We start from the raw sequence: 144,179 nt of genomic DNA, 5'->3' as shown, positions 1-144,179 counted from the left end.
TCCTTTCCACCTTTAGCATTCTATGAATCCAGGACCCTCACTGCTATCCTAGTGCTCCTAGAAGAGAGTAGGAAAAATGGTATTTCCTTGGTACACCCAAGGGTTTAGCAGGATGGTGAGGAGCAGAAGAATATCTAAGAACAGACAGCTAACAGCAAGTGCAGGGGAGCACATGGATGACTGAGTCCTCTGTGCCTGAGCACATAATTTATGGACTCTTGTGACCCTGACACCTCCAGTTCAGTGTGCTGCCACACAAATCCTCCCACTGAGACCCACTAAGTACTGAGTGGTTGGTCCCTACCTTCTGCCAGGTGTCTTCCTTCCAGCTGTCAGGTGTGCCTTTGGGGGCTCTTACCTTGCTCTTGGCTTCTGCAGAAGTAATGGACTAACTTCTCTGGAGAGCCTGAGTGTGTCTAGTGAAGTGGGAGGAAAATAGTATTATGAGAAGGATATAATTAGGCAAATGGCTGGTCACCCTTCCCTCCAGGAAGAGTTTCTAGCCCAACCCTTCCACCTCTTCAAGGAGAGATAACTAAAGGAAAACCAACACCAAGAGAAGAAGAAATATCTTTTTTAAAAAGTTATTTATTTATATATTTTTAGTTTTCAACAATTACTTTTATAAGATTGTGAGTTCTAAGTTTTCCTCCTCCCTCTTCTCTCCTTCCCCAAGATGGCATGCAATCTGATATAGGTCATATATGTACAACCATATTAAACATATTTCCAAATTAGTCATGTTGTGAAAGAAGAATCAGAACAAAAGGGAAAAACCATGAGAAAGAAAAAAAAGAAAACAGTATGCTTCAATCTGCATTCACACTCCACAGTTCTTTCTCTGGATGTGAATAGCATTTTCCATCATGAATCTTTTGAAATTGTCTTAGATCATTCATTACATTGGAGAGAAGAGCTAAGTCTATCACAGCTGGTCATCACACAATGTTGCTGTTACTATGCACAACGTTCTCCTGGTTTTGCTCACTTCATTCAGTATCAGTTCATGTAAGTCTTTCCAGGTTTTTCTGAAATCCACCTGCTTATCATTTCTTGTAGCACAATAGTATTCCATTTCATTCGTGTGTCACAGCTTGTTCAGCCATTCCCCAATTGATGAACATTCCCTCAGTTTCCAATTCTTTACCACCACAGAAAGAGCGGCTATATTTTCTTTTTTTATTTTATTTATTTATTTACTTAAAAATTTTTTAAATTTTTTTTGAATTCCATACTTTATTATTTGATATTTTTTAGTTTTCAGCATTGATTTCCACAAGATTTTGAGTTACAAATTTTCTCCCCATTTCTACCCTCCCCCCCCACTCCAAGATGGCATATATTCTGATTGCCCTGTTCCCCAGTCAGTCCTCCTTTCTATCACCCCCCCTCCCACTCCCTCCCATCCCTTTTCCCCTTACTTTATTGTAGGGCAAGATAGATTTCTTTGCCCCATTGCCTGTATATCTTATTTCCCAGTTGCATGCAAAAACAACTCTTTTTTGAGCATCTACTTTTAAAACTCTGAGTTCCAAATTCTCTCCCAACCCACTCTCCCTACGAAGGCAAGCAATTCAACATAGGCCACACATGTATCGTTATGCAAAACACTCCCATAAATAGTCATGTTGTGAAAGACTAACTATATTTCCCTCCACCCTATCTTGTCCCCCTTTATTCAATTTTCTCCCTTGACCCTGTCCCTTTTCAAAAGTGTTTGCTTTTGATTACTTCTTCTCCCTAGCTGCCCTCCCTTCTATTGTCCCCCCTTTCTTATCCCCTTCCCCCTACTTTCATGTGGGGTAAGATACCTGATTGAGTGTGTATGTTATTCCCTCCTCAAGTCAAATCCGATGAGAGCAAGATTCACTCATTCCCCCTCACCTGCCCCCACTTCCCTTCCAATGAACTGCTTTTTCTTGTGACTTTTATGTGAGATAATTTACCCCATTCTATCTCTCCCATTCTCTCTCTCTCAATATATTCCTCTCTCATCCCTTAATTTTATTTTATGTTTTTAGATATCGTCCCAACATACTGAACTCACCCTGTACCCTCTGACTCTATATATGTATATTCCCTTCAACTACCCTAATACTGAGAAAGGTCTCATGAATTAGACACATCATCTTTCCATGTAGGAATGTAAACAAAGCAGGTGAACTTTAGTAAGTCCCTTATGATTTCTCTTTCTTGTTTACCTTTTCATGCTTCTCTTGATTCTTGTATTTGAAAGTCAGATTTTCTATTCAACTCTAGTCTTTTCACTGATAAAGCTTGAAAGTCCTCTATTTTTTGAAAGTCCATATTTTGCCTTGTAGCATTATATTCAGTTTTGCTGGGTAGGTGATTCTTGGTTTTAATCCTACCTCCTTTGACCTCTGGAATATCATATTCAAAGCCCTTTGATCCCTTAATGTAGAAGCTGCTAGATCTTGTGTTATCTTGATTGTGTTTCCACAATACTCAAATTGTTTTTTTCTGGCTACTTGCAGTATTTTCTCCTTGATCTGGGAGCTCTGGAATTTAGCAGCAATTCCTAGGAGTTTTCTTTTTGGGATCTTTTTCAGGAGGTGATTGGTGGATTCTTTCAATTTCTATTTTACCCTCTGGCTCTAGAATATCAGGGAAGTTCTCCTTGATAATTTCCTGAAAGATGGTATCTAGGCTCTTTTTTGGATCATGGCTTTCAGGTAGTCATAATTTTAAAATTATCTCTTCTGGATCTATTTTCCAGGTCAGTGGTTTTCCTAATGAGATATTTCACATTGTCTTCCATTTTTTCATTCCTTTGGTTCTGTTTTATAATATCTTGATTTCTCATAAAGTCACTAGCTTCCACTTGCTCCAATCTAATTTTTAAGGTAGTATTTTGGACCTCCTTTTCCATTTAGCTAAGTCTGCCTTTCAAGGCATTCTTCTCCTCATTGGCTTTTTGGAGCTCTTTTGCCATTTGAATTAGTCTATTTTTTAAGGTGTTGTTTTCGCCAATATTTTTTGGGTCTCCTTTAGCAATTCATTGACTTATTTTTCATGGTTTTCTTGCATCACTCTCATTTCTCTTCCCAATTTTTCCTCTACTTCTCTAACTTGCTTTTCCAAATCCTTTTTGAGCTCTTCCATGGCCTGAGACTAGTTCATGTTTTTCTTGGAGGCTTTTGATGTAGGCTCTTTGACTTTGTTGACTTCTGTGTGTATGTTCTGGTCTTCTTTGTCACCAAAGAAAGATTCCAAAGTCTGAGTCTGAATCTGAATTCATTTTTGCTGCCTGTTCATGTTCCTAGCCAACTACTTGACCCTTGAGCTTTTTGTCAAGGTATGACTGCTTGTAGAGTAGAGAGTACTTTGTCCCAAGCTTCAGGGGCTGCACTGCTATTTTCAGAGCTACTTCTACACAGCAAGCTCTGCCACACCAGCCTCCTTCTCCCCCAAGAACTGCCAACCCAGACAGCAACCCAGATCCAAGCAGGCTCTGCACTCCCGCTCTGATCTGCCACTTATTTCCTCTCACGGGGTGGGCCTAGGGCCAGAAGCAACTGTAGCTGGAGCTCTGGAAGCAGCCTGAGAGCTGCACCACTTCCATGCCCCCAGGGCTGGGGCTGACCATGTACTCCTTTCACTCCTTTCCAGCAGTTTTTCCCACTAACCTTCTCTGTTGTTTTTGGCATTTGTGGGTTGAGAAGTCTGGTAATTGCCACAGCTCAATGATTCAGGGCCCTACGGCCTGTTCCTCCCCGCTCCCAGTCTGCTTGGTCCTGGCACAGCCCACACTGGGCTGTACTCTGCTCCGCTCCTAGCTCTGTGTGATAGACCCTTTTCAGTGACCATCCAGGCTTTCCTGGGCTGGAGCTCTGCTTCCTTCTGTTATTTCGTGTGTTCGGCAGCTCTAGAATTTGTTCAGAGCCATTTTTTACAGGTGTTTGGAGGGACCTGGGGGAGAGCTTAAGCAAGTCCCTGCTTTCCGGCCACCATCTTGGCTCCACCCTCTCGTACATGTGTCCTTTTCCCTTTTTAATGATCTTTCTGGGATAGAGACCTAGCGGTGGTATTTCTGGATCAAAGGGTATGCATAGTTTTACAGCCCTTTGGGTATAGTTCCAAATTGTTCTCCAGATAAGTTGGATAAGTTCACGACTCCACCAACAATGCATGAGTGTTCCAATTTTCCCACATTTTCTCAACATTCATTATTTTCCTGTTTTGTCATGTTAGCCAATCTGATAGGTATGAGGTTGTACCTCAGGGTTGTTTTAATTTATGTTTCTCTAATCAATAGTGATTTAGAGCATTTTTTCATATGACTATAGATATCTTTAATTTCTTCATCTGAAAACTGCCTGTTCATATCTTTTGACCATTTATCAATTGAGAAATGACTCATATTCTTATAAATTTGACTCAGTCCTACATATATTTTAGAAATGAGGTTTTTATCGGAAATACTGGCTGTAAAAATTGTTTCTCTGCTTTCTGCTTCCCTTCTAATCTTGGTTGTATTGGCTTTATGCAAAAACTTTCAAATTTAACATAATCAGAATGATCTATTTTGCATTTCACAATGCTCTCTATCTCTTGTTTGGTCATAAATTCTTCCCTTTCCCATAGATCTGACAGGTATACTATTCCCTGCTTTCCTAATTTGTGTATAGTCTCACTCTTTATGTCTAAATTGTATACTCATTTTGATCTTATCTTGGTATATGATATGAGAAGTTGATCTATGTCTAGTTTCTGCCATACTATTTTCTAGTTTTCCCAGCAGTTTTTGTCTAATAATGAGTTCTTATCCCAGAAGCTGGAGTCTTTCAGTTTATCAAACAGTGATTACTATAGTCATTGACTACTATGTCTTGTGTACCTAACATATTCTACTGATCCAACACTCTGTTTCTTAGCCAGTACCAAGTAGTTTTGATGATTGCTGCTTTATACTACAGTTTTAGATCTGGTATGGCTAAGCCACTTTCCCTAGCATTTCTTTTCATTAATTCCCTTGATATTCTGGACTTTTTGTTCTTCCAGATGAATTTTGTTATTATTTTTGTTGGTATATTGCCAAAAAAGTAAATTAATTTAGGCAGAATTGTAATTTTTGTTATATTAGCTCAGCCTGCCTGTGGGAAACTGATATTTTCCCAATTATTTAGATCAGATTTTATTTGTGTGAAAAATGTTTTGTAACTGTGTTCCTGGGTTTGCCTTGGTGGGTAGCCTACCAAATGTTTTATATTGTCTACAGTTACTTTAAATGGAATTTCTCTTTCTATTCCTGTTGCTGGGCTTTGTTAGTAATATATAGAAATTCTGATGATATATGAGGGTTTATTTTGTATCCTGCAACTTTGCTAAAGTTGTTAATTATTTCAAGTAGATTTTTACTTGATTCTCTAGGATTCTCTAAGTATGCCATCATATAATCTGCAAAGAGTAATAGCTTTGTTTCTTCATTGCCTATTCTAATTCTTTTAATTTCTTTGAGAAAAAGAAATATCTTAAAGGATCCAAAGTATTTCTGGTTTTAGAAAATCACAGTTGAGCTGACACAGAATTCAAATCTCCAATTTATAAGCATGAATAAGAACTCAGTAGTTCTCAAGGCAGCCCATTCTGTTTTTGCTAGTTTTTATTGTTATGATGATTGTTTTATCTTGAATGAAAATGCCTTCCTATTACTTCTACCCCTAGTTCCCAAGACTCCATTTTGACAAGAGAAATAACATTCTCCCACAGTCTTTGCCAGCAGAGGTGAAGAGAGAAAGAGATGCAGGATCAAGTGTACATATAAAGGGGTTGTACTTGTTGATGAGAAAGGCTTCCTCTTCCTCAGAGTTTGGAGTAAGGAGGAGAGAATGGTGGATGTTATCAACAGGTTTTAAGAGGTGGAATAAGAGGCAGAGAGCCTCTATTTTCTCAGTGAAGTATAGGGTGAAGGTATCTACTGAATAGGAAGGGGAAAAGGAGTGATTTTGGAGGCTTGAGGAGAGAAGGTTTGGAACAGCTAGTAAGGGGAATGAGATAGGGAAAAAAAAGAACTATCTTGCAATGAATGTCTGATTGAGATTAGAAAACATGAATCTGTAGTTGAACCCATCAGCAAGGTTGCATGACTTGCAGCATTGATGAATAGGCATGGAGGATGATGGGAATGATACAGGTTTGAGATTTGACAAGTCATGAGTGATGGCTAGGGAGCATGGTACTTTAAAGTAGAAAAATAGTAAAGTTGAACTGGTTGCCTATGGGGTCAAGATTGGGAAGGGGGGAAAATGAAGCCACAATTCACCGAGTGAGATAGTGACTGGAAATAAGGAGGGAATGAAGAATAGACTCAGAGTGAGTGAGTTATAGGAAGAGATGGAATGATGAATGGCTATGGTTGGATCAAAGAATTTCAACACTCTTGATCTTGGAAATGGAATACTTGTGATTGATGGTAAAATTGATCCTGTGTTATTGAGATGAAATGAAGGGTTAGGTCATGGGAGTTGAGAAGCTTGATGAACTGGGAGGCTAGGATGTTTTGAAGGACAGTTCCATACATGCCATGATCCTTAGTCTAAAGGCACTGATCAAGACAGGGAAGACTGTAAACCAGGTTCTGGACTTAGGAAATGAGGGAGAATGACCTACTGGGAGGTAGATAATTAACAATGGAATCTGAATTGGATGGCATGTCTGATTTGAGCAAACTTCAAAGAAGGAGAGGCTACAGAATGATGGTTACAGAGGGAGTGTCCGAAAGTGGCAGTATGGTATGGGGATTATGTTTCCTCCCCAACATGGTCTAGTGTTTTGGGGGATATGAAGGTCATCTGAATTCTTCTTTTCTCCAGGGAAAACATACCCAGTTCCTTTAATGGATTCTTGTATGGCTTAGTCCATTTGCTATAATACCTCTCTATTTAACTGGCCGCAGCCATGCTTCCTTTATACCCCAATCATGTTCTTGGGCATCTAGGTGGTGCAGTGGATAGTGTGCCGGCCCTGGAGTTAAGATGATTTGTTCTCCTGAGTTCAAATCCAGTTTCAGACATTCACTAGCTGTGTGACCCAGGGCAAGTCACTTAACCCTATTTGCCTCAGTTCTTCATCTATAAAATGAGCTGGGGAAGGAAATGGCAAGCCACTTCAGTATCTTTGCTAAGAAAATCCCAAAATGGGTCACGAAGGGGTGGACATGACTAAAAAATATGATCTTACCATCTTTCTTGCAGCAGAATCTTCAGGAACAAAGATAATGTCTTGGAGAACTCAACCCTTTCAGCTCTGGAACACTTCCCCTTCATTGGCTCTAGAACCAGAATTGAATCAATATTGCCGATGCTCCTGGAAAGAGCAAGTCAATCAATTTCCTCATGGCTCTATCACCATCCCTGTAACTTTCTAAACCAAAACACTGCTCCCTGGCCACCCCTGAAACTATAAGTATTATCTCCCACATTAGAATGTAAGCTCCCTGAGTTCACTCAGCACCTGTCTCACTTTTGTATTTGTATCCTCAGCATTCACCATAATGCTTGGCACATCATAAGCACTTAAATGCTTTCATTCATTCATTCATATTGCTCGCCTCCTTCTGATTGTATTAATGCTCGTTAATGTCTTTCCTAAAATGTGGTGCTAAGAACTCAGTATACCTCCACAAATGGGATCTGAAGAGGCCAGAGTACAGAAAGGCTATCACTTTCCTCATTCTGGATGCTATGCTTCTGTAAATGCAGTCTACAGTACTATCCCATATTGAGTTTGTAGTCCATTCAAACCCCTAGGTCTTTTTCTAATGACAGTTATCTAGCTGTTTCTGTCCCACTCTTTACTTTCAAAGCTGATTTTTTGCTCTTGCGCCCACTGTGATGCTGGCTGCCGCAGCTCACCCCTTGCGGGGGCCCTGTTTGAAATTCTGGGCCTCGGCCCTGCTCCAGACCAGGCTGCCGTTATTGGGTATTTGTGCCCTGAAGCTAATGAGAAGCACCTGTCATCAAAGAAGAAGTGAGACTCTGGCAGAGCCACTCTGGACAATGCCCCCAAGCAGTTCCCTCCTAAGATTCAGCGGTTAGTACAGGACATTGCTGGCCTTGATCTACTGGAAATCTTTGATCTCAATAAGTTATTGAAGAAAACACTGAAGATCCAGGATGTGGGGCTGTTGCCAACAGGTGGCATGGTACCAACTGCTGCTACTGCGAAGGTAGCCCCTGAGGCAGCAGATGAGTTAGAGGCGCTCAAACAGAAGGAACGAACACATTTCACTGTTTTGCTGACAGAAGCCCAGCTTATGGATAAAGTGAAACTAATCAAGGAAGTAAAGAATTACATCCGAGGCATAAACCTTGTCCAGGCAAAGAAGCTGGTAGAGTTCTTACCCCAGGAAATCAAAGCCAATGTTGTCACATCAGAAGCAGAGAAGATTAGAGCAGCCTTGGCAGCAGCTGGCAGCACTGTGATTTTGGAGTATGAGTTTGGGGTTCTGAAGGACTCGTGCAAAGTGAGGCTTCCTCCAGTCCAGTCTGACCATTAGGGCAGTTGTCCCATATATATTACTGCCTTTAGACCCAAACAGAGGTGCTTAACCAGTAGGGATAGTTTGAGTGAGAACTTTCTCAGCTTTCCAGAGGACTCTGTTCTGGGAGGGAAGGGGAGGCCCATCTGCCCTAGGCCCTTTTAAAAGGCTACTGTGAAGAAGGACTCTGTGGAACATAAGAGTGGGGAGCAAGTATGTTCAAGCAGTAGTCTATGAGGAAAATATATTATTACCCAGAAAAAAATCAAAGTTGTTTTTTTAAATTCAAGTAGAAGACTTTGTCTCTATCTCTGTCGAATTTCATTTTTATTTGACTCAGTCTGACATTTCTAGCATGTTGAGATATCTCTCCCAGCTTTATGACCTCATGCCAGTTTTGCAGATTAATTTATAAAAATGATGAATAGAATAGGGGTAGATCTGTAGGGCACATGTCTACAAACCACACTCCCTACTGACTCTGTTCACTATTATTTGGATTCAGTTGTTCAACCAGTTCTAAATATATTTAACTGTACTAACACCAAGGCTTTATCCCTATAATTTGTCCGAAAAAGATATCATTTGCCAAATGACTCACCAAATTCCATGCAATTATGTCCGTGGAATTTCCCCGATCTAGCAATCCTATGGGGAAACAGATAGAAAGAACCAAGGATGGTCTGGTTTCATCTGTGCTTGACCAACCAGACTGACTCTTCATGTTCCCATTATTCCTCTGTAAATTACTTGCTCAGGTTTACACAGCTAGTAAGCATCTGAGGTGGGAGTTGGATTTAGATTCTCCTGATTCCAAGTCCATTGCCCATTGACTCAATCACCAATCAACTGGGCTGGGTTCAAGGGCAGGAGCTAGACAAATGAGTGGATTAACTCCCTTAGAACATAGATTCTTGGAGGGAGTTAGGGGAAGAGGATAATAAGTGCAAAATTAAATACCTATGAGAGGGATGTGGGGTAGAACGCAGCGATGACCTAGGAGGTATGGAGAAAATACTGTGTCCCAGAGCATAGGGTCAAGCCTCAAGCTGATGTATTCCTCACCAGGGAGCACTGAGACAGAAGTGAGAACAGAATCTTATAAGGGTTATGAGAAGATGTGACAAGTCAGATAATAAAATTTTCTGGGCTTTTTTTTTAAAAGAAAGACTTTTGGCAGGTCAAGCTAATATAATTAAAAATCACAATTCTATCTTAATTTATTTATTCAATGCCATACCAATCAAACTACCAAAAACTTATTTTATAGAGCTAGAAAAAATAATAACAAAATTCATCTGGAAGAACAAAAGGTCAAGAATATCAAGGGAATTAATAAAAAAAAGTGAAGGAATGTGGCTTAGCAGTACCAGATCTTAAAGTGTATTAAAAATGGTAGTCATCAAAAAAATAGGTTCTGGCTGAGAAATAGAGTAGTAGACTAGGTGCATAAGACTCAGTAGTAAATGGCCATAGTAATCTGGTGTTTGCTAACCCCAAAGATCTAGGCTTTTGAGACAAGAGCTCATTATTTGACAAAACTGCTGGGAAACTAAAAATCAGTCCAGCAGAAACTAGATATAGACCAATATCTCATACCATATACCAAAATAAAGTCAAAATGGGCATGTGGTTAGACATAAAAGGTGATACCATCAGCAAATCAGGGGAGCATGGAATAGTTTATCTGTCACGTCTCTGGAGAAGGGAAGAGTTTGTGCTTAAACAAGACATAGCATTATGAGATATAAAATGGATAATTTTGATTATATTAAATCTAAAAGTTTTTGCACAAACAAAACCTATATAACCAAGATTAGAAAGCAGGGAAATAATTGTTTTACAGTAAATGTCTCTAATAATGGCCTCATTTCTCAAATATATAAAGAACTTAGTCAAATTTATAAGAATACAAGTCATTCCCCAGTGGATAAATGGTCAGAGGATATGAAAAGGCAGTTTTCAGAAGAAAAAATCAAAGCTATCCATAGTCATTTGAAAAAATGCTATAAATCCCTATTGATTAGAGAAATGCAAATTAAAACTGTGAGGTACCATCTCACACATGTCAGATTGGCTAATATGACAGAAAAGGGAAAATGATAAATGTTAGAGGGGATATGGGAAAACTGGGGCACTAATGCACTGTTAGTAGAGTTGTGAACTGATCCAGTCATTCTGGAGAGCAATTTGGAACTATGACCAAAGGCTATAAAACTATACATACCCTTTGACCCAGCAATACTAGGTCTGTATCCCAAAACGATTTTTTTTAAGAAGGAAAAGGATCTATTTGTACAAAAAATATATATAGTAGATCTTTTTGTGATGGCAAATAATTGGAAATTGAGGGGATGTCCATCAATTGGGGAATGGCTGAACATGTTACAGTATATGATTGTAATGGAATACTATTGTTCTATAAGAAATGACAAGCAGGATGCTTTCAGAAAAACCTGGAAAGACTCACATGAACTGATGCAAAGTGAAATGAGCAGAACCAGGAGAATATTGTACACAGTAATAATAGCAATATTATACAAGGATCAACTGTGAATGACTTAGCTATTCTCAGTAATACAATGATATCAATTATACGTGTGAAGTCATGCAAAACATAGTTCCATATTAGTTATTTGCAAAAAATAAAAAGCAAGAAAAATAAAGTGGAAGAAGTATGCTTCAATCTGTACTCAGAGTTCACCAGTTCTTTCTCTGGAGGTGGATAGCATTTTTCATCACGAGTCCTTTGGAATTGTCTTGGATCATTTCACTTGCAATTGGGAAAAATAAAATATTATAAAAAAGAAAGACCTTCCTCCCTTGGTCCTTATCCCCTCCAGTCTTCTCTCTCCCTCCTCTTCCCTCCCTCCCCTCTTCCTCTCCCTCCTCTCCTCACACAGACTTTGTATTTCTTTCTGGTAAGAAGAATCAGTTCATAACTGGATTAATGATTTCATGCTCTGAAAAGAGACCCTGATGTGGCAGGAAGAACATCCGTCTTTCATGCTTTTGCTGATGGCATGAGACATGGATTTAAATCTTGACCTCTGAGAAAATCAGAGAGGAAAACAATCCCTTCCTGGTAATGTGTGATCTGAGGCCATACATAGCTCACATATGTACTATAGAGAAGAAGCCATACATAGCTCACTTAGATACCAGTAGCAAGACTAAAATGCCTTCTGTTTCTGGTTTCGTCAAGGGCTATGTTTACTTTGGAGGGATGTTTGTTATTGTAGATATGATAACGTAGAGATTATAATCTTGTGTAACGAGCTTTGGTAGGATAGTTTGGCTTGGGAGCTGACCAAGTAACAATTTTTTTAAAGCTCTCCTGGGGAAAAAGGAACGTTAAAGAAGGAATAGGATCCTAGCTTAGGATGAAAGGGATAATAATGGAAACTCTGGGACCCCTGCCCTTTTCTGACTAGCAATTTCCAATCATCCCCTACCCCCAAGGGAAACTCCTGGGAATCTCTGCTGTGGCCAGCAGTTTCTAACTGCCCCTGTTCCTGCACAGAGAGAGCGCCAAGGACGCTTCTGCAACCCCTCCCTTCCTGCAGTTCTGCTATTCTGCTGACCCTGCAGCTGACTCTGGCTAGGGGCATGGGTCCGTATCCTGCTTCTTTTGGTTTGGGGTGGCTCAAACTGGTCCTGTGATTTTTCCATGAAAGTGCTATCACTATGCAGTAAATAACCTGTACCAGGTATCTACCTAGCTACCTCCCGCCGCCTTTTCTGGTGCATATAATCTCTGTTTGTAACTCCCCTCACTGAACTTGTCCGTCCAAGAGAGTGCTTTGTTCTGAATTGCAATTACATGACCCCGAATAAATGCTTTACTTTACTTGTTGATTTCAGCTTTTGTACAGCATTGACGCTTCTTATTTATCTTCTGTTTTCTCTGCCACAGAGAAAGATCTTTGAAATGGAAAGGATAGAACAAAAATGACTAATGGGGAGATTATACCCAAGTCACAGAGGGCAGCAGTAAGAAGGCTCCCAGCTGCCCTTGATGAGTTCAAGTCACCAGGCTCAGACAAACTACATTGCAGGGTACTGAAAGGGTTGGCAGAACAATTACTGAGACCACGAAGAGCAGAAATCATATCATAGGACCAGCAAAGGGCAAATGACACATTTTTAAGAAAGGATAGAGAATAGAGTCTGTAAACTCTAGGCCATGACTTAGATTCCTGGCCAGATTCTAGAGTGTATTGTTAAAGGGATGGGTAGTGAACCTCTAGAAAAGGAAGTCATGATTATAGAGAGCCAGCAGAGCTCCCTTAAGAATAGGTCATGTGTTGGGGGCAGCTAGTGGCATAGTGAGGCACTGGCCCTGGAGTCAGGAGGACCTGAGTTCAAATCCGGTCTCAGACAATTGACACACTTACTAGCCGTGTGACCTTGGGCAAGTCACTTAACCCCAATTGCCCTGCCTTCCCCCACTCCAAAAGAAAAAAGAAAAGAAAGGAATAGGTCATGTGGCTATTGTGTGGTTTTGTTTAGCTTGACTGTTTTTATTTATTACAAGTTTTTTTTTTTAAATTTGGGGGATTGAACTTGGGAAGGAAGCAATGGTAGCAGTGATAGTTGTGACAAAAATAAATAAAAGTGAGTCATTGTAGCATTAAAAAAAGAATAGAAGAGAGGCAGGATGACTTTGAAACTATGTGGCACTTGTAATATTGAGAAGAAATGCAAGATGTATATAATGTAGATGTAGGCGTTCCTTTGCAATCCTCTTTTTTTCTCTTCTTTTGTATACAGAAAAGCTCTTGTTTGTCAGGTTCCTGTCAAGAATAACAAAAATAGATTTTAAAAAATTATTTAAGGAAAAAAATAGGTCATGTCAGATTCACCCAGTTTCCTTTTCTGGCAGCAATACTTGACTAGTCAATCAGGCCGATGATACATACATGGTTTAATTAGATTTTAACAAAGCACGTGCTATTCCTGTGGGTGGAATGGCTATAGTTAGGTGAATTAAAAACTAGTTGAATGAAGTTGGGTTATAGACACATCAAAGGAGTAGTAGGAGTAATCATTTACTGTCTGGTGTCAACTTGAAATTAGATTTCTAGTGGAGTGCCCCAAAATAAAGGAATCTGTGTTTGGACCTATCCTATTTAATATTTTTATTAATTACTTGAACAAAAGTTGAAATGTCATGTAATAACAGCTAACATTTGTATAGTGCTTTAAGGTTTTCAAAGCACTGGTATTTTTTCATTTGATCATGACAGGAGTACTGTGAGGTTGTTCATCATTTGTTTTCCAAAGAGGACCACTGCCATCACAGGTGATGTCTTGAATTGAATGTGAATTGGATTTCAGAGAGCCAGAATTGCATAAAGTTGTCAGCCTCAGTGTCTCTTTCTGAGACATTGAAGTCCAGTGGCAAGACAACAGTCAAGAGGTAATGGCCTGGGATACAGTAGAAAACCTCAGTGTCTTCCATGTCTGACCAGCTCCACAGCAAGAATACACATATATACCTGTGACTTAGGCCCCTTGGGCCCCAGCTTTTGGTCCTGATTCCAGAACTATAGCTAGGAACTTTTGAACTTGCAGTAAGATAGTAATAGTGTCATCAGCTGGGAGTAAAGTAGACAAAGATCTTGAACACCAGCAGAGAAGAGAAGGAGCTTGCCCTTGTGGAGTATTTGGTAACTTCTGATCCAATCCAAGAAGCAACTGTTAAGTATGCACTATATACCAGGCACTTGGAATTCAATGACAAAGCAGCCCCTTCTCTGAGGAAGCTCACATTCTCCCCAGGTATGCTAATATGTAAACACACAATCAGATGGCATATGAACATTCCAGGCATGGATGATAGCCTGTCGTTACTGTTGTCTGGTCGTTCCATTTGGTGTTTTCTTGGCAAACACACTGGAATGGTTTGCCATTCCCTACTCTAGCTCATTTTACAGATGAGAAAACTGAGGCAAACAGGGTTAAGTGACTTGCCTAGGGTCATACAGTTGGTAAGCATCTGAGACTGGATTTGAATTCAGGAAGATGAGTCTTCTCAACTCCCGGCCCAGTGCTCTATCCTCTGAGCCATCTAGCTACTCAGAACAGCCTGTACAAAGGCAGAAAAGACAGGAAATTGGATACCACATTGAGGGAACAACAGACAGGCCAATTTGGCTACAATATGGAGCAGGGTGTCTTACTCAAATAGAAGTGGGACCACTAAACTGCACATAAGGCCCCTATGTTGACTTAGAAAACCACACAAAACTTCTATGTTCTGCTTTTTAAAAAAAATTTATTTTGTTAACTATTTCCCAACACATTTTATTCTGGTTTGGGAAGCACAGTAGGGTGTTCTGATGAAGAGTATATAAGGGAAGTTTTATGAAATAAGCCTGGAAAGGTAGAGTCTAGCCTAGGTGCTTACATTGTAAACTAGAGACAATAGGTAGAGAGCTACGGAAGCCTCCTAATGAGGCAGCTATAGTGAATAGAGCCTGAGCCTGAAGTCAGGAAGATCTGAGTTCAAATCTAGCCTCAGATACTTTCTAGCCATGTGGCCCTGGGCAAGTCACTTGTTTTCAGTTTTCTCAATTATAAAATGTGGATAATTTTAGCACCTATCCCCCAGGGTTGTTGTAAGGATCACATGAGAGAATATTTGTAAAATACTTGGCACAGCGCCTGGCACATAGTAGGCACTTTTTGAACGATTATTCCCTCCTTCCCTTCCTCCTTATTGGGGGAATGACCCAGTCAGATTTGTGATTTAGGAAGAATATTTTGGCAGCATAGACAGATGAGAGAGAGGAGAGCCTGGTAGGCTGGAGTCCAGCAAGGACGCTGTAATGTTAGTCCACTCAAGGTGATAAATTTTTAATTTAGGGTGATGGGCAGTGAGTGTAAAGGAAGTGACAGATGGAAGAGAGTCTGAGGAGGTAGGAAAGAGGAGACCTGGAAATGACTGGGTCTGGCAGATGAAGGGAAGTGAAGAGGGCAGGATGACTTCAGCCTGGGTAACTGGGAGGATGGTAGTGTCTTCCAGAGAGACGGGGAATTTGGAAGAGGGCTGGGGGTGGAGAATGATCCTTGTTCTAGACCCATTCCGTTTGGATGCTTGTGGGAAGGCTATCCAGTGGGCTAGACCCGACTACCTCTGATAACCAGGAAGAGAGAGAATGCCCGGAGTCTGAAGTCATCTGCACAGAGATAACACACAGAAACTGATTCTGCCACTGAGGAAATAGACCTTGCAGCCTTGTCTAGAGAGGAAATTAGGCTTCAATGAGCTCTTGATCAGCTCATACTGTCTCGTCTAGATCCTCACTTTTCTTCCTAAGTTCTTGTGTCTGACTCACGACCCTACTTGGGGTTTTCTTGGCAAAGATACTGGAGTGATTTGCCATTTCCCTCTCCAGCTCATTTTACAGATGAGGAAACTGAGGCAAACAAGGTTCCTGCCTTGTCCAAGGTCATCCAGCTATTAAGCGTCTGAGGTCTGATTTGAGTCAGGTCTTCCTGACTCCAGGCCTATTGCTCTATCCAGTGCGCCACCTAGTGGCCCTTTCTAAGTACATACTCACAGAGCAAGGCCAATTTCATTAAGCCTTTAGTTTTAGTCCTGAAACCCCTCTCCTGCTCATTATTATTCCCCAGCTCAGAAACCAAACCTATAACGTCTTTCAAGGCCTTGGGATATATTCTTTTTGGGCCTGGTAAGTTGAACTTCCTGAACCCTCTTGGCATTCTTTTTCCATCTTCTCGCTTATTTTGGGTTTTAATTTCTTGTTATGCATTTTCTTTTATATTTTCCAGTCTGAAGATCTATCCCTGCTTTTTCTTGATCACCTGTTATTATCTACCTTTCATCCTGAGCAGTGGTTCTATTTTTTCTCAATCTTCCTCTTCCTAGCATAACCAAAATTTCTCATTATTCACTTTCTTTAGCATTCATTGCAAGTCTTAACTTATTCTGGGCTTTAGATAGCCCGACAGCATTTTTACTGGACTTTTTTATAATTCAATTTTAGTTGTTTATCCTTATTTATATGTATTTTTTTAAAAAAAATGTAAGTTAATTGTTGGATAAGAGACGTTCCTGTCCGCATCAGTCATTCTTCTTCCTAATGATAATAATTTGCATTTGTGAAATCAGAGTTGAATCCTTGAGAACTTTCCATCCTTCTTGAATCTCAACTACTATTTCTCTGAAATTTTTATAATCTGCTCTCTCAAAATTTAGGGTATGTCCGACTATTGCCTGATTTTCCCTCCTTATCTGTTATGAATTCCATTTTCCCTTTTATCAGATTTGTTATCTATCTATCTATCTATCTATCTATCTATGTATCCTATCTAATTCTATCTATCTATTCATGTATCTATCTATCCTATCTAATTCTATCTATATCTATCCATCTGTGTATCTATGTATCTATCTATCTATATCTATCCATGTATCTATCTATGCATCTATCTATCTATCTATCTATCTATGTATCCTATCTAATTCTATCTATCTATTCATGTATCTATCTATCCTATCTAATTCTATCTATATCTATCCATCTGTGTATCTATGTATCTATATCTATCCATGTATCTATCTATGCATCAATCTGTCTATCCATCCATGTATCTATCTATGCATTCATCTATCTATCCATCCATGTATCTATCTATGCATTCATCTGTCTATCTATCTATCCATCCATGTATCTATCTATGCATCCATCTATCTATCTATCCATCCATGTATCTATCTATGCATCCATCTATCTATCTATCTATCTATCTATCTATCTATCTATCTATCCATCCATCCATCTATCCATCCATCCATCCATCCATCCATCCATCCATCTATCCATCCATCCATCTATCCATCTATCTATCCATCTTCATAGACCCTAGGTTAAGAGCTCTTGCTCTATTCTATGTTTCCAGGCAGATCACATGTTAATCACCCTCAGATATGCTATACTCCAGCTGATCTGCTTGATAATAAATGCTGATTGATTTGATTGATTGATTTCCTGTCTCCAAGTCATCGAAGAAGATGGCACAGTGGATAGAGTGCTTGGCCTGGAGTCAGGAAGAGTCATCTTCCTGAGTTCAAATCTGGCCTCAGACAATTACTAGTTGTGTGACCCCAGGTAAGTCACTTCACACTTTTTTGCCTCAGTTCTTCATCCATAAAACGAGCTGGAGAAGGAAATGGCAAACCACTCTGGTATCTTTGCCAAGAAAACCCCAAATGGGGTTGGACATGACTAAAATAATTGAACAGCAACTTTATTCATGTAACATATGTGCTTGCTTCAATCTTTGTTGTCAAATAAGGTAAAGTCTCTGCTCTGTTCCTAGTTTCCTTGGTATTTCTACTTGTCTACATATTTTTCATTTGTTCTATGAACAAATGTTCTATGTTCTAGTTTTCAAAGGAGATAACTGACTTTTACTGATTGAATATTAAACAAATTTTACAATGAAAATTAAGCATAAACATTAGAATAGTTACAACAAATAATATCACTTTATATATTCGTCTGAGCTTTAAAAATCCAAGCAAGTAACACACTTCAATCAAAGTTCTGTTTTTAAACTTGATATTACTTCAAATAGAAGTTTACAAATTTCTGCATAGACTTCACAGTTGTCCTTCTTGTCGTATGATACTCAATTTTGTTAATTTACACAAATCTACTTTGCCATTTATTACACTTTAGGCTTTTGGGTTGTTTCCATCTTTTTCCCCCTTGCTATTACAGATGTCTTAAATGAAAACATCCCTGTGTAAATAGGTTGTCTTTTCTTTTAAGTCATTTCCTTGGAATTTAATCCCATAGTTAATACTTAAATTAATTTGATAGAGAACCTGAATGGCAGAGTGGATAGAGGGCCATCTTTGGTGTCAAGAAAAATCAGGTTCAAATATTGCTTCTGATGTCTGCTAGCTGAGAATGCTATCAATATATTCTGGTATTACCTTACCTGGAAGACTTCGACGGCTTATATATTCATGAAAAGTCAAGAGTATAGCTGGAGAGGAGATTGACACTTACTTTGTCCTCTGACCTAAGCTTTTATACTTGCGCAGGTTCATTTGCATAGTAGAATGAAAGCATATCCCAAATACAAGAAGGGGTCAGACCCTAAAAGCTCTCTCGGATTGGTTTCTGTGATTAAGCTCTATAGAAATGAACACGGATAAATAGGACCTTCAGTTGGAAATTAGGCAAGTGAGTTACCTTGACTTTCTTCCTGTAAGCTACACCAAAGAGTCTTTATTGGAGATTCCATTTTTAGTGCTCAGTAAATAAAGTTAAAAAAGACCAGAATCGATTACAACAGAACTAGTTAGTTGGTGGTGTCACTAGCTCTGGCATTGTGTTTCAAAGTGCTCGGCTTTGGGTAAAGAATCTCTTGGAGAGGAAAGCCTGTTTTACAAGAGTAGACACACTACTCATTATGGGGGTGGGGGGAATCTAGAAGGAGTCCCCCCCCAAAATAAGGTGATTTTACTCCCAAGTCTGATAACTTCATATCTTAGGAGTTCTGATTTCTGAAAAAGCTCTCATTGGAAGAGTTTAAAAACTGTATTAATGGGGCAATGGAGGAGCCTCCTCTTCCTTTCGGGAAGGGATAGAAAACCTGATAGGGACTCTATGTGGAGCTAAAACTGGAAGGAACTCTACAACTACATTTACAATGCTTGTACTGGCAGAAAACTTCAGGCTACCCCAGGACCGGGGAGCATAATGAGCAGCACCCACACAATACCAGTAGAGAGAAATGCCTGAAAGAGACTGTGTGTTCAGCAGAGACCGTGCATTGGGAAGGGAATAAGTATTTATTAAATGCTACTATGTGCCAGGCACTGTCCTATGCACTTTATAAATATTATCTCATTTGATCATCACAAGAGTCCTGTGAGGTAAAGCATTATTACCTACTTCATTTTACAGTTGAAGAAACTGAGGCAGAGATTAAATGACTTGCCCAGCGTCACATAACTAGTAAATATCTGAAGGTGGATTTGAACTCAGATCTTCCTGACTCCAGGCCCAGCACTCCATCCACTGCGCCACCTAGCTGCTTCTGAATGACACATATAACCAGTGGGGAGCAAGCCTGATAGAAGCTATGTGACGAAATCATGGGAAGACATTGGTGTCTTTGCAGTAACTGATGAAGGATACTGCCTGCGTGTTCTGTGTGTCCCTCTGCAAATAAGCCCTGGTTATGTGTGTTCTCTATGTGTATGCCATGCCCCATGTGTTCCCACTCCAAACGTGTTCCTTATCTACGTCTTTCCAAGTCTATGTTGCAAATCTATGCCTAGCTATACATGTTTCCTTCATGAGTATACATTTATATACATTTATGGTCTGTTTATGTCTTCTGTTCCCATTTAATGATATGTGTATTTGTGGGAGAGTTTGTCACAAGTTTACAAGAGAATTGCTTGATTACAACTTCTTTTCTTTGAACTAATGACATCTTCTAGTTGACTAGTAAAGGGAAATACATTGGTGGAGGCTCACCAACTATGGTTTTGAAGGGTTGCAGACTCATAGAATATCTTCAATCTTGTTTTGGGGATCTAAGTGCAAGTTAGGAGGTGCCCCAAGGTGCTACATCTATAAATTCATGAAATCAAGCTCTTATCTGGCACAATTTTCTATGGACATTTTCTTTTTAGACAACTTGGTAATACAGTAGATTATTGTTGTTCAGTCTTTTCTTCAGTCCTGTCTGACTCTCTGTGATGCCATTTGGAGTTTTCTTGGCAAAGATGCTGGAGTGGTTTGCTATTTTCTTCTCCAGCTCATTTTAGAGATGAGGAAACCAGCAAACCTGTTAAGTGACTTGCCCAGGATCACACAGCTAGTATATTCCTGAGGCCAGATTTGAACTCAGGAAGATGAGCCTTCCTGACTCCAGGCCTGAAACTCTATCTACTGGGCCACCTAGCTGCCCCAGAACAGTGGATAGGGCACCAGATCTAGATTTAAGGAAGACCTAGATGATGCAGTGGATAGAGCAATTTTTTTTTGGCCAAGAATATCCCAAATGGGGTCATGAAGAGTTGGACATGACTGAAACGACTGAACAATGAGTTCTACAGCTGCCTCAGACACTAACCAGCTGCTTGATCCTGGACAAGTCACTTAACCTTTGTCATTCTGTTTTCTCATCTGCAAAATGGGGTTAAGAATAGAAACTAACTTTCAGGGCTTGTTGCGGGGACAGAAGGAAACAATATTTGTAAAGTGCTTTGCAGACTTTAAAGCTCTATGTAAATGCTGGTGATTACTTATCTTAGTTTTATTGTTTGGGGGAGGGGACACAAAAGTTTAAAACATCCATATTTGAATAAATTATTATGGCCTCTGATAATTTCTTCTATTGTTACAGTAGTAATGAATTTATCTTCCTGCCATAGTTAAAGTAAATATTCTGTTGCATTTCTTCTAGTTTTCATATGATTAAATATTATTTAGTTCAATCCATTTGGAATTTTTATAGGGAGGAGTGCCATGGCCAACCCATCGGTTTTAGCATGGCCTTCCAATGGGCTAACAGGGGATAGCACTGATCATTAATCTAGTACTGGTCCGAAATGGGAAGCTAAAGCTGGTAAGAGCCAAGTCTAGGGGGCAGGGTCCTAGGAAGGACAGATGCTATTTTGGGGTTGTATTAGGAGGGCAGAGTTTATAATCTCAAAGAGGATCATATATATGTCTGAAAGGTTCGGAACTGCTGGATATAAGAAACTCTCAAAGTAGGAGGCAGAAGAATCAAAGCATATATTTAGGCTCCACAGTAACCAAGCCATGAACCAGCATCCCCATTTTGATATATTGATCAAAAGCTTCCAGGCCCAATAAGTACGCCTTACAAGCGTAACCAGGAGGCTACAGAGAAGCATGATGGTGTAAAGCAAAATCATGCTTCCCCCTCTATGGTAAAAAGATTACCCACTGGCTTCAAGTCCTTGTTCAGCTTCCTCCCGTAGGTCAGCTCTGCTACTGGCAGCTCCTGCTTCAGCTTCGGCTGTGGCTGTAGCTGTAGCAGCCTCTGGCTCCAACGGAAGCTGTTTTTAACCATCCGGCTTCTGCGGGGGGGGGGGGGGGGGGGGAGGGGGGGAGGATGTAAGGTACGCCAGGGAAAGCACAGGTTCTTTCAAGGTGAAGGGGTTGACCGGGAAAGCACAGGTTCTTTCGATCAGCTTAAGCAAGGGAAGCAAGGTGAAGGGGCTAAAAGCATTCAGTTCAGGGGAAAAAGCCAAACTAGTCAAGGGCACTTGTTGACTAAGTGCTAAGGAGCCCATTTTTGGTTACCAACACAGGGGTGGACAGAACAGTGTGAAAATAAAGGAGGCAGGCTTGAGGTTTGAAATTAGAAGATACAATTAGCTAGAACAGGGAATGTTTATGAAATGAAGGAGTTGTACAGTTGATTGTTGTCTTGAAGAGGACCAAAATGACATCACTGTGCCAGAGTCAAGTTTCAATGTGCCTGACTGTGGCTGATCAGACCAATACGAGCTTGGAATGCTCTACCACAGGCTGGGCACAAATAGTCTACATGAACATTTGGGGTGGATTCTCTAGATTTGCGCATCCTGTGTTTCCTTTGAGCTATTTCAATTCTGCTTTGCTCATAGAGCACGGCCCCTTCTCTGATGTGGGCACACTGTGCTGAGCGGTCCTGTGCCAGTATCTCCCATGTCACACAATCAATTCCAAAGTTCTTAAGAGAGACCTTGAGAGCATCCTTGTATCACTTCTTCTGACCACCATGTGAGTGCTGGCAGTCAGTAAGTCACTGTTACTATTAATAAGCACTAGGGGTAGCCCCGTGCTTTAGCTATACTTCTTTATGAAGTGTTGTTTCAGGGAATCCCCAAAGGATAAGCATTTGGTGCTGTTGTCATCTAAGCAGATTGAAAAGCAGGTAATTTGTATAACTGTTTTACAGTGGGTTTGAGCTCATTCTCTATTGTGGTTGAAGTAAATACTGGAGCACATTTATGATGCTTTGGGAAAGGGAGGAAGGATACTGTAGTGGAAAGACCATTGGATTTTTAGCCAAAAGAATAGGATTAAAGACTTAGCTGCGATTCTGACTAATTCCATCGCTATAGGCAAATTTCATGCTTTTCTAAAGCCTTAGTTTCCCAATTTGTAAATAGGCATAATAATATATATGTGTATATGTATATGTGTATGTATGTGTATGTGTATGTATAGCTACCTGTCCCATAGGATTGTTGTGTCAAAAGTACCTTGTAAACCATAAAGCTGTATGTACACATATATGTACATATACATGTATATATGTACTTACATATATACGTACTCTTACCATTTAGTTATATTTATAAAAGTGTGACTGAAGGCTTATTTGAAATGTCATCTTTGCTGTTAGAATGTAAGGTCCTTGAGGACGGGGACTATTTCACTTTATATGCTTAGAGCTTACCATAGTGTGTGGTATATATTGTTGTTGTTCAGTCGTGTCCAACTCTCTGTGACCCCATTTGGGGTTTTCTTGGCAAAGATACTGGAGCGATTTGTAATTTCCTTCTACAGCTCATTTTACAGGTGAGGAAACTGAGGGAAACAGGGTGAAGCTACTTGCCCAGGGTCACACAACTAGTAATTGTCTGAGGCCAGATTTGGACTCAGGAAGATGAGTCATCCTGACTCCAGGCCTGGCACTCTATCCACTGCTCCACGTAGCTGCCCTTGTCTGGTATATAGTAGGAACTTAATAAATGCTTATTGCTTCATCAATCAATTATGATATAGAGAGGTAATCCCGAATTTTCAAGGACTATATCTGTATAATAAAGCTTTGGTAGGTTCTGCCAAGCTATAAAGGCTTTGGGTGTAATCCTAGAGATAGACTTCTAGTGACTGAGACTGTCCTTGCTAAGAATGGAGCAACTCATCATGAGCAGATTCATCTGTAGGTGACAAATACTTTGGCCATAGAGAGCATGGAACAGTTTGATGTTGAATAGTATCTTTTTTAGCCATCTTGTTGGGTACCTTTCATATTGCAAATTACTAAGGAATGGAAGCTTCTTGAGGGCAGGGACTGTTTTGTTTTTGTCTTTGCATCCTCTGCATTTAGCACAGTGCATACAGTGAGCATTTAATAAATGCTCATTGAATTGAACAAAATCCTTAATATACCATTACTCCCCCAGGTAATTTATTCAAGTTAATTCTCAGACCTTTTTGGAATTCAAATACTTCTTCTAGGATGTATTAAGTTTATATTTTAAAATTCTCTCATTAGATTTTTATGGTTCATAATATCACTATTACATATCAGAAGATTCAATGCTACAGTCACAGTTGCTACTTTCATTATAATTTAATACAACTGATGTGTTTTTTAACATATAGATCTTAGTATACTTTCTTTATATTGTTACTGACTTCCCTGGGAAGGTTTTGATTGAATAATTGAAAGTAACAGCATTTAGCTGTTAAGAACCACAATGAGATGCTATTGTGTTTAAGGTACTATACAACTCTGAAGTTCTATGATGATTAAAAAATTCTGAGACACATAATTTCTGAGTAATTTAATCACTTTCTTAATAAGGCCAGCACATTTATTAATAAAAGAACGGTCATTTGCTGTCTCTCTTAGACCAAAGACCCCAAATGGTGGTAGGCTCGCAGTTTATACGCTCTTTGAAGAGTAGGTGTTCTGAGGGATGCCAATCAACTCAGATTGGTTAACACAATGGGATGTGGACTATATTGCAATTAAGGTCTCAGGGTATGTGACTCGGGTCATTCAAATCTTGGTCAAAGGGACTTATCCATTTCCGTATCACCTGTCTGACAAAAGGGAGAATCAAAATTTCCCAGACCTGTCTGAGCAAACACAATGAGTAGGAACGTACCCATTAGCCTAAAATTAGAACTTCTTTTACTGTCTGATTAGATCTTGGCCTGGATAAATCCTTAAGAGAGATTTCCCACACTGAGTGGTTTCTGGATGAAGAAGTAGAAAAGGGAAAAATCCTCAGTCTTGATTCAATAATTAGTTATTAAATAGAAGAGAGATCTACTCATGTCTCATAGTTCTTATAGTTTTATTTTTTTCTTACAAGTCACATAAACGAACATTGTAGACGTTTCCTCACTGTCATACTCTTCCTTTAAAACCAGCTTGTCAGAGTCTTCCCATTTTTCCCCACATGCCAGGTAATGTTCTGGATATAAGAATGATTTGAATTCTATCTTTTCACTGCCTACAACAATGTTTAGCCAGAACAAGATATTCTTGTCTCCGTCTGCAATCTTGTCTGGAAAATCACCATCCTATGAGAAAGAAGAAAGGAAAACATCCCACATGTTATAATGTTGGGCCATGGACAGCCTAAATAGGAAGACAGCCTAAATACATGTATTTACATTATATAGACTATTGTTGAGGCTCAGGGGCACCCCAAAATGTTGAGGTGTGTGGTATACGTGTGGCAAGGTTGTCCTGAAAGAATTTGGTCAGGCTGCCTCCAGATCAAGTAAAGGTGTTTATTCTGGGTAACACAACATACCAAGCAAGCTCCTCTGCCCCTTAAGGGAGATGCAGGTTAAGGGAGTCCTCAGTTTAAAGGGGTGCAGCTCCTTAAGGGAGACAGCTGCTCCTTAAGAAGGACAGTCCCTCAAGGGAGATAGCCAATTTAGGGAAATGGCTCCTTAAAGGAGACACCCACTAGTCAGGAGAAGCTAGGGATTCTTATAGAGGAAAACCTGCTGTGAGCAGAGAGGTGAAGCAATCAGGGACATGTAGGCAAGGGGCGGGGTTAGTTCTGAGTTTTGTTCATATCTAGGCACATCAGTACGATGTGAACCTGGTCGAGTCACTTAATCCTATTTGTCTCAGTTTCCTCATCTGTAAAATGAGATGGAGAAGGAAATGGCAAACTACCCCAGTATCTTTACCAAGAAAATCCCAAATGGGGTCACAAAGAGTCAGACACGACTGAAAAACCACTGGTACTTGAGATACTTTATGACATTTTTTTTCCCTTTGGTACTTCTACCTTGCTAATTATGTTTTGTTTAGGCTATTATTTAAATGACTTCACTGAGAATTAATTTAAAAGCAAGATTCATTCCTGAAAAGGCCAGCAATGATGCTTTTACTCTTTCTTCAGAATGATATGGCAATTCATTTTATAGGTTATAATCCACGATGGATGTGCCAACTAATTGTCATGATAAGCCAGGTTTTGATATTGGTGCCCACCCCCTGAGCAAAAGGCGAATGTCATTCACTGACTTGGCAAATGTAGGTGATCTTCCATTATTATAATTCTTTGTTTATTTCTCTTCATCCTCTGGACATTGGTTTTAGACTCAGGAACTGGGAGTTATTTCTAATGCCTTCCTTGAAATGAAAGTAAGAACTCAAGAGTCTTAATCTTACCTTAAATTGAATTTCTCTATCACTTTTGCAGGTCAGAAGATAACTCTTGTTTTCACCCCTCACAGAGATGGCTACTAAGGGTGTTGAGCCTTCGCAACCATAATACTGCAGCATAAATTGAGTCCAGGGTGCATTGTCTGAGATTAAATATTTATGAATTAGAATTATTTTGAGTAGAAAGGTTTCCCCCCCTTCAGATTTGAACGTTTAACACTAGTTACTAAGTCCTTCTGGCAGACCCTTCTTCTTACATTTTGTGTCTTTATAGTTGAGGTACACTAGAAGAATGTATTTATCTTGCCGTAGCTACTTCACACTTCTTAATATGTCACTAACTATGCATGCAAAAAATTCTAGAGTCTGTTCAAGGTGCTTGCTAACCTTAAAAACCTAATTTGGTTCTTCGCTTCAGAAGTCAGACCTCTTAGGTGACACTTGTGTTAAAACACAATTTGAAGTACATAAGTACAGTCAGAGTACCTATCATGCTCTTTGTGAATCAGAATCTGTAGAGTGGCAAGTTCAGTAAGTTGACTATTTTTTGAGACATTTTCAGGCTATAGCTGAAGACAAAAACTATCTGAAATAATTTTGGGTTTCTCTTTGGCTTTATTTAGAAATTTCACTAGAAAATTCTGTATCAGCAGCCATATTTCTGGGGACCCAAAGGGAATGAAGGGCCTTGTTGGAAGCCACAGGTAAGATCTTGACATAGTGAATTTTGTTTTATGTCTTCTCTAGAAAGAGACTGATCTTCAGACAAGACCTAATATATCAAAAATAATAAAGTTGTAAAAGAAAATATAGACCCCTCCAAAAAACCTCAAGAAAATAAGTTCAAAAAAATTGCTTTGATCTATATTCAGATACCATCAGTTCTTTCTTTGGGGATGGATAGCATCCTTCATCATAAGTCCTCCAGAGTTGTCTTGGATAATTGTATTGCTGAGAAAAGCAAAGTCATTCCCAACAGATCATCCCACAATATTGCTTTTACTGTATACAATGTTCTCCTTGTTCTATTCATTTCGCTCTGCATCCATTCATGTCTTTCCAGGTTTCCTGAGAGCATCTAATTCATCATTTTTTTTACTTTATACAACTTTATTGATATCCATTTAAAACCCACAAAAGCCAATCAAAACACAGTCCTTAAGGCAGTGTTATAAAAATACAGTTTTGCCAACCAATTACTCTTAGGTAACAACTTTTTCATTAGGGGGAGTACAGGGTGTTCCTAAAGTCTGGACACATAGGCAAAAATGCATATTTTCAAGAAATGAAATGAATAAAATTTTCAAGGACATTTTATTTAATTGGAATATTAACAAATAATATCTTCAATATGATTTCCATCATTTGTGATGCAAAGGTACATTGAGTACACCTTCTCCTTTAGCATACCCCAGAAAAAGATGTCAAGGGGGCTAAGGTCTGTCAATATTCCAAATATTTCAAATATTTCAAAATATTTCAAAATATGCATTTTTGCCTATGTGTCCAGACTTTAGGGACACCCTGTACAGTGGTAGAAATTCTTGCTATAAGGTTCTGAAGCTCATGAAAAATAATTCAGTTCCTAAGCCCAGACTGTTGTACGAGTGGTCTACAACTGGATACTAGCTCATCATTTCTTAGAGGACAAGAGTATTCCATCACAATCATATACCACAACTTCTTAATGTGAATTATTACAGTAGCTTCCTAATTAGTCTCCTTGCTCCATCCTTTATATAGTTGCTGAAGTGATTTTCCTAAAAGCCCAGGTCTGATCATAATTATTAGTATAGCAGTACATATATGTTATTAATAAATAAATATATATGTAGGGGTATGCAATTTAAAAAAAAATTTGGAAACTACTGGTATAGATTAATGTGGTGATAATACTACTGTATTTTGTTGGTCTGACTATACATAGAATACAGTGTTTAATTCTTGGCAAAGCATTTAAATTTTTTTATTATAATAATATTAGAAGAGTAAACCAACATGCTAACACTTGCATTAATTAAGGCATTGTAGTATCAATGAAATAGATAATCTTTACTTCAAGGTTATGTGATTTCATTTGGTCTGCGTATTCCTTCCATGAATGTTGATTCCTCACTAGGTGGTCTTCCTTAGTTGCTGTGGCTGGAAAAACTCCTTTTTTGTTGGTGACCAACTTTCTGGTGATTGGATTTCTCCTAGGCCATGACTACTAAATACCAGGGTCCTTTGACATCTGAGCCAGGGATGGGCATACATTTTAGGAACTTTTTTCAAACAAGAATGCATCTAAAGGACTGATGACCAGCATGGAAAGGGGTCTGGACACCAGGTCATCTAAAGAATGGCTGAACAAACTAGGCATGTTTAACCTTAGGAAGAGATGATTAAGCAGGGATGGGGATGGAGATGATAATCGTCTTTAAGTAGCTGAACAGTTGTGATATATAAGAAAGATTGATCTTATTCTGCTTGGGGAGAATGAGAAGGAATGGGTAGAAGGTACAGAGAGATCAATTTTAATTCAATATGAGGAAGATGAGCATGCCAGTCATAAAAATGCCTTTCTAAATAAAAAAAGCTTCACAAGTACAAGAAGGGGAATGTATGGTTAGATATTAGTTTCTCAGAAAAATATTGGGTTTAAGTGAATTGAAACCTCGATATGATTCAACAATATGATGTGGCAGTCAAAAACCCAAATATAATCACAAGTTGAATCAAGAGAGGCAAAGATTCTAGATAAAAAGATTTATCCATATTCTCTTGGTACTTTGCCTTGATTGGACCACATCTGGAATATTGTGTTCAGTTCTGGGCACCAGAGTAAGAATGTTGATAAAACTAGCTGTGTGACCCTGGGCAAGTCACTTAACCCCAACTGCCTAAAAAAAGAACACTGATAAGATGATGAGAGTACTCAGAAGGGATCAACTAGGACAGCTAAGGGTCTTGGGTCATGAGGATTGAAGAAATTGGGAACATTTAACTCAGAGGAGAAGACTCAGGGAGGGCATGCTTGCTAAGTTCAAGTATTTGAAGGGTCGTCACTTGGAAGGGCAATTTGACTTTCTACGCTTGGCCCCACTGAGTAGAACCAGGAGCAATGGATTTGCAGAGTTGCAAAAGAGATAAATTTAGGCTTGATCTCAGGAGCAACTCCCTCACAAGTAAGGCTATTCTAAATGGAATGGGCTGCCCAGGAGATGGCAGTCTCCTTGGAGGTTTTCAAGCAAAGAATGGATGTGACCACCTTTTGGGTATTTGATAATGATTCCTTTCAAATATGGGTTGGACTAAGTGGCTGCTGTGATCTCTCCTGACTAAAAATTCTGTAAGTCTCTAATTGGAGTTATTTGAAAATGTAGAGGGCTGTCTTATGAAGCAGTGAATTCCTCATCACTGGATGTGTTCAAATAGAGTTTTGGACAATCATCAGTAAGGAATGTTAATAGAAGGGCTTCCTGGATTAGGTAGGAGGGTGGTGGGAGGTTAACTAAATAAACATTTGGGGCTCTTCCAATTTGAGGATTCTTTGATTATAAGAGTATAATTATTACAAGTTGCTTTGTAAAATAAACTGAGACCCATAGCAACAGTACTTTCTTGATTGGGTCATGCTGCATGTACTCTACACAGGGAAGAAGAGAGATGTATAAGAGCTTTGGATCCTCAAATGAAGTCCCCAGGAGTATGCTCAATAATCAGATCCTCCAAGGACAAATGCATATCTAAGTGGAGTTTGGTATGAATGGCGTTAAATCAGACCTATTCCTGTATGTTTCACTTAAGGCTCGGGTCTGGCAGGGCTTTGGGACTTAAATGACAAAACAGAGTTTGAAGAACAAAGACCTTGGGAGGCAAGGTGATGAAACACAGAAAGATCCCTAAGCGAGTCATCAGGACAATTGGGTTGTTTTTTTTTATATCAATTTATTTTTTTATTTTTATTTTACAACATTAAGTTCCACAAGTTTTTGGGTTCCAAATTATTTCTCCTCCCTCTCCTTCCCCCTCCCTCCCCAAGATGGCATGTAATCCAATGTAGGTTCTACATATACCTACATATACATTGAACTTATTTACATAATAGTCCCAATTGGGTTGTTAATGACCGTTCTGCTATTTACTGGTCATTTGACCTTTGGCAAGTAACTTAACTTCTCTAAGACTTATAACTTTACTATCTGAATACAGATTGAAGCATACTTTAAAAAAAAAGCTTTATTTTTCTTGAGCTTTTTTTGTCTGTGTTTTCTTTCACAACATGACTATTATGGGTATGTTTTGCATGATTACACATGTATAACCTATATTGAATTGCTTGCCTTTGCAATGAAGTAGAGGGGGGGAGGGAGGAAGGGAGAGAATGTGGAACTCAAACTTTTAAAAATGAATGTTAAAAATTGTTTTTACATGTAATTGGAGAAAAATAAAATAGTAAATAAATTTTAAAAAGACATATAACCTTGCATTTCTTCTAGGAAAGTCATTTTTGTATTTGTAAAATGCCAGTTTGGATTAACTTCCTTTAAGATCTAATTTTCTTGATTTCTACAAAATGAAAACCATACCTTCAATCTCACCATCAGACATCTCCTCAAATATGGCCGTTTCTTCCTTTTTATTGAAGAAGAGAACTTTTTGTTTTGAGTTCTTTAACATGATACAAATGGGCACTCCAGCTCTTTTGAATAGTGCTCCACCTGTTTTAAATACACAACATAGAAATGGGAGTTTTTCACATCTACTAGTAGACCTTAGGCTTAGCTTTTTCATAGTGATTGATGACAGCTTCTAGTCACAAAAGAATGGATCACAAAATTGCTTAATTCTTTGAACTCCTTGCACAAGAGAACCACAGATATCGAAAAAGATGGATCCTTTGAGGAATTCACGTGACAACTCTCCATAATACCAAAGAGAGAAGGGGCCACTTTTTACCATCTTGAAGACAGGAATTATTTTTCATTTTTGTCTTTATGCTCTCAGTGCTTAGCACAGTATCTTGCGCTTGGTAGGCTCTTTGTAAATGACTGTTGAATTGAAAGCTTGCTACTTTAAGAAAAAAGCAGCTAAAAAATTGGAGAAACCAACCATACTCAAGAGCCTGTAGGAACTCAAGGAGGCACAAAGTTTGGACAGTGGAGAGAGAATCCCTCCCTTTTTTTTAGAGGGATTTATTGGCTCCCACAATGCCTTCCCTTTGAGATTACCTGCTATTTAACCTATATATTTCTAGGGTTCACAGAGGCAATTAGGTGGCACCATGGATAGAGTGCTGGGCCTGGAGTCACAAAGACTAGAGTTCAAATCTTGAAGCCGACCAGCAGCTTCAGGTGCTCCGTGGAGAAATGACATGAGTCAGGCAGAGTCTGAATCAGAACTCAACTTTATTCAAGCAAGCAACAGACTTTTATACTGTTTCTTAACCATTACCTAATGCTTCTGAACCATTACCTAATGCATTGCTTTGCTACTTTACAGGGACTGCTTTGATACTTTACTGGGACATCCTGCCACGTGTCTCACATAGCCCAGCAGCTTAGATACACCATGCTCACTACATTGCAACATTCCTGATCATTCCCATGCAGATACCCATCCTTGAAACATTTCTGTTCTTTCCCATGCAGATCACAGCTGCGAGGGTGGTTCCAGACCCACGACCTCTTATCTTGTACGGTCTTGCCTTGCACAGGCCTAGGAGGCTTACCAAGATATAGTTGGATCTCCACATGCCATTCTGCACGTCCTTAAGGGTAGCTAGAATAGGCTCTGGCTTAAAGGAAAACCTGCCATTTACCTCTCTCACCACGGACCATCTCAGAGCTAGCCCACCTACAAAGTCTGGCCTCAGATACTTCCCAGCTGTGTGACCCTAGGCTAGTCACCTCTATTTTGTCTCTGTTTTTCATCTATAAAATAGGGCTAATAATAGCACCTACCTCCCAGGGTTGTTATGAGGATCAAATGAGATAGTAATTATAAAGTCTCCCCCATTATAACGTGAGCTCCTTGAGAACAGGGACTGTCTTTTGCCTTTCTTGGTATCCCAGGGTTTAGGACAGTGTTTGGCACAGAGCTGTCGTTCAATCGTTTCAATTGTATGCAACTCTTCATGACCCCATTTGAGATTTTCTTGGCAAAGATACTGGAGTGGTTTGCCATTTCCTTCTCTCACTTGTCCTGACGACTCGCTTAGGGATCTTTCTGTTTCATCACCTTGCCTCCTAAGGTCTTTGATCTTCAAACTCTATTTTGTCGCTTAAGTCCTAAAGCCCTGCTAGACCCAAGCCTTAAATGAAAGATACAGAAATAGGTCTGATTTAATGCCATTCATCCCAAACTCCACTTAGATAGCCATTTGTCTTTGGAGGCTTTGATTATTGAACATACTCCTGGGGACTTCATTTGAGAATCCAAAGCTCTTACACATCTCTCTTCTTCCCTGTGTAAAGTTAGGCAGAGTTGTTGTTCAGTTGTTTCAGTTGTGTCTACTTTTCATGACCCCATTTGAGATTTTCTTGGCAGAGATACCGGAGTGGTTTGCCATTTCCTTCCTGTGGCAAACAGGGTTAAGTGACTTGCCCAGGGTCACACAGCTAGTAAGTGGCTGAGGCTGGATTTGAACTCAGGTCTTGTTGACTCTGGGCCCAGAGCTCTATCTACTTAGCCACAAATAGTAGGCACTTGATAAATACTTGCTGACTGACTGACTAAAGAATCAAAACACAGCAAAGGATATCTCTTATTTTATGGGGCATATTCCTGAGCACAGTACTGGTGAAGGTGAAATCAGAAAAATGTGTGGATGGTCAGGTTCCTTCTGTCTACATATTCCTTCCTGTGTCAATGCCATGGCCCCAAAGACAATTATCATATGCCTGACTGTTTTTCTGGACATTCCAAAGAGCCTGTGATTTCTTACTTGGATTAGCAGCACATAGTCAATGTAAAAAGGATGGATTTTGAGAATTGGAGAATTTCCCGAGCAACAAAGAACACTTGGCCACAATCTCCTCTCTTTCACCCTGTGAAACACCATCATTTTCATACAGTGGGAGTTACACTGAGTCCATATGGCCCGCATCCCTTTCATGGAAGGAATCCAGCCTCTCAAACCAGATCTGTTCCATGGGGAGCCAATTTTTCTCAAAGCTAAGCAAATTGACAAGGGCATATGGATATGCACTAACAAGCAACTCCTCTCCCTCTCCAGTGTAGAGCCGATATTTAGAGAAATCAAGTCCTACTTTTTTTCAGCTTAAGGAGAAAAAGTTCAATCCTGAATTAAAAGAAATACATTTTCATTTCCCCTCACCTTCTTCTTGTGTTCCTTCACTGTTTTGTCTCCCTATCTGACCCCATTTCTTACAACTTCTGTAGTTATGTACAATTTCTTTTAGGGAAATTTGTCCAGAGAACCAAACGTATCCCAACAAATGAGACACTAGGGTCTGCCATCTTGGGAAACAAGATGAGATTTTTAAAATCAAGGTTTTGTAAATTATAATTTTCAGATTTCTTGTAGGTGAACGGGAATGTTTATGAGATAATGGCTTCACTCTTTAGATGACTTAGTGGAGGGGTAGAGGAAGGTGGGAATGAAAAGCTTTCTATACAGTCTTCAGTGGTAGTGGTTTCTCTGCTGCAATGATAAGACTGTCTTTTTACTTGCTAACACTTCCAAATATAGGCATCCTTCAATTTTACAGCAGTTTATTGAAGAGAATTCTAAACCACAGAGCTCATGTTACGCTATCCATTTGCTAAAGAACAGCACATCTCGAATTTTTTAGAATTGTAGGGGGTCTATTAAGAATATAGACCTATTTAGTTAGATGTTGCTGTCACTAGAAATTGCTAGATCCTTCCTCTGTTGTGTGTGTGTGTGTGTGTGTGTGTCTCTAGGGGCCCAAATTTTTTCAAGCAGACTACGTCTCCGATATTATAATAGAAGTTGATGGGGAAAAATGAGATTCACTTAATAGAATAATTATAATAGCTCACTTAATATTACATATAACGTACTATCTTGCAATATAGTACAATATACAATGTACTACCTTATAAAGAACAGTGGCTAGAATGCTCGGCATGGAGTCAGGAAGACCTAAGTTCAAATCTGAACTCAGACATTTACTAGCTGTGTGATCCTGTGCAAGTCAATTAACTTTTGTTTGCCTCAGTTTCCTCAAATGGGGATAATAATAGCTCCAACCTCCCAGGGTTGTTGTGAGGATCAAATGAAAAAATATTTGTAAAGCATTTAGTACCTGGCACATAGGTGCGTCCTCCCTGTTTTATACCATACTATGGTTTATAAAGCATTTTCCTCATGACGGCCCTGTTAGATAGGCAGTGCAATTATAAAGAATAACTATAATAACCCATTAAAAAAAGAGCTGTGGGTAGATTCTGAAGAATTCTTTTGTTTAGATTTAAAACAGATGTAAGGGGCTACTTAACTTAATTTTGTTAGGCAAACTTGAACTTGAAAAATATCAACATGGGCATTTTCATATATATAGAAGAGAAGTATTTTACATGAAAGCACAAATCTCTATGATGTATAGCTTACATTAAAAATGTGTGTGTATGTGCATGCATACATATACATACATATATAATACACATATATGTATGTATGTGTATATATCATGTTATCATGTTAGTTTCAAAGCTGCCCTGTTTTTATGGCTCTCCTGTTCTCTTCTGTGTATTAAGAAAAGTCTCACTATGATCAACCTTTCTTTCTTCCTTCCTTCTTTCCTTTCCCCTCATTCATCACTATTGGTACTCCTAAATCTCTCTATCCCCTCCCCCTACCTTAACAAAACAAAATCAAAATAATACTTAGAACAAAGGACTCAGACAGAACAAATTTACACGCTGGCTATGTCCAAAAATACCTGTGGTTACTTACCGCTTAGGCAGCATGCATCCTCTCTAAGTTCTGACTCCATAAAGTAGGCAAAATCGAGATTAAATTTACAATCCACTTCTGGGGCACAGGCCACTTCTTGACAGTCATCTACAGCTGCCATCTTTATACCTGATGAAAATGTAAACCATACTATTGAAAGATAAGCAGAGTTCTTTTGACACTTTATATTATCTCCCAGCTATTTTCCCAACTCTTTATTTCTTTGAACAATTTTTTTCTGTTAGCATTTTATTTTCTTTCTGGTTATAGCACTCTATAATTTAGGAATATTTCTTATTCTCTGAGTTATGTTGTAAACTTTGTGAGGGCAGGATTACCTTGTTTTTCTTCTGGTATTCCAAGTACTCAGTACTGTGCTTTTGCACATAGAATGTAGGTAGTTAATTTATGTATTTTCAAAATTGAAGTCAGTACTTCACTTAGCAACCTAGATATTTAATATGCACTTGTTGAATGCTGTAATCTATTGATTATTTAATTTCTTGGTAATCTGATGGGTTTCTCCTAATAATGTGAACACTTTTGTTACATCCTTAAAAGTAAAGCTCATCATGTCTGAGATAGGTGAATATTTGTGTCATCCCTCATAGAAGCTTATAAATTCTTTTAGGGAAGAACCAGATCATGTATCTCATTCATATTTTGAATGCTTGACTTTCAGGCTTTAGCACTGTGCTTTGCACGTACCATGCATTTGGTAGATATCTGTTAAATGAACAAACGAATGAATCAAAAACAATGATGCGAATGCATTTCCATCAATGTGGAAATGATATCATAATTTTTCCTGTTTTATTGGGGCAAAGAAGGTAGTAAACAGGAAGTACTGGGTATCTGAAGAGGGTGAATCAGATTCCATGAATGAAGAAGAAGAAAACAAAAACAAAGGTGAGATCAGAGGCACCAATCACAAATTTCAAAAATTTCACAATTATTATACAAACTCAAAATTGGAAGGGACTTCAGATCCAATCTGTGCCTAAATAAGTATAGACAGAAGTATTGTATATAAAAATAGGCATCTCTAAGGAAAATTTTAGTTCTTACCAGGAGGGGAAACAGGAGGGGGCCAGAGGCTTTACACTCTACTATCTCAGAAAGAGGAGGTACTGGATAGAATTATATCTATCTGTTCTCTTAAATATTATTAGTCTGGGGGAAGTAATTTTAAGATTCAAGCTAAATTCTTGATCTCTGTTAATTAATGGGGAAAGTCACCCTCCAAAGCTTTATGCCCTTCCCACCAAATACCAGTTCTACAATGAACATGCATAACAAATAGCAAAATTTATCCAAGTTGATAACAAAAGAAAAATCAGAGAAAAAAATATATGAAAATATATATCAGACAATATAATTTGAAAGACTTCTCCCATTGAGAGTAGGATATTTCAGTTCAACCAAGAGAGAGAATCCTAGATTCTACCCAGAGGGAAAATTCCCTGAAGTCTCTAGAATAGCAAGCTGGGAATAAAGACATGATAGAGACTGCTAGCTCTTCTCTTGTAATCTTCTCAGAATCTATCTCTCCCTTCAGTGACCTGGAGAGAGTTTGGAATGGCTATCTTCTCTCTTAAAACTGGAAGCCAGACAAGCCCACTAGGAGTCCTACAAGCCAGGGTTTCTCTTCTCTCTTGCTCTTACCAACTTTGTTCTGCCCCTTGTGTTGGTGTGGGGCATTGATTTCCACAAATAGGGAGAGGGTCCCATGCCAATGGGTTTGAGGGCTTACAGAAGAATTCATACTACAAAATCCCAGACAAATGGTTGTCCAGCCTCTGCTTGAATGCTTCTAAGTGATGAAGAGTGCATTTCTTTCCAAGGCAGCCCTTCCCCCTCCAATTCTCAGGAAGATCATTTTTAAATTAAATCAAAGTCTGCCTTTCCACAACTTCTTCCCTAGTTCTTCCTAGTTCTAACCTCTAGGGAAAAGCTAAACAAATCTACAATAGTTTGCCTTAGGTAGAGTTCTTAAAACAGCTCATATGTTTCTTCACAACAGCCCTATTACCTTCAACTGATTCTCATATGGCATGATTTCCAGTCTCTTTACCATTCTAGTCATTGTCCTTTGAATGTTGTCCCTGCTTGTCAAAGTGCTTATTAAATGTGGTGCCCATGACTAGACACAATAGTCCAGATGTAGTCTAACTAGCACTGAATACAATGGCACTCTGATTTCCCTCCTTCTGGATGCTGTACTTGTCTTAATGTAGCTTAAGATGGCAGTGGGTTTTTGGTCCTTTTGGGCTTCCATGTCTGAAGGCTGAATCATGTTGAATCTGCAATCCACCAAAACCTCTAGGTCTTTTTCTTATAAACAATTAACCGCAGGCTATTTATCTTTCCAATATGTGCATTTATCTTTTTATCTTTCCATTTGTGTGCAGATAAATAGCAACTATGGTCAGAAGTCCTTCATATCCTTCATGCTTGTAAAGCATCCCTTGAACCTTGTTAGCCTGCCCATTGTGGCAGCCCATCTTGACCTGCCCTCTCCTATCTTACACCACTGTGCTTGCTTCATCTCTATCAAGTTCAATAAGAAGGTTTTTTAAAAATCTGAACTTAACAAACAACAAATAAAGTGGGAATGTCTTTATACAAAATAGGACAGAAAAAGATGATTGCAAATGAAACAATAGGAGATATATATGTATATACATACATACAGATGTATATGTGTACACACATATATGTATATATAGACACACATACTTGCTTTATATATAATAAGCATTTGATAAGTTCAACCTGGAGTTTTCAGTGTTTATTTGTGCTTCTTTCTGGTCTTCCTTCTGTCTTCTCTTTAAAGAAGATGCCTCAATAACCCTCTTTTTTCTATTTCTTTTGCTATTCCTTTTTTCCATCTTTTGCCCTCTATACTTCCCCCCCTCCTTGGAAAAAAAGCAAGAAAAACAAAGCCCTTGGAACAAATATGAATAGCCAAGTAAACCAAGTCCAACATTGGCTGAGTCTGAAAACATATGTCTTATCCTGCATCTTGAGTCCATCACCTCTTGGTCAAGAGGTCTATAGTAAGCTTCACATCAGTCTTCTAGCATCTCAGTTGGACATTGGTCAAAGTCCCAAAGCCTTTCAAAGTTTTTTTTCCTTCATAACCTTGTTGTTATTGTATACCTTATTCTTCCAGTACTACTTCCACTCGGTATCAGTTCATTCAGATCTTCCCGAGATTCTCTGGAAATATTTCTTTCATCATTTCTTATGGCAAAATTACATTCATATGCCATAATTTGTTCAGCTATTAATAGATAGGCATTCCCTTAGTTTCTAGTTTTTTGCTACTACAAAAAGAGCTGCTATAAATAATTTTGTACATATGGGTCTTTTGTCTTTCTGAACGAGGTCAAAGAATATGTGTACTTTGGTGACTTTGGGGACATAATTTCAAATAGATTTTCAGAACAGCTGGACCAACAATGCATTTCTGTAGCCTGTCCAGCAACTGTCATTTTCCTTTTTTGTCATCTTTGCAAATCTGATAGATGTGAGGTAGAACCTCAGAGTTTGTAAACTTGGAATTTCTCTAATTAGTAGTGACTTGGAAGCTCAGTTAAAAGCTTCCTGTCCTGTATCACATCTCCTCAGCTCTACGTTCTCTATGCTTTCCTTAGTAACTAATTGGACCAATCAATTCACATTAATATACTAATGAGAGCTCAGGAGTTCTTCCCTTTCAGGCCATATGTATATTTTAAATTATAGCCTTCTGTGGACAAAACTCCCTTCATTTGTTGTCTAAAAAGAGAAGTGACTCTGATGGTGGAGATTTCAAGTCAGAGAGAGGTATTATACACGTCAATAGCAGGGCTATTTATTGGTATACCTGACTTTGCAGTATTAAGCTTAAATCAGATTACTTAAACAATTCTAAAGCATCATAGCTTCCTCTACCTAGGGCTGGCTATGTATGTAACTGTACTTTTATATCTATGTAAATCAAAAGAATCTCACAGGTGGAAGGGATGTTAGAGGCTACTTTGTCCAATCCACACCTTAAGAAGGTTACCTTCTACAATGTCTCTAACAGATGATCATCTGGTTGATCAACCTCTTCTGATGAAGATCGCTTTCAGTGATGACCATTGAAAATTACTTGAGGATTGGAGTAGCTAGGTGGTGCAGTGAGTAGAGCACCAGCCCTGGAATCAGGATGGACCTGAGTTCAAATCCGGACTCAGACATTTGACACATTGACTAGCTATGTGACCTTGGGCAAGTCACTTAACCTCAATTGCCCTGTCTTTCCCCCTCTAAAAAATAAAAAAAGGAAAATTACTTGAGGATCTCTGGTGAATAGGAACCCACTATTTTTTTCAGGAAACTAATTTCACTTGTGGGTGTCACTAATTATTAAGAAGTTTTTCTTCCCAGTCGAACTGAACACCATTCTCCACCCATTGCTCCTAGTTCTGCCCTCTGGGGACAGGCAGAATATGTCTAATCCTTCTTTTCTCACATTTGCTTCAAGCTATCCTGGCATCATATAGTCTTCTGCCCCCTTGCCATCTTGGTTCTTTGTATTAGTCCAAGCTTGTTGGTATTCTTCTTAAATTATAATGCCATAGCCAAACACAGTGCTTCAAATGGAATCTGATCAGGGTGGTGTTCTCAGGAAGGAATAACTGCTTAATTCTGGTCATGACAAATATATTAATGTGGCCCAAAATGGCAGTGGCTTTTTGGACTATTATATTACATTGTTGCTTCATTGAGTTTGCCGCCCACTAAGCCTCCCAGTTATTTTTTCACAAGATCTATTGTCTGGTCATGGTCCACTCTATATTTGTTTTGATGATTTTACCTTTATTTATTTTCTTCTAATTAGGACCAGCTCATGATCCTAAACTTGCTGAGATCATTCCTGATCCTGACTGTTGTCCATGTTGACTGTCTCTCTCTGCTCTGTGTCACCTGCATATTTGATAAGCGTGTCATCTGTGTCTTCATCCAAATCATTAATGAAATGTTGATCAGCCCAGGGCCAAGAGGAGATACTTGAGGATCTCTAACAGTGACTTCCCTCTAGTTTGGCAATAGTCATTAATAACTATTCTTTGGATCCAGACATTCAACCAGTGCCAAATTTCCCTAACTGCCTAGCGAGCAGAGTTCCAAGAACAACGGTATGAAATAATCAAATATTAGTTTGGTTGCTGTGCTTATGGAGCTGTAAAGCTCACAATGGCAGTCTGAAGATTGAGGACCCCCTTACCCTCCACAAAGGGAATTCCCACAGTTCTCCTCCTTCATTCCTCAAAACTCAATGTTATCACTATTCTCCCCTCTTTCCCTTTAGTCTCAGAAGAAAAGGCATCCCTACTATTTCTTTAGGCTACTTCTTCAGCCTGTGTCCTTTAATCCCACCACCGCCTCTAGGACTGTTCTCCAGCAATCATCTTTTCTCTTTCATGCATCATCAATCTGTCTTTCTCTATTGGCTATTTCTCCTCTTCTTACAAACATGCCCAGGTCTCCTCAATCTTAAAAAATAAAAGAAGCCTTTCCTTAACCTCACCCAGTTGCCATCTCTCTCCTGAGTACTGAGCTCTTTAAGACTGAAGGACCTATTATATGCTCAGTAGTTTGTTAAGAGTCAGGAGGGATACAAAAGATTGATCATACATGAAAATCATCCAACCTTTGAATTTTTCAAACCAGTTTCACATCTGTAGTCAAAAGGTACAGTGGCCTGGGTTTGGATCCTGACTTAGACACTTAGTGGTGTGACTCTGGGCAAGTCCCAGCCTTTCTGGACCCCAGGAAAGGGTTAGGCTTGATCACCTCTTAAGTCCTTTTGGACTCTAAGTCTATGATCTCTGTGATACTATGAGCTCTTTATCCTCACAAGAGAGCTCAGTAGCAAGTAGGACAGGTATAATTATCCACATTCTAAAGATTAGGAAAATGGAATGGAGGAAATTGTTTCTTGCCTAAGAATACATAGTGAACCGCAGAGCCAGGAGTAGTAGATCCAGCTGTTCTACCTTCCTGGCTCCTTCCACCATATGGTCTCAAGATCTGTGCCCTTGAGAAGCTTAACATCTAGTGGAGAAGATAACACTCACAGATAAAATTTTCTTTTTTAAATTGTGTGGGACAGACTAAAATTCTACAAGGATTGAGAGTGAGGGGGGAGATCAGTATGAGCTAAAATTTTAAGGGCAGCCCTTGTGTGGTAAAGATGGGACTGGAACTGGGACTGGAAGAATGAAAAGAATTTTAATAGGTGGACAGGTCTGAGTAATGGCATCCTCCAGTCTGAGTAATGTCATCAGCAAAGGCACTGGAGTGAGATGGAACAATGTCTAAATGACACAAGAGGGGAATCAGAAGGCAACAAACCTTACTGGAATGGTGTGTTCTTGCTGGGGAACAGATGAGGATAAAGTAGGGGTGAGGGGGCTTTGATTTCAGTTGACCTCAAATGCCAGGGTAAGGAGTTTGTACTTAAGTTGACAGACAATAGGGAGGCATCACAGGTTCTTGATGAGGGGAAGGGCATTATGTAGGTGATGGATAAGGAAGGTTAGTTTGGGAGCAGTAGACACAGTGATTGGAGGAGGGAGAGAGTAGAGTCAGGAGAACAACTAAGATGCTGTTGCAGCAACTTAGGTGAGGTGGTGAGACCCACAGGAATAGAAGGAGGAAGGAAATAAGCATTTATATAGTGCCTACAATGTGCCAGGCACTGGGCTAAACACTTTACAAATGTTTCATTGAATGTAATAGTAATAGTTAACATTTCTAAAGCACCTACTATGTACCAAGCACTGTGCTAAGTGCTTTACAATCATTATCTCATTTGATCCTCACAACAACCATGAGAAGTAGGTGATGTTATTGTCTCCATTTTACAGATGAGGAAACTGAGGCACACATCTAATAAGCATTGAGGCATGGCAAGGTGGGTTACATTTCCAAATAATCTGCACAAGCCTTGACTATCTTCGTTGAAACAACAAATGTACTTCTTCCTTCTCAGTAGTTCACGTTTCTGTTTTGCTTGATAATGGCTTTTCTAGATGATTATGGTTGAAGGCACAGTGGACCCAAGAAGCATGGGTTCTACTCCTAGCTCTTCCTCTAATTAGCTGTGCTACTTTAGGCAAAGATAGTTCACCTCCTGGGCCTCAATGTCCCCATTTGTGAAATGAAGGAATAGGACTGGATAATCACTAATGTCCCTTCCAGCTCTTTAAGTTAAATAATTTATGGCCTTTCTGACCCTGTTTGACCATCAATAAAATTAGAGATTTGTGTAGACTATATCTAAGGTCCTCTTCACCTCTAACATTCTATGAATCCAGGTTCTTCTCTCTATCTCTTCTGGAAGAAGAAAAGACCCAGTTGGTACTTCTTACATAGATCTAAGAACCTGATAAAAAAACAGACAGAGAAGGATGAGGATATTGAAGGAACTATAGATCATCATGTATCCATTTGCAAATTAAGCAGGGGATATAGATGACTATGCCCTCTGCATCTATCTGCCTGCTCAGTTTATGGATTCCTATGACCCCAAGATCTACAGCACAGAATTCTAACACCTGTACCTTCCCATTGAGACCCACTGAGTATTCAGTGGTCTGTTCCTACCTTCTGCCAGGTTTCAGTCCAGTTTCCAGGTGCAGAGTCAGTACTCCTACCTTTGTGGAGGATTTGCCACAAACAATGTACTGACTTCTCTGGAGAGCCTTATTATAATGGCTGGTCCAGTGGGAGGAGACTAGAAAGGTGAAGTGGGTGGAGATTAATATTCACAAATGATATGAATCTGCCTTACTTCTAGCCCCATGAGAGAGGAGAGATCAGAAAAAGAAAAAGAGGGCAGAAAAGAGAGAAAAATCTTTTAAAGGATCTGTGATGTTTCTTTTCATGCACAATCATTATTGTATCGAAAAAGGCAGCATAGGATAATGGTCTGGATTTAACATGGAATTTTGCAGCTAGAGTTAAGATCTCAGAAGTCACCTAGCCCAATCCCACCTGAGGCATATCAGAGAACTAAGTGCCTCTGAACACAGCCCATTTCAGCTGCTTCTTTTAAGGAAATTTTTGTTTATAGTGAAAAAAATTCTACCTCCCTATAACTTCCCACTAGTTATTCCTGGTTCCTTCCTTTAGGACTCAGGAGATAAAATTTAATCTCTATTCCACATGACAGTCCTTTGGGCACCTGAAGACAGATTTTGTTCCCTCTAAATCTTTTCTATTTTGGGTTAAATATCCCTAGTCCTTTCAATGTTGGTTTGGTATGACTGAGTTCCCTGACTCTCCCCCAGAATGCCTTTCAGCTTGTTCATTTCATTCAAGAGTGTGGAGAGCAGAAGTGAAGAGTTATGCACATTTAATCTGGTGAAGATAGACTATTGCCCCACTCTTCCCTCTCAAGTTCTGGATACTATGCCTCTTTTAATTCAGCCTAAATTTGCATTAGCTTTTTATTTCTTTCTTTGCCTGCCATATTACATTGTTGACTCATAGTTTAACTGCTTAGTAGCCATATCTCTATCACCCTATTCTTGTGAAGTTGATAGCTGGACTTCACTTATCCTGGAATTTTCACCTAATGAGATTTGACCCATTACATTTTATCTTAGAAAATGTCACCTAATTAGATTTTACTCATTATGTTAGCACGGCCAGATCTTTTTGGAGCCTGATTCTTCAATACAGTATGTTAGTTATGTCTCTCAGCTGTGTGTCACCTACAGACATAATAAGACTGCATTCTAGATGCTTTCATTCATCTTTCCTTCTTCCATGTTATTGGTTAAGACACTGAACAAAACAGGGCCTGTAAACTAGACTCCTCCCTTCAAACTGGTATCAATCCATCCTTGATTCCTTGTGGTGACTAGGTCCCAGCTCACCTAATGAACCATCACTTGTCTATCTATCCCACATTCCTCCATCTCCTTTAAGACTGTCTAAAGTACTATTCCAGTGACTCTGTAAAAAAAAATGAGTTTAGCTTGCCAAGTCTTCCCATGAACCTCTATATTCATATGCATTGTTTCTAAGTGTTTCTGCACTTCTCTATCCTTAATGTACCTCAACTTGTTTAGCTATTCCCAATTGACGGGCATTTACTTTGTTTTGGCTATTACAAAAATTGTCGTTATATAAATATGTTGATGTATGTAGGACCTTTCTTTTTTATAATTGATCTTCTTGGGGTACATGCTTGGGAGTGGAGTCTTTGGGTTAAAAAGTCACTTTTGTTAAAACACTTCTTGTTAAAAGGTAAGTCACTTTTGTTAATATAGTTCTAAATTGGGCTCCAGAATGATCTAGCCTAGGGGTGGGAACCTTCTGCCTCAAGGCCACATGTTCTACTCATGAGCGTGAATGGATTTCCACAACCTCTCCAACACTGATGGTTCTATCTTTTGCCACCTTTGCCAATTTTGCTGGGTGAAAGGTGGAGCCTAATTTTTGTTTCTCCAATTATTAGTTATCTGGAGCAATGTTTCACATGGTTGTTAATAATTTGCAATTCTTTTGAAAACAATTCTCAAATGGTTTTTTGATCCTTTAGAATAAATTTTGATCATCTGTTTGTTTTTAGTTCCCTATGTAGCTTGGACATTAGACCCTTATCTGAGATACTTATTTCCTTGTTAATTATTTTTTCTTCTATCATCCCCGGCCCAAAGATTCATTTCCTTGGTAGAAAAAACAGACATAAAGTAATAAAAATGGTTATGCCTTCTCTCTGTTCTTTTCCTTCATATTCCCTCTTTGATCTTCCTCTTGTTCTCACAATGGCCCTCAAAGCTTTTCTTGTTCTCTTCAGCAGTCATCTCCAGCCTCAGTTTATCCTTAAAGAATTAGTGTATTATTAACATCCTTGATGGTATTCTCATAGGATTATTCTTACTTTGGAGAAAAATATTTTTTAAATTTAGAAACATAGTAACTGCTAACAAAGGACAGTATGGATACTAGATCTGGTATTTCATGGTAGAAATGAATGAGGAAATTCCCTTCATTAGAGCATGTTGGCACCTTCTCTTCAATTTCTACTCTTAATAGAGTTGTCTAGACTGAGAGGTTGAGTTACTTCCCCAGGGTCACACAGGCTGTTTGTTTTAGAGACAGGATTTGAATCCAGATCTTCCTGGCTCTGAGGATAGCTTCCCCACCCCCTCCACCACGAAGTAAATTCCCCCCCCCCCCCAGTGTTAAGTGTCTGAAGCTGGATTTGAACTGAGATCCTCCTGACTCCAGGGCCAGTGCTCTATTTGCTATGCCACCTAGCTGCCCCCGAGGATAGCTTTTTAAGGCAGTTAGATGACACAGTGGAGGACACAGCCCAGGTCTGGAGTGGAAAGACCTGAATACAAAATCTGGCCTCAGACACTTATTAGCTGTGTGACCCTGGGCAAGTCGCTTTACCTCTGTTTGTCTCAGTTTCCTCATCTGTAAAAGGGGATAGTAATAGCACCTACCTCTCAGGGTTGTTGTGGGGATCAAATGAGATTATACAGAGCTTAGTACAGTGCCTGGCACACAGTAAGTGCCATATAAATGTCAGTTATTATTTATTGTGCCATGCTGCCAGCAACACGCTGAAATAAACATGCTACAAAACAAGGGATGCCATGTACCCAAATCTCTAGCTTTAGCAGCCATTTCTTTCTTGTTATCAAAATCAATCAACAAAAGCAATTCCCCTGGTAGCTTCCTCCACTTTTGGTATAATTGCACATCTCCATAAAGGAACACCATTGACTTTTGTGTTAGGAAATGGTATTATTGGTTTTAAAAATTGTTATTTTATATAGATAGGGGAATTGGGCTTTGAACAAGTTCCAAGCCAAGAAAGCCCAGAATCTAAACACGAAAGTAAAGTGGAGATATTAGATGAACTGTAAAGACTTGGCCACACCCTATAATGCCTTTATGAAATGACTTCCTTTATTGAACAAGAAAGGGATCCTGGCCATTGGCTGGGAAAAAGATTGGCCATGACATTAGGTGGCTCTTAAAAGACAGTCAAACAATGTGATAGTTCGTTCAATTTGGATGAGTCCAGTATGGCAGTGATTTTGTAGAGTGTCACCCTTGTGCCTATGCCAGAGGGCATTGGAGGAGAGAGGAAAGGACTTCTTTTTCCTCACTCTCCATCAGCCATGGTGTCTAACATTGGAACTTCTCATCTGGTAGGAGGAATCCCATCCAGCAGTTCAAGAATTCATTGTTCAAGGACAGTCCAAGAAGAAGCCAGCATTTGAGTAGAGACACAATGTCCAGAAAGATATGGACACAAGGAGGCAGTTCCTCAAGGGAGGTAGCAGCTTCAAGAAACACATCCTCTGGCAACAGAAAAGAAGTCATCATTTATTAAAGGGACAATTAGTTCTGGCATGGAGAGTGGAGTTGCAAGAAAGGAGTGGCCCCTGGGAGCTGAGGAATGACTCACCCGGCAGCAGACACAAAGTTTCTCAAAGGAGCCTCATAAGGAATCACAAAAAGATATAAAAGACTTTGGGGACCTGTAGTACTGGAAGCATGATTTGCTTTGACCATATGTGTTCCCAAATGTGTGTCTCATTCCAACTGTACTACAAATGTGTTTAAATTGTCACAGATGCTATGTATGTTTGTGGGGGCATATGACCCAGGTTTGAAGGCAAGGTATATCTCACTATGACTGTTCTTACTTTGATATTTTAGTAAATAAATGCCTTTGCTTGAACTAATTATATCTACTTTCTGACTGTTAAGGGAAAATTCAATGTATTATGAAATAATAATCATCAAAATGATTTGTTGCTGTTTAAAAAAAATAAAGAGATTGGGAACAAGTGAACTTAGGCATGTGGTGTTTGATAAAGTCAAAGACGCTTGCTAGACAGTAGGGTGAAGACTCACTAATTGACAAAAACTCACGGGAAAACAAAACAAAACAAAAAATCCAGACTGGCAGAAATTAGATTTAGACCAACTCATAGCATGTACCAAAAAACCTCCAGATGGATACATGACTTACACTAAAAGGTCACGTCATAAACAAATTAGAGGAATAAAGAAGAAATTTCCTTTCAGATCTATGGATAACCAAACAACGGGTAGAAAAGCTCACAGAAGACAAAATAGATAATTTTATTACATGCAATTGAAAAGTTTCTGCATATACAAAACGAATGCAGCCAATATTAGAAGGGAAAAAGTTAACAGTGAAAAAAATCTTAGCAACAGGTTTCTCTGATACAGATCTCACTTCCAAGATGAAATTGATTCAAATTCATGTGAAATGATAAAGTCAAAGGATATGAATAGGCAGTCTTCAAAGGAAGAAATCCAAACTATCAGCAGCATATGTAAAAATGCTCCAGCTCAGGATTAGAGAAGTTTAAAGTAAATTTAATTAAAGCAACTTTGAACTTGCACTTTACAGGCATGATTGGAAAAAGTGGTAAACAAGGAAAATGACAAATGGTGGAGGGACTGTGGGAAAATAGGCACACTAATACTTTGTTGGTAGAGTTGAGAATTGGTCCAGCCATTCTAGAAAACAATTTGGATCTATGCCCCCAAACACTCTTTGATCCAGTGGTATCACTATTAGGCCCATTCTCAAAGAGATCAAAGAAATAGGAAAAAACCCCACAGATATACAAAAATATTCATAGCAACTCTTTTTGTGGTGGCAATGACTGGAAACTAAGGGGTTCCCATCACCTGGGGAATGGCTGAACAAATCATGGTATCTTTATGTAACAGAACATACTATAAGAATTACAATGTGCTAAAGAAATGGTGAAAGGAATAATTTCAGACAAACCTGGGAAGACTTTTATGAACTGATGCAGCATGAAGTGAGTAGAAGCAGGAGAACAATTTACACAGTAATAACCACATTGGAAAGACAAACATCTTTGAAAGACTTAGAACTAAGATGACCAACCACAATTCCAGAGGACTGATGCTATCCACCTTCTGACAGACAGATGATTTATTCAGGGCATAGAATGAGACATACGTATTTGGACATGAACAATAAAGAGATTTGTTTTGCTTGATTATGTTACAAGGATTTTGTTTTTCTTTTTTCTTTTCCAGTGGAGGGAATGAGAAAAAATAAAATTTTAATAATTTTTGGGAAAAACCAACCAGTGGGCTATGGATTTAAGAATGTAGACACACAGAAGTAATCTTTGATTCTATCAGAGTAGTAGTCACTCTCTGAAGAGGTAGCTCAGAGGGAATGACATATAAAATTGCCTTGAGCTTAAAATGTCTGCTATAGAAATTGTTGGACAAAATCTTCAACAAAAAATAATTAATTGGCCTAATTTTCAACCATTAAATGTTTTGTGCTCATTGCCATATTTGAGATTGGTAATGGGCAAACAATAAAGGCTAGGTGGTTCAGTTTTATCTCCAAAGAAAAAAAGAACCACAATTTGGCTCAATTAAAAAAATTCTTAGGACTCCAAGTGAAATATACAAAATACTCCTTCTGTCTTCAAACTTGAAATGTATGGCTAATTTCTTAAGATTTTGTATCTGAAACTTTCAGATCTGTGTTTTAAGAAGAATTAATATGACAACAGAGTAGAGGATAGACTTAAGTGGGAGGGACTAGACCAACCAGCAGGCTTAAATGAGATAATATTTGTAAAGCACAGTACCTGGGACATAGTAGGTGCTTAGTAAATGTTTCTACCCATCTTTTCCTTCCCTTCCCTTCAAGGGAATTGAGGCGATTAGGACAGCAAGTGGGAATCAAGTGAACCACACTGACTCCATTTGGTGACTCAGTTCTGGAGCTAGCTCCATTCCCTTTATATTCAATTATGGGTCTAGTCCAAATTCTATCTTGTAAGAAAACTTTATTCAATTGTGGAAATTGGGAGAAAACCTTATTGTGTTGTTTGATCCTAGCCCTGCATGGAAAGGAAGCTGGACCACCTTCACCTGCTGCTTAAAGACCCTTAACTAAGGATCTAGGTCACGCTGACCAGAAACCCAGTCACATCTGAAGATTGATGTAAAGAGTTTTCTCACAATTGTACATCTCAAGCAATCCCTATGTCTTTTCTGAAAACAGTTATTGTTTCCATGTTCTTTTGATTGTTTACAGACACTTGGGGGAAGTTGGAACACCTCTTTTTCTGAATTCAGGGAATTGTACCTGTTCACCCTCTCCCTCCCAACTTGGAAAGTCCCTAATCTTTCATCCAATTAGAAGTCAGATTACCTGATGTTGTATTGTTTCCTTTTAATTAATTGGACTTATTTCATTAATTGTTTTTAATGTATAAAATATGTCTCCTCCTGTATTCAGGGTCCAATGCCAAAGATAAGGAAGGTGACTGGTCCCAATTTGTTAGGCAATTGGCATGCATTGTTTAATAAATCAATATGCTTAGAAGCTCAAACCTTTTTATTCCTCTGTCATTTTATCTTTTACCTGTCACAATTTCCCTTTCTTTTTTCTCTTCCCTCCAGTCTTCTTCCCTTCTTGTCTACTCCCCTTCCCTTCCAGACTGTAATAGTCCAGGAATAAGGGAATCAGGACCTGCACCCTAGTGGTTGCAGTGTCAGAGGAGAGAAGGGTGCATATGGGAGAGATGTTTTGAAGGTTAAATGGACAGATCTTGGCAACAGATTGGTGATGTGAAGTGAGAGAGACTTAGGAGCCCAAGATGACACCTAGATTGCAAACCTGGGTGACTGGAAGGATGGTGGTGCTCTTGACAGAACTAGGAAAGTTTGGAATGGGGAGAAGGCTCAAGTGAAAAGATAATGCATTCATTTTTGGACATGAGTCTAAGATGTCTACAGCTAGTTCGAGAGGTCCAGTAGACAATTGGAGATGTAAGTCTGGAGGCTAGAGAGTGTTTAGATTTGGATAACAATTTGAGAATCATCAGCATAGAGAATAAAATTGATTCTATGGGAGATAAGATTGCCAAGCAAAATAGTACGGAAGGATAGGAGGAAACGTCTTGAAACGTAACCTTGGAGGACACCCATGGTTAGTGGGCACGAGCCAGATGAAGATCTGCCAATGAAAACTGAGGAGTGGTCCAACAGCCAAGGAACATGTAGTTTTTGTTAGCCTACAGCTTTCCTCCCCTTCAAAACTAAACTCTAATTTTCTTCCTGCTATGGAAGCTCTGTGCTGTCATTTTATAAGACTGAAGTCCCATAGAAAGTTTTATGATCATAGGATCATAGATTTAGAATTCTTCTCCCTGCCACCTTGTACTTACTTATTTGAGAACACATTGTATTTGTGTGTGTGTTCAGTCGTTTGAATTATGTCCACCTCTTTGACCCCATTTGGATTTTCTTGGCAAATATACTGGGATGGTTTGCCATTTCCTTCTCCAGCTCATTTTACAGATGAGGAAACTGAGGCAAACAGAGTTAAGTGACTTGCCCAGGGTCACACAGCTAGTAAGTGTCTGAGGCCAGATTTGAACTCATGAAGATGACTCTTCCTCTCTACCCACTGTACCACCTAGCTGCCATCACCTCTTTTCTCAGTAAAATATAAGTCTTTGAGGGTGAGCTCTGTCTTTTGTGTTCGTATACCAAGCACCAAGTGTGGTATCCAGAACATAACAGGTATTTAATAAATGTTTGTTGATTTTTGATCTTAGCGTTCATCTAAGGGGATGTTCACTACTACCATCCCACTCCTCCATCCATTTTTCAGATAAAGAAACAAACCCAGAGAGGTCTAATTATAAATCTTGGGAAGTTTTAAGTTTGGGATTGTGGTGAACTCCATGTCAATCAGAGCCATGTCAACTCTGGTGACAAATGACCAAAGAGTCACAGAGGTTTTGCAATCACTGTTACCTCCAAAAATAGCAAAGAGCTCACACAGGTTAAAAGCAAAAAGCTCTCTTTATTCCATTGAAGGAGAGAAATTAGACACATGTGTCAGGGCCTCCTCTAGTAGGAGACCCAGGGCAGTGGGGCTAAACCTTGATTTACATATTTGTGGCTAGATAAAGACTCAGGTTGTGTAGTGTAGCAGCAGAAGTAAGACACAACAGCAACAGTGAGGCAAGGTTGTCTAGTGACAAGAAGCCCATTCATAGCAGGGCTTCATGTCTGGTCCTGTTGGTGCTTGCCCAAGGTCAGGGACTGTCAGTTCTGTGATTTAGTTGCAGCAGTGTTCATTCAGAAGGTGAGTGCAAAGGATTGTTGTTATGCCAAGCTCAGGGAACAGCTTGCTTGCTGGGCCTTAGCTCTGGAAAACAGAGTAATAGGGTAATGGCAAAAAAGAGGAGTAAAAAGAGAGAGGTGGTCTTGGATCCTGACACTTTCCCCTTTTGGCCAAAAGGAGGGGATCTGAAAGAACCCCTCCTCTTCTAGCCAATAAAGGAGAGGCAGGTATAAACCAAGATGCCATAAAAGGCCAGTTGGGTAAGGACAAGATGTTAAGTTAAGGAGCAGCTGTGGGAGCTTATGGGTTAAGGTGGCAGATCTAGAAATTTGTTAGCCCCTCCACTCATAGTAATGATGAAGTGGCATTTTTATTCTAGGAAATCAGTTCCTTGAGAGGACCTGTTAGGGAAGTGTGTCCCAAGTATCATTGAGAAACTCCAGATAGGGAATCAGGACATTGGTGGTTGGGCACATAACAAAAGAAAAGAGGGAAAAAAAAAACTAAGACAGTATACTTAGCTCTTGCCTGGAATCTTGGGACAGCTGTCTCATCTGGGTGTTGGCTGCTTCTGGGTCCTTATCAGATGAACCTTGAGGTCCCTGGAAGGTTCTGCTGTTTGCTCAGTAGCAGGCTCTTTCTTCAAATAATCCAGGAGTCCACATCCACAAATCTGGCAGCTGTGAGAGCAGTCAGAAGGACCTTGTAGGGGCCTGTAGAAACAATAATTGATTGATCAGATGGAGTCAGTGTGGTTCATTGAATTCCCATTCTTAACTACTTGATGACTTAAACGCCTCAATCCTCTACAAGCCAAATCTATGAGATTTTACATAAATTCCTTATCATAATTACGGAAGTCAGGTTTCATTAATGTCAGGTTACAGATCAAACTACTTGGAGGGCTCACAATGAACTAGTTCTGAGAATGGAGATTTACATGTCACCAAGATAACTAAGAAAACTTAAACATAAACCAGGATCTCAAGGCTGAGATCAGAAACCAGTCTCAAAAGCTGAGACTAGAGACAAAAGATCAAAGAATGCAATAATTATCACCACTGTTAACTTACATCAATTCTCTTGTAACCCATTCTTGATGTTCACTTAACCAGCATATTTCGAGTTTCAGATGTCTCATGCAGTCATCTGGTTCCTAAATTAAAAAAAAAACTAGGACAGTAGGTTTTATTTTCAGGACAGCTCTGAAGGGGGCTTTGCTTTCCTAGTTCCAAACCCTACATGTTCCTAGATAATTCTGTTAGTAACAAGACTTAATACAATTTAGTACAATTACTTAAATTTGATTCTCCAATTTTGAAACTTCAGAGAATTTCAGTTTATATATCATTTGCTGTTTCTAGCCTTACCTAAATCCTGTACTTAATATAAGAATCTTTTAAAAATTTATGAGGGTCCAACTGCAAAATGAGCTCTTCTGCCTTGTAAAATTATCAGATAGATATTTTTAAAAATGGGAAACTAATTTCACTTTCTTTTTCATTATTAATCCTTAATCCAATTTTGAGAACTTATTACCAAGACATACTCAAAGCCTGAATTTTCATGATAGATAAATTTGGAAGCCAATCATATACACATTTATATAGTTCTTGGAAAAAACAGTTTAATCCTGTTGCTTTTCTCAAAATTTACTATTTCATTTTATTGGAAGACTTTTATATTACACCTTCATCTTATTACTTTGCATAATCATTTCCCCCACAGGGTGATTTCATCCCTATATTATAATTTGACCACAAGTGTCTGTTAAAATTGTAAGTTGCCCATATTTGCATCCTATTTTAGTAACTCAGAAATGTTCTAGTATCAATCTATTATTTAATAGATTTAGTATTGTAGTGACAAAACTTCTTAAGTATAGAAATTTGCTATAAAAGGAAAAGGAGAGACATAGTTATAACAGTGTCATATATCATAGCAGGGGGAAAAACTCCCTTAGTTCTGTTTGATTCCAGGCATGAGTAATAGTTGACAGCCAATCATATAGTCAGAGGGTGTTAAAACAAGGCTCAAATTAACCAGGTAGGGAATTTCCCTTTTCAGAAAAGAAATAGTACAATGGAGACATAAAGTCATGAAGATCTTATTTTAGGCTATGTCAACATTGTCCCCAAAACTTTTCCTAGGCACAGATATCCACAGCTGCCAGTGATTAAGTCCCTTGAAGCCTGTTCTGGGCTTGCTGCATCCCAGTCTGTGCTGGCACATTTTGCTGGACTGCTCTCCTCTCTCAGTTTGGTGCAACAGACCTTTCCTATCGACCTTCCAAGTTGTCTTTGGCTGGAAATTTGTTTCACTCTGTCATTTTGTGGGTTCTGTGTTGCTCTAGAGTTTGTTTAGAGTCATTTTTACAGGTATTTGGAGGGTTCTGGGGGAGAGTTCAAGTGAATCCCTGCTTTTACTCTGCCATGTTGGCTCTGCCCCTCTCCAAAACATTTTTAAAAATGGGGAAAGGACCTGTTTGAACAACAATATTTATAGCAGCTCTTTTTGTAGTGGCAAAGAACTAGAAATTGAGGGGACGCCCATTGATTCAGGAATGGCTGAACAAGTTGTAGTATATCATTGTAATGGAATATTACTGTGCTATAAGAAATGATGAACAGGTGGATTTCAGAAAAACTTGGGAAGATTTGTATGAACTGATGCAAAGTGAAGTGAATAGAAGCAGAACACTGTATACAGCAACAGCAGTACTGTACAATGATCAACTGTGAATGACTTAGCTATTCTCAATAATACAGTGATCCAAGAGAATTCCAAAGGACTCATGATGAAAAATGCTATCCACCTCCAGAGGAAGAACTGATGGAGTCTGAATGCAGATAAAAGCATACTATTTTTCACTTTCTGTATTTTTCTCATTTGCCCCCAATTTGTGTCTTCGTCTTCTTTCACAACATGACTAATAGGGTAATATGTTTTGCACGACTGAACATGTATAACCTATATCTAACTGCTTACTGTCTCAGGGAGGGGGAAGGTGAAAGAAGGAGAGAGAAAATTTGGAACTCAAAAATTATATTTAAAAAAAGAATGTTATAAATTGCCTTTACATGTAACTGGAGAAAAATATTATTTTTATAAATCTCCTGTTTTGCTCATGTTTTCATATGCATATTTAGATTGTTGTCATAAGGTTTTGCAGAGATAAGCATACAAACTTACAGTTACTGATTTAACTGCCATTCTAGTAATATGTTATCTTTTTCTAGTGGATTGGTAAATTCTCTTTGCTCTATCTTGAAAATCAGCCCCTTAGTGCTTTAAAAACTGATCTTCAATACAAGTCATGTCAGGTAAAGTCAACAAGCATTTACTAAGCACCTACTGTGTGCCAGCCACTGGGCTAAGACCATGAGGATGCAAAGAAAGGTGAAAGACAAGCCCTACTCTCAAGGAGCTCACAGTCTAATGGCGGAGACAGCATGCAAACAACTCTGTACAAATATTATGCATAGGATAAATCAGAGGGAAGGCTACTCACATTAAGAGAGATCAGAAAGGTTTCTTGAAGAAGGTAGGATTTTAGTCAAGAGTTGAAGGAAGCCAGGAGGTGGAGGTGAGGAGGGAGAAAACTCCAGGCATGAGGCAGAATCATTGAAAATGCAGATTTGGGAGATAGTGTGTCATTTATGAAGGACAGCAGAGAATATGGATTTTTTGTTTCTTTGTAGGTACTTGGTCTGTTTTAATTCCAGTGAGATAAGGAATACATGTCTCTAAAGAAATAATCATGAGTTACACTCTGAGGGCTGCACTCTGGGGACTTCCAGGACTTTCTACCTGCCCTGTGGCTGAACTTTGAATTATGCTGTGTCCTCCAATTAGAGTGCGAACTCTTAGAGAACAGAGTTTGTCTTGCTTTATTCTTTGGATCCCCAGCATTAACACAGTGTTTAGTACATAGTAAGCACCTAATAAATTCTTTTTCGTTCATTCATTCCTGATGGTTATAAGCAGCAGGCAATGATGAACTCGGAAGAACAGGACTGAAAGCTGTTTTCAAAGAATTGAATGATAAGGAAAAAAAGATGGGCTGGTCACGTGGCAAGCTCAAGAAATGACAAGTGAGATCCACTGGTACCCTCTCAATGTCAGGAGAAAGTGAGGAAGGTCTATAACACGTGTGGAACCCCTACGGTGAACTTACAGAAGAACTTACGAGACTTGCATGAGATGAGGTGGCATGGATGGCCCATGAGCTGCATTGTGGGAGGAAACTTCAGGATGAAGGCTAACCCTATATCCTTCTCTTTGAAAACTGATCTGTTAATACTTAGTTACATAAATTTTTTAGTATGTTTCATGTTTTCATTGTTTGCTTTTTCATTGTCATTAGAAAGGATGCTGTAAAACATACAACTCCCTTAGGGTCGCACCGTACAGTTTCTGTGTGGTTATAAGTGTTATAAGTGTGGTTCTGTTTTGTTGCTATTTGAGATTGCCACTTGCCTTCACCAGTCATTAGAACAGGGGCCCCAGCAATTTCTTCCTGTAAAATGAATTCATTGCAACGAAAAGTATTAGAGTATAAAGGATTCTTTCAACGGGAACTACCATGTACATTAACCTGTCTGCCTTCCTGAATACTCTATGGAAAATGTCTTTTAACTAGAACTCTGTGTAAATGTGCCCTTCCACATAGCTACAGTATTGATGAGTGGAAATAAAAATAATAAATAACATTGATACAGGCTTACTATGTGCCGGGCACTGTGCTAGGCGCTTTACAATTATTATCTTATTTGATCCTCACGACAACCCTGGGAGGTAGATGCTATTATTATCCCCATCTTACAGATGAGGAAACTGAGGCAAACAGAGGTTAGGTGACTCACCCAGGGTCACATAGCTGGTCAGTGGCTGAGGCTGGATTTGAGTTAAAATCTATGATTAATGTTTGTGTTGGTGACACTGAAGTGCTGAAAGATTCTCAGTCAATGAACTCATCAATCAAGAAGCCAGGCACTGTGCTAGGCTCTGGGGATGTAATGACCAAACAATGAAACTATCTTTACTCTTAAGAAGTTTATATTCAAATTGGAGAGAAAATCAGTACATATGAATATTCAGTATAAATATAAGGAGAATACCTATACATACATACAAATTCGTTTGAGAAGAGAGCCAGTATTTGAAGGGCTTAGGAAAGGTTTCAAGGGGAAGGGGAGGCTCAAGCTGCAGTTGGAAGGAGAGGGCTTCTCTGAGGTAGAAGTGAGGAGGGAGGGCATCCCAGGTGCCAGAGATGATGAAGGCAAAGGCATGGAGAAAGGAGATGATTGTTATAAGTGAGAAACAGAGAAAAGGTCCTGTTGTATGTATTACAGTCCAGGAATGAGAGTAATGTTCAAAAGAGGCCAGAAAGCTAGGTTGGGGCAAGGTTGCAAAGGGATTTGATAAAACTCAGCAGAGGAATTTATGTTTTACCCTAGAGGCAACTGGAGCCACTGGAATTTACTGAGAAAAGGAGTGATGTGATCTGATTTGTGCTTTAGGAACATTATTTTAGCAACTGTGTGGAGGATGGATTGGTGTGGAGACCTGACCGCAAGGAGCCAACAGGAGACTGCTGCAATAGCCTTTTGTTGTTCAGTTGTTTCAGTCAGGGCAGACTCTCCCCAACCCCATTCTGGGGTTTTCTTGGCAAACATACTGGAAGAGCTTGCCATTTCCTTTTCTAGCTCGTTTTAAAGACGAAAAAACTGAGGCAAACAGGGCTAAGTGACTTGCCCAGGATCACACAGCTAGGAAGTGTTTGAGGCCAGATTTGAACTCACATCTTCCTAACTTCAGACCCAGTGTTCTATCCACCTGGGTACCACCTAGGTGCCCCTCTGAAATAATTAAATGGGAGATAAAGAGGATCTGACTATTCAAGAAGAGAGAATGTTTCACATGTGAGAGATATTGTGGTGGTAAAAAACCAACAACAACATTTGCCAACTGAATGGATATATGGGGTGAGAGTGAAGAGCTGAGAGTAACACCAAGGTCAGGAACCTGGACAGCTGGAAGAAGGATGGTGCCTTTGACAAATATAGAGAAGCTTGGGAGAGGGGCAGGTTTTAGAATAGGTTCAGTTTGAGATGTCTTCATGATATCTAATTTGAAATGTCAAAATATCCTGGTGCGGCAGGACTTAAGTTCAGGGAAGGGGGAGCATGCGGCTTAATATACAGATTTGTGAATTATCTGCAGAGAGATCACAATTTAACCCAGAGGCTCTCACCAAGTACTTTTTGAATCATTAAAGAAAGATCAAGGCACGTTTTGAATGTTTTAAGCATAAATTGACTTTATCATTTATATATTTTATAAATTTGATTTTAGGGATATAAATATATATTTGATTAACCTAAACATTTGCATTCTCTATGTTAGATAATGGAATTTGCTGTATATGTCTTAGTGTAATTCTCCTATTATAAGTAAGCTAGGTGGCACAGTGCATAGAGTGCCAGGCCTGAAGTTAGAAAGACTCATCTTCCTGAGTTCAAATCTGGCCTGAGACACTTATTAGCTGTGTGACCCTGGGCAAGTCACTTCACCCTGTTTGATTCAGTTTCCTCATCTGTAAAGTGAGCTGGAGAAGGAAATGGCAACTCACGCCAATATCTTTGCCAAGTAAACCCCAACTGGGATCTGAAGAGTTGGACATAACTGAACAAGTAACAATTTTTTCTCTTTGAATATATGTGCAGATAGCATCATGTCAACCTAATAATCTTAATGTAGATTGTAATTTGTCTTGCTGAGAGCTCAACTGTAAATATCTCATTTTATCAAAATATTATATTCAATACCTGCATAAAGAAAAGAAGCTTCGAGTATGCAAGGGAAGGGTCACAACAGCATTATTTATGAGAGAAAAATAAGGGGCTGAATAAGAGTGATTGATGCACATGGCTTGAGAAAAGAAGGGATGACTGAATAGTTATTATAGAAACAATCATAAGCTTGTGTCAAATACTAAGTGTATCTAAAATGAATGAATGGATAGACAGCTAGGTGGTACCACTGTGCACAGAGCACGGGACCCGGAGTTAAAAAGCCCTGAGTCCTGGCCTCAGACACACACTATATGTGACTCTGGGCAAGTCACTTAACCTGGTTGCTTCAGTTTCCTTATCCGTAAAATAGGGATAATAAAAGCACCTACTTCACAGAGTTGTTTTGAGGATCAAATGAAATAATATGTGTAAAGTGCTTAGCACAGTGCCTGGTACATAGTAAGTGCTATATTATTATTATGGCATAATATATTATTATATCAATAGATTAAAATCAGAAACTACATTTTAATTTGGTTCAGTTGCACTCAAGAGTATTGTGGGACTCCCATTTCTATCTGCTCTGGGAGATACAAAGAATAAGACAGAAGCTGATTCTTCCTTCAAGATGTTTGCAATATGAAGCAGATAAGACATAGACATATGATGCAATGGAAAAAGCTGGATTGTGATCTAGACAAGCTAGTTCAATTCCAGGTATGTTAATTACTAGCTGTGTGATCTTCTATCTCTGGGTCTCAAAGTCCCTATGTGTAAAATGATGAGCATTCTGAAGGAGACTCCGATATAAATAGGACACGGGCCCTGCCCTCTAGGAAGGCACAATACAGGGGGTGTAGAATGACTTGTCCATAAGTCATTATGGTCCCTGATAGCTCTAGATCTATTATCCTGTGTTAGGTGACTTACTCAAATCTGAATGGAAGGAAAATGAGTCAGCTAAAGAAAATTGTAGAGGTAAGAGGAGGAACATCTTCAACCCTATGACTCTAAACTAAGCTGACTCTTTCCAAGAATTGTGGTCAGGATAGAGCTGGAATGGACCTTAGAAATCAATCATCTAGTGCCCACTCTCATTTTATAGTTGAGGAAAGTTTGTCCCAGAGAGAAGCGACTAGATCAAGGTCCTGAGGATTGTGTGTTGAAAGCTCTGATCACAAGGAGATTTCCTCTTAGGCTACCACGCGGGAGAGCTAGTTCTAACCGCTGGCAAGCACCCATTGTTAAATTTTCAATGTGAATATTTACACCTCAGAAATCAGCAATCTCTACAAATCTAGGTTTTGATTTATTGTTGGTTGATTTTCTAGGCCTAAGAAAGTGTTAAGAATGCAGATTAAACTTTCTAAAAGTGTTTGTATATATTTCCCTCCATCCCCCCATCCCCCAATCGGGTTGTTAAACATTTACCAACCCACCCCAGTATTGTTCTATAAACTTTGCTTAAGCTCAACACATCATCAGAAGGAAAAGAAGTCGTCACCTCGTAACTGTAGGCTGATAATAATAATAATAATAATAATAAACAGGAACATATCTAATGCTTCGAGTTTTGCAAAGTGCTTTACCTCCATTTCTCATTTGAGCCTCAAAACGTCCCCAGTTTCAGGTACATTGTAACCTGGGCGATCACAATTTTTTTTCAATAACTCTAAAATGCAGATAGCACACGTTTACTTAATAATCTTAATGTGGCCCGTAAATATTTTGCTGACAATCCAAGAGTAAAATTCTCACTTAATCAGACTACTGCATTCAACTCACATACACTCAATGAATAAATTAAATTGAGTGGATCGTGCGGGAACTGGTCCACAAATGTAAGACCTTAGGGTTTAGTAATTCGCTATTTTGAAACACACACTTTCCACAGGTAGCTCAGAAAAAAGCTATTGCACACTTTCAGTTTTAAGCTTCATGCAAGTGTTTCTCTGATTTTATTGTTTTTAAGGCGCAGCTCTGACCGATGTTTATATCAGAGATTAAAGGCCACTCGACGCCCCGCCCCCAGTGCCAGGCTTCGAAGCTCTGCCCTGGTAACATTCCGACCAGACTTTAGGCTCCGCGGGACCCGGTTTCAGCTGCTGAGGGTGCTGAGGCCCTGGATCTAGCTCCAGAATCAAATTTAAAATGTTTCCGGCTCTCACAAGCGTGTCTGCCATCCTAGGGCGTTTCCTCGTCTCTCTAGCTAGCCGGATTCCAGGTAGGGGTTCCACCCCTTCCTCCTGCCCTTTGAGGGGTCCCCCCCATGCCGGCATCCCTCTAACTGCTGAGGGCAGAATCCTCTCTTTTCGTGCCCTGGCCTGGATTTCAGTGGGTTTAGGGGACAGTGGGCGGGGCTAGAGGAGAGATTTCGGCGGCTGGACCCGGGCGCTGGGGGTGGGGAAGGTGAGAGGGTGAGGGCAAAGACAGGGTCAGAGCGCCTGCTCAATAAAGCGAAGTATTCAATTTTTTCCTCCTGGGATAGGCATTCAGCTAAGTGCGTTCTTAATGTCTTTCTTAACAGTGTGCAAGTGGTTTTCTCTGGCTTCCAATGGGGATAAAACTTACTTGATAATAAGATCTCACCAATGTCTCATAAGTTAAAAAAGTTAACGGCCCAAGTGTTTTAAGGCTAATGCATACTACTTGATTCTGCTATGTAAATGCCAAGCACAGAACCTGAGTTGTTACTGTATCATATTGCCTTGTTACTGTATCATGTTCTTGTTACAGCTGTTTATTCTGTATTGCCACTGAGGAAGCTCAACAAATATTTATTATTTGTTGTACCGTACTGATTAATAATCAATGAACATTTATTAAGCACCGACTATGCCAGGCACTGTACTAAGCTCTAGGAATACAAAAAGAGGGATTATTAAGTAGTTGCTCCGTGTTTATTAGGCACCTGCCATATATCATTAAGTACAGTGCCAAAGATGAAATAAAACTGCCACCAAGGAACTTGTAATTAAATGGAGGTGGGGGTAGAGAATGAGTTGGGAGGTGAGAGTGGAGAATAAGAATCTTACACACGATAATTCAAGGGTAAAGGAGAAGTCTAGCCTGAATTAACTGGAGAGATCACAGCAGGGGGTTTGGGGAAGGATGACTGGAAGATGGAACCCCTCAACTGGGCCTTGACAGAAAGACAAGGATTTCAAAAGGTGTAAAAGGAAGAGAAGAGCGTGAGCAAAGTCTAGGAGACTAGATGAGACATGGACTGGAACTTAGGAGCAGTGTGAGCTTAGGAGGGAAACAGACGTTGGGAGCCAAATAGAGGAGGGTCTTGAAGGCTAAGACAAATATATATTTTATTTAGGAGACAATGGGAAATCACCAGAGGTTTCTTAGTAGAGGAATGATAAGATAGGAAATATGCATTAGGAAGCTAATTTTGACAGCTCTTAAAGGGAGATTTTATTGAGGCAGTGTGACCACTTAAAACTTTGATGCTAGTCCAGGGGAGAGAAGATGAAGGCTTGAACGAAAGTGGGGGCAGTATAAATTGGGGGGGTGGGAGGAGCTGGGTGCTAAACATATTTCAGAGGCAGAATTGACAGGATTTGGCAACTTATTGGGAGGGAGCTAGGTAAATAAGAAGAAATAATAAAAGATGACTGATTTTGAGCCTGGGTGGACCTGGCAGATGGTGAATCAATGGACAGGAATAGCTACATCGCAGGAGGGAGCAGGATTGAAGGAAAGTGATGAGGTCAACTTTTCTATAAATTGAGTGGGAGGTGCCGGCGGAACAGCCAGGTGGAAATGTCCAGTAGGCAGTTAGCTGGAGCTAACAGGTATGGGGAGATGTGGAGGTAGGGGGAGAGCACATGAAGATTATGAAAAATGGTATGGGCTGAATTGAAGCCGTGAGTGTGGATGTGACTCCCCGGGGAGAGAATATATAGAGAGAAGAGAAGAGGGTCAAGGAAAGATCCTTGGAGAACACACACAAGTAAGGGGAAGGAGGATTGGTCAATAAACATTTATTAAGTCCCTACTGTATGCCAGCACAGGATCATCTAGAGTAGCTGGAGCACCGTGAAATTGTACTGTTGCAGGAACCAAGGGGGCAGACTGAGAACACTTACATGGTTAAACTCTGCACAATGTTTTTAAAAACAATATAATTAATGTTTTTGAGAGCTTACTGTGTGCAGAGCACTGTGGGAGATACAAAGTTGGGGAGGACATGCTCTCTACTCTTATGGAATCAGGGAATGCTTTAAAGAAGAGATGATATTTGATCTAGTTTCTAGACAAGGAGATTAGGGGAACATATTCTGGGAACAGGGAATGTCATGAGTAAAGGGAAATGAGAAATAGAGGAGGGGCACAATGGTATAAGGCATTTTTCTGGAATGTTAGATATGCCAGTTTGACTGGGTTATAATTTATGTATTGGGTAGTTATGGGGAAAAAAAAGACCAGAAGCTCCATGGAAGTTGCTTAGACCACTGAGATGAGGTGTGGAGAGGGAAGAGGAGAGAGCCCAGGACACAGTACTAGGGTAAACCGATACACTGGAAGGTAGGTAGGTTGGGGCTAGATTTTGGAAGGCCCTAAATGCTAGAATAATGAATTTAGCTTTGTTCAGAGACAATGTGGAGTCTCTGAAGGTTTTTTAGCAGGGTCATCCAACCTCAGAATTGAAAGGGACCTCAGAGCCCCTGTAGACCAGGGGTGGGGAATCTTCAGCCTTAAGGCCACATGTGGCCTTCTAAATCCTTAAGTGTGGCCTTTTGATTGAATCCACATTTTTTGGATTCAGTCAAAAGGCCTCACTTAAGTTTTGTAAACTCATTCACAGATAATTCAGTATAGCATACATTTAAAACAAATACAAATAGATGTGGGTAGCATTCCCCTCTTAGAGAGGAATCAGGAAAGGCTACCTGAAGGAGGTGGCACTCCCTGATAGGAGTAGGGATTTCAAGAAGCAGAGGAGAAGAGGGAGAGCATTCTAGGTATGGGGGGAAATGTATGCATAGAAATAGAGGAGGGAAATGTATTTTTGTGTATAGGAAACAGCAAGTAGTCCAGGTGGCCTGGAGCAAAGAGTGTGAAGGGCAGTAATATGTAATAAGCCTAGAAACACTGTCAGCTTGTGAAGGGCATTAAATGCCAAACAGAGAAGTTTATATTTTATCTGAGAGCCACTAGGCAATTGCATCATCCTGAGCAGAGGAGTGCCATAGTCTGACTTGTGCTTTAGGAATATCACTTCAACATGTTTGAAGGATGGTTCAGATGAGGGAGAGAGAGGCTAAAGGGAGGCTAATTGGGAGGCTGTTGCAGTAGTCATGAAGGCCTGAAATAGGGTGGTTGTGGTAGGAGCAGAGAGAAGTGATGCATGTGAGAAATATTGAGAGGGAGAAGCAATAAGACTGACAACTGATTAGATATGGGGGTGGGTTAGGGTGAAGTAAGTGAAAAGTTGAGGATAACTTCTAGTTAATAAACTTTGGTGATTGGAAGAGTGGTGGTACTTTGATAAAATTAGGGGACTAAGGAAGAAGGGTGGGTTTGAAGAGCAAGAGAATGAGTTCTGTTTTGGAAATGTTGGGTGTTTATGGGACATCCAGGTGGAGAGGTCCCATAAGTAGGAGATGTGTTATTGGAGCTCAGGAGAGAGATGAGGGCTGGTTATGGAATAGAATTGGGAGTTTTAGAATTTTATGTTAGAGAATTGGGAGTCATTTATATAGATATGATAGTTGAGTCCCTAGGAGCAGATAAGACCACTGAGATTGAGAGTGGAGAGAGAAGAGAGGGCTTAGGACACAATACTGATGTATACCAATGCATAGGGGGCAAGGAAGCATGGATGATGATTCTACAAAGAAAACTAAGAAGGATCAGTCTGACAGGTAGGAGGAAAAACAAGAAAACAGTGTCACAAAAATCTAGGGAGGTCAGAGTATCTAGAACTGGGATTTTTAACATTTTTTTTGCATGTGTGTCACAACTCCTTTGGCAAGTGAAATCAATTGGAATTCTCATAATAATATTTTAAAAATAACAATGGAAAGAAATGCTGAGTTTCAGCTAGAAGTTAGTGAAAATAAACGTGTAAGTTTTCCCATTCAAGTTCACAAACTCCTTAAAGTCTATATGCAGAGTCCTATGTCATCTATAGACCTCTGACCTGGAAGGAGAGGATAGTTAACAGTAGTGTCAAAAACTGCAGAGTGGCCAAGAAAATCATATAAGAATTAAGAAAAAATCATTAGCTTTAGCAAAAAAGAGATTGGTGGTGACCTTGGAGAGGGTATCCAGTGGTAGGATCAAAGCCAAATTGCAAGGGTCAAGAAATTAGTGGGAGGTAAGAAAATGGAGCAACAAATGTAGTCAGCTTTTTCTAGGAGTTTGGCTGGGAAAGTAAGATATAGGATGATAGCTTGAGGTGATGTTAGGGTTTTTAAAGTAAGGTTTTTTTTTTCCTTAAGGAAGGGCTAGATCTGAATGTGTATGTGGGAAGCAGGGGAGGAGCCATTGGTTAATCACAGGTTTAAAATTGGGGAAAAAAAGGAATGATCAAAGGGGTGAGCACCCATAGGAGATAGGATGGGGTGGGATTAAAGGTCCACATGTAGAGGATGGTGTTGGCAAGAAGAAGGCCCTCTAGTTCTTTGAGAATGGAGCAAAGGATGAGGGAATGGGGGATACATTGAGATGATTTTTTTCAGTGTAGAATTTGGGAGAACTCCTGACAAATTTTTCCAGTGAGGTCTGAGGCAGAGAAACCATTTAGGCTATTGCAGTACTCCAGGTAAGAGGTGCTGAAGGCCTGAACTAGGGCCGTGAATGTATGAGTAGAGACAAGGGAGTGGAGGCAAGAGATGGTGTGATAGTAGAAAGGACAAAATTTGGCAACTGATGGTATATGTAGGGTGAGTGAAAGGGAAGAGTTGAGGATAACACTGATGAACCTGGGAAACAAGAAGGATGGTGGTGTTCTTGACAGCAAGAGGGCTGGCTTTGTAGATTTGGAAGTCCAATGCATAGAGATATTATGATAGACTAGAGAACGAGATGGGCAGCTGAGTGACTCAGTGGACACAGAATGCTGGGCCTAGAGCCAGGAAGACTCATCTTCCCCAGTTCAAATCTGGCCTCAGACATTTACTAGCTGTGTGACCCTGGGCAAGTCACTTACCACTGTTTACCTCAGTTTCCTCATCTGTAAAATGAGCTGGAGAAGGAAATGGCAAACCACGCCAGTGTCTTTGCCAAGAAAATCCCAAGTAGGGTCACCAAGAGTTGGATTGAAAAATGGCTAAACAACAACAAAAGATAATAGAATACCTAATAGGATAATCCTGGAAGCTGATGAGACTGAAGAGAGAGGGTGTAAAAGTGAAAGAACTTTTTACTTCTCCACCACAGAGAATGTATGTTTGCAGGAGCAGTGGGTTTTTCCAGAAAGATAATAAACTCTGTTTTGGACTCATTGAGTTTGACATGCCTACAGGACTTATTAAATGCTTGTTGAATTAAATTGAATGTGGGGAGAAGAGATAGAAGGCCATTGTAATAATCCAGGAAGTCCTGTTATGTGGAGTAGTAATGAAGATGGAAAAGAAGAGACGGATTCACCAGCTTTTAAGTTGATATTACATGGAACTAAAGCTTTTTGGATGCCACCCATATAAACATCATAGTCTAATTGAGGATAACATCCTCCCAGATAAGCTCATATAGATGAATTCATATGCCATTAAAATACGGGGTATTTTAAAAGTCTTAGTACAGCTTTAAGCTATTAATGCTTTAATCTATTAATATTTATTAAAAATGAAAACTACTAAAACTTAAACCTGCACTAAGACTTTTGAGATACCCTATATGGTTGGATTAAACATGTTATTTTTATGTATCACTAAGTTTAATGTAAGCTTGGAGGAAGTTACAGGGGAGAGCTGAGCCACAAATAGATTTGTGGATTATTAAATATTGAATAGGTATGATTACTCTTATTAGGACATAATTCAAGTCAGTTAGTCAATAAATATTTATTAAGTACCTACTATGTGCTGGGAACTGGGCTAAGCATTGGGGATACAAAAAGAGGCAGAAGACAGCCCCTGCTCTCAAGGTGTTCACAATCTAATGGGAAAGATAAGTATACTATTATTAATTACTAAGTACAAATTATTGGTTACTTTCATGATATTGTTATAAACACAGCTGATATTTGATAGCATATAAATCATCTATTTAGATCAAGGGTCTTCAGTCCTTTTTTGTGTCATGAGCCTTTTGGTAGTTTGGTGAAGCCTGTAGACCTTTTCTCAGAATCATGCTTGTAAATGCATAAAATGAAATACATTAGATGGTAAAAAAGCACCAATTATGTTGAGATTTGATTGTGTGTGTGTGTGTATGTGTGTATGTGTTCACAGACTCCAGATTCGGAAGCTCTGATTCAGATAGACATAACTCTTGCTCATCCGATGTCAGATGGTTGTTAGTCATCCTCAATAAAGTCCTGAATTGATTACTAGGCAATTAATTCTCCAAAGTCAAAAGTTCACCCATAGTTAGATTAGAGCCTTGCTGTTAAGGAGAAAAGGAAAAAAGAGTTATGTGGTCATTTGAAACTCTTCAAAATCTGGTTCTAGCCTACCTTAATATACCTTATATACCTCTTCTTCACTAACTCCCTGTTCTAGACCAACAGGCCTTTTTGCTACTGTTCTTCAAATTTGACTTCCCATCTCCCGTTCAGCAACATAATTCTCCCCCTCCCCAAATGCCTTTGTACAGTCTGTTCCCCAGTACTGGAACACTCTCCCTTCTTGCCTCTACCCCTTAGAATTCCCAGCTTCCCAAGAGGTTCACCTCCCATGGGAGCCACACCTCTTGTGGGAAGCCTTTCCTGATACCCCTAGTTGCTGGTATTCTTTCTATCCTTACTTTATATTTACTTATTTTTGTACTGTTACTCTCAACTCATCCAGAGAGAATGTAAGTGCCATGTGGGTGGGGACTGTTCCATGTTTTGTCTTTGTATGCTCAGGAACAGGCCCAGTGCCTGATACATAGTAAACATTTGATAAATGTTTATTTCATTGGATTGTTTGTGATATTAGAGTGGAGAGGAAGGGAGAAAGAAACAGAATTTAGAGGGGCTATTTGGTAGGGTCGTAATCTGGACATTTTCATTTTTCTTGTGCTATAACTAGGGCTGTTTTCTGTCAAGAGGCTAGTCTATAGCTGGTTCATGAAAACTTTCTGTGCTTTTATTTTTTTCCATAGTTCTGAAGAACTATCTGCCAGATATTCAACAGAAGCGTGTGACCTTCAGTGACCGAAAGGGTCTGCAATGTATTGCCCCCTTAATATCCACTGTAGAGGAGACCCCTCAGCCCATCCCTGCCAGGATCCAAGGCCAATTTCCTAAGTGGCTCGACGGTTGTCTGATTCGGATAGGACCTGGGAAGTTTGAATTTGGAAAGGAAAAGTATGCCCTGATTGGAGAATGGAAAGCCATTTCAATTGTTATTACAAGAGAGGCCCTTTCCTATTCTAAATCTCCAACCCTTCTTTTTCCAGTTTGAAACTCTATATTATCCCCCCACACCCCCTACTTTTCCCTTTCCTTTTAGGCTACAGCCAGTTCATTGGTGTTTTTGATAACTGTGATCTGCTCCTTGTTGAAGGTACAATCATTGGTTTGATGGCATGGCTCTGCTTCACCAGTTCAGGATGGAGAAGGGCACTGTGACATACAAGAGCAAGTTTCTTCAGAGTGACACCTATAAGACCAACAGCATTAATAACCGGATTGTGGTCTCAGAATTTGGCACCCTGGCCCTGCCTGATCCATGCAAGAGTGTTTTGGGGCGCTTCATGTCAAAGTTTGAGTCCCCTAGTAAGGAAAATTCTGCATTTAGAATTTTCAGGTGTTTGGCGTTAGTTTGTATTTTAATCATTATTCTTTATAATGATTAGTGCAGTTATAAACCCCAAAGATCATTTTATGGGTCCCTGAAACTGTGTTAGTGGTTTTCAAAACCCTTTAACGCAATATTTAGGACCCACTGCAAAGAGATGGGGCAGTTACCTATGTTAAGTGGATCTTGGGTTTATTTTCAGCCATGACAGACAATACCAATGTCAACTGTGTGAAGTACAAGGGTGATTACTACGTCAGCACTGAGATCAACTACATGAATAAAGTGGATCCTGAAACCCTGGAAAAAACAGAAAAGGTAAAGTGTTAGTCATGAGTGAGAAAAGAGAGCCTGGCATCTCCTTCCTTCAAAAAGAGCTTTGGAGGCAGCTCACAAGTGAATAAGAGGCTGGAGTCTTAAATTTCACTGAGCTTGGGTCCACCATGCCAAGCCTCCCTAGGCTGGTGAGCGTGATCATGCTCCAGGATGATAAACACTTTATTAAGTCTGGAGGACACAAGAGTCGTCTGCTTCTCAGTGATGGGGGAGGCGTGGAAGAAAAAGGTTGTTCTGCCACTGCCCCAAGCCCTGCTGCCTCCCTCCCTCAATCAGATGTTTCTGTGGTCCTTGGGGTTGTGGTTCTGGGGAGGCCTAGAAGCAAGGAGGTGGGGCTGGGGGTAGGGATGGTGTGGGTTTGTGAGAGCCAGCTTGTACAGGCTCATGACTGTTAAATTTTCAGGGTGCTCATTTACACTTCAGAACTCTGCAAATGCTACACATTAGGGTTTGATTTATTATGTTGATTGTCTAGATTTAAGAAAGTAATGGAGAAAATGGAAACAGTGTAAATTCAACTCAAAGGTGTGTCCTTTGTATCCTTCTCCACCCCCAGAGCTGGTTGTTAAGCATTTACTAGCACACCCCTGCCTGGAAAGATGCTCTTAGACAATTCAGTCTACATCATATTCAGAAGTCATACAGGACCTCCACATATGACTCCACATATACGGTATCTTAGTTCAGTAGAGGTTTAGGTCAATCCAAAGTATCTTGGTTAGTGCTTGAGCTCTGATTATGGCTTTGAATTTTGAATTCTGCACCATTGGAGAAGTCTTAAGCATAGATGGTTTTTTTTGTCCTTAGTTTTCACCTTTTCAGTGGCAAAATAATTCCAACTTGTCTCTTAGAAAGTGGCATTTAAGTGTGTATGTGAGAGTGAGAGATTTAAATTTATAAATCCGTCCACTTGGTCTGGATCTGTGATTTTACTGGTGTCAAGAACTTGACACTCTGTCTTTGCCAGTACAGAGAGCCAACTCCTTCGGTTTATAATCTTAGAGAATTTTGTGAGGCACTGAGAGGTTAAGGGATTTGTCCGGGATCACACAGCCAAGGATGTATGTGTTAGAGACAAGACATAAACTGAAGTCTTCCTAATGCTAAATCCATCTTTCTATTCATTCCCTCATTCTCATGTGTGTGCATTTATGTCTATATCATCTATATCGATATACATACATGGTATCCCAATAGCTTGAAACTAAAATAAGACTTTTGGGATACCTTGTTTATGTGCACACACACACACACCCTTGCTGTTTGTGAGACTACATAAGTAAAGGCTTTTCTAAGGACCCTTTTTGCCAGTTTTTAGCAACTGTTTTGCCAAAACATTAAAAACAAATCTCTGATTTTTTAAATTTGCAGGTGGATTGGAGCAAGTTTATTGCAGTGAATGGAGCAACTGCACATCCCCATTATGACCCCGATGGTACTACTTACAACATGGGGAACTCTTTTGGGCCACATGGTAAGTAGGAGTAGGAGTCTTTTCCGGAATTACTTGGGTTAACTGGCTCCGCAGGCTTCCTTCCCTTTTATGGTTGGCATGTGTTAGTGAATCACTGCATGTTTGGGAAAGGAGATAATCATTTTCAATTGTACACCCTCCGTAGAGGAGATTCTGAAAAGACTTTCCAACGTCTCAACCCTTTACTTAATGGATGTCACTTTTCAGGTAGAGAAGTGTTTGTTCCTCAGAAACCAATCTGTGGTCCTTTTGCACTTTCCTTACCATCAACATATACATTCTCTTCCTCCCTTTTCTCTCTACTCCCTCCCTTCTGGCGAGAATCATCTGCTTGTGGCTCAGTTTTTTTGCCCCTTTTCCTTCAGCCCTGATGACCTACATGCATGGAGGAGAGCTTTTCAGGACTTGTGTCTTAGGCTTGGATGTTTAGGTAGAAATAAAGTTTGGGCTGACCTGCAACTATAAATTATAAAGAAAGCTATGATAAAAGCGACATCCTGTGGTTATTTGGCTAACCGCTTTCTTACTCATGCACACATTTTTCTCTTACAACCACATGTTTACCCACTGTCTCAGGTAATTACTCAGTATTTACTAAGCAACAGCTATTTGCTGAACCCTCTATTGGTATCTTTACTGCCCACCTTCTGCCAATTGTCCATCTACTTGCACATTCTTTTTTTCATGAGCTAAGCATTCTAAGGCATGGAAGACTTAGTTCCAGAAAAATGCAGTTTGAATTCCATCTAAGACATTTACCAGCTATGTGTCCTTGGGCTTCTTATCTAGTTTTTCTGAGCCTTAGCTTTCTCACCTGTAAAATGGAAAAACAGTATCTACCTCATAGGGTTGTTGTGAGGATCAAATAAGATAATATCATGTATGCCAAAAGGCTTATTGTAGTTTCAAGCTATTAAAGTTTCAAGCTGCGCTAAAACTTTTGGCACACTCTATCTATTTGTGAGTGTGTCCCTCACCGATGGCGGCTAGAGTGGATAGGGTGCTGGGCTTGGATTCGGTAAAACTCATGAGTTTTGTGAGTTCAAATCTTGTCTTAGACATTTACTATCTGTGTGACCCTGGGCAAGTCACTTAACCCTGTTTGCCTCAGTTTCCTCATCTGTAAAATGAGCTGGAGAAGGAAATGGCAAATCACTCCAGCCTCTCTGCCAAGAAGGTCCCAAATGAGGTCATGAAGAGTCAGACATGACTGAAAGATGACTGAACACCAACCCTCACCAATGGATGCATTTATATCTTTGTGTGCATAGATATTCAATTCAGTAATCATTTATTAAGTTCTTACAAGAGGTGCTAGGGATACAAAAATAAAATTACAATCCCATTACTCAAGGAGAGAGACGTATAGCCTTGAGGTCTATATTTTGTGTTTCTGTAGGTCAGGAGTGTGTGTGTGTGTGTGTGTGTGTGTGTGTGTAGAGGGGTGTGATATGTAGTTGTATGTGTATCATATATATGTATACACATATACATATATACTTGTTAGAGGAGAGTAAATGTGAGACTCAACGTTTGCAGTATGATTTTGTATGGTATCCCTTAGTGGGTTTCCGAATGAGATCTGAATGGCATCTTAAGCCCTTTTCCTGTCTCTAAACCCCAGCTATATTTAAATTCTCTGGTATTATCCTCATATAAGCCCCAAAATGAGAGGATCTTTTTGTCATTTATAGTTTCTGGAAATAGTGTTTTACTTAGACAAATATTACCCTCTATTTTCCCTTGGGCAAGTAATGTAGCCTCTCAGTTTCCTCATCTCTAAAATGGGGATAACAAATCCTCTACTTCACAGGTTTTTGTGGGCATCAAATGAAGTAATGTATGTAGTGATTTTCTTACCTTATAAGTGTTAGCTATCATTATTATTCTGAGCTTTGGGTCATCTTCAAATTTAATAAGTATTCCATCTATGCCTGGAACATAATAAATAAATGCTTGTTGACTGACTATGCTTTCATTTAAATCGCTGATAAAAATATTAAAAGAATAGCTAGAGTTCATCTATTAGTGATGGCCTGCTAAGCTGTTTATGCTTATTTTAACCAATATTCTTTGCATTTTGCAAATTAATCTGTTCCGAATACATCTAACTGTATTGTTATTCAACCCACATCTATGACTTGTGCCAGAGGACGTTGTGAGAGACTGTTAAATGTCCTGCTGAAACCCAGAGCATTTCTCAGATCTACTAGTTTGTAACCCTGTCAGAAAAGAAAATCAGTTTGGTTTGGCATAAACCAGCTTAATACAGCTGTGCTGGCTTTTGGTCACTGTCTTCCTTTCTAAGAGCTTAGGAAGCATCCCTTTAATAAGCATTTCTAGAATTTTACCAGGCTCATTGATTTAGAGTTTTAAAATACTTATCTTATTTTCTTTTCAGAAAATCCATTATTTTACCTATTTCTAGGTTGAAATTGACCATTTGCCATGATTCTTCAAAGACAACTCAGTAATACCATTGGCAAATTCTTTCTGTAGCCTAAGATGTAGCTTGTCTGGGCTCTGTGACAGCAGGGATGCTTTTCCCCCAATCTCCTTATCTTAGATTTTGATTCCCCATTTAACATTTTATTCTTTTCTTTCCTTACAAGCTTGAAAATCATCCTTCTTGGTATGGAAAATAGAAATTGAATTTTCCCTTTACAAGTCAACAAATTATTTTTTATAGTACCTACTATGTGTTATTAAACACCTACAGAGTGCCAGGAACCATGCTAAATTCTGAGGACATAAATAGTGGCCATAAAAAATCCTTGCCTTCAGGGAGCTCTAATCTAATCTAATCTAACCTAACCTAATCTGATCTAATCCAATCTAAGAGACAACTGTTGTCTGCTTTCACTTTTCCATTAGTAACAAGCACTGGCAATCTTTGCATCCACAATGCCTAATACGATGTCTTGCAAATAGTAGGCATTTAATAAGAGTGTGTTGCTTTGCTGATCGATTTGAACTGAATGGAGCTGGCATCCCAAGCTAGATTTTTTTGCCCCTTTGAGTCTTGTTACATACATTTTAACTTACTGATGGTGTTTGCATTAAGACTGGTGTACTTATATGGCTTTAGTTACCATATGTTTTGGCATTGAAGAAGCAGTGTGCCTCCTCTCTGGTCACCCTTCTTTCCCTTTGTTCTTGGCATGTAGGTGATGCAGTGGACAGAGTCCTGGACTTGAGGTCAGGGAGACTTGAGTTTGAATTTTAACTCAGACACTAGTTATATGACCCCGGGCAAGTCACTTAACCTATCTGCCTCAGTTTCTTCATCTGTAAAACGAAGATAATGATAGCACCTTCTTCCCACAGTTGTGAGGATCAAATGAGATAACACAAAGAAAGTCTTTGCAAGCCTTAAAGTGCTGTATAAATGCTAGCAATTATTTTCTGCTGTGAACTCTGTGAAGGGCTTACTTAATTCCTGGCCAGGTGAAAGGATGCTGCTATGCCTGGTTCTTCCCCTGTCAGCTTTCACCTATCATGCATGTCCTACTGTTTGCTGGCCAAATTTTGCCAAGCCTGGGTACTACTGTAGGCTTGCATCGGGGTCTTTGAATCTCCCCTCTCTTGCATCATGCGGAGTCCTGTGTCTTGTTATTTCAGATTGCTCTGAATAAGACTGAATTGCCTCCTCCTAACATCTCTTCCCCTAAATCTGGTTATGTAAATCTTATACACACTCAGGAATATTTTTTCTTTTTAAAGAGCTTATTTTAGGGGTATGTCCTGTGTTCAAATCAAAAGGCAGGCAGAGTGGCAAAGGGCTAGACTCAGAGTTAGGAAGACCTGGGTTCAAATCCCACTTCTGGCATTTGCTGGCTGAGCTATCATGGACATATCGCTTAAAATCCTTGAGCCTCCATTTCCGCATTTGTAGAGGATAATGCCTCTAACACCTACCTCAAATAAATGTTCTGAGGTTCAAATGACATAATATATTTGTAGCACTTTGCAAACTCTAAAGTGTTGTGTTTTTGTTTGTCTTTCTTCGCATCCTCAGTACTTAGCACAAGTCTCTGGCATACAGTAAGCACTTAATAAATGCTGGTTGACTGACTGACTAAAGTTTTATATAAATATCAATTATTATTCAATAGCCTTTCACTCCTCATCCTTTTCAATCTCTCCCCAACATTTGATACTGTTGATTCCTTTCTTTTAGAAACTGGCTCCTCTATGGGTTTTTGTGACACTGTTTTCACTTGGTTCTCCCTTTGCTTATTTGACTTCCCTTCAGTGAATATTTAATTATCAACTCTCAAATGTTTAATTATCAACTCTCTGTAGGTGAGGACTCTCAGATCTATGTATCCATCCCGATTCTCTCTCCCAGTCTCCAATCTTGCCTCAGCAACTGCCCATGAACATTTTGAACTGGATAGGTATTTCAAACTCAATGCCCAAAATAGAGCTCATAGTCTTTCCTCTCAGACCTACCCTTCTTCCTCACTTCCCCCTTTTTGTCAAGGGCACTTTCATCCTTCCTGTCCCATGGGTTCACAACCCAGGAGTCTTCTTCGACTCTTTGCTCTCATCTCCTTCCCTCCATATCCAGTCAGTTGCCAAGCTTTTTCCTTACTTCCACATCTCCCACATCCATCCCCTTCTCTCCACCCAACCACCACCCTATCTCAGACACTCATTGCTTCTTGTGTGGACTATTGTAATAAACTCCTAATTAGATTCCCTGCCTCTAGACCCTCCTCTCTCTAATTCATACTGTATGCAGTCCTTGAAGTAATATTCCCAAAGTGCAGGTCTTACCATATCAGTCTTCGCTTAAGTAATTTTTGTGGCTCCCTGTTGCTTCCAGGATAAATTATAACTTTCTTTCTCTGGCGCTTAAAGTCTTTCTACAATCTGGTTTCAATCTATTTTTCTCAGTCACATTTATATTCCTCTCCTTGAATTCTACATTTCAGCCATACCAGCCCATTTACTGTTTGCTACACATGCTATTCCATGTCCTCCTCCAGGGATTGTCCCATTTTTATCCTTGTATCCTCACTGCTTAGCATACATGGTGCCCGTCGCTTGTTTTCTTTTTACACTTTGAACATCTCAAACTGGATGTCTCATAAACATCTTAAGCTCAAGCTTGTCCCAAACTGAACTACTGAACTCATTATCTTTTCTTCCAAATCTTCCCTTCTTCCCAACTTTTCTGTGACTGTTGAGGGTGCTACAACCTGCCCAGTCACCTAGGTTTGCAACCTCAGCATAAAATTTGACTTTTCACCCTCTCTCTTAACCTCCCTCTTCCCTCTTCTCTAGTCTGTTGCCAAATCCTGTGAATTTTAGCTTTTTAACATCTCCAGGATATACACCCTTCCCTCCTCTGATGCTGCCACCACCCTGGTGAAGACCATCATCATCTCACTCCTAGACCACTCAAATAGCCTGCTATATGGTCTCCCTATTTCAATGCTTTTCTCACTTCAATCAATCCTCCACTCAGCTTTCAATTTGTGATTTTCCTAAAGAGCAGATCTTACCACATCACTCCCTTATTCAATAAACCTCTAAGATCAAAGATAAAATCCTCTGGCATTCTAAATCTTTAAACATGGCTCCCTCCTGCATTTCTGGTCAGTGTTCTTATGCTCTGTTCCCTTCCCTTACCTCTCTTTCCCTGTCCCTTTCCAGATCTGAGATCCAGTGACACTGGCCTCCTTACAGTTCCTCAAATAAGCCACTCTATTAGAACAATTTGCACAATAATGGCAATACTGTAAAGATAATTACATATATATATATAGATTAAATAAAGAAAAGTTATATAGTAATACTTAGTAACTCTGATGAGCACAATGACCAACTATAATTCAAAAGGACTTGTGATGAAAACTACTACCCACTGCCTAATAGAAAATCGATGGATTCAGAGAGCAGACTGGAGCACGTTTTTTCTCTTTCTTTTGTTTTTTTCTCAGAACATGGCTAATGTGGAAATTTGTTTTGCATGACTTCATATTTGTAATAGGTTTTGTATTTCTTACTTTCTCAATGGGTGGGAGAGGGATAGGGGAAAGGAGATAATTTGGAACTGAAAATAAAATAAAATTGTATTAAAAAAATAAGGCACTCCATCAAGTGATTCCATACATTTTCACTGGCTTGTCTCCCATGTTTGATATTCTGTCACTTCTCATCTCTGTCTCTTGGCCTCCCTGGCTTCCTTCAAGTCTGTTAAAATTTCATATTCTACAAGGCTTTCCTGATGTTTCTTTCTTTCTTTTGCTTAATTAAAATTTTTTCATATACATATACATGTACATACATGGATACATACACACATATATAAAATTTCCCCCTGCAATTACATGTTAAAACATTCTGATCCTTAATGCTAGCGTTTTCCTTCCATTGATTACTTCCAATTTATCCTGTGTACAGCTTGTTCGTACATCATCATTTGCATGTTGTCTCTGCCATTAGACTGAGTTCCTTGAGAGCAGGGACTGTTTTTATTTTTGTTTTAGCCTTTCTTTGTATCCCCGGCATTTAGCACAGTGCCTGGCACGTATTAAGCACTTGAGAAATATATGTTGACTGACTGAATGACAGAGTATGTGCTCAGTAAATGCTCATTGAATTGGAATGTATTGAATTGAATATCTAGCTCTTATTTTCATGTTCAGACAGCTGCTGCTATTAAGGAAGAGAGATGAAAAATGTTCCAACGGGTTAACACAGTTCTTTCTCAACCTGCTTTTGATGCTCTAATGCCAAGGAAACAACTTTAGAATATAAATTTAGTGCTTGTGTTTATTATACAGCATTATAAAAGAATTCTGAGTTACAGTTATGAGGCTGGTTGGTTTTCTTGTGAGTGTGTGTTATCTTCCTTTTCCAAACCTACTGTATGAAATCTTCTCTTCATGGAACATGAATGTTTCAATTATCGCATTACCACTGTAACTACTTGCCCAGGATCCAAGGGAGTGTTGAAGCTTTTGGTCTGGCATGAGCATTACTTTTTAGACAGCCCTTCTCATTTTCCAGGTTCCTGCTATAATGTCATCCAGGTTCCTCCTCAGAAAGCAGACCTCGAGGAGACAATCCATGGAGCTCAAGTGATATGTTCCATTCCTTTTGACCAAAAGATGAAACCTTCTTATTACCACAGCTTTGGTGAGTCCAGAGAAAAATAAATCAATAATGAGCGAATAGATCTGACTGGTCTTCACTTGTCATCGTAGCCTAGATTGCTTGGTTAGCATAGTTGATTGGAGCAGAGGGCTAACAAGGCAAAGTTCCCAAGTTCTATTCCACCATTAGTATTTCAGACAGTCCTCACTATGGCCCTTTGCTCTCTATGCTCTGTTCATAAAGAAGATTGGATGGATGTGTGAGACTCAGTTCAAGTTATCACTATTGTGGGGAAAAAACCACGACACCAAGCTTAATAATGGATTAGTCGGTCAACAAGCATTTCATAAGGACTTATTTTGTACCCGGAACTGTGCTAAGCAAGGAGAAGACAAATACAAGCATCAAGATCATCCCTATTCTCAAGGAGATCTAAAGGGAGAAGATAACAGACAAGAAAGTAGAAAAAAGGGGAAAGAGGAAGACAGAAGGGAGTGAGGGGAGGAAGGGGAGCATGATAGAGAAAATCTGAAATGCAGTCTGGAGAGGAATGAAGCATGGCTGGCCTGGGTGCCCTCCTTAAATAGATAATCTGGAAGGATCCATCCAGTTGGAAGGAGAAAGGCTGCACGGACTGAAGATACTTCCAATGTATGAATTCCAGGGCTAGAGTAAGCTTCCAGGATGAAAATGTTTCTGGGACATGTTAGAGAGAGTCCAGAGGCAGCCTGGAGAGGAGTGTGACATTATCGCGGTATATGATTAAGGTGCCCTTAATTCTACCTTACTAATTTGAAGGCATGATAGGAAGGAGGTATTTAAATCTTTAGTAAACACCATCTTTAGGTTTCTTCAGGATTGCTACAGAAATGTGTCTTCTCCTGCATCTTAAACCATGTGGTCCAAAATGCTCCTGTTTTGCTGACCCACTGGAGGAAGGAAGAGGTCTGAAGAGTATGTGAATTCCTATGTATATAGTGCCATGAGTGAAGCCGGTTCTTTTGCTCTGGCTTAGTATAAGATTTCCAAACCATACGTGCCACCTTATGTGACACCTGCTTTTTCACACATAGTATATCTGGATCAAGAGATGAGCCAGCAGATGATTCATGTCAGTATGTCCTGGCATTTCTCTTCATCTTCTAGGGATTAGAAATGCTATGCGCAGCAGAGCTGACAGAGAGCAAGTGAAGAATTACTATTAAGTAGTCTTTGTTGAGGCTGATGATCTGCTGAGACATGGTTTTGTATCACCCAAGCTGTTCTCTGTGACTCAGTTTGTTTTCCTCTGCTTTGCCAAATTCTTAAGGTCTTCCTACAGAATGTAAGCTCCCTGAGGTGAGGGACAGTTTCATTTTTGCCTTTGAATCTCTTAGTACCTAGCCCAGTACATGGTATGCAGTGGGTATTTATTAAAAGTTCATTGAATGAAAAATCAATAAGCCAAGATTGTTCTTCTGGACCTTTCAGGAATGACAAAAAACTATGTCATCTTCATCGAGCAGCCCCTAAAGATGAACCTGTGGAAAATAATCACTTCCAAAGTTCGGGGGAAGGCCTTTCTGGATGGCATCACCTGGGAGCCCCAGTATAATACACGGTTTCATGTGGTGGATAAGCATACAGGACAAGTAGGTATTTTGAGTATGTATGTCAGCAGTGCTTTGCACACTATAGGAACTTAATAAATATTTGTTTTTTTAGAAAAATTGTTCAGAGATGAATTTCCACAAGGGTCAGTTTCCACATTGTTAATTTCTCACCATTGATGAGGATTCCTCCATTGGTATCAAGAAATTCTTCCACTGGTATCAAGAAAACTCAAGGTTTGCTTCCATCACATCGGTTGGAACTCCTGGGTTGGATTTATGGGAGGACATAGCATCATAGGTGTAGTTGGAAAGGATCATAGAGGTCATCGAGTCCAACCTCCTCATTTAAAAGATGAGAAAACTGAAATCCAAAGAAGTTAAATGACTTCCTTGCCTACGGTCACATAGATCACTAATATTTGAGGCAGCATTTGAGCCCAGATCTTCCTGGGTTCTCTAGAGTCACACAGGATACAATGAATGAGTTGTAATATTTTGGAAGGAATTCCCACGCTGATGATATCATGTCATATTGGAGAAAGCTGGGTTGCATAGTGGTTAGAGTTCTGGACCTGGAGTTATGAAGACCTGAGTTCAAACCCAGTCCCAAAGTCACTTAACTTCCAGCTCCCAGGATAATAATGGCACCCTACCTGCAGGGAGAAGAATATCAAATGAGGTAATATTTGTAAAGCACTTAGCACATAGTAGGTGCTTAATAAATGCTTATCAGATATCCACTGAACCACTGGGACATTTCTTACTCTCTGCTACGAAGTGCTAATCTTATCTCTTTTGAAACCATGGATATTATCCATCTCCATGGCCCGGATTAGCTATTTGCCCTTAATACAGCAGGTTCTGCATATTAGAATCACTTTAGGAAATGATTATATTAACCAGCTGAATCAATTAAAAGGACATCTGTGAACATTATCATAACAGTGCCTCTTCCACATGGCAGTTACTGCTGATATAGGTATTGCATGCATAGTAGTCTCATAACTTCCTTCAGTTATCCACCGTTTAATTATGAACTCTCCTAACTCCCTGGTATGGTTACGACAATGCTTATGAAGTCTGGAGTTTCAGCCTTTTGTTTCACGGTGCTGGCTGATGATCAGGTCCATGTTCTAGGTTTCTGTCCTAGAGGGCCATTAAAAATGATAGGTTTCTTGGAACCCCTTGAATAATAGGAATTGGGGTTTTTTGTAAGCATAGACCCGCATTGTGAATAGACCCAGAGCAGAGAACCTGTAGGATGGGGGATGGGTATAAGGACAGAGGTAATCTGGGCTCAAATACCTCTAAGAGACCGATGAATCAGGAAGTTATAGTAGCTGATGTAGCTTCTGTGGGATGGTTCCACCTGTACTTATCCTAGCATCAAAAAGGCAACTTGATGCCCCAAACTAAAAACTGATTCTAAGAGGTTATTTTCCTTTAACATGTGGAATAATGGACAGGGAGCTGGCACTGGAGACAGGAAGACCTAGGTTCAAATCGTGCTTCTGATACATACTGGCTGTGTGTCTTTGGGCTCTAGACCAGAGATGTCAAATACACAGCTGGCAACATGAACCAGATTAAAATGGAATTGGGAAATATTTAACAAAATAACAAAAATGCAATAAAACATAGATAACATTACATTTTAAAGCAAGTCAGACTGCTGCCCTTATCGATCCTAATGGGGCATGAGTGGCCCCATTTCTATTTGAGTTTGACATCACTGGTTTAGATAACTCTAAGACTTATCAGTTGCAGAGAAGGTGCTGACTTGCCTTGTTTCCTCACCTAGAAATTTCCTGTATCAATTAAATCATAGGTCTAGTCCCTATCCTTATGTAATAATATGTAAGGGGTTGGATAGTCTTATTTAGGCTCAAATAAGAGTAATTCTATTAATCAGTGATTCTTTAATGCAAATTCAATCAAGTGTTTATTGAGGGACTGGCACCACTTTTTTCAAGTTGACAGCATTTTAAACCATGGAACCCAACCATGGTACCGTGGAAAGAGTCAAAAGGTTTGGGTTGAAATCTCTGGTCTGCCACTTACTAGCTGTGGAAATTTGTGGAAATCATTTATCTTCTCAGCTTCAGTTTTCTGATCTGTAAAATGGAGATGATTTGAGTTATTTTGAGGAACAAATGAGATAATGCATATGGAGTGTTTTGTAAGACTTTAAGGCCTAGATAATGCCTCTCCCCCATTTATGTATATGTTTCTGCTTCTCCCCCATTTATGTATATGCTTCTGCTTTTCTATTCTTTCTAGATAGAATACCTTAAATTTGATTTAGTAAAGCACCCCTTCTGGGACACCTTCCCAACTTAACACTCATTGGTCTGAAGGCCAGATTTCCAGGGAACTGACTACTTATCTCTAGGGTTCAAGAGTATAGTCTATGGTTCTTTATTCTTAAAATTATAGTTCATGTGTCTCTATCAGGGATGTTACCTTTAATAGTCAACTAGTAGACACAATTAGTTTAAAGCAAAGGCATATACTAAGATGGCATAATATAAACAGTAGTTACAAACATTTTCCCCTCCTCCCATAAACCTGGAACATACTTTCCCACCAATACAGAAAATGTCAATGGGAAAGGTGAACACAGACCTAAGAGTTCACTGGTGGTGTGATACATATCTAGGGAACAAATGGTCAAAGCAACACACATATCTCTGATACTCCAGATCCCTGATGTCTTTCTTCTTCTTGTGGTATCCTCATGCTATTTATTCCTGGGTTCAGCATCTCTGTTGGATGAGTCCATCATCTTGGCTCTCTGAGTATGCTCTTCAGAGTTTAACTCTCATTTGCTAGGTCTAATTCTTCATTGAATCCATAGTCAGCTCTCTTCTCTGCTGCCAGGGGTCTCACTTCTTTGAAGCTGCTTCCTTCCTGAAATACTGTTCTTCTCTATGTCCATGTCTCCACAGAGAGTGTGTATCTCTCTGTTCCTTGTTGTATGTGTCCCATCTGTGCCTGAAACTACCTGGAACTGTTCCACTATCTTTTACTTGTGCAATGGACTGGTCCCCTTCTAATTTTATCAGGCAGAACTTCACACTTCAAAAAGGGATAAATTGGTGTTGATACATCTTTGCACCTATAAATACCTTATTGCCTCTAATTTACTCCTTGCTTTCTCCGATTTTATCAACAAAATTTACTGGATCCTCTTATTTCATGTCTTCCTGACAGCACTGCTGACATTTCCGCAGCTTGCCAAGGACACCTGTTTTTTTCTGATCCTGCCTCTTGTGGGTTTATAACTTGTCCTAATTTGCTATTTTCTACATATATGTTAAGTATGTTCTATAGCTAGTCATCTGGGTCATTTATGACAATATTGAACACATAGACCTGAGCTATTTCTTGCAGGACCTGGCTATGTTTCTATGGGCTACACTGATCCAACAATGTCACTTTTCTGAATAGAAACATCAAACTCTTTGTGGTGGTTTTCTAACCCTATTTCTTCCATGTCTTGGTGAAGATGTGATACACAACAGAATCATGGTACAGTCCAAGGATCCAGGACCAATGTCAGCATATACTACCTTAAGTTTGCCAGATGTGCCATACAGTCACATCAACAGAATCCCAGCTTTTGATTTTCCTATACTTAAGCCACATGAATCCTAATGTCAAATAGAAGAAGAAAAAACCCTCACTTTTTGTTTTCTTTCTCTGTAGGTCCTTCCAGGGGTATTTTACAGTAAACCTTTTATTAGTTTTCATCAAATCAATGCCTTTGAGGACCAGGACTGTGTTGTAGTGGATCTGTGTTGCCATGATGATGGTAGAATCATGAACGCTTACCAGTTACAGAATCTACGGAAAGCAGGAGAAGGGCTAGACCAGGTAAAGTTTTGTTGTTATATATGTAAGGAGAGAGCCTCACATGTAAGGAAGGACATCAAGTGTGGTGGGGACAGTGTCCTTGTGTGGAGCTTGAACGGAGGCAGAATAGACATCTCTAGACTCTTTTCCCTCTACCCTTCTCCAAGGAAGACTGTCATTCCTGCCAGGAGGAAAAGCAGGAGGTTGGGACTGGAGGCCATCACTCTGCTCTCCTTAGAGGGTGGGGGTACCAGGCTATAAGTATATCTATCTTCTCCCTTAAAGATTGTTCATCTAGGATATATGATCAGGTTCCAGTTAATTTCTGATCCCTTTGTCCTTTTTAGGAGAGGAATGCCTTACTCTTCATGAGGGGCAGAGTATTCATCTCTGCCAATAAGGAAAGTATCCCATACCAGTGGGCTTTGGGAAAGAGGTTATATTTCAACGGCATTAAACCTGCTAGTACCAGGCTTAGGGTGTAAAACTGCTTGTTCCTTTCTTGGGAATTACAGACCTATAAGGATTTGAAGTAATTTTATAGCACTGAAGTTAGAATTACTTTTTTTGTTTATTTAAGATTTATATTCCAACTGCTCCCCCAAATGAATTTGAGGGACCTTATAAAATCAAGAACTCATATGTAATGGTGGATAGAATGCTGGCCTTGGGGTCAGGAAAGCCTGGGTTCACATTCCACTTCTGACATTTACTGTATGACTCTGGGCGGGTCACTTAACATGTCTAAGTTTCAGGCTACTCTATAGGACTAATTTGCAGATAGAGTTTGATCGGCAATAGTGGAGGGACTTCACCTACTTGATTGAAATTACAGATCCTTCTTGTGTCTGTCTGTTGATAAAATCAAACACAACACAAAATAGGATGACTAAAAATAAAAATTGAACCAAATTAATTAAAAGGATTAGAGAATTAAACATTACTAGACACATGAGATGAACTGATTACTGCACTGAGCCCTGAATATAGACATGTGTTTCCTGGCAGCCCAGGGATAAAAAAAGAAACAGGTTAGGTTTGATAATTCTTATTGTAAAACAAATGAAAACATACAGGCTTATGCTTCATTACTTCAAGGACTTGTTGGTAATTCATCCACTGATGCAGATCATAATCCCTTCTTGATTTTGTAAATAGGGTTTATTTTTGACTTAGGGATTTTACTGCGGCTCCCAAAATTCATGATTTAGTGATTAACCCTCTGGAGATGAGCCTCTCTAAACTTAGCTAGACTGGTCCTTGTATGATAGGTATGTAGAACATTGCCAACCCTGTTCTTAAATTCTTTCCATCTTGGTAGGAGATGTAGACCATATAGTCTGGTGGTACATAACCTTTGGCAACCCAGGGTCATCTCTATGATGCAGGCATCAGTGTTGGCCTTTTTCCTGGTATTTAACTTAAAGAGGATTTTGTACTCCTTAATTCAGCAATCTCAAAAGAGCTTTCAAAAGTTATAGAATTGTAGAATCTTAGTGCTGTTAGGGATCTCCAGGTAAAGAGGAAGAAACTGAGACCCAAAGATAAGTGACTTGCCCAATGTCGCACAGGAAACTCATGGAAGAACTGGGACTAGCACCTGGGTCTCCTGGCTCCAAGTCCAGGCCTCTCCACTGTAGCACAGTGATTCTTCACTGTAACACCCTGCTCCTCCAGTGTACTTTGCTGCCTGAATTGTTGGTTTATGCCTGTAAGATATATGTGTATGGGTTGTCTAAATTTATAGATGTAGCTGATGGGTGGCATGGACAGATAGGATCTGAGGTTGGCCAACGTTTGCACTTAGGAGAAAGGCCATGCCTGCATCCCCAGCTTACTAGCTGGGCAATACCTCAAGTCTCTAAGAGGAATATCAGACTAGAAACATATCTATCTGCCTCTCCTCAAATGTCTGTGTTCTAGGAGTACAGTAGGTTCAGAAGGAAAACAGCTTTCCTGACTGCTCTTATGAAGGAGTCTAGCCCTTAGCCTAACCTTACCAGCTTACGCCTCCACACCAAATGCTATTTACGCACAAAACCCCCCACAATGAATAGCAATTAAATCCATTTATCCAAGCAAAACAGCAAGTTGAAATCCGAGTTCAACAGTTTTGAATATACCAGAGAATATTCAAGAGTAAATGAGTCCTTCACCTGGGATTAAGATAAGATTTCAGCTTAAGCCAGGAGGGAGAAAATTATTTCACCCAGGGGAAGTTCTTTCTCAGCAATCTCTAGAATTGCAAGTCCTGGGATGTTAAGGAAGGAACATGATGGGGCCAGCTCCCATACATGTCTGCAGCTCGGGCCAGGTTGCAGGATTGCAGGGAAGGTGGGATTCCAATCTATCATTCAAATTCTGTCTCTCTTAACTACCTTCCAGGAGGTCTTCTGACCTCGTGTGTTCTTGAAATGTCTGAAACCAACAGAAGTAAGTCCCTTGTGGCAGCCACTGAGGGATGTGCCCAGCCAATCAGGAGTCATACCTCCCACTGCTTACTATGATGGTATTTTCTCTCAAAACTGCTCTAGGCTTGATTGGAAGCCTGATTATACAATAAATCTGAGGTGGATTTTTCTAATAAGTTTTGACATGTTAATATTATGTATTGTTGATTAAAGAGTGATCCATATGCTTTAAAACAGGGGTTCTTAATCTTTTTTTTTGTTGTTGTTGGTCGTGGACCCTCTTGGCAGTCTGATGTGGCCTATGGACCTTTTTTCAGAATGTTTGTTGCCTACATTCATAGTTAAAAGAAATGCTAAATTTCAATGAGAGCTTAGTGAAAATAAAGATGTAATATTTTCCCCACTTAATTTCATGGGCCCTCTGAAATCTATCCATGAGAATCTGCAGACCAACTTAAGAACCTACTGCTTCAGAAACATAGAGAACCCAGAGGCCACATTTCATGGCAAGATTTGAATAGCCTTGTATTCTTTTTTTTTTTTTGTGGCAGGGCAAATGGGGCTAAGTGACTTGCCCAAGGTCACACAGCTAGTACATGTGTCAAGTGTCTGAAGCTGGATTTGAACTCAGGTCCTCCTGACTCCAGGGCCAGTGCTCCACTCACTGGGCCACCTGGCTGCCCCTAGCCTTGTATTCTTAACCAGACAGTGTGCCAATCTACTTCTCCATGGAGGGGCACTCAGAGGGTGAGACCTATATTTTCCTCAAAAGGGGGTCTCTATCCCAGTACTTAGACAAGTTCTTGGTTGAACTTCCATAGTTCTGTACTATGTAACATGAAGTACATTTTGAAGGGCAGGTGTGAGTTGTCTGAACTATAGAAAGACCTTGGATTGGCCCCAGTAGGCCATCTGAGTAGAACTATATCCTGACTGGTCTGCCAGGTTGAGTTAGCTGTCAATGCCTTCTCATGTGGTTGAATGAACTGACTTGTCAGGTGGGATTATCAAATATTGTCCTTTTAAGTGTTGGAAGATGTCTGTCAGATAGAATGATTTTCATTTTGTTATAGATGATGCAAAACTACTCCTTCTAACAACAATTAGCCAACAGGCTCAGCTGCTTCTTAAAAGTCTGCTTCTAATTAGAGATAATAAAGCTATGTAATCAGCATGGAGACAGATGCTTGTTTTCCCATTTGTTGTGGCTAAAGGACATGTATCCAATTTATCAAACGACTGTCCCAGTTATTTAAATATAGATTGTAACAAGGTATGGGCTGGGTCAGAATCCTGTTATATGGCGTTTTGGATTAGCAGTTCATTCATCTTCAAATTCTTCCACCCTATCCTGATTTTATCAGTAGTATTATGATATAAATTTTAAAGAAACATTACTAGACAGAATTAATAATAATAGCTGGCAATTATATAGCTCTTTGAAGTTTACAAAATGATTTCCAAATATTATCTCATTTTATCCTCATACCAACCCCGGAAGGTAACAACTCTGCTATTATTATCCTTGTTTTACAGATAAAGAAACTGTAGCAGAGAGAGGCTAGATGACTTGTCCAGGGTCCCACATCTATTACATGTCTGGGGTCACACTTGAACTCAGGTTTTCCTGATTTGATAACAAGTGCTGTATCCCTAGCTGCCTCTTTTTATTTATACCACGATTGAATCATTTGCTCCATAGACAGTGTTGCTCTTTGTCATGTGTGGGGCTGTGGTTGAATCTGATTGCCACAGGGAAGACAAATGTTCTGGACATTGCAGAACCTACTGTAGTTGAGTCTGAATTTGGGGTCAGAGGACATAGGTTCAAACCCAGGCTCTGCTACTTAGTACCTGTACGACCTTAAATAAGTCACTTAGCTTCTCTTGGTTTCAGTTATCTGTAAAAACTAATGGATCAGATGAGATTATTTCTAAAAATCCTTCTTGCTGTGAATCTAGGATCCCTTCCAGTTCTAAATCTTTTGATTATCTCTATTTGTCAAGCTCAGAGACGATGAAATTCAGGGTCAGAAAAAGTTTCAGGGGAAAATGATCCCTTTAAACCAAGATTAGAGAATTACAGAATTCAGGGTTAGATGGGACCCTATGGAGGCTGTCAGAGTAGTGGAGAGACAAAAGAAATGCACTGGGGGCACAGAGATGGGGGAGGGCATGGGGAGGACCACATGATGGTCCTAGAGATGGGCTAGAGACTGTCCCTGAGAGATGTCTGTGCTGCTAAATGAGAACCCCGGGGATGAGGCTGGTTGAGTGCACTCTCACATTTGCCCAGAGCTGCTGTAGCCAGGGCATTTAGAGGAAATAATTAGAATAAACAGTGCTTATGCATGTCTGATAAATCTTGTGGGTGTGCAAGTCAGCAGGGTTTTGGTGACTGGGAGGCTGTGAGTGTGGTGTGTGTGTGTGTGTGTGTGTGTGTGTGTGTGTGTGTATCCATGTGCTATGTTGATTGCCCTCCCTTTGGGAATAGCAGACAAGGTAAATGTACTTGTGTCCCTATAGTTTTGTGTATATGCATCCTGCCCAGAAATTTGTATGTGTGTACATATATATGTAAATATGTTTGTATGTGTGTATATGTATATACACACATATATGTATATATAAGTATATACATACACACACACACACACACACACACACACACATATATATATATATGGAGAGAGAGAGAGTGAGAGAGAGAGAGAGAGAGAGAGAGAGAATTATCTACCTAGAGTCAGTGAACATTATGTCCCTAAGAACATACACTCTTAACTGTTACCCTATCCTAAGGGAGAATCTGTGCCAACAATTGGGGAACCCAACAGACATATGCATCTCAAGCAATTAAATCATCAATAATACTGTCTCCTTTGTCAGAACTGTAAAGTGAAATTTCCTCTAGAATTATTCCATGGGTTAGCAAACAATATTATGAGATTGTGAGGATAACTGGATTTGACAAGGCATTTTCCTCTTTGGTTCAGGCATGAGAAATATCCCATAGGGAAACAATCTTCCCAATCCTGACTTTTTGTGTATAAAGCTTTGGCAGAACTAATTCCATTGCTGGTGTTCAACTTTGCTAAAATCACTGTCTGCTTTATTTGGAGAAAAATGCTAGCTGCTGTGTTCCAGACACCTGAAGCCTCCATGTACAAATGATCAGGAGGGCTATAGATGCTCAAGCCTTTTAGGGTGGTCTTGTCAGGGAGCTGGATCAGGGTTGGAAGGAATCCATTCCTCCTATTTGTATGAGGTAATTTAGAAGCTAACCCACTAGTGAGAACTAAATTCAGTGTGGCTAGTCTGCCCTTGCTTTACCAAATTTAAGAAAAGAAATTGTTTATAAAAAAAATTTCTGCAAAAAAAATTCTAGATTTCTAATATCCAGGCCTCTTAAATATATGCTATTAAAGCGTGAGAGGAAGGTCAGAAAATCTGGATCTTTGCTTTTGCCTTCCTCATCTTGCCATATTCCAGGTCAAGATTTTAGTTATCAAGAAGTGTTAAAAATCAACTTCAGGGTAAAAAAAAGATTCATCTCTGTCTTTTGGGGATGGGGGCTATGTGCTTCCACAGTGACTGAAATATTGATACCCCTGGGGGTAGAAGGACCTCATTCATCTGAACAGGGGGACAGGGTGAATGGTGGGTAGAGGGAACAGTTTAGCATTTGGACACCATAACAATCCTATTCCCTGTAGTGGTAGCATTTTCAAGTCTAGTCCAACTGAGGATCAGGAGTCTATAAGGAGTTAATCAAATGTACAATGTTATGGTAGCTTGTGCCTGAGGAGAGAGGGATTAGGGGAGGGTGAGGAGTCACCCTGAGAGACTGAAAAATCAACTGAGAAGAAATTTGAAGGAAAATTATAGGGAGAGAAGGACAGGTTGATTAAAACTGCCATAAACTAGATTCCACTTGGGATCAGGTGTGTATTCAAGAAAGAATGAGAGTGAAGATCAGAATTACAGAACCTCTAAGTGGCAAGGAACCTCAGAGCCCATCAAGTCCTTTCCATACTTGAACAAGAATCCCTTTGATAATCTACCTGACAAGTTGTCACCCAGCAGTTGCTTGAAGATCTGTCTTGAAAGGGAACTTTTTACATTTGAAGAGTCTAAATGTTAAAAAGTTTTTTAATTAAATGGAGCTGAAATTTACCCCTTTCCAGCTTCCACTCATTGCTTCTAGTTCTGCTGCCCGGAGCTGGACAGTTTGAGAATTATGGGACAGAAATGGAGGCAACCCAACAGGGGTATTGTTGCCTCTGTCCTAAAACTCTTATTTAGGAGAATCCCCACTTTAATCAATTTTTGTGTCTTTCATTAGAGGAGTTGAAAAGAATAAGAGAATTCTTTTGTCATGTTGAAAAGTGTAGATCAATTTAGGTATCATCCAGTTTACTATTATTTTCACTATATATTTATTCTAATAGGCATTCTAATGCCTTAGTTAAGAATCCTCTATTCTGCCCCTCTCCAAAAATCCTTACAGAAAGATTCAGAACCACCTGAATTATTTTCTAAAATAAATTTGCAGAGAGATTGCCTTGGAGACTCTGCCTGGGTATGATTTCCCACCCAGATCCTTCTTAGTCCATGCTATGGAGTAATTAGGAATCCTGGTTGCTGTCAGAAAGTTAGGTAGGTTGGAGAACATGGTTTCAGTTTGTGAATGTTTCCCTGTAGAGACTGAAAGTTTGGGGTTATAAGTAAACAACTCTAGTAGATCTCCTGAGATATTCATGAAGCTGGGCTTATTGCTTTCTTGGGGTGTGGGTTGGGATGGAGAGAGTTTAGCCTGTAATTTTTTAGAGTTCCCAAGAGCTTTGTTATGTTAGGTGTGGGAATGGATACCTCCTTCATAGGGCAACCTAGTAGTTGGGAGTGGGAGGTGAGGTGGGCAGCATTTAGGACTGAGGGTGGAGAAGGAGATTTGTTCCTGGCTGCTAAATGAACCATTCGTGAACAAAATCACTGCATCTGGAATCAGAGAACCTGCATCTGAATCCTGACTCTTACTATTTGCCATCCGTTGGATTTTGGGTAACCTCTTCAGGCAACAGTTTATTCAGCAGCACAGTAAGAGTGAACTGGATGATACCTAAAGGACCCTTCCAGTTCTGAATCCTATGATTTATTTTGTTACTTCATGTTGCCTGCTCCCCACCCCCCCACCCCCCACCACCCGCAAGAGCCTCTGTCTAAAGTGATAAAGTCAAAGCTCTAAGATTGTAGTTCTCAAAGTGTGGCCCAGGAGCCCCGGGGTGGGGATGGGGTCTCAATAATTTTCAAAACAATACCTATATTCTTTAATGTCCAGTATGGTAAATACTGATAGCTATAATCCACAGACACTTGGGGGGGATATTCTTAATTTTTAAGAGTCTGAAAGGGTCCTGAAACTAATACAGTTGAGGAGATGAAGTTGGATTTCTTTACTGAGAGAAACGTTGAAAGTCTCCAGGGATCAAACACTGAACACCTTGGATATACAACTGTAGTGAAATGCCTTGTCTCTCCTTATTTAACATTATATGCCTGAGAAGGGTGAGATAATTATCAGTTAAGGCAAAGTTCAGCTGTTCCGTGAGTCACCCCCATGTGGATCCAGAGCAAGTAACAAACAAAACACATTCTGATACTTGGTAAGTCACAGCAACCCCTGAAGTTAAAGAATGTTTCCATTATTTACATGCCTTTTTTTAAAAATCTAGACTAGCTGTTTCAAACATGGTGATTCAATTCTAAATTACTGGCAACTTGAATAGAATTAGAACTTTCTAGTATTTAAAACATGAGTAGGGGGAGGGAGAAAGGTTTTTGTCAGGGTGCAGGCCACCTTTTTGCAGGTGAGTATCCAGGAAGTCAAAGGAGAGGATATGTTTAGCACTGTGCTACGCACATAGTGTTGAGGGGGAAAAACCCAGGGGTTCAGGAATCAAATTGGTTTTTCTCATCCTTAGGGACTCTAACCACTTAGGAAGGGATCCTGAGGGTGGAGCACCTTTACAGACTCTAACTGCTTAAGGTCTCCCGAGTACTGGAGAGGGTCAGGGATGAATTCATGATCTCAAACATTCTTTAAATCAAGGTGCCAAAGATTTATTATGCTTTACAGTGGGAAAGAGTTCTTAGGGAACCTGCAACCTTACACGGGTGCAGGAAAGTTTTTATAAGAGATTTAGGGGTGAAACATGTCAATTAGGTGTTTTGGGGTGGGATTAGGGAGTGGTTAAGGGGTGGTCAGTTCTTAAAGGAACGTGCACTTTTTGTATCTAGTGTGCAGGTATCTTACCCAGTGTTCACTGGGAAATAGCCTAAGGGGGGGGTTACCTGGGGGTGTGGTTTTGACTGTGAAACATCACTAAGTCAACCATCGGTCAGGGCTGGCTAAGGATATCCAGATGGCTTCCATCAAATATCTTGTTAGATAAGACGAATGTAAGGGAGTATACATTTGACTATGTCTAGGATACGTATCAGAAAGGTCAGTAAGTAGTAAATATTGTTATGTCCCAGTGCACAGCCAGTTAGCAATACACAAGGAGTCCAAACTAATAAATTCTATAGGTGCATCCGGCTGCAGTATCAGGAGGAGAGATAAGTGTTTTGCTAAGGCATGCTGCCCTTGAACTGGAGGGGAACTGCTAGAGCCAATGCTTTGAAGCTAGGGAGAGATGTGATTTTAGAATTGGGGTCCAGGCACAGGCACCCAAGCAGAGGCTAAGGAGAAATGTGATGTTAGAAGTAGGGTCCAAGCACAAGCACCTCATCACATAGTAGGCATGCATTTAGTAATTGATGAATGGATAGGTATTAAACCATAACGTTTTTCTATAAGGTAGCAAAAGGCTACTCTGTTTCTTCAATGATAACTCCCCTTTTTCTTAACAGGTCTACAACTCAGTGACAAAAGCTTTTCCCAGAAGATTTGTTTTGCCATTGGATATCAGCACGAAGGCCTCAGTGGGACAGAACCTCAGTCCGTTGACCTATTCATCAGCTACTGCGGTGAAACAGGCAGATGGGACGGTATTCTGTGAAGGCTTATTGATGAAAACTTTGGTCTTTGGGAGCAATAAATATATATATACATATATAGATGTATATATATATACATATACATATATATATGTATATATATATATCTGTACATATATATGAACATTATATATTATATATAATATTAGTGTATAGTATAGATATATCTAATATATCTATATCTATACACTATATATATCTAATATATCTATACCATATACTAATATTATATATATATATACACTAATATTACACACACACACACTAATTGCCTGGTGGCTTGGTGCCTAGTAGGTTTTACAAAATGAAGCTTGGAAGAATAGATCTTTTAATTCTACTCCTATTCTCCTGTGGCTGGACTGGGGTGGATACTAGTTGCTTGTTGATCCGTGTAATATTACAGTCCTCATGCTGTGTTGCTTATCTTCCATACCACATATAATTGATGTGAGGGGAGGGGAGTAGAAACAGTGTAGAACTCACATAAAACAGTCTTATGCCTGTGGTGTGTCTAAGACCTCAGACTGATGCTGATCAGCACCACTATGGTGGGATTGCTCCAATTTCTTTGAATTTATATATCCAGAACCTTTGTTCTGATGAGGATCACCATCACCATCACCATCACAAACCAGTTAAGAGATTGGTTTTTGGAAGGTATGTAATTTTCAGTCCTCTAACATCTTTCGTGGCTTTCATATAAATTCCAGAAGTAAGAATAGTTGAGAAGGTGTTGATGTGGTATAGAGGAAAGAGTGCTCAATTTGGAATCAGAAGTTCAATCAATAAGTCAACCAAACAATAAATATTTATTAAACCCCTACTATGTGCCAGGCACTGTGCAAAAACAGGCAAAAGAGAGACCCTGCCCTCAAGGAGCTTACAACCTAAAGGACTAGGGTTCTATTCCCACCTTTGTCACTAACTACATGTGTGATTTTGGGAAAACCACATTTTGGACCTCACTTTCCCCATCTGTAAAATGAAGGTGTTGGCCTAGATCAGGGCTGTCCAACCCTAGGCTTTTATTGAAACAATAGACATTATATTTTGATTTGCCATTTTAGTGAGAGCTCTGTGGTAGCTCAGCTTTGTTTACTAAAGCATTTATGTAAATTTCTATGCTTGTTGGGGGTGGGGGGCGCATAAATCACACTGAGGCTGCATTTTGAACAGCCCTGGCCTAGATCATTGGGGTCTAATTCAAATAGAAAGAGATCCCTGCCAGGCACAGACTGACTTAAAAAGCCACAAGAACATTACCTATATTGTATTGTATTTTTAATTTATTTTGTTAAACATTTCCTAACTACATTTTAATTTGGTTTACCATACTGGAGAGTTTTGGTGCTTCAGCCATCAGTTTGATACCTCTGGCCTAGATGACCTCTAAGGTTCCTTCCAGGTCCAAAACTCTGACCTTCTGATAGAACATGACAAGAAAGTTCAGTTTGCAATTCATTTTCTAAACCCTGGAGTATTTCAGCCAACTCTTCTTTTTTTTGTTTGTTTTTTTTCCAATTAATCAATTAATTAATTAATTAATTTAGTTTTCAGCATTGATTTTCACAAGAGTTTGAATTACAAATTTTCTCCCCATTTCTACCCTCCCCCCTACTCCAAGATGGCGTATATTCTGGTTGCCCTGTTCCCCAGTCAGCCCTCCCTTCTGTCTCCCCACTCTCCTCCCATCCCCTTTTCCCTTCCTTTCTTGTAGGGCAAGATAAATTTCTATGCCCCATTGCCTGTGTATCTTATTTTCTAGTTGCATGCAAAAACTTTTTTGTTGTTTTTGAACATGTTTTTAAAACTTTGAGTTCCAAATTCTCTCCCCTCTTCCCTTCCCACCCACCCTGCTAAGAAGTCAAGCAATTCAACATAGGCCACATGTTTATTATTATGTATAACCCTTCCACAATACTCATGTTGTGAAAGACTAACTATATTTTGCTCCTTCCCAACCCATCCCCCTTTATTGAATTTTCTCCCTTGACCCTGTCCCCTTTCGAAAGTGTTTGTTTTTGATTACCTCCACCCCCATCTGCCCTCCCCTCCATCATCCCCCGCCTTTTTTTATCTTCTTCCCTCTTCTTTCCTGTGGGGTAAGATACCCAATTGAGTATGTATGGTATTCCCTCCTCAGGCCAAATCTGATGAGAGCAAGATTCACTCATTCCCTCCTCACCTGCCTTCTCCCCTCCTCCCACAGAACTGCTTCCTCTTGCCACCTTTATGTGAGATAATCCACCCCATTTTATCTCTCCCTATCTCTCTCTCTCAATATATTCCTCTCTCATCCCTTAATTTGATTTTATTTCTGTTAGATATCTTCCCTTCATCTCCAACTCACCCTGTGCCCCCGCTCTCTCTCTCTCTCTCTCTCTCTCTTTCTCTCTCTCTCTCTATCTGTGTATATATACACATACATACACATTCACTTATGTATATATATATACACACATAAACATATATATATATATATATATATATATATATATGCATATTCCCTTCAGCTACCCAAATACTGAGGTCTCATGAATCATACACCTCATCTTTCCATGTAGGAATGTAAACAAAACAGTTCAACTTTAGTAAGTCCCTTGCATTATCTTTTTCTTGTTCTTTTTCTTGATTACCTTTTCATGCTTCTCTTGATTTTTGTGTTTGAAAGTCAGATTTTCTATTCAGCTCTGGTCTTTTCACTGAGAAAGCTTGAAAGTCCTCTATTTTATTGAAAATCCATATTTTGCCTTGGAGCATGATACTCAGTTTTGCTGGGTAGGGATTCTTGGTTTTAATCCTAGCTACATTGACCTCCGGAATATCGTATTCCAAGCTCTTCGGTCCCTTAATGTGGAAGCTGCCAAATCTTGGATTGTTCTGATTGTGTTTCCACAATACTCAAATTGTTTCTTTCTGGCTGTTTGCAGTATTTTCTCCTTGATCTGGGAGCTCTGGAATTTGGTGACAATGTTCCTAGGAGATTTCTTTTTGGGATCTATTTGAGGAGGCGATTGATGGATTCTTTCAATTTCTATTTTGCCCTGTGGCTCTAGAATATCAGGGCAGTTCTCCTTGATAATTTCTTGAAAGATGATATCTAGGCTCTTTTTTTGATCATGGCTTTCAGGTAGTCCAATAATTTTTAAATTATCTCTCCTGGATCTATTTTCCAGGTCAGTGGTTTTTCCAATGAGATATTTCACATGGTCTTCCATTTTTTCATTCCTTTGGTTCTGTTTTATAATATCTTGATTTCTCATCAAGTCACTAGCTTCCACTTGCTCCAATCTAATTTTTAAGGTAGTATTTTTTTCAGTGGTCTTTTGGACCTCCTTTTCCATTTGGCTAATTCTGCCTTTCAAGGCATTCTTCTCTTCACTGGCTTTTTGGAGCTCTTTTGCCATTTGAGTTAGTCTATTTTTTAAGGTGTTGTTTTCTTCAGTATATTTTTCAGTATTTTTTTGGGTCTCCTTTAGCAAATCATTGACTTGTTTTTCATGGTTTTCTCCCATCACTCTCATTTCTCTTCCCAATTTTTCCTCTACTTCTCTAACTTGCTTTTCCAAATCCTTTTTGAGCTCTTCCATGGCCTGGGACCAGTTCATGTCTTTCTTGGAGGCTTTTGTTGTAGGCTCTTTGACTTTGTTGACTTCTTCTGTCTGTATGTTTTGGTCTTCTTTGTCACCAAAGAAAGAATCTAAAGTCTGAGACTGAATGTGGTTGCGTTTTTGTTGCCTGGCCATATTCCCAGACAACTAACTTGACCCTTGAGTTTTTCAGTGGGGTATGACTGCTTGTAGAGTATAGAGAACTATGTTCCATGCCTGGGGGGATGCGCCAGCTCTGCCACACCAGCACTCCTCCTTTCCCAAGAACCCCCAACCCAGACTGGACTTAGATCTTCAGCAGGGTCTTCACTCCTGCTCTGATCTGCCACTTAATTCCTCCCACCAGGTGGGCCTGGGGCCTGAAGCAACTGCAGCTGTACTTCTGTAGCTGCCCCACCTCCGCTGCCTCGGGGCGGTGGCTGAACCGTGAACTCCTTCCACTCCCGCAGCTTTTCCCACTAACCTTCCCCGCTATCTTTGGTGTTTGTGGGTTGAGAAGTCTGGTAACTGCCGCAGCTCACTGATTCAGGGCAGCTCACTGATTCAGGGCGATAGGGCACACTCTGCCTGGCTCCTGGTCTGGTTGGTCCATGCTGCTCATGCTGGGCTCTGCTCCGCTCCGCTCTGCTCCCAGCTCTGTGTGGGATAGACCTCACCCAGAAACCATCCAGGCTGTCCTGGGCTGGAGCCCTGCTTCCCTCTGCTGTTTTATGGGTTCTGCTTCTAGAATTGGTTCAAAGCCATTTTTTTATAGGTTTTTGGAGTGACTCGGCAGGGAGCTCATGCTAGTCCCTGCTTTCCAGCCGCCATCTTGGCTCCACCCCCCCCCCCCCCCCGGAGATCTCAGCCAACTCTTAAAAATCTCTGTGCCAGAAGACAGAAACCCGATTCAGACAATTATTTTTAAAAGTAGATTTTTATTGATATCTTCTTAACATCATGTATTCCCCCATTCTTCTTCCTAGTCATCCCTTAAAGCAAAGGTTTTTTTTTAAAGGAAGAGAAAAACAATTCAGCGAACCTAATCAACACATTGAAAGGTCTGATGTTATGTGCAGTATTCTACACTGATGAGCCTCCACATCCTTCACTTCTGCAAAGGAGTGGGAAAGGAAAAGAGATGTTCTCCTAATTCTTCTTTTGGACCAAGCTTGTTCTTTGTAATTCTGCAACATTAAGTTTCAATTATTTTGTAGTTGCTCTTTTCATTTACATTGTTATAATCACTTTGTACATTGCTTTCCTTATTCTGCTTACTTCTCTTTTCTGGCAGTTTATGTAAATCCTTCTGTGATTGTGTGTTCATCATGTTTGATGCTTCCTACAGCATAGGAATATTCCATTGAATTCATGTACCACAACATACTCAGCCATTCCTCAATCAGTGACATCTGCATTGTTTCAGTTCTTTGTTAATGACCTCCTTGTGATAAATGCTTAGTGGAATCTCTGGATGGAAGGTTGTAGGCATTTTAGTTATTTTATTTGCATCATTCCATATTGTTTTCCAGGATGGTTGTACCAATTCATAGCTCCACCAACAATGCATTAATGTGCCAGTCTTCCTACAATCTTTCCAACACTATTCTCACTTTTTGTCATCTTTGCCAGTTTGCTGGGAATGAGGTAAAGCCTCAGGGTTGTTTTGATTCACATTTCTCTGATTGGTGATTTGAAGTATTCTTTCATATGGTAGTTAACAGTTTGTGATTCTTCTTTGGAGAACTATTTGTTCATAATAACATAACAATTTGTTCATAATAACATAACAATTTGTTCATAATAACATAACAATTCATGTTTCCCAACCTCTCCTGGGCCCTCATTGCAGCATGATAAACCTTTTATTCTCCCATAATTGATTCCTTATCTCACTCCTCACAGTAGCTATTTGGAGCCTTCTCTTTCCTCCTTAGGCCTTCTGAAAGCCCAAATGTTCTGAAAGAGGTGTAAAGGTTAAGTGGCTTGCCTAGCGTCACGTAGCTAGTAAGAAAGCAGGTCTTCCAGACTCCAATTCCAGCTGTCTATCACTGGCTTTCAAACTCTCCCCTTATCTACTGTTTTCTTCCTCCTGCTTTCAAACATGCCCAAGTCTTTCCTGTCCTTGAAAAAAATCTTCACTATACTATCATCCTCACTTTATTATCCTATATCTCTCCTCCCTTTTTCAGCTAGCCTTCTAGAAAAAGCTACATATATTCATTGTCTCCACTTCCTTTTCTCTCATTCACATTTCAACCTTTAATAATCTGGCTTCCAACCTCATCACTCAACTGAAACTCCTAAGTTATCAGTGATTTCTTAACTGCCCAGTCTGATGGGCTTTTCTTAGTCCATATCCTTCTTGACTCATCTGCCGCACTTAACATATTCTCCTTTTGGACAGTCTCTCCTCTCTGGGTTTTAGTGACACTACTCTATCCTGGTCTTTCAAGGACCAAACCCAATGCTGATAAGCACAGAAACTTAAACCTCCTTCATTTTTTGACCTGGGCAGGTTAACATCCCCCCTACCCCCCAGGCCACCTGTCTTGTCTCCCAGGGACTCAACTATGTTGATGCCAGACTTACCACAGGTACCGGAAAAAGCTGCAGCTCTACTGCAGTTCAGAGCTCTGGAACTCAAGGAATCTACCAGTCTCATCCTCCCTCAGTAGCAAGGATTTTAAGTGTAAGACTTCACACCAGATCAAAGCAATTTTCCTTAAGTCTAGATCTGACCATGTGACTCCTTTTCCACTCAACCAAATCCAGTTGTTTTTTGGATAAACTAACTTCTCTGTTTAACTTTTAAAGCCTTTCTAAGTTGACCCCAATCTATCTTTCCAGTCTCATTTGACATTCCCAATTGGCCTACTTTCCCTTCCTTACATGACACTCCTATCTCTATGCCATTCCAAGTAGTTCTCCCTTACTCTTGGAATGTATCCCCTCTTTACCTACACCGCATGGAGTCATCCCTTCCTTTAAGATACAAGACAAGTACAACCTTCTGCATGAAGGCTTTCCTGATTTCTACTAACTGCTAGTGTTCCCCATCCCAGAGTACCTTGTATTTAACTACTTTGCATATATTTGTAGTTATTCATTAGATACTTACGCTATACACATATATACATACATACACTTGTCTCCCCCATTAAATATAAGCTTCTTGTGAATAGGAATTATTTCTTTCTTTGTACTTATGCTCCCAATACTTGGCACATAATAGATGCTCTATAAAGACTTATTAGATTAATTCATATTCTTTGACAGCTTTTCTATTGAGGAATAGTTTTTTAATCTCATTTATTTCTCTTAGTTATCTCTATCTCTTAGATATCAAATCCTTATAAAAGATTTTTGATATAAAGACTTTTTTCCTAGTTAACTACTTCTTTTCTTATCCTAGATACATTAATTTTGTTTGTGCTCATTTTATGTAGTCAACGCTGTTTATTTTATCTTTTGTAATAGCCTCTGTCCCTTGTCAGTTAAAAATTCATTTATTTTATCTTTTGTAATAGCCTCTGTCCCTTGTCAGTTAAGAATTCATCCCCTATCCATAATTATGAGAAGCATATGATCTGCTTCTCTTGTAATTTTTTTCATAGTATGATCTTAAATATATTCAGCTCATCCTATCCCATTTTCCTATCCTATTCTATCCATTTTGAATTTATTGTGGAATATGGTATAAGATATTGGTCTAAGCCTAATTTCTTGCAGACTGTTTTTCAATTTTCCCAGCTGTTCTAATCAAATAGTTAATTCTTTCCTAGGTAATTTATATCTTTGGACTTGACAAACACTGGGTTAATATTTTAGGTTATTTTTAATTCTTCCTTATTTTGTCTGTTCCGTTGATCTACTTTTCTATTTTTAGCCAGTACCAGGTGGTTTTGGTTATTATTGCTTGATAGAGCTTGAAGTCTGGAAGTGCTAGTCCCTCTTCATTCTCTTTTAAGTACTTTTCTTGGTTTTCTAAATTTTGCTTCTCTAAATGAATTTTCTTATTCTTTTATCTAGCTCTGTAAAGTATCTCTTTGCTAGTTTGGCTTGGCATTAAATCTGTAAACAAACTTTGGTAGTATTGTTAGACAGTCCTTTATGTTTCCTTTGGGGTCTCTTCTAGATCTGGTGCTCTCATGAAAATCTCTGTCACAAGGATCTGGAAGAGGAAGGAGGCATAGAATTTCCCCAGATCAATTATGCCCAATACAATGGAATGAAGTACCGATTCTTTTATGGCTGTGGCTTTCGGCACCTAGTTGGAGATTCCCTGATCAAGGTTGATGTTGTGACCAAAAAACTGAAGGTGAAAACATGTGGAAATCTCCTCCATTTCCTTAAAGGCCTCAAGACCTATTCTGTTATTTGGCATTAAAAAAAAGATAGCTGCTAAGATGCTTTAATTTTCAAGCAGTCCTATCACCTACTATATTTGGGAAGCATGAAATCCCCACTGGAACACAGATTAAGAATTCATTTTTTTAGGGAATGTAAACAGAACACCAGAGTACCAAAAAATGATTTTATCTTTGGTGTTTGGGTTAAACCACTAGGACAATTCCATTTTAGGTTGGCAGGACAAAAATTATGTTGGCTGATGGTATCTGGGTGTAGGAAAGCACATCTCCTCTTCTCCCCCACCCCATTTTTTCTCCCTTCTCCTCAATTCCCCATCAATGCTAGGATCTAATTTAGTAAACCTAATTTTGTGTGTGTATTTGAATGCCATTGTGGGTAACCAGAGTTAGACTGAGTGAGAACAGCCACATATAAGTTCTAACTGGCCACAAACTTCTTTATCATATATTCCAGGTGTGGAGAAAGGATGGATTTTATCCCTCAGAACCTGTTTTTGTTCCAGTACCAGGAGCCAGTGAAGAAGATGGTGGCGTTATTCTTTCTGTAGTGATCACTCCCAACCAGGTAACTATGTTCCCTTGGTCAAGATAAAAAAATAGTTTAAACAGTTCAAAGCTTGGAATTAGTGATTTAACTCATCTTTAGTAGAGGGTAGGGCCTGATTTCATTTTTTAAATTTATATCCCGTGTGCCCAGTGCAGTGTCTTGTACATATAGGTGCTTAATAATTGTTTACTGAATTGAGTTGAGTTAATGTCTTGTGACAAAGCTCCATCAGGCCTTTGTGCCTTTTGTCTTCTCTTTCCTTCAGCCCTAACCCAGTCACCACTTTTCTTATCTTTTTTCAGGGAACTGACATAGCTATGTTATGTACAGTTCTGCCAGTTTATATACATCAATCAAGATTCATTAATTAAGCACCTGTCATATATGAGACACGGTACTAGGTACTGTTTCATCAAAACAGCAAAGAATCTAGCACCCTAAAACATGGCATGGCTGCTCTAAAATGCTTATTATTGATTACTATCTCCTCAGTGCCTTTCCAATGCCTTGAATGCCCTCTTTCCTCTTCTTTTTTCATTGAATTTCTACCTGTCCTTTAAAGCCCAATTCAAATACTAATTTCTTCATAAAATCATCCCTGAACCCAATGTTGGTAACAACCTTGCACCTTAGACCCCAGGTAGCACTGTTTTGAATCTCTCTAATGCATTTATCATGCAATTTTGTATACTCTTGACCTATTAGATTATATATTTTATGAGGGCAAAAACTGGTTTATCTAAACTTTTATACCTTCTGCCAGTGCTGCGCATAGTATCTGCTGCTGAGTCCATACATTTGGGGGTTTCTTATCTCTTGACATGAGCTGATTATAAGTTCCTTTTCCTTAGTCTCTCTTACTTTTAAGGAGAGCAAGAGTGCTGTTTTCTTTTCCAGAATGAAAGTACCTTTCTGCTAGTGCTGGATGCCAAGACCTTTGAAGAGCTGGGCCGAGCAGAAGTGCCTGTGGCAATGCCCTATGGCTTTCATGGTACCTTTGTTCCCAGGCAGTAGGGACACTGTTGAGGCCACGATGATCAAGTGTGAACTGAAAACATCCTGATACATCAGCATCCAGAGAAACATCTTATTTCTTCCTCATTCAGTCATCAATTGATAAAAATTCATTAATGACCTATTCTGTGCCAGGCACTGTGCTAAGCACTGAGGATGGATATGTATGTGTGTGTGTGTGTGTGTGTGTGTGTGTATGGGTGTATATACATACATACGTATGTATATATACATACATACACACATATGTATATGGAAAAAGACAGTTCTTGCCCTCAAGGAGTTTATAATCCATTCCAAGTACCATGTACTGCAGCTATGAAAGTAGTCTGTTGTCTTGGCCATCTAAACCATGGACACTGGAGAGTAACTTTGAAATTAAAAGTATCATTCATGATAGTGGTATAATTTTGTATTCTCAGAGTGCTTTTATTTTTAAGACTAGGTGGCTTGAAAATATTAAGCTGCATATCGATATCTCACATTTATACAGCACTTTAGTTTTTAAAATTAATTTTCACTTTTTCTGAACTTAACACTAAATAGAATGAATATTTGCATATAGAAAAAGATTGTATATAAAATTATAGGTTTCATAAACAATATATTCATGTATTACACAACATATGTATACATATATAACATATATACACACACACATATACAGCTCTCTCTCTTTTGCATAGCTTGTTTTTCTTTTTAAATATTTAATAAGACCACCCTACAGCTTTCAAAGGGCAGCTAGGTGGTACAGTGTGCTGGGCCTGAAGTCAGGAAGACTTGAGTTCAAATGTGACCTCAGACACTTTTGGGCAAGTATCTTAACTTGCTTTGCCTCCGTTTCCTCATCTGTAAACTGAGCTGGAGAAGGAAATGGCAAACCACTTTAGAATCTTTGCCAAGAAAGCTCCAAAAATCTGGGTCGTGAAGAGTCGGACACTACTGAAAATGACTAAACAACCGCTTTCAAAGCTGTCCTACTTATTTGCTCTTCCTACATTTATTGCCACTTTAAAGGGGGGCTCCTCAATGATTCTATTTTCTTTCATTTCTTTTTTTCCCCCTACCTTATCCCTATCTCTTCTTTTTCTCCTTTTCTCCCCATATTGGGGGATGGAAATAGAAATAAATTCCTTGAAACAAACACATAGTTAAGAAAAACAAATTCCCACGTTGACTGTGTCTGAAAATAGATCATTTTACTGTTTCTGTAGTACTTTAACATGCCATAATAATAATTAGAATTTATATAGGGCTCTAAAGTTTGTAAAGTATATTTCTCATAAAGGCCCTGTGAGGTAGGTAGTGCAAATATTATAAGTATTATCTCTGTTTTACAAAAGAGGAAATGAATTCTGAGATGTTAAATGTTTCATCAATCACTAGTCACAAGATTAAGTTTCCTAGTTGGGATGTGAACTCACGTCTCTCTGACCTTACATTTACTCTACCCACCATACCACACTGCCTCATTATATCTCCTCTCACTATATACATTCTCTCATATACATATATTTATAACAGCCCTATAAGGTAGGTAGGGATAATTTGCTTTCCTTATTTTTATAGCTCATAGAGTTGGAACTAGAAAAGACCTTGGAAATTATTTAGTTCAAGCCCCTCATTTTACAGATAAGGAAACTGAGGATCAGAGAAGAAAAGTGATTTGCCCAAGTTCAAAGATGATAAGTAGCAGAACTTGGATCTAAATCTGGATCCTCCTACCCTAAGTTCTATGCTCACTCCATTTCACCAAACAGGCAATTTCATGACTTATCCAAAAGCCTCCAACATATTGGATAGAACACTTGTGGTGAACTTCTGGCAGGATGTCGGATTATAAGTGCATAATTTTAGAGCTAGAAGGGATTTTAGAGGCCTTTGAGTTCAACCCCCCTCACTTTAGAGAGGAGGAAAAAGAGACATGGAGAGTGTGATTTGCCCAGGATCACAGAGCTAACAAGTATTTAAGGTAGGATTTGAATTTAGGTCTTCCTAACTCCAAGCCCAGGTCTCTGTCTGCCCATGTTGTCTCACATAGATAAGAGTTGCAGGGGACAGAGAGGCATGGATAGGTTCCATTTTGCATTGTTTTGGGGAGGGGAGGGAGACTGGATGGACTTATAAACTGATGAGATTATAGTTCCATTTGAAAGCTACAAGTTATCAGCTAGCAAGTTGTAGACCTAGGATTCAAAATACATGTCTTCTAATAAGACCAGAAGCTGACCTTTTCTGTTTCCAAATGCTTCTACTTATCTCTACATCATACCAGATTACCATTAACCTCACCTTTTCATTGGCCATATATAGCATTCCTAGGTGATACAAATAATGCAAGCAAAACTAAACCACATTGTTATCATCATGGATAAAGAAAGGATGATGACTCTGGGGGCTAGGGTTGGGAAGGAAGAAGAGAAGAAATACAAATTATTACTATTTTGACTATTATGCGTCTGCAAATTAATTTCTACTTCCCATCTTTGTCTTTTCCTCTCCTTAACAACTGCCTAAGTTCATACCGTCTACCATGTGTCTGTAAACTCACTCGGGGAAGATTGTTATTGTCCCCTAATACTCTGTGTTCCATAGGGACCAAAAGCAGATAAAGCTAACACAGCAGAGGGGATTCCAAAAGAGACCTTAATGTATAAGGCATGTAAGATACAAGGGAAACAAATCCAAAACAGGTGAGCTGTGAATCTTGTAAATTCCACCTCTTCCCATCAAACACATATCCAGCACTCCCCCAACTCAATTTTGGTGTACAGTGGAACTGAAATGAGCAGCAAGCACCTTTAAAATTAATCCACTTCTGAGACTCACTTTTAATCTCCATAAAAACTGGAAACTATCCTTCAGTAATAGCTTTCTCAACTATAGGTACGTCTTGACAGAATTGGGCAGCAGGTGGCACCACAGGCCACATAATTCCTGAATTTCCATTTACACTATTAACTTGGCTACTGCATTTCTTCTTGGCTTAAGAGCAGTCAAAACACCTGGCTGATGACGCCAATTGCCTTTAGGAACCCCTCACCTGCTCATTTGCAAAACATTTCGTATGTAAATAAAATACATAAAAAAACCCCCCTTTCAATTAGCTCCTTTGGTGAACATGTGTACAAACTCACAAACCCTTGGATCATAGCATTTAGAACTGGAAGGAAATTTGGAAGTCATTTGATCCTTGAGATCATCTAGTCTAACCTTCTTGTATTACAAATGAGGAAACTGAGACCCAAGAAGGTTAAGTGATTTGTCCAAGGTCACACAGGAAATTCGAAGCAGAGCCAAGATTCAAAGGAGCTAGGTCTTTTAGCTCCAGATTCCGGTATCTTTCCATTGTACTACCTCACCATCTCTGGGGTAAAACTGGCTCCTGGGTGAGATTAAAAGAAAGTAGAGTAGCAACTATTAAGACAGTGAAAGGGAGCAGGGAAGGAAATTGTGTCTGATTCTTTGTGACCTCTTTTGGGGTTTTTTTGGTAAAGATACTGGAGTGGCTTGCCATTTCTTTCTCCAGCTCATTTTACAGAAGAGGAAACAGGCAAATAGAGTGAAGTGACTTGCCCAGAGTCACATAGCTAGTAAGTGTTTGAGGCTAGATTTGGCTCGGGAAGAGGAGTGAAGAGTCTTCCTGACTCTAGGCCTGGCACAGTAATAATTTTAATACATCTATTAACATTATGTATTATTAATATAATAATGTGGCAGCTGGGTGGCACAGTGGAGTCAGGAATCCAAAATTAAAATGATTCCTCAGGCACTTACTAAGCTATGTGACCGTGGACAAGTCATTTAATCTCTGTTTACCTCAGTTTTCTCCTCTGTAAAATGGAGATAATAATAACAGCTGCCTACCAGGGTTGTTGTGAAGATTGAATGAGATCACGGTAATGCATTTAGCATAGTGCCTGGCACATAATATATGCTATATAAATGCTAGCTATATTGTTAATGTTATTATTATATCTGGTGGACCATCAAGCTCAGAAAAACAGAGTATCCCCATTTAGATTTCCCTTGTTGCACCTTGCTGATACCCAGAATGATAGCCACCCTTTCCTACCAAGCCAGTTTTCAATGTTTGCTCTTCCCCACCCAACGTTTCTCTTCCCTAGTCCTATAATCACCAACAAAGTCATGGGACCAGGGCCTTTCCTAGGAAACAGCTACCTGGTCAAATTGTACTGTAGGCTCTTCACTACCCTGACATATTTTTCTAAAAGGGAAATTAGATTTAAGTGAACATCGAGGACTGACTTGAAGGGGAAGTGAAGTCACAAAAGGGTAGCCTGACAAGTGCACAAAAAAGGGATGAATTAGCTTCTGGTTTCCATTTCATTTCCAAACCCACAGGAAAAAAATTCCCCATTCTTTTATTAATCAGGGACACATCTTCTATTTCATTTTTCAATTGTATCTAGTTTAATCATTTTCTGACACTGGAGGTATGAACTTATTAGGTTTGGAGGAGTGATACTGAAAGAAATAACAATGGAGCTGAGGTCAATTCCAGATGCCACCATGAGAGTCTTATTAGTCTTTAAAAGCTGAGATTACCCTATACAAGGTTAATTTGCAAATACGTTAAGTGTAATGGAGGACTGGTCAATAGGAGCCTCATCTCCAGTCCTCTGTTAAATAATGATGAATTCAAAGAGAGTACCATTATCATGTTATTTCCACATGGCCTACAAGAAAAAAAAAATTTCCTTAATTTCTTATTGGTTGTTTGTAAGGTTGTATTAAAACTTTACCTAGATATTTAATATTAGGACAAAAATGAATTTTTAAAGAAAGCTTTCTATCTCATATTTTTTGGGCTGATGAGGAGAGTTGCATATGGGGCACCTTTTCTTAAGCTCCCAAGTTACCTTCATTGATTTAAGTATAGCTCAATCATACTTGTCTGAGTATTGGTTTGGAAGTTGAAGGTGAACAACAACTTACTCCTCCAGTCCCGACCTTTGGAATGAAAGTGTACATTCCCAGCCCAAACTGGTCATATCCTTTCTCCTCTGACCAGATAGTTCCTACTTCATCATATGGTGAGTTCCTTGAGAAGAGAGACTGACTTTTGCCTTCTTTGTATCTCCAGCACTTTCCACAATGTCTAATACACAGTAGCTCCTTAATAAATGCTAGTTGACTGACTAGTCACCACTTGACTCCACCCTTGCAAAATGCCACTGTACCTCAGGTGCTCAGCTCCCTAGTCTCCAAGATCCTGCTCCGCCAGCCATTTTATACCTCGCACCCTTGAATCATGCTGCAGTTGCAACCAGGTATTCCTATCGTTCTTATATTGAGCCACTCCTGCTTTTATAAGTTAAATGGTTGCCTTTGATAATGCCAAAATAAACTATTCCTGTCCACTGCCACAGTGCTCTGTTAAAAAACTCCCTGCATGCAGGTGCAACCCTACATCTCATCTCTGTAATTCTCATAGCCTCACTCAACTTAACTCCAAACAGTCTCAGTCTTTCCAAAGTCAAGAAGAGAAATATTTGTCTGGGACTCCATTTTCCAGAAACCTCCATAGTTAGGCTCCAAACACTTTTCCCTACTCAAAGAAAAAATTACATAAGTCAACACTGAACATCAGTCTCAAGCTTGGGTTCTGAAATCCCTGTGAGGTATATGCAGTTCCAAATTTCTATGTATACCAAAGGAATTTCTATTTTGTATAATAACTGTATCATCCTAGGTAGGTGGCTACACTGAAACATCTTTGGAGGGATACTAAATTATTTGCTGATAGTGATAATGACTTGGGGTCATTATGTTATAGCTCTGGATAGACTCAGCAGCAAGCTATCTTGTGAACCATCTTACTCAAAATGTCAGTCCCTTTTCAGAGAAGAAAGCAAATTATAATCCTAGGCTCCTCACAGTGTGGAAAACCTAGAGAAAGCAGAAGTTTGTAAGGAGCTCCAAGGGTCCTAGAGTATGACCTTGCTTCAGGATAGCACTGGGAGGAAAGGCACAAGCTCAGAAACCATATAAGTCTAACCCAGACTGTTACCTGGTATTGTTGCTTCTGGATTGTCTAGTTCAATGTTTTCCAAAGTAGGTGCGGGGCTCTGATCCCCAAGGAGTGTGTAATTAGTGTGTGATTAGTCAATTGGACAATAGGAAGGTGGGTTACATTCCATCCTTGTTGTCATAGGCAGTCTTGGGACTTGTTTCCAACATAACCAAATATATCCTTATGTCCCAACACTTCCCCATTCTCCCTTCCTCTGCTTCACAAGTTCCTATCCACCACCACCCCCTCAAGTGAGCTTTGGCTCCTCAGGGTAATTATACCTAACTGCTACTAACAAATCTCACCAATAGCAGTTGAACAGGTGCCATGAGGAAAATTCCACCCCATCCCAACAGATCTACCCCCTGTCTCTTGAATAACCTGGAGGATGTGGCAGATGCCCCAAAGAATATGAGCCCTACTTCCTTTTGGGTACAATGGAGTGAATTTTACTGTAGGTATGGGTGGGCATGGGTGGCCTGTGACAGATTGCAGCTCTCATTGCATTATTTCTCTCCCCAATTCCACTCCTCTTCCAGACTTCCTTATTACTGTTGACAGCACTACCATCCTTGCAGTCACTCCAGTTTATAACTTCTGTCATCCTTGAGTCTCTACCCTCTTTCATCCCAGATTTCCAAATCAATTGCCAAATATCCCCATAACTTATTATCTTTTCTAACAGTCCCCTTCTCTCTAATTACACAGCCATCACACTAGTTCTGGGTCTCCTCCCTTATTGGCCTGGACCACTGCAATATCCTAATTGGCCTCCCTGTCTCAAATCTCTCCTCTCTCCATACATCCTCTACATAACTGCCAAAGTGACCAAATTAGCTTTCGATCATTTTTACCAAAGTTGGTTTTATTTTTCCTACATCTCAGGTCTGACCTTGTCACTTCCCTACCCAAGAAATGCCAGTGGCTCCCTGCTGATTCTAGGACCAAATATTTCATATTTTTAGTTTCCATCTTTGGTTTGTGTTATAATGCACATAGCTTGTAATACCATGGTAAAGATGGTTGTAATTTATCAATAAGGAAACATACAAATATTTAAGGCACATGCTTTTTAAAAATTATTACTTCTACTGATAGGGATGGGCAATCAAAAAAGTTTGGAGAGCCTCGGTCTGGTTATTAAGGGAAGAGGGGGAGAGTCTAAACTGGGATCATTGGGTTAATTGGGGATGCAAGAAAAACCGCCCTAAATTGGGATGATCAAGAGTGGCGCGGGCTGCCTCGTGAGGCGGTGAGGTTCCCATCCCTGGAGGTCTTTCCTGTAAGGCCTCGCGACCACTCACTCGCCTGATACATTGTAGCAGAAGGTATTTTATAGAAGCAGCAAGTGCCCTGGCTGACCTTTGGCCTCCTGGCATGGCGAGGCTGGACTTGGACCAGCGCCCAGGTCGCCTACAGGGAGCTCCGCCACGCCGGCAGAGGGCGGCCTTTCCCGGAGCTGCGATTCGCGGGCGGGGCCTTCCGGAAAGCGAGACCCTGAACTGTAGCTGGCCCGGCGCTGCTGCGCCGCCTCTCCTCTGCCCACCTTCCCCAGGGGTAACGGGGGAGGTCTGTGGCGCGCGGGCTCCCGACATGATGAGCGCGTCAGGCTCACGCCCGGGACGTCGCTATGCGCGGGTCTCGCGGTGCGTCACCTTTAGCGCGAGCCATCGGCTCCACAGGTGAGGGGGGAAGGGAGGTTTTGGGAGTGAAGGGGGCGGGGCCAAGGGCTGGGGGAGGCAGCCTGCGGTTCAGGGGGAACCAGGGGAAGGGCCAGGCGTGTTAGTGTGGGGGGCGGGGCCACTGGCCATGCCCTCGTCCTCAAGGCACCGGCGATTGGTCGCTCGGCCGGATGGGTGGGCATAGGCAATATGGAGGCGGGGCTATCAGCCCCACGGGACTAGGGGCTGGAGCAGAGGAGATGGAGGGAACCTTGGATCTTCCCCCACATAGGACTAGGAAGGAATCCAGGGACAGGAACGTCTGCACCAACGGTTACAAAGGAGAAAGCTTGTTAAATTGAAATAGTTAGAAAAACATTTTTTAAAAAGTCACCAGCTCTAGGTTAAGAACCCTGTTATTAGTATTATTGTTGATAATACAATAAAGCATCCATTAAGCACCTACTATGTGCCAGCCACTGTGCCAAGTGTTCGGGATACCGAAAGAGGCAAAAGACACCCCCCTGCCCTCAAGTAGCTAACGATATGGTAGGGGCGACCACAAACAAACATGTACAAAGCAGGCTATTTACAGGACAAATAGGCGATGAAAGTGGAACGCACTGGAATTTAGAGGGGTTGGCTTCCCATAGAAGGTGGGATTTTTGTTGGGACTTAAAGGAAACCTGGAAGTGAAGCTGAGTGGGGAGAGTGTTTCAGGCTTAGGGGACAGAGAAAATGCCCTTAGCTGAGAGATGGAATGTCTAGTTTGTGGAACAGCCAGGAGGCCAGGGTCGCTGGCTCAAAGACTACCTGCTGGGGAGTAAAGTATAGAAAGACTGGAAAGGTAGGAGGGAGCTAGGTTATGAAGGGCTTTGAATGCCAAACAGAGCGTTTTGTGTTTGCTCCTGGAGGCAATAGAAAGCCACTGGAGTTTATTGAATAGAGAAATGATATCATCACCATCACCTCTGGAGTAAGGGAAAAAGGGCAGGTCACTTGGCTACTTCATGGCAGGCTGGACAGGACCTTTGGGGTGGGCCCCACAGGTGAGGCAGGGGCTAGATTCACCAACAAAAGAAGAAAAGATGGATATATAAGGTGTGGGTGTTGTAATATCAATTAAGTTGGGTGTCTTTGATTGAGCCTTACTAGGTGCTAAACCCCAGGCCCCAAACCCCTATTAGGTGCTAAGCCCATGTGGGTGTGAATTGGTAACTAAGGTGGGGCTCCAGGTGGGGCCAATGAAGGGAGGTGCTAATTCCAGAGCCAATAGTAAAAGCCTAAGTTCTGGTCACTCAGATGACATTTGATAATGTCTGACACTGTATAAAAAGAGAAAACAGAGTTATTTGCTTAGGGCTCTCACTCTAGGTCGTGCTGGGCAGCTGTAGAGCCCTCCAGTTTATAAACCCCGATGTTGGGACTTTGTTAAACTCTGGTAACTATGCATTGAGATTTGAATCAGACAAGGTCTGTCTGGTGATGTTTGTAATTTATTTGCTTTTGCTCTGAAGTTCAGGGTGCTGACTTTTTTCCCCTGAACTAAGTGAATGATATTTGTATGCTGGATTAAATTGAGATTGTTAACACCTTAATGTTGCTTTCCTTAGTGAAGCAGATCAAAAGAACCTGAGCTTGCAGCATTCTGTGAGCTTGTTGTTGTTGGTTTTACACCCCCACAGCAGCTGCTAGCTGGATTGTTGAAACAGGTGTAGGTGTGTAATAACGAGTATTTGTGAGCTATCACACGTTAAGTTGGGGGAGAAATGGAAATAGAGATAGGTGAAACTAGGGAGAGAAGTGATGCCACTGTTAGTTAATGTAATATACTGGAGACACTTATTGAATCATTTCTGTCTGAGGTGGGGAAGACATGATAAGAAGTTTAGAAGTCCAGTCAATAAACATTTATGAAGTGCCTACTACGTGCCAGGCATTGTGTTAAGCACTGGGGATACAAAAAGATCATTGAATTAAGTGATCTGGGGGGAGTGTCCCAGCATCTCAGCTTTTCCCTGTTTATTTATTCTATCTTTTTCCCCCACAAAAGCTGAGACAATTAACTTTTTTTTTCTCATGTAGTTTTCATTTATGATTTCTTGAAATATAGATCTGAAAAAACAGGCCTTGAAAAAGCCCAGTATGATTCAAATGGAGCTACTTGACTACATCTTTAAACCCAAATCACTCCAGCTTTCTGTGATTGGCTAGTAATAGGTCTCATCCCAAGTCTTGCTCATTGTTTGGCTTTTGATGGCTCTCAGTGAATGTAAATAGCAATTGTTTCTTTTCTGGCCAGAAACTCTGAGTGTCTTCCCCTCCTAGTTTGATCATTTTTGTGAAGGCAAACTAGTCTATCTTTTGTCTCGATTCTTATCTAGCCTTTAATCACTGAATGGGCATTGCCTCAGACAAACTGAGACTGGTAAAAAGACCTTAGCTTAAAAAGGCCAAGATCTCCTACTGTATGCTGGACCATTACCAACCAGTCATCTTGACATAGGTCTTGCCACTGGACTCCAATGACTCTGGAGGAGAAAGTGAGGCTGATGACTTTGCATAGCTCTGCCTTACTTAAATCCAGTTCACTTGCAAGTAAAGACATCACCCTCCTAATGTCATGGGTCCTCTTCGAGAATGAAGTATGAATGACAGTTCGTAACTAGGGGTTTGTAACTAGGGGTAAATGATTGCCTCCGGAGTCAGATATCAAATATAAAATCCACTGTTTGGCTTTTAAAGCCCTCCATAACCTGTCACCTTGTCCAGTTTTCTTGATCCAGTAGTACTGTTGCTGTTTCTGATGCTAGAAAATCCATATCCAGATTCTGGGTGTTTTCATTGACTTAAACCCCTGCCCGCCCCCAGTCCTCTCATCCTTCTTGCCCATTTCCTGGCTTCCTTGGTCTCATTCAAATCGGGCCTCCTTCAGCTAAAATCCCACCTTCTACAGGAAGCCCTTTCCTAATCCCCCTTAATACTAGTAGTGCCTTCCCTCTGTTGATTATCCCCAATGTATCCTGTATAGTATCTTGTATGTGCATAACTGTTTGCCTGTTGTCTCCCCCATTAGGCTGTGAGCTTCCTTGAGAGCAGGGATTGTTTCACCTTTCTTTGTATCTCCATGGTCTTAGCACAGTGCTCTCCAAATAATACATGCTTAATAAATGTTTGTTGACTTACTGTCTGACTGGTTGAGGGAAGGAATTATTACATTTAGATAAAACTGGGATATAATAAAAAGAGAAACTTTAAAGAATGTGTAGCTAGTTTGTGTGATTCAGAGAGAATGCTGGAGTTCACAGTTTGGAATGAATCACAATAGATAGAAATGGGCATTAGTCAGTCACTTTTAGGGGTCTATGTGACCTTAATGTGGGTGAATTTAAGGACTTGTGAATCACTAACCTCAATGGTACAGTGTTGTGATCTGGGATGATAGTAATCACAAGAAGTCTTATAATCAAAAAAAAGAAAGAAAGGAATCTGACATGTGAGAGCCCTTGTTGGGGTACTTGAGCAAATACTGACTGATTTTCAAAGGATAGAATTTTTTTTAAAGCACGTAAGGGGTTTGCATGTATTATTTGTATACCATGGTTTCTTCTTTTCTCCTTTGGCAGCAAATCTCTCAGTGATGAAAAGAATCTGAAGCTCTTTGGGAAATGTAATAATCCCAATGGTCATGGGCATAACTACAAAGGTAAGAAAGGGAGCATTGGAATTTTAGTCATTTCACAGGGATGAGGGGGTAGAGCACCTGATCTTGCAGAAAAAACAGTGGTTTAGGAGTCAGGAGATTTGTGTTCTAGTCTGGACCCAGCTCTGCCAATTACCTTGGGCAAGTTACTCTCTCTCAGTTTCTGTTTCCATATTTGTAAAATGGCAGAGTTGGACTACAATGATCTTTAAGGTCCCTTCCAGGTCTAACATTCTCTGAATCTGAGTGTTAAGTGTATGTCTGTCATTGTGGACTTAATAAGTAAAAAAACTAAATTGTGAGCTTAAGTTCTCATGATTTTAGACAAAAAGGAGACGCTAAATTACCTCAAATGTAAAATCTCTCTCCCTTAGCTAAATAGATTTTAGTAGTTTTGAAGTATTCATAAGAGCAGGAGAAGAAAAATACTCTCAATTATCTGCTCTAATGGAGTGGAGCAATGTTACAGCTAGTCCAAAATAATAGGTAATTAAAAATCATTATTGTTTGGCTTAGGAATTCATAATAAGATTTTTTTTTGGTGGCAGTATATATCCATCTAACTAGGTCTGGCCAAGGATAACATTAAAATGAATTTATATTCCCTTAAGTACATACTGAGGGAAGGAGGTAAGGAGCATGCTGCCTAGTAGGGACACTGCTGGGTTTAAACGTTTACCTGTGATAATCCACAAAGAGTAATTTATGTTTGTATAATTGAGAGTTGCCTCTTGGAAGAGTCAGCCAGGCATGGTATATGGTGGATAAAGTGAAGTCATTAGAGTAAAGAAAACCTGTTTTCAAACTCCTCCTTAGCTGTGTGACCATGGCCACGTCCCTTAATCTCCAAGTTCCAGCCAACTTCCTAGGACTTATTTATGAAGTTATTGTCAGGTGTTTGATCCCTACACTATGGGTGGAGGGAATTTTCTACTCTGATAGAATCAAATCACAGATTCTTTGGAGTTCCGTACTTCAGAGTTTATTCTATTAAGACTTAACAGATGCTTCCAAGTGCTGATCTATAAACAATTCGCCTACCTTCAGATAAACATCCATTTGTGAAGCAGTTTTCTCCTAAATTACCCCTTACTTTATAAAAGCACCTGCTTTTCCTCAAATTATTGCTGTCAGCTTATGTGTGTATTCATGTGAATGAGGAAGAGAGATTCATATTCCTCTTTTGTTTCTACTAAGAATTTAAGTCATTGAGTGTGCTTAATTTGCTGTGTGACCTTACTCAGACAGGTGTTGCTCAGAATTGGACACCAGTTCTGGTAGTTTTCCTGCCAAACTACAACATACCTTCCCTGGCTTTGGCTTTACTGTCTCAGTTTAGGTGGGATTTGATGATAAGGTAAATGGCTTCAAAATTGAGTAGTTGTTTTGTTTGAAAATATTAGAAGGTTCCCTGTCTACTACAGCTTATGTTGCCAATCTGTGCTCATATGTTAGCTTGTTTAAAGTCATGTCTGTTTTTGTTATTTTGTTTTCCCCCCCATAGTTGTGGTGACAGTACATGGAGAGGTATGTGCAGAAAATATTTCTTTGTCTTTGTGGTTTGTGCAGCTTGCTTAGGCCTTTTCCAGCTTATGTGGTGGACTCTTGGCATTGTGCATCCTATGCTTAAAATATATTTCCTTCAGTATTGTTTATGGTAGTCTTTTTGTATCTAGTGAATTGCTGCTTTTCCTAATTATTCCACTTCCAAAGAACTCTTCTTCAAACTGAGGATTTGACTCTAATATTATACCACAAGTAGTACTGTGATTGTCTTGGAAATGAGTCTATGGGGAAGCATTTGTGGAAATATTTTGGCCTGTTCTCTGTGCTTTATGCTGACTTTCTTCATTTCCTAAGGGCTAATTATAATAAGTTGTCCAAATCTAACTTTTAACTTTGTTTATCCCTTAGATTGATCCTGTTACAGGAATGGTTGTGAATCTGACAGATCTGAAAGACTATATGGAGGTAATAATACTCAGTACTGTATAGCTCAGTGGTGCATGTTTGAAATTCAGGTCCTCAAACCCAGATTTTCAAAGGCCTTGTCCTACAAACTTCTGCCTCTAGTATTGTTTTTGCTGTGGACCCTGGGAGGCTCTCTTTTTTTACCTCTGGCCTCACTGCTGCCTGTTTTATTGCTGCTTGAATGATTCGTGGAATGGAAACCAATCAGAAATATTGTACGGTGATCAAGAGAGCTGTTTGTGTTGTTTCCCTTTCTTGAACTACACCTTACTTCCCTGCTTTACCTGTTTAAATTCTCCTCATCCTAAAACCGATTGTGTTTGTGAAAGCTGCTGTTCTACTCCTGCCCTCGTAGATCTTACCATTCTGTGGGCTCCTTCAGTCTACAAATGTTACTGCAAAATTTAGCACTGAATTGCCTCACGTTGATTCCTGGGCAGGAACTACTTCTATTTCTGTATTTTCCTCAAATCCTAGTATGTCCCTAAGGATCTTCGATGTATCCAGTGGTTGGTTACTAAGTACTTTTTCTGAAGCCAATTCTAAAAGGCAGTAGCATTGCACTACATTTAATTCTCTATATGTTAGCTTTCCCCCGCTATGACTTAAACAACAGATACTCATTGAGCATTTGCACTGTGGGGGATTAGAGAAGTGTATCTCAGAGCCCCTGCCTTCGGACTGCTTACTGACTTGGGAGACAAGACATGTATATGTAAAGAGCCAAACAATGCAAGAGATGCAGATCAGCATGTTAAAGCGTAAACTGAAAGGTCGAGGTGCTGCAGATTCAGAGAAAGAACAGATCTGTGTGGGGTACAGTAGTTAAGAAAAGGCTTTCTGGAGGAGGTAGACATTGTCCTGGGCCTAAAAGTCATTGAATCTCTGAGTCATAGGGACCATCCAAGACCAGCTTTTATTGGAACAAAAATCTCCTCCACAACATCCCTGAAAAGTGCTCATCCAGCTTTGCTTAAAGACCTCTAGGGAAGGGAGTTCACTACCTCTTGAGGCAGCCCATTCTACTTTTGAACAACTCTCATGGGTTCAAAGGGATTTGTTTTCCCCTTAAGTCTGCATTTGTCTCTTTTCAACTTCCTACCATTGCTCCTGCAGAAGTGGTATAATCCCTCTTGCACAGACAGGACAGCCCTGTCTTTTCTCTGTATTTAATATCCACAGTTCTTTCAACTCATCTGCATATGGCCTAATCTTGAGGCCTGCCACCATCCTCCTGGTCTCTTGGGTGCTCTCAAGTGAGTCAGTGCACTTCATGAATGTCACACTCAGAGCTGAACGTGATATTCCACACACTGTCTGACCAGGGCAGAATGCATCCCCACTGTTACTTGCTTAGTCCTATACACTAGAGCTCCCTTCATGCCCAAGGGCAGATTGGCTTTTTTGGCTGCCGTATCACTCTTTTGACTTGTATTGAACTTTCTGTCCACTAAAACTTTCACGTCTTTTTTTTTTCAGGTGAACTATTATCTAGCCATGCCTCTCCCATGTCGCACTTATAAAGCTGATTTTTTTTAATCAAACTGAAAAATTTATATTTATTTCTATCAGGTTTTATCTGATTAGCTATAACACAAAATTCTAACTTGTTGAGAATTTTCTGGATGCCAACTGTCATCCAACATGTACGCTAGCTCTCCTAAGTGTTATCTGCAAACTTGATAATCATGTCGCTTGTGTTTTTATTGAAGTCCTTGATTAAAATATGAAATAGCACGATACCAAGTACTGATCCCTGGGCCATATTGACATTGAACCGTTAATGACTATCTTTTGTGTCCATTCAATAAGCTCCAAATCCACCTAGTTGTGCTATTAACTAGCAAACGTCACTCCTTCTTGTCCACAAGAATAGTGTGAGAGATTTTGTCAAATGCTTTGCTCAAAGCTAGGCCAACTATGTACATAGCTTTCCCTTGATCTGTCAGGATAGTAACTCTCTTAGAAAATGAGATGAGGTTAGCCTAGTGGGGCCTTTTTTTCTGAATTTTTATTTATCTTTTGTTTTTACATCACTTATTTTTCCTAATATGTCTTCCCCTCTTTCAGCCAGTACGTTATATGAAGAATCAAAAAAAAAAATCCTACCTTAGCTTAGTCAAACTAATCAGCTCATTGAAAAGATCTGATGTATGTAATATTTTGCCTCCATAATCCCCAACTCTGCAAAAAAGTGGGAGATATCCCCTCTCATAAATCTCCTTTTGTAGCAAGGTTGGTTGTTGTAATTTCACAGCATCGCTTCAATTGTTTTGTTGTAGTCACTGTGCATATTGCTTTCCTAGTCCAGCTTATTTGACTTTTCACTAGTTTACATTAGCCTTCCCATACTTCTTTTTAGCATAGCAGCCATCCGTTCCATTTTTGTGTTTTAACTTGTTTATCCATTCTCCAGCTAATGGGCATCTGCTTTGTTTCATATTCTTCCCTCCTATACAAAGCTCTGCTGTGTGTATGGGGCCTTTCTTTTTTAAATCATTGACCTCCTTGGAGCATATGCCCAACAGTGTGGGACCTCTGGGCCAAAGGTTATCATGATTTTAGTCCCTTTCTTTGCACAATTCCAAATTACTTTCCAGAATAGTTGGATCAATCCACAGCTACACCAAAAGTATGTTAGTTTGCCCATCTTTTCATAATCTCCCTCCAACATGGCCTATTTCTATCTTTTGTTGTTTTTGCCAGGCTGAGTCTGAGGTGAAACCTGAGTTGTTTTGATTTGTATATTTCTCTTGTTTGTAGTGATTTGAAGCAGTATTTCACATAGTTATTAATAGTTTGTAATTCTTTTGGGAGCTGTTTGTATATATCCTTTGAATATTTATTTGGGAATGGCTTTTGGTGGCATATCCTGTTACTGATAAAGCCATGCTATGTCTTCATGATCACTGCTTTATACTCTAAGTGTTTGCATACCATCCCCTTAAATGATACATTCTTGACTCTTACCAGTAGATGTCGAGCTCACAGTTCTTTAGTTTTTAGATTCTATTTTCTGCCATTTTGGGGAAATCAAGACAATATTTGGCCTTCTCCCCTTCTATACCACCTGTCCTGTCCTGTGCCATTCTGAAAGTGATTCCACCTTCACATCTCTCTTTTCTTTTCATATCCAGAGATGTAGTTATCAGAATCTGAAGACTTGAACTTTTCAGGGGTATCAAGGTACTCTTGTCTTATTTCTAGCATTAGCACGCTGTTAGCCATTTTCTGTGGTTTTTCCTCCTCTAGCACCCCAATCATTCTTCTTGGTAGAGAAAACATTTATTTTCTTACTACCCATATAGGACAATCCTTTCAATTTATTGAAACCATAATTCGTGCTAATAATAGCTGACTTCTATATAATGTTCTAAGGTTTACAAAGTACTTTGCAAACATTGCCTCATTTAATTCTACCACAACATAGTGAGCTCAGTATGACAAATATTATTATCCTCTTATAGCAGATGAGGAGACAGGCTTAGTGGTGTTAGCAGACTTGCCCACAATCACCCAGCTTGTAAGTCGCAGAGGCAGATTGGAATCTGGGTCTGCCCAACTTTAAGGCTAATGTTCTTTTTACTGCACGCACCATGGTGCCTCTTGAGATTCTAAAAATGATTGTTTCCTTGATACCAAGGCTCTTTAGGGTAGCTGAAAGTGGGTACTAATATTAGAAAAAAGGACAATTAACAGCTTTGGATAATGAAAAAGGAAGAAAAATGACATGAATGTGTTTGAGCACTTGGAAATAATCTAGTTTGCATTTATAAAATATTTTTTCTTCTAGGCTCAAGATAATTAAATTGATTCTTAACAAATGTTGAACTAACTTTGTAATTAAGCCGCTCTTAAAAAATAACTCTTAAAAAACCTCAGTACTCTGGTTGCATGTCCTTTTGCTAGCTTCTGATGCCTGGTTGTGGCACTGATAGATAAGAGTTATGATGAGGTGTTATTTGAAATTTAAACCCTCTTGGAGATCATGCAAGAATTGTTATCTGATGTTCTCAATTGCCTTGAGTCACATTATAGGAAAGTTCTAATGTATGTATTTCCACTCTGATATGAAGACTGGTATATGTTCGTTATTGGACAGTAATTGTGGGTTTCTCATTGTGGTTTTGCCATTTGGTCTTTACACATGAAGAACAACTCATCAGTGTGGAGAAGGAGGTCCTATTTTCCACTAATAGCATTAAGCTGCCTGGAGTTTTGGTTGGATGGAGTCATAGCACACAGGAGCCCAAACTCCAAGTAACAGGGCCAAAGTCTAAAAAGCACAAGCAGTGCCCATCCAAATCTGAATCACAAATGGAGCCATTCTTTTTTTTTCTATTCTATTTTGGCTCCAGGAGGCAATTATGAAACCCCTTGATCATAAGAACCTGGACCAGGATGTACCTTTCTTTGCAGATGTTGTGAGGTAGGTGCTGGCTCCCACTTTTGTCTCATAAAAGATAATAAAATGAGAATGAATTTTCATATTGATTCAAATAGACTGAAGTCTCACCTTCTGCCCAGTCCCACTCCCCCTAATGTGGCTTGTATAAGACCTGAGTGTAACTAATAATAGTGGTGTTGGCATCATAGGCATATCCTAAAACTTGTTTCTCTATCACCAAAGGCAGAAAGAGTAGCCATAGCTTTCTCTGGGGCCTTTACTCGCTCAAGTGGGAAGAGCTTGGGTTGATGGTTGGCCCTGCTGTTGCTGTTGCTACAAGAAAAAAAGGGAAGAAGATCCTTAGAAAAGGATTTAATGTCCAAGCATCCATTTAATGAGTAGCAGGAAGGGGTTTTTGGCTGTAAGCCCCCCTCTTCCTGGAGCTTGTGCTTTGGTTTCTGCGTTCAGATAAATTGAGCCTTACTGCTCATGGCTTTGTAGATGGTAAAAAGCTCTCCAAGTTATGGTGTCTGGTCTTCTCTAGCTCTGAAATGGCCAGTTGGTGGGGGGCTATTAATTGGTCCACGTATGGTAGAAAAGTGGCACCCTTAGCCAAGAGTCCCCAGAGAGGCTAGATCTGAGCTGAAGCTGAGGATGAGAGAGGGAAGATGAAAGGAAGTGTACATGTTCGAAGTGCTGAAACTTCTTGTCAAAGCTCTGTTGGAGGTGTTGAATGAAGGTGGTAAAGGAAGGTGGGAGGGTGCTGGGAGACTGGGGAAGGGAAGGGAGGAGAGGTTATGTTTGTCTCAATGCTGCCATGTTCAGAGACCATCAGTGGCCAATGAGACTTCTAATGGAATTTTTTTTCCCCAAAGCATATTTCCTTTGTTCTCTGTCCCTATCACTTGATGTGGCAACATCACATCCAAAAACATATGACCAGCAGAAAAGTGGCTAATAAGGGTCTCTATAAAAATGGCATCAGACCAAGCCTACTTCTCCAAAGTTTCTGGGTTTGGAAGAGTTGGCTTAATTTAATGGATATATTTTATTTGGCTTTCTCAGTTTTTCTTTCACTATTGCTTGAATGCCACACCAATATACATACAAATGTACATACTACTGTACAAAATACATTAAAAGGATTTTGAGAAACTGAAAACATTGCCATTTGTTTGCTAGTGTAGGCCAAGGCCCTAGTCTGCTTCTTCTCTTCTTGCCGGGGCGGAGACAGTCCCTCCTCCTTCCCCCAGAGGACCTCGGGTGCAGGAACACCCTTCTTGCTCATTCCACAGCTGACCTTCCCTTCTGTATTCACCTAGGGCTGCTAAGACTTTAATTCTATAGTACAGTCTGTAGTACAGAGGCTGGCAGCTGTAACTGTATCAGATATGTGTGTGGAATTTTAAAATTCTTTACTTTAAAATAGTATGCTGTCTTTGATATGATAGTGTGATTTGATTGGTAGATATAATAGTGTGATACATGACAGCATGCATCTTAGTGCATGTCTGAATATTTTGAATTAAAAAATATCTTTTGGTGTTTTTAAGCCCAATGCTTGGTATTCTGAGGGTTCTCTTGGTGTCCCCAAAGCCTTAATTAAGAGCTTTTAAACTTAAAGCTGCACGAAGACTTTTGGGACAACCTGTATATGATATTTAGTGAGAAATATTGGTTATTTACTTTGAAAAATAATTTCTCCTAAATGGGTCATTTTTGTGGGATAATTTCATATAATTAAATACCCATACATATGTATTTCCTTCCCAAAGATTTGATTTTAGAGAGGCATCCTCTGTTTGGGGTAGTCTGCTCAGTAAATAATTTACTGTATCTGGTTGTTAGTTTAAATACTAAAGTTTGCTTGAGAATATAACATTTAAACAACAAGAACGTTTATTTCTGAGGTGTGAGACTTTGCTAATCATTTTCATATTGACCCTGTAAAATCTTTATCTCTATCCACAGCACAACAGAAAATGTAGCTGTATATATCTGGGAAAATCTTCAGAAAGTTCTTCCTGTAGGAGTCCTTTATAAAGTCAAAGTGCATGAAACTGACAAAAACATTGTCGTCTACAAGGGAGAGATATCAGCCGTTGGGGATTAATATTACTATCTTAACATTAAATTCATGGCTTGTCATTTTGAAAAGGAACTTTATCTATTGAAGTATTAATAAGCTGCCTCATAAATGTTACCATTGTTGTATCCTGGAATATCTGAATGTAAAAACATTTCAAATGAGCAGATTTTTCATTTAAGTCTAGAGTTGTACTTTACAATTTTAAAAAAAATTTGTTGGCAGAGTGCTTTGGTGTATCATTAAAAAAATCTCTTCATATTATTTTGTCATGGTCATCTAGTTTTCCTAATTGGAATAGTTTCTAGGCATAAATAGTAGATGAATGAATTAAAAAGCATCCCATAAGTGCCTACTATGCCCCAATTACTATGCTAAACATTGAGGATACAATAAAAAGTAAAGATAGCACCCCCTCTCAGTGAACTTACATTCTACTAGTGGAATACAACACACAAATCATAGTGGTGGCCAGTGAAGACTATTTGGTTTAAGAAAGTTACAGGTATGCTAAATGGAGTCCTAGGAGAATGTGGATTGACACACCCTTTCCAGGAACAATGGCAGGATTGATTTCATTATGGTTCCGGGACTGGAAATGGAGGGGAAGGACTGGGGTGGTTGGTGTGGAGAAGTCTGGGGCATTAAGTGAAGCATAGCTGGAGAAAGAACCTAGATTTAGTGGGCCGCTGAGGCAACCATAGTCAGCCCCTTAGGGCCCAAAGGTAGGAGTTCTGGGCATTAACATGTTAAGTCCTCCAGGGCATAACTCTGGAGGTAAAGGGTGTTTTTGTAAGGTATTTGAAATATTAAAATGTATGTAGAACTTTATAGGAAGTCAAGCTTGGGTGACAATATAGCTGATTTTGAAGACCATGAATAATTATTACTCGTTATACACTGTGTTAAAATAATACAACAGAAAAAGGAGTCCCTACTCTGGTGTGAGCACCCTTCTATAGGAATTGCTTTCTCTTTGGTCCCAACCATTTTTCCACTATGTTAATTTGTATTAAATTAAATGTATGTAAATCAGCAGGATTATGTTGTGTGCACAGAGCTATTTCTTTCTTGGCTTCTCATTTGCATGGCTGGGAGAGGGGAGGAAGGGGAGGAGCTTCTCTTTTTTCCCCATAGCACTCCATACAAAACTTTGTATCCAATGGAGAATCAAACAACCTGACAGATGAAAGGCCAGAATGCATCTTAAAGTTATGTTAAATTTAATGCAGTTTCATGTGCAATCATCTTTTTTATTGTCCTGTGTTATGGGAATGTTTGTTTTGTTCTGTGAATTGAAAATAAAATAAATTTAAAAAAAATTTAAGAACTCTGGACTTAGGGTCAGAAAATCTAGGTAAGCCAGTTACTTTATTAGCTATGGGACCTTGGGCAACTTACTAGCCTTTCTCCATTTCAGTTTTCTGTCTTTGAAGGAATAATTCTTTCTTGACTCATCCCACAGGAGATGTCATGAAAATCAAATAAATTCTGTAAATCATGTAGTGAGGCAGTGTAGTATAGTGGAGAATGAGCTGGTATTAGAACCAAGAAGACCTGAGTTCAAATCCCACCTCAGAGAAATATGACTGACCCTGGGTAAGTTATAAACACTCTGTGTTCTAGGCCAGGGCTTCTTAAACTTTATCCACTCTTGACTCCTTTTTGAGTTTTGGCAGCGTTTGCTGATGTTGCCTGGCCTGAGGGCATGTGCAGTGCAAAGTGCACATGCTTTGTGTTCATAACCAAGGCTGCAGTGAAGTTGCCCAATGCAACACTGGCAAGTACTGCCCAGGAAGACCTTGAATTCATTACACATTTGATTTTGAATTAATTTTTGTTCATTGTATGTTCTGAAACATTTTACTCTTACCATATTTTTCATGACCCCATATGGGGTTGAGACCGACAGTTTAAGAAGCGCTGTCTTGGCAAGTAGGACTCTTAAGCTGCAGAGAAGGTGGTACTCTGGCTTGGCAAGAACTCCTAGCTGGCAGTTCTTTGTACCAGTGAAAGCACTGGTCTCTGTTATTTATATAGTGCTTTGAAAATGAAAAACATGATTATAAATATCCTTTATTCTTTAAATTTTGAAATTTGTAATGGTGATGAATTACATACTTTAAATTTGAGGATAAATCTGTATGTGTCACACACAGTTTTTGGTTGAGTCGTTTATTTGATAAATGATGCCATAACCAATGTTGGCTGAAAAGAGCTGTATGCCAACTTCTGATAGAAGACTAATGCATAGATTACAAATCATTACTTTTAGAAGGAATTAGCCTCAGTGAAACTAGTTGCTCTGAGTTGCTTCAAGAGAACAACTCGTATTTTTTGCTTCTTGGTGTTCTTAAGAGAAACTTGTGTATGTGTGTGTGACAGACAGACAGACAGACAGGAACAGAGACAGAGGGAGGGAGGAAGACAGACAGAGACAGACAAGTGGGGGAGGGAGCCAGACAGAGAGTGAGACAGATAAGGAGGGAGATAGACAGCTGCGAGAGTGAGACAGAAACACAAGCAAGATATACAGATAAATGACAGAGAAAGAGAAAAAATAGGAGGACTTTGTGGAAAGGTTATAACCTTTGCATCATATAGGGTTGAGAAATTTTAGGAATTCTGGTGTGAAATGGAGCTATTACAAAGCTTTGAGGCTGTTGTAACTGGCTGCAACATTTCTTCAGTTTGAGAGTTTTTCCCCATCTTGTTTTGTTTCTCCTTAAAGTCACCAAACCAAACCTAACCAAACTAATGTTACCTGACTTGTGGGGTTGGGGTAGGAGAGAGAGGTAGTGTGATTTAGTTGAAAGAGTACTGGCCAAGGAGTCAGAAGAACTGGGTTTTAGTTTGAGCCTTGTCACTTACTAGTCATGCAACCTTGCCCAAATAATTCAATATTTCTGGACTCCAGTTACTTTATCTATAGAACATCATGAGGTTAGACTACATCTCAGGTCATTTTTGGCTTTAAAATTGTATGATTCCATGATTCTGCATCCACAAGTCTATCATAGATCCATTAGGTTTTTTGTTTGTTTTTGTTTTTTGAGAGAGAGATTGCTTAAGTCTAAAGAAAATACATGGAAACAGCAACTTTGGAGGTGTTGGGTTATATAGCAGTTTAATTCAGCATGAATAAGCATGGAAAGGCTTGATTGTTTGTGTGGGTTGGAGTTGGCAGTTTTGAAACAAATCTCATGAAAAAAAGTTACCTTTGTGAATATCAACCTGTGAAAATCAACCTGATTTAATTAGTGAACTGTCTATAGTGTTAACATGAGGTAGTATGGTGTAGTGTAAAGAACACTGTCTTTGGTACGGTAAGTCTTGAGTTATGTCCCTTCTTTGCTACTTATTATCTGATGTGTGCCCTTGGATAAGTTATATACTTATTCGGAAACTGAGTTTCCTCATCTGTAAAAACGGAGTATTGGGTTAGAGGATTTCTAAGGTCCCTTCCAACTCTAAATTCCATGATTTTATGTAAATGTCATTTTAGAGACTATCGGGTGCAAGCATATTAGAAATAATGGACTTTACTATATCAAATGGGCTGCTGCGCGGCAGAGAGGATGGAGTGCCGGGCGTGGAGTCAGGAAGACTGGTGTTCAAATGGAGTCAAACAGTTACTATCTGTGTGACCCTGCACAAGTCACTTAACCCTATTTGCCTCAGTTTCCTCACCTGTAAAGTGAGCTGGAGAAGGAAATGATAAACCACGCCAATATCTTTGCCAAGAAGACCCCAAATGGGGTCACAGAATTGGACACAACTGAAGTGACTCAACAACAACAACAAATAGAAACGATAGGTTACCCTACGAGAATGGATGAGCTAGAGAGTGAACTTTCATCTTGGAAGAAGGTGAGAGAATGAAAGCTTTGGTCATCATTGTCATCAAGCAATTAAGAAAACCTGAAAAGGTGAGTTTTTTTAAACTCTTTTTCAAGTGACTAGAAAACCTCTGTGTTTCCTTTAAATGGCTGAAAACAGAATAAAAATCTTAAGTTGGGGGTCTGTAGCATGGCAGCTTTGCATACATTTGCAAATTTTATGCTACTTTTGGTCCTGATAGGACCCAACTACATCTAATTGTGCTGGGGGATAAAAATATCAGAATAGTAATGACTATGGCTAGCTTCTATGAAAATATATGCAAATCATTAAATCCTAATTTTAATAATTAAAGCCTCACTCTTAGGTAATGAGGGGAGAAGGTGACTGTAACCATATCTTTATAACTCATACACCTTGGGGGTACAGCATAGTTCATTTGGTCATTTTGGTTTTTATTGACTTTTCAATGTGGATCACCATATGCCATATAGAAAGATGGCTGAAGTAGCCCACTCATATTCCACAGTGTCACGAGCATTTTAATAATTTTAAAGCTGGGACAGAGACAAGTTGTTCATCTATTTTCTGTGCTGTCTAGAATATTTCTGTCCTCCTTTGCATGTAGTAAAGTCGTTAGTTTCACATAATTTAATTTTATAGAAAGATCTTGTTGCAAGGCACTTTTGGAAGGTATCCCAGATAAACACTATTAAAGTCTCTATGGAGATGCAGAGAGATCAGATGCCATCACAGGTAGATATGAAACAGTGTACTTTTCCAGGGAAGCTTAACCTTTGGAAAGTATTGGAGAACTGGATGGGATGATCTGGAGGTTTGCAGTTTGTTATTAGAGAGACAATCCCTATGAAAAGAACAGAGACACCACCTTCCCTTGTTCTGCCTCTGCTTTGACCACTGGCAAAAATAGTAGAACACTTGACCCTCCTAAATATTATGTCTAAGTAGCCAGAGGTGAGCTTAGATCTTGTCTGCAAGATCTAGAGACTGCCAAATGTGTGGTGTGGCTGAAACCCAGATAGATTATACGTATTGTCAATCTAGGGTAGCTAGGTGGTGCCATAGTGCATAGAGTGCCAGGCCTGGACTCAGGAGGACTCATCTTCCTGAATTCAAATCTAGCCTCAGACACTTACTAGCTGTGTGACTCTGGGCAAGTCACTTAACTTTGCCTCAGTTTTCTGGAACTGGAACTGGAAAAGGAAATGGCAAACCACTCCAGTATCTTTGCCAAGAAAACCCCAAATGGGGTCATGAAGAGTTAAGACATGACTGAAAATGACTGAAAATGAGCAACAAATTCTCAATCTATCAGTCTAATAACCATATCAAAGAAGAAAATGATGTTAGTCTAGCACTACTTCTTAGGGAATCCCTTCTGGTTCCTAGTGATCACCACTTTTTTTTTTCTGAAGTTCTTATAAATCATTCACTTAATAATCAGTTTGAAGAATCAGGTTCATCCACTTCTTTTGAGAACTGAGACAACATTTTGCTCAACTCTGGACCTTTATTCCACAGAGATCACCAGCAGTGAGCAGCAGTCATGCAATAATAACAGACGTTTACAAAATGATCAACATATATTTTTTCATTAGACTCTTATACAACCCCATGAGGCATACATTATAAATATTATTATGCACGTTTTATGGATGAGGAAACTAAGGCACAGAAAAGTGAAATAACTTACCCATGGTCATATGGCCACTAAGTGTCAATGGTGGGATTTCAACCCAGGACTTCTGACTACAAATCTAGCACTATATTTACTATGCAGTGTTGTTTCCCATCTTGTTAGATTCCTCTCCCCAGCCCAGTACTTGTGTACCTATGTCACAGGGTTGTGAGGATAAAATGAGATTATACAAGTAAAGTACTGTGGGCTTTTGATTTTCATTGGTATGGGGAAGTGCCAGGAGAATGTAGCTCTGTGGCTACTTCCCAGCCATCATCCAAAATATCCATCTGAGTTCCCAGAAGGCGACTAATTATTTTTCCTCTGACGGTTTAAGGGCTAACCCTGGGGGATCAAGCATAGGTGGAGGAGTTTATTTTTGTTCCTAAGCCCCTATCCAGTGTGCTACCCACTGATTATCAATTAACCAATCAGAGTTAATTAGCTTTTTGGAACAGGTATTTACTAAGATGGTATAGAAAAAACAGTTATAGAAATGATCCTGTCTAAAATCTGGGGCATATCCTCCACTTGTACATCTAAGGTCTCTGGGGAAAATGGCTCAGGCTGAGACAGAACATGTGACAAATAGGTAACATAGCTACTGGTTTCTGGAAGTCCTTTTCTCCCTTTATGGAGTCCTCATGAAGTTCCTTTTTGGTGGCTATAGCTCTCTTCAGGGATCCTGAGGGTCAGCACCTGAAACTGCCTTTCTTCTAGCTTGTCCTTGGTTCCTGAGGAAGATGCTGCTTTTACCCCGTGCTCTTCTGGGGATACTGCTACTAACGTTGACGGGAAGTCTAAATCTTTAGGTCTTTCAAAATTCACAAGGTCACCCTCTAATTGGGGTGGGTAGGAGACAGAAAGTCTCCCCTCATATCTCTCCCCCTCCCCCAAGGGAGTCCCTTTCTGGGGTTCGGCTGCAGCCGCTCTACTACTATTATGGTCTGCTACTTGAGTAGTGGATTCTAAAATGGCTTACTGGGGTAGCTAGGTGGTAGATAGAGCACTGATCCAGGAGTTAGGAGGACCTGAGTTCAAATGCAGTCTCAGACACCTACTAGCTGTATAGCCCTGGGCAAGTCACTTAACCCTGTTTATGTCCAAAAAAATGGCTTACTGTTTTATCCAAGCCTTTCAGGGTATAATGCCTGATTCTCTTCTACTAAACACAAGATAGTTTCTATGTGGGCTCATCGGATTTTATTAAATCTGTACCTGGTTTAGACTTTTGGTTGATTGATTCAGTAGGAACTGTTCACACCTAAGTGCACCTTTGATGATTACATAACTCAGTTAAAGACATGTTCTCACTTGCTAAAGGTATGTAGAACATCTTCTTAGTTACATTAATTGGGGATGAGGAAACTCCTCTTACCCATGCAAATACCTTCTCTGCAATTTATTGTCTTAGATAATTGGCTAGATCATTGAGTGGTTTAATTGAATTGGCCAATTGCACACATAGCCAGTATGTGTCAGAGGTGTGGCTTGAATCTGTGCCTTCCTGGCTTTGAGACCAGTTCTCTATTTACTATGCTCTGTGTATTTGTGTGTGTGTGTGTGTGTGTATGTATATAAACCCTTACATATACACACATATGTGTATATGTACATACACACATATGTGTATATGTACATACACACACACATATATATTTATTTACCAGTTATTATTTGCTATTATTATTCTGGGGTATAGTTCACCTGGTACCAGAAACTTGAACTCAAGAGAAACTAAACATTGTTTCTCATTTCTGTCTCTTCTATCTTTGCCTTTATTTCTCACTTGATAGGCTTGCCACCCATGGGTATCCTATTTTTTCCAGTCTGAAGTGTATTCTTATGTAGAGGGTAGATGTAGTAAAGAATGAATTAAATTCTTTCTCTCTTGTGTCTGCCCTAAGCACTGGCGTTATCCCTTTCTTGTGTTTCTTTCCTGGAATATAATGTAAAAAGAGGCAGTTCTTATGGGTCCTTGTCACCTTTTCATATTTGCCTTTGTTTATGTGACCCTGTTTCCATTGTTCCCTATTTTGTGTTTAAAAATCATGGAGCAGTCCTTCTGAAATCACGTTGATCCCTTTAAGTGCTTCCCCCATTTCTTTCTCATTTCATCCACCAATCAACAAATACCTCTTACGTGCCTGTTTCTGTGCTCAGTATTAGGGATACAAAGTCAGAATTCATGAATATATAGTCGGAAATGTTTTCTTGAACTGTGATCAGAACTTGTATTTTCTTTGAGTTAAGTTGTCTCATCTTTGAAATACAAGCTGAAGTTTTAGCCTCATCCCACCATTTTTTTACATCGGACCTGCACAACATGAGGCCTGCCAAAGGATTTCCAGAGGCCTGAGAAAAATGTAGATGTAAAAGGAACTAAAGACATCACAAGTGCTTTGTCCATGCCCCACTTGACCAGCCTTCCACTAATCACTATTGTGCCCATCACGTAACTTCGTGTAATTTGGCGGTCCATTGCCATTGAGCATTCTCTTCTGTTTGTCCTGTGACCCGAGGCAACCAACCTTGGTCAGCCTGTCTTTAGTTACCTTTATTTGGAAAGTGAGCTGCTAAAAACCTATCTGCAGCACAAAGAAGTTTAGCCTGTTTTAATTTTGGCCCCTACCTACTGCCAAGTTGTGCAAGGCTGCTATACATAGTGAGCTCTAGAATCTCACCTGGAACTGGACCCGTGGTCTGTACGTCATTTGCTTGTACTTTTCTCTTTCACCTCTGTCCAGAGGCTTACTGGTGGGGAACAGGCGAAGAGAAGACTGACTTGGTGTTAGGGCCTGCTTCAGGCTCACTACCGAAGGAATCATTGACCAAGATCAGTGGGCTACTGAACCTAGGCCGAACCTAGCTGTGTAAATTTGATTAGATTAAAAATGAAAAGCTTCCACTCAAATATTCATCAGTTGTTCTTTGGTGTGGGAACAATTCCCTCAAAAGAATGAACTCTTAACTCTTTTAATGTAATGGACCCATTTTGTAGTCTGGTGAAGCTATGGACCCTTTTCCAGAATAATTTTTTTTTAAATTCACAAAATAGAATGTATAAGATTAACATAGGAAATCAATCATATTGAAATATTAGAAAATATAAAAATGCTTTTTTATTATATTATATTATTTATATATTTTTAAAGTTCACAGATACTAGGTTAAGAATTCTTGCTTTACTGGGCCTTTTTTCACCTGTGTTCTTTTCACCTGTAATTCTTCTGTTTTATAGAATTGCCTGGGGGATTTGACAGTTTAAATGATCCGCCTAGGATGTATCCAAGAAAGGACTTGAATCCATATCTTTCTTGGCTAGAAAACTGGATCTCTATCTATTAGATGCTGCCTCTCCATATTATTTAGCAAAATGAAACTGCCAAACCCCAAATTATTCAAAAGCATCACACAATATTCCTTCCCACCAATGCTGCTAACATGAATGGACTGATTGGTAGGTAGACAAAAAGACAGATAGATAAACGGGTCTTTTATTCAGCACGTATTAAGTGCCGGGCCCTATGCTAAGTACTGGGGACTAAATAAAAACATGCTGTAGTCCAGGGTTTGGGGAAGGGACACACTTGAGGACATGGAAGTTAGCAAGTCTCCATTCTTAGGTGGAAAGATTAGAGATGATGGCCCAGAGACAACCTCAAAGTGACGATTTGTAACATAATCTAACTTGAAAGCATCATTGATCTGGGAGTCAGGAGATCTGGGTTCTAATCCTAGTTTTGTGAATTTGTGCAAATCACTTAACCATTCTGGGCCTCAGTTTCCTTATCTGTAAAATGAGAAGGCTTTTGTTGTGTAGTCTTCTTCAGTCAAGTCCAACTTTTCCTGATTGTTTGGGGTTTTCTTGGCAAAGATACTGGAGTGGTTTGTTATTTCCTTCTCCTACTTTTACTGATGAGGAAACTGAGACAAACAGGGTTAAGTGACTTGGCTAGGGTCACACCACTAGTAAGTGTCTGAGGCTGGATTTGAAGTCATATCTTCCTGGCTCTAGGCCTGGCGCTTTATCCACCTTACTGCCCCCCCGAAAATGAAGCTATCCTTAGAATACTTCTGCAGGGGTTCTTAACTTTTTGTGTGTGTGGTGAACACAAATGCTTGTAAATGCATAAAAATATATAGGATTACAAAGAAAAACAATGATATTGAAATAGTTATCAAATATTTGTTATAAAAACCAAATTCACAGAGCCCAGTTTAAGAACCTCTAGAATCATGGTCTCCTCCAGTTCCTAGCTTGTTTTCTATTTCCATAGCTAAATGAGTTTGCATTCCATATAGTCCCTGGGGGCTGATCTAATTAAGGATTAGAAGCCAGAACTCAGCTCCCTTATCTCCTGGGTAGACGAATGCCCCATTATAAAAACACCAGGTGGCTGCTTCTTCTTTGCTTGACTTGCCTAACAAATAGCCTGTTTTCAGGCTCTCTTACTGACCAGGTACCCATCTGGAACCATAAACCCTGCTCTGCTCTTGAAATTCACCTCCCTCTTCCATCTGCTGACTTCCTGTAGAGGGTCTAGCCCAGGTAGGGCTTCAGTGGGAGTTACAGAGAATTTTTTTTCTCCACTCCCATTTGTTCGGCTCCCCTGAAGAGTATCCCTTGTGGACTGTGTAACAGAGCTGATCAGCACTAACTCTGAACCAACACATGTTATTCAGCAAACATGAATTTGGACTGATTTGTTGCCAAAACAATACTCAGTAGGATTTGAGATAAGCGGGGGAAGAGGGGGGGAATGGTGGATGATGTGAGGACTCCTTTTTGGAAGCAGAAAATAGCCCCAAGAAAGGGGAGGCAGAGGGAAAGAGGGACAGAGACAGAAAGACAAACAGACACATAGAAAGAGACAGAGAGAAACAGAGACAGAGACACAGAGAGAGGGAGAGACAAAGAGAAGGAGAGATGAAGGAGAAGGAAAGAAGGAAGGAATGAGGAAAGGGACAGGAAGCAAGAAAAAAGGGAAAGAAGGAAGGAGTTTTGTTTTCTTTCCATTCTTGGCACTGTTTTCTCCAGGAAAAAGGAGTCCTCCATTTACCTTAGAAATAAGAAAGGAAGGACTTAGGTGATTGAAAACCAAAGAAAACGATCTGTTCTAAGTGAAAAAAAGGTACCCCCAACAAGGTATAAAATTTCACATTACTGGTTGTTGTAGGAAGAAAGGGGGTTGGATTTGATGGACTTTAAAGTCTCAATTCATCATCCTATGAAAACAAAATTGAGGGGCAAAAGTCCCGAGTCTGAGCGTTGGCCCTGTCCCCTTCCAGCTGTTATTAACCTTTCTGTACCTCTGTGTTCACGTGGGTAAAATGAGGATTAATCATATTTGGACAACCTCCTGAAAAGTTGTTGTAAGGATCAAACTGGCTAATCTATGTAAAATTGCCTTGTAAATTGTAAAAAGTGACTTAGAAGGGAGAGAGTTGGCTTTGGAGCTAGGAAGGTCAGAGTTCAAATCCAGTCTCTGACAGACTCGTGGAAACTCTCAGCATTCCAGGCAGCTGTGATAATTGTCTTTTTTGAAATATATTGTCTGATGTAGTAATTACAAGTGATAAGACTCCAATATGGAGTCATTTAGGCTAAGTGATGCTAATGACCATAAATATATAAGCAATGACAGACAGCCTGTACTTTTCCACCATCCTGCCTCCTTCTGACCCTATGTCAAACATGTAAACAATTGTGGCTCCCCATTGAATGAGGCTCCCAGCTGACTGCAACAGCTGTGTGCTGAGTGACACCCAGCTCTGGTATCTCCAGTTACAGATTTAGACCCTCACTCAATTTCTGGTCCTGAGTAGGAAACTCCCTCACCTGAGTATGGTGTTGATAAATGACCTAGGAAATCTCCCTACCACATGTAGGTTTGATTCGGAATCCTCCCTTTCATATTTGTCATTCACAACCTTAAGGTATAAAACTTCCCAGCTTAGAAATCCAGCCTCAGATACTTGCCCTGGGCAAGTCTTTTAACCTCTGCCCACCTCTGTTCCTTCATCTTTAAAATGAGGGTAGTAATAGTATCTACTTCCCAGGGTTGTTGCAGGAGCAATTAAGAGAATAATAGCAAAGTCCTTAGCACAGTGCCTAGCACATAGTCAAAGTCAACTGCAGTCATGTCATCATGTCACCGTCCTCTTCGAAAACGAAGGACAAACACAGCCCATTGCATCCTGGGACATCTCTAGTCATCCAGATGAATGGCCACTGGCCACTGGACCCAGATGGCTCTGGAAGAGAAAGTGAGGCTGGTGACCTTGCACAACCCTCCTTCACTCAAATCCAAGTCAACCAAAAGTTATGTTATCATTTCCCTGATGTCATGGTCCTCTTCGAGAAGAAAGGGCAAACAGAACAGCAACAAGCACATAGTAAGCACTTTATAAACATTAGCTATTATTATCATGAGTGACCATGGCCCTGCGTGACTGCATCTCTGCCTGTGTTGCCATATAGCATGTGTGTGTGCTTTTGATTTTGCCTGTTTGGTGCATCTGCCCTAGCTTCCCAACTTCTGTAAATTCTCAAACCTAGGTCTTTGCTCTGACCCGAGTTGTGAGGCCATATAGTAGAGGGAGTTTCCTTATCTGGGAGTTCTTTTTTTTAAATTAAATTTTATTTTAAATTTATGTGATAAAACAAATATTTTCATAACATAATAAAATAAAAAGATGATTGTACATGAAATTGCAAATCTATTATATACAACTTGCTATTCCTTTTAAATATGTAATAAAATTAGCATGTAAATTTCTTTTTTTTCTTTTTTTCTTCCCTCCTCTCTCCCCGCCCCCCATGGCTACCATTAGACACAAATAAGTATATATGTAAAATTATTCTGTGCATACTTCTATTTATCACTTCTTTCTCTGGATGTAGATAGCATCTTTCTTCATATGTCCTTTATTGTTAATTTGGGTTTTTATAATAGTCAAAATGACTTATTCTCTCAAAGTTGTTCTTAAAACTATAGGTGTTATTCTCTTGCATATACCCATTTTGCTCTTCATTATTTCATCAAGTCTTTCCATGTTTTTTCTAAGGTCATTGAGCTTATCACTTCTTATAGCACAGTATTTTATCACAATCATATACCACAACTTGTTCAGCCATTTCCTAAGTGATAGGCATCCCTGGAGGTCTTTATTTCAATGAAATTACTAGTCCAAGTCCCTATCCCTACATATAAATGTTATATTCCTACCTCTCCCACTACACTTAAGAGGGAATAGTGGTTAAATGATTTCCAACAAACCCTAAGGGACTGTCTGAGTTCTTTTGTTGTATTGAACTTTTGGGTATGTTGCATATTGTTCTGAAACAGCTAAGTCATTTATTAGAGTTTAAAAATCTTTGTATTATACGGAGATTTTTTTTTGATAAAAAGATTTAACCCCTTAAAACTCTGTTTCTCTTTCCACTTTCTAGGTATATATATCTATCACCTTCAGTGAAGAAACAAAAAGCTGTCTGCAGTGTGACATACACTCTATGAATGTTAACTGAAAGTTGAAAATGAAAGATTGGAAAAGGAAGACTGGATATGTGGGACTTGGAAATTGCTTTTCTATAGTTTATCAAGTGCAGGCCAGTTTATGAGAAGGCTTCTATTTATTTATTCATTTGTTTTAAGGCAATTGGGGTTAAGTGACTTACCCAGGGTCAAACAACTAGTAAGTATCTGTAGAGGGCCAGCTCTGAGAAAGTCCATTCTGGGGTAAGATACAGGCCAGAGGCCTGTTCTTGCCCTTGGGCTGATAACTCGGCACGTGGGCTCTCTATCCCTCCCTCGGCATACATGTGCTGCTCAGGATGAAGGCTCTTCAAGCTTCCTCTGTACACATGTATACACCCCCATGCACACACGTGCTAAATGCAACCTGTAGGCTATTAACACAATATTGTTTATGGCTACAGGAGAACAAAACAGGAGGAAGTCATACATTATGCAAATGCCTCGCACGTGGATTTGTCAATTCTGCTTGCCGCAAAGGTATATAAGCCCTGTCCCTCAGTTAAATAAATGGAGCTGTTCTTTACTCTTCCGCCTGGCCCATGTTTTGTGTTTTCTTTTCAATCTCTGCAGCATTTGGCCATCTCTGGCCATTTCGGCACCACAGCCACTGGCAGCAAGTATCTGAGCCTGGATTTGAACTTAGGTCCTCCTGACTTCGGGGCCAGTGCTCTATCCACTTCAACACCTAGCTGCTCCAAAAAGGCTTCCATTTAATAATAGTTGGCATTTATCTCAGAGCCTCACAAACCTGCCAGGAAGGTACTGCAAACATCCCTGTTTTGCAGCTGAGGAGACTAAAGTAAAGGTAATTTGCCTGTAGCTAGTAAATGTCAGTCAGGATTTGAACTCAGGTCTTCCTGACCTGAAGTCCAACTCTGTATTTGTCATTCTACTCTACCTCTCAGGGAGTTTCTTATAAACACTTTGGAATAGAATTAGTTGTAAGGGATGTGAGGGGTCATCTCATCCAATTTACCTATTTTACCAGTGAGGAAACCGAGAAGACTCATGGGGTTAAATGACTGGCCCACAATTACACAGATCTCCTTCAAATTCACCTCTTTCTTCACTGCACCATGTTGTCTATCCACCCCTCTCGTGCATCAGAAAAAAACCTCAGAAAGGTAAAAATGTAGAAAAAAGCCTAGAAAAGTTAAAGTAACTTGTTCAAGGCCACAGAGCTGGCTAATGATGCAGTTGGGTTTAGCACCCATTTTTCCTAATTCCTAATCCAGTTCTTTTTATACTAAACATTCTGCCTCTCTACTTTCTTTCCAAACTGAACCACCTACTTCCCTCTATCTGCCTCACTTCAAAGAGGAGCACGCAATACCTCAAAGGCCTTTGCTTTGTGGCCAAGTCCTTATTTGCCAAACCTTCCGCACAGGCCCGGGGTGATGGTTGGGTGATTTCTTTGAAAAATATAATTCTGGGTCTGGCAGGACTGAACCACTCATGATTTGTTGCAGGATGACATCAGAAAGGAGACTCATTGTCCTCCCCAATTGTTTGTTGTGTAAGTCCAGAACAGCCAGACTCTGTCCTTGCAACATGACCCATGGGAGTGGTCATTTAACATGGGTATCCCTGGGAAATGAAGGTACTACACAGTTAGCATGTACATAGCATAGGCAGGTGGGCATGGGTTATTAAGAAGAAGAAGAAGGTTCAATAGCAGTATCCAATCACTGACACTTTGTTCATAGATCATAGATTCAGAAGAGAGGCTCTGGGTGGTTAGGGGGCTTGCGAATGGTCGCACATCAGAGGGGAGATTTGAATCTGAGGTCTCTGACTTCAGAACCAGAGCTCTTTGGGGGGGAGGGGGAGGCGGGGGATGATAGAAGGGAGATTGGGAGAGGAGGTAGCGAAAAGGGTCAGGGTCAAAGGAGAAAATTGAATGAAGGAGGACAGGATAGGATGGAGGGAAATACAGTCTTTCACAACATGACTATTACGGAGGTGTTTTGCATAACGATACATGCATAACCTACACTGAATTGCTTGCCTTCTCAAGGAGGGTGGGAGGGGAGGGAAGAAGGGAGAGAATTTGGAACTCAAAGTTCTAAAAACAAATGTTAAAAAAAATGTTTTTACATGCAACTGGGAAATAAGATATACAGACAGTGGGGTACACAAATCTATCTTGCTTTAAAAGGAAGTAAGGGGAAAAGGGATGGCGGGATAGGGGTGGAGTGGAGTGATAGAAGGGAGGGCAGACTGGGGAAAGGGGCAATCAGAATACATGACATCTTGGGGTGGGGGGGGAGGATAGAGATGGAGAGAAAATTTATAACTCAAAATTTTGTGGGAATGAATGTTGAAAACTAAAAATAAATTTAAAAAAAATTAAAAAAAAAGAATCAGAGCTCTTTCCACTCTACCATGCTGCCTACGTTTTCATTTATTTATTAGGCTGAATTTCTATCAGGTGTGATACCTTTCCAACCCAGGAAGCTCTATCTCTTTCCCTTAATATCTTCTTGAGTGAGTGTAAATAGCAATTGTTTCTGTTTTTGGCCAGAAACCCTAAGGGTCTTCTCCTCTCAGATTATTTATTTTTTTGACTAGGTCAAAGAGGCCATTCTTTGCCTCATTTCTTACCTAGCCTTAATCACTGAATGGGTATTGCCTCAGTCAAACTGAGACCTGGGACAGACTTTAGCACAGAGGCAGTGGACAGAGCACTGGACTTAGAACCGGAAGCCCTAAGTGTGACTCCCAACTCCACTACTCACTGCCTCTATGGCCCTGGGCAAATCTTTCTTAGACTCAGTTTCCTTATGTATACAATAAGGGAGTTGGGTAAGATGATTTCTGAGGTCACTTCTAGCTCTAAATCTTATGAAACATGAAAGGATGTGACCTCCTTCCAAGAAAAAGATTCACTTAAATTATCATCATCATTATTAATTGTGGCAGCCTCTCTGCTGGTCTATGCTAGGCCCTGTGGCTATGCTTCAGCTCCTCTATGGTGAAGTCCTCTCAATTCTATTTAGATGCTGCAATGTTTGTTCCCCTGAGGCAAAAAGATGATAAACTTAGATTTCACAGAAATCATCGTGGGGCCGAAGCAATTTGTAGCTCTATGGGGTATCAATTATATTTGAAGTTATCAACCTCCATGCTGTTCTAAGTGGTATGTTATTGCAGGTCAGCTAGCATTTGAAAAGTTGTCATGGGGAACCTGATGATAAGAACTAAAGCCTTCAGCTATCCAAGACCTTTAAGTGGATAAGCATGATCTATTTATGTATTTATTAAATTTTTTATTATTGTCTTTTGCTTTTATATCACTGTTAGTTCTTCTTCCTCTGCTCCAGCCCCCCCTCCTTACTTTGAACTGTCTCATGGAATTAAGAAACACATTTAGAAACATAAAACTGACAGATCCCATCATGTAGACTACATCCATCAAGCTTCACCACTGCTGAGAGGAAGGGAGGTGGGTTTCATCCTGTATTCTCCAGGCTTGAAATAGATCATTAGCCATTACATCTATCAGTCAACTGATCAACCATGAACAAACATTTATTAAACTCCTGCTAGGTTCCAGGTTCTAGGTAGGGCCTCAGGATATTAGTAAAAAGAATAAAATGATCTCTCTTAGCAGGGTGCTTACATTCTAATGTGGTAGGGTGGGAGGTGTAGATAGAAAGTACATATGTAAGTATAAGATACTTGGGAGGAAGGGTACTAACAGTTGAAGGGAATCAGGAAAGGATCCATGTAGTATGTGGTGCTTGAAATGTGTGTTAAAGGAGGAGTTGAAATGCATGGGAAGCAGTCAGGGCAAAGACATGGGTAAGGGCATGTGGTATGTGAGCAACAGAGAGAAGGCCAATTTTGCTGAATTTCAGAATTCTAGTGGGGAAATCATGTCTAATGAAGCTGGAAAGAGGGGTTGGGGCAAGGTTGTGAAGAGCTTTAAAGGAGGGAGTTTACATGTATGTGCCTAGAGGAGGCCACTGCAGTTGACTGAGTAGGGCAGTGATGTGATCAGATCTGTGTTTAAAGAACTTCATTTGGGCAGCTGTGCGTAGGATGGACTGGAGTGGGGTGAGATCTGGGGCCAGGAGATAAATTAAAGGGCTGTTGCCACTAGCTGAGATTATGAGAGCCTAAACCACCGTCTGGGGGCTGTGGGAGTAGACAGAAGTTGGACCCAAAAGAGCATGTAGAGGTAATAATGGATTTGGTGACTGAGTGAGGTGTGTGGAGGGTGTGAGGTGGGGTGGAGATGAGAAGTTAAGGACAACAATGAGGTTAACCAAACTGTGATTGTCTTTTGGTGTTGATTTCATCTATATGTTAGTTGTATATACTGTTCTGCTGGTTCTGCTTATTACATTCTGCATCAGTCAAGTCAGTCAATCCACAAGCATTTATTAAATTCCTGCTATTACCAGGTACTGTCCTAAGCTCATCAGTTTCTTCAGGTCTTCCCAGGCTTCTCTGAATTCCTCATTTGATTGTTTCTTATGATACAATAATATTCTATTACAGTCATGCCACAATTTTCAGTCATTCCCCAATTGGTAGACTCAAAATTTTTTTTTTGCTACCACCAAAAAGTTCTACTATGAATAATTTTTATATACATGTTGCCTTCTATCTTTTTCCCTGGTCACATATGCCTAGTAGTGAGATTTCTTGGTCAAAAAGTATGTACAATATGATTATTCTTGCATAATTTCAAATTGTTTTGTTGAATGGTTGGATCAATGCATAGCTCTTACAATGGTGTATTGGTATGTCTTCCCCAGCTCCTCTGGTATTATTTCCATAATGTCGTTTTCCTTGCCACTTTGAGGGGCATGACTTATTTAACAGGATTGCATGTGCCACAATCACATATTGCACTTGTAGGAGCAGGACTTTAGTACCTTCTCCTATACTGGATACATGATGTGGGCCTTAATGTTTTTCCTACCCGGGCTATTCCATCTTTATATCTGGACTGTCACTCCACTAAGTCCATATAATCTGTGGCATTTAAAAAGTTCAAGAGAAATAATTTCTGGGTAATTAAATCATTTTGTTAATAATGCTAGCATCTTAACAAAAGAGGTCAGTGGCACTCTTGAATGCCAGAGACAGTCATGGTGGCCATGGGGGCTCACTGCTTACGTGACCTTGGAAAGCAGGTATTCCAGAAGATGACAATCAAACCTGATTGGTTAATATGAGTAATGAGAGAGAATGAATATTACAATGAGAGGCTGGACCTATTCTAATGAACTTTGATGGTATCATTTACTTTTAAATTATCCCCAGCCTTGGGCAATCTAATCAAAGAATTTATCCTCACCCAAATCTGAATAGAACACAATGGGCAGGAATTCACTTTAGATTAGACTCCCAGTAAGATTGGGTGGGGTCTGAGCATGACTGAAGAGAAGGTTAGTTTAACCTTCAGAGACTGAGCTTTTAAAATGAGGACATTAGAAAAAGGAGGAACTTGTCAAATTGTTGGTTGTTAATAATAATTTCTCTCAAATCACAGGTTCTCAAAGTTGGAGAGGACCTCAAAAGCCAACTAGTTCCATCTGCACCCCTCTATAGTGGCCCCTAAGAGTGATCTTCTAGTAGATTCTTAACATCTCTAAGGCTGGGGACCCCACTACTATCTCCTGAGGCCATCCGTTGCCTGCTGTAGCAAGTAAAAAACAAACAATCCATAAATACATTTGTGTCCACCAGTTGGGGAATGACTGAAAAATTGTGGCATGACTGAATATTATTGAGCTTAACATAGTGCCTGGTATATAATAGGCACTTAAATGCTTGTTGACTGACTTACTGATGCTGAAATAAGATCAACTTTGATCCTATTTCTTTGTGACCTCTACCTTTGCCTGTATTTCTCTCCTCTGGGGCCCAACAAAACAAAATCCCCCTTCCTGGAGTCAGCCCTTCAAATACTTGAATAACAATAAAGTATTTATATAGCACTTTAAGACGTTATCTAATTTTGTCCTCACAAGCAACCTTGGGAAGTAGGTGCTATTATTATCTTGATTTGGCAGATCAAGAAACTGAAGCTGACTTGCCCATGGTCAGACAGTTGGTAAGTATATATGGTAGGATTTGAACTCTCTTTGAAGATACTCTTGGCTAACCGTTCTTAATTGATCCTGATATGGCATGGCCTCCAGACCTTTCATCTCCTGGTTATCTTCTGGATCTGTCACAGCTCATCAGTGACTTCCCTAAAATATGTCCAGAATTGAACATAGTATTTCAGTTTTAGTTTGACCAGGGCAGAGTGCAAGGTGACCATTACCTCTCTTATTCTGAACACCTTGTAATGATTTCCCACCAATTGAGGTTGCCAAACAAGGATTGACTAAGATTCAGTTGATGCCCAGCCAAAAAGGAATGGACTTTATAGTAGGAGGAATGACTGCTTTTAGAAAATTTCAGATGGTATGCTATAATAGAATGCTGTGTGGTATGTGGCGTGTGTGTGTGTGTGTGTGTGTGTGTGTGTGTGTGTGTGTGTGTGTGTGTGTGTGTGTGTGTGTATCTCTGTGTGAATTTTCTTATAAAGCCTTGTAGGTCCTTTGCAGGATTTGTATCTTGGAAGGGAGCTTAGATGACATTTAATTCAATGGCCTAATTTTATAGATAAGGAAACTGATACCCTAAAGTTTAAGTATCTTGTTCAATCAAGGTCACAGAAGAAAAAGATTGTGTAAGTGAACGTTGGAAACTGGAGGTGGTTAGAAACTAACAGATTTGGGGAAAGATAAGCTGCTTAGCTATACCATTAGTAGAAAGTAGTATTCAATGCCCCTCCCCTTTACTCATATAAAACATTTCAATCATTTCCTTTATTTTACGAAAACTTACATATACTCCCAAATACCTAAAATAATCCCATATTCCACATCCCAAATCCCATAAAATAAAATACAAAAAGATGTAAAAGTTAGGAGAGAGAAAGGGAAGGCTAAAAACATATATATATATATATATATATATATATATGTAAAATATATACATATACACAACACACACATATATACATACATATGTATGTATATGTGTATGTATGTATCAGTAAGGCAAGATTCATGATATTGATGATGACCATGAATATGCCTGTATAGTTTAGAATCACAAAGTATAAGAGACTCTCCATATAGAAGTCAGAAGAAGTAAAACATTTATTCTCCCACCAGAGGATCAAATCATAAAACCAATAATCCCAATTCGACATAGCAGTAATTGTATTCCAAAACCAGTAAGTCCACCTCAATATATCGACAAGGAAATTAAAACACAGTGTGGCAGCAAAGAACCAAGCTATCCTGTAACCTTCCCTTCTGCTAGGGCCTTCCCGTAAATACTCACTCACGAATCCTAACTATCTTGCTTGTATCCTCTCCTCCTGCAGTTCTGAAAGCCCTTGCAGTTCTCAGAGCCCTTCTAGTTCGTTCGTTCTTTCTCTCGTTCTCTCTCTCTCTCTCTCTCTCTTCTCTCCTCTCCACAGTTCTCTAGTCTCTGCAGCTCCCTAGTCTGAGCTTAATGGCTGCCCACAGGGTATATATACCTTGTATAGGCCTAAGGCTTAACATCTAATAGCAAAAGGGTGTGGGCCTGCCTACAAGCAAGCCTCTCCTAAGCAAGCTTCCCTTAACTAGCTCCACCTGAGGCCTATTGAATGGGCAGGGGAAGATCTTTGATCACATTAGCACCACAATGTATGTATGTATGTATTCTATGAAACCAAAAAATGAAATAGCTTAATATAGCTTATCTTTTCTCTAGCAAGTTTCTAAATTCTCTGAACTATATAGCAGAATTATAGGATCTTAGAGTTGGAAAGGCAGTCAGAGGTCACTATAAGCCCTCTAGGAGTAAGCATTCCCTCTGCCTTATCCCTGTTTGGAAGATAATAAGAAGTTTAGCTAAGATATATAGTCCATGCCCTAATGGAGCTAATGGTCTAGTGGGAGGGGAGAGGTGACACATGCATCAAAAGCTATGGTCTACAATATTACATAATAAATATGTTAAGGGATGCAAAGTAAAGTGGTATGTGACATCCTTTTGGGAAGCCCTGATGAATTGGGGCCAGGAGTAGTTCAAGGAATGCTTTGTGGAAGACATGTCATTTTGGTTGGGCTTTTAATGGCAGCTAGATGGCACACTGGTTAGGGTACTGGATCTAGAGGCAGTCAGATCCAAGTTGAAATCTACTTACTAGCTGTATGTCTCTGGGAAAGTCACTTACCCTCTGTCTCAGTTTCCTCATCTGTAAAATGGGGATCATAAGCACCCACCCACAAGAGTTGGTGTGAGGATCAAATGGGACGATACTTGTAAAGCACTTAACACAGTACCTGGCATATAATAGGTGCTTAATAAATATTTATATTTTCCTCCTCCTCCTCAACTAGCTAATCATGTAAAAAATAGGAAAAAAGAGAAGGAAAGCATTCTAAGTCTGCAGAAGAGCATGCACAAAAAAAAAAAACACAAAAGTATGGGTCATGTTCAGTGGATAATGAATAGTCTGGTTTGTTTGGAGCACAATAAAAAAAAAGATGCAGTATGATGCTAGAATTTTGAGATGCCCTCAATGTAAATGAGTTTTAACCTTCTTAAGTTGGCAATTTTTTTGCTGTTCATTTGTTTTAGTTGTGTTAAATTCCCTGTGACCCCATTTTCTTGGCAAAAATACTGGAGTGATTTGCCATTTCCTTCTCCAGTTCATTTTACAGATGAGAAACTGGGACAAATATGGTTAAGTGACTTGCCCAGGGTCAAACCAGCTAGTAAGTATCTGAGGCTAGATTTGAACGCATGAAGATAAAGTCTTCTTGATTCTAAGCCCATACTTTATCCATGGCAGCCACCTTGCTGCACCTAGGTTGGCAATAGGAAGCCACTGAAGAATTTTGAACCAAACAATGACATTGTCAGATCCTTGAATAAAGAAGCTTACTCTGGCATTGGCATGAAAGGTGAATTAAAAGAAGGGAGAAAATAGAGGGAAGAAGATTCATCTGGAGATCATTGCAATAGTCCCAGAGGGTAGTAACCAGGGCTTTACTAGGGTAGTGGTAATGGTATTAGAGAGGAAGATGTGTTTGTAAGAGATGCTATTGGGGTAGAGTTGGTAACTGGTGGAGTGTGAGAGTTAAGAGGTGGAAGTATCAAAAAAAAAAAACACCAAAGTTTTGAACATATGAAACGCCTTAGTTTGAGACATGTTGATGTCCTGTAGCTAGAGATCTGAGTCTGGAACTCAGGGTGGATGTGAGGGCTGGGGGCAGATATTCTAAGCCATAGGAGTAACGACATCACCAATGGGAAAGAGTGTAGAGAGATAAGAGGGGCTGAGAATAGAATCTCAGTGTGGGGATAGCCACATTAAGAGATTGAGGAAGGGATATGGATACTGAGAGAAGGCAAGACTATAGAGCAGGTACCAGAAGAAAGTATCTTAGGATCATGGATTTATTTTTGCAAGCAATCTTAGAAGTCATCTAATCCAACCTTCTCATTATACAGATGAGAAAACTGAGGCCCAGAGGAATTGAGGGGAGGAGTTAGTCACATAGCTAGTACGTTTCAGAGCCAGGTTTGAACCTCTCTCCAAACATGTTATGTGTTTTTGTAACATAACACATTCTAAATCTAGTACCATTTCCACTGTCCAATGGCTGAAGCCAAGGGAGGAAAGAGAAGCTAGAAGAAGGAGGTGAAAGAAGTGTCAAATGCTTTAGAGAAATAACACAGAGGGAGGTAGTGTGGTACAGTGGAAAGGGAATTGCTTTGAAGTCAGAGGAGCTGGGTTAAAAAAACAACAACCAGGGAACTGGATGACCTTTAAAACCATTTTCAACTGTGTGTGTGTGTGTGTGTGTGTGTGTGTGTGTGTGTGTGTGTATGAGAGAGAGAGAGAGAGAGAGAGAGAGAGAGAGAGAGAGAGAGACAGAGAGCAAGAGAGAGAGAGAGGAGAGAGAGACAGAGACAGAGAGACAGAGAGACAGAGAGACAGAGAGAGAGAAAGAGAGAGAAGGGGTAGAGTAGAGGGGTAGGGGGAGGGAGAGAGAGAGAGGCGGGGGGAGGGAGAGAGAGAGATGGGACAGAGTGTTTACATTACATGTGAAAAAAGGT

The 144,179-nt window shown here is 39.8% G+C and overlaps 3 protein-coding genes and 1 pseudogene across 3 annotated transcripts; 3 read left to right on the top strand and 1 right to left on the bottom strand.

The window, feature by feature from the left end:
- Positions 1 to 7,853: 7,853 nt before the first annotated feature.
- On the top strand, positions 7,854 to 8,518 carry LOC118836757 (annotated as a pseudogene).
- Positions 8,519 to 24,603: 16,085 nt separating this feature from the next.
- LOC118836756 (interleukin-18-like) lies at positions 24,604 to 34,992 on the bottom strand. The gene is made up of 4 exons (XM_036743948.1): positions 34,872 to 34,992; positions 30,517 to 30,648; positions 25,952 to 26,088; positions 24,604 to 24,840 (listed from the first exon to the last, which is right to left on the bottom strand). The coding sequence occupies exons 1-4, from the start codon at positions 34,990 to 34,992 to the stop codon at positions 24,604 to 24,606; spliced, it is 627 nt and encodes a 208-aa protein (XP_036599843.1).
- Positions 34,993 to 59,890: 24,898 nt separating this feature from the next.
- On the top strand, positions 59,891 to 101,309 carry BCO2 (beta-carotene oxygenase 2). The gene is made up of 12 exons (XM_036744785.1): positions 59,891 to 60,078; positions 67,122 to 67,326; positions 67,526 to 67,737; positions 67,962 to 68,077; positions 69,467 to 69,569; positions 76,593 to 76,721; positions 78,150 to 78,310; positions 81,980 to 82,147; positions 91,447 to 91,584; positions 99,322 to 99,504; positions 100,011 to 100,121; positions 101,001 to 101,309. Exons 1-12 carry the CDS (start codon positions 60,006 to 60,008, stop codon positions 101,115 to 101,117), a joined length of 1,716 nt encoding a protein of 571 aa, XP_036600680.1. The 5' UTR covers positions 59,891 to 60,005; the 3' UTR covers positions 101,118 to 101,309.
- A 7,325-nt stretch (positions 101,310 to 108,634) lies between these two features.
- PTS (6-pyruvoyltetrahydropterin synthase) lies at positions 108,635 to 121,226 on the top strand. Its single transcript, XM_036744786.1, has 6 exons — positions 108,635 to 108,836; positions 112,442 to 112,521; positions 114,023 to 114,045; positions 114,433 to 114,489; positions 118,848 to 118,918; positions 120,848 to 121,226. The coding sequence occupies exons 1-6, from the start codon at positions 108,748 to 108,750 to the stop codon at positions 120,987 to 120,989; spliced, it is 462 nt and encodes a 153-aa protein (XP_036600681.1). The 5' UTR covers positions 108,635 to 108,747; the 3' UTR covers positions 120,990 to 121,226.
- Positions 121,227 to 144,179: the final 22,953 nt, after the last annotated feature.

The sequence above is a fragment of the Trichosurus vulpecula genome, chromosome 2, assembly GCF_011100635.1.
Source record: "Trichosurus vulpecula isolate mTriVul1 chromosome 2, mTriVul1.pri, whole genome shotgun sequence".
NCBI lineage: Eukaryota > Metazoa > Chordata > Mammalia > Diprotodontia > Phalangeridae > Trichosurus > Trichosurus vulpecula.
The sequence above is the reverse complement of the archived record's forward strand: the minus strand, read 5'-3'. Positions and strand labels throughout refer to the sequence as shown.

Excerpts from the sequence above, each read along its gene's own strand:
- LOC118836756 (XM_036743948.1), bottom strand. The coding sequence starts at position 34,992 with ATGGCAGCTGTAGATGACTGTCAAGAAGTGGCCTGTGCCCCAGAAGTG. Across the intron at positions 30,649-34,871 it reads GGATGCATGCTGCCTAAGCG|GTGGAGCACTATTCAAAAGA; the intron begins GTAAGTAACCAC and ends TATTTAAAACAG. Across the intron at positions 26,089-30,516 it reads GTCTGATGGTGAGATTGAAG|ACAATGCACCCTGGACTCAA; the intron begins GTATGGTTTTCA and ends ATTTAATCTCAG.
- BCO2 (XM_036744785.1), top strand. The coding sequence starts at position 60,006 with ATGTTTCCGGCTCTCACAAGCGTGTCTGCCATCCTAGGGCGTTTCCTC. Across the intron at positions 69,570-76,592 it reads GAACTCTTTTGGGCCACATG|GTTCCTGCTATAATGTCATC; the intron begins GTAAGTAGGAGT and ends CTCATTTTCCAG. Across the intron at positions 78,311-81,979 it reads TGGATAAGCATACAGGACAA|GTCCTTCCAGGGGTATTTTA; the intron begins GTAGGTATTTTG and ends CTTTCTCTGTAG.
- PTS (XM_036744786.1), top strand. The coding sequence starts at position 108,748 with ATGATGAGCGCGTCAGGCTCACGCCCGGGACGTCGCTATGCGCGGGTC. Across the intron at positions 114,490-118,847 it reads ATCTGAAAGACTATATGGAG|GAGGCAATTATGAAACCCCT; the intron begins GTAATAATACTC and ends TTTTGGCTCCAG. Across the intron at positions 118,919-120,847 it reads TTCTTTGCAGATGTTGTGAG|CACAACAGAAAATGTAGCTG; the intron begins GTAGGTGCTGGC and ends CTCTATCCACAG.